A 144179-nucleotide genomic window follows, 5' to 3' on the forward strand; every position below is an offset into this window, starting at 1 on the left:
ACGAATTAAACAGTTACATACTACAATACCCAAAGAAACATTTTTGATACTTTTACCAAGAAATATTCGGTTCGCTGCGCTCGCTGAACATAACATTTATTTTCTGATCAAGTATTTCTGTTTTTTTTTTCCTCTCTTCATTCTATTACAGTTATTTTGTCCAAATATAGCACACATTTTGGATTTTTTTCTCGCACCTAGCACACCTTTAAAACTTTGATATTAATTCTATCAATTAAATTCATGCGACATGTCTTTATTACACAAAATAAATGGAAAACTTAGGAAGAGTTGAGGCAGCTGCGAAGATAAATAGCGCAAAGCAAAGAATTAATGTTATTAATAGATCTGTCAAAAATTATTTTATTTCGGTAACGGACGATAAACAAGCAAGAAAATTTTACTTTCCTCGTGTGCTTATCATATAAAGGCTTTACATGAAGTGATGTGCAGTCTAATAAACATCAGCGTAGTGATTTTAAATTCAACAATATGTTTGCTGTTACGCTCATTCTATCTCTTGTAGCCGCGCAAGGAACTATTTCTTTGGCAAAAACATCAAGGAAAGAGTTAATATTATCAAAGTTTCAGTCGGACCTGGGTTCTTTAAATTTGGATGTGGGTCTGCTAAAACTCGATGCTGATGAAATTCGAGATATTATTGCAGGATTTAATGACATAGTCATCGCCAGTAAACAAGAAAATGGTTCTAGTACTGAAAATGTGAGGAACGACAGCAAGGTGGAAGAAAACACAAATGAAAACAAGATAAATTTGTTAATTAAAGCGTTCCGCGAGGAGAATTTGTTTTACCACAATATTGTCCGTGAGCGAAAGGAGTTTAAGGCAAAGCTGCTGAGAGAACTCCATACTGCTGTTGAGTTTCTAACAGACACTCAGACGAATAATACCAGAGACCTTCGTGCTAAAATCAAAGACCTTGAACAAAAACTTGAAGAATGCGCTGCAAACAGAAAGGATATTAGCATGCTCGAGTCTGAAATTATTGTTGCCAAAAATGAATCCGATACAGAAATCAGAGAGCGTGAAGGCGAGTTTAACACTCTGAACACAAAACTGGAACAATTAATTAGAAACACTTCAGAAAATTTTGTCACTGAAGACGAATTCAATGAAGAGCAGCATAAGCAAATTGAGCGACAGGATTTGGAAAAAATGGTTTCTCAATGTGATGGTTCGTGGGTGTTGAACTACCAACTGAAAACATGCTTCCTGTTCGTAACAAAGGTGAAAAACTGGGACGATGCAACTAGATTCTGTGAAAATCATGGCGGCCGAATGTTACAAATTGAGAACGCAGAGAAGAAGGAACATATAAAACACATGTATGAAGAGTCTGGCAAACGCTGGGGTAAGGGCTGGGTTGGTTTCTGGGCTGGAGGTTCGGACAGTAACTCGGAGGGTTCATGGGAGTGGAATGTTGATGAGCAAGCCTTTAACTACACGCAGTGGGACAAAGCTGTCACTTCGGGGACGGAACCGAATGGAGGTACCGCTGAAAACTGTCTGGCCGTGCTTCTTGTGAATTCTTGGAATTACTTCAAGTGGAATGACGCCGACTGTGAAGATGAGATGCCTTTCATTTGTGAAAAAGTAGTCTCTATATAGCGGGATGAAGATTGCGAAATCTAGAAAATTACTTAACTCCCAATATCATATGATTAGTGTGTTATAACTCGTGTGTATATACCGTATTAGTTTAATAGTGGACTTGAATTGTAAACTGGACACTGGATAAATCAGTTTAATGTTGAAACGTGTAAAATATTATTCATTCAGAACAGAATATAAGAAATATGGTTTCTTCCTCCTGAAAAACTTGACATCAAATCAAATATCAAAACTTGACAACCTTGTGTAATGTGTATACAAGTCAGCAAAACGCGGTCCAGAAGTTTGACAGTCATGTGAAATCCGGTAATTTCGTAGAGATAAATTTTCGTTGTATCAGGCACAATGACAACTAGTACTTCTAGGAACATATTGTCGTAGTTTTCAAAAGATAGTTTACAATTAAGCGAATTCTAATTTCTTATTGACACTTTACTGCGTAGATTCACGGAGTAATTCAAATACATAGTACTACATTAACAGTGTTAAGTATTGTACAAACAAGTACCTACGCGGCCGAGTGGTTAAGGTTCCCAGCTATTAACCACTTGTCGTTCACCGATGGAGGGTTGAAAGCTCGTACGTTGTAAAAATTCTTCACGTGAGGAAGCCACCCAGCTGACTTACGGAAGGTGCCCACCAATGCCTAAATTCTTCCTCAACCATAAAAAATGTGAAATACATCCGGTTTATTTCTGAAAACACTTGTTGAATGGCTTGGCGGTCAATATAGGTTACAAACAAGGATTAGGATAGGCTATTATGTGTTTGATCTGCTGGTTGGTCAAATTTTCAAGCGTGTGTATTAATACTTTCTATTATAAAAATGTCAGACACTTTTTTAAAACATTGAACAACTTCTCGACTTTAATAATTTGCTGAAATAATTAATATTTATTTTTTCTTTTATTGAAATCGGCAGAAAACCCACTCAGAGGATAGACAATGATGCTATTTAATCACCAAAAGCTGACTCTGTATAGAAAATGTTGATGTCGTTGTGTTTTAACTGGTTTGTTCTGCAAAATGAAGTGCACTGCAAAACCGAATCATGACTGAGGCTAATCGAGGTGACTCAAATTATTAAACTGTGTAGATGGATTTATAGGTCTGTACGTCAAAACTATTGCCCTTGTATCTTTGGCAATATTTTTGACTACTTAAAACGTGTACCATGTATTAGATATATAATGCAGCTATGCAATAATGTGTGGTTGCTTGTGTATTAAAGTAATAATTGTTTAACTGTTTATTATTGTAGAACACCGCTGAATATGTTTTATATGTAGAAGTAGGTGTTTAAGTAAATAAACAAGTTTCAAGTTTACACCCAATAGATTTATAAAATGTGTGCACCATTTGTGAATGTGTGTTTCCTAAATTGTTACAGCCATAAAAAATAAACATCTGCACCAGTTCTTTTGTTGATTAATACTGCATCCCTAAAGTTACGCAAAACATTGTCTCCCTCGCAGAACTCTGCATATTTCTTGATACTAGTAACCTATCAAAGTACATGTACACTTGCGGAAAAGTATCCCTTGTCTGAACTCTTTCTGACTGCAAAGGACACGTTTGTCTTTGCCACAGAGGCCGGCCAGCACCAAGTAACACTTTTTATTATATACCTATAAACATTCTGTAAAAAATCGGCTTGTATGCCACAATTAAATATGAACTGGCAGAAAAAAATCCGTACTATACCTTTTAGATTCTGAATTGTACTTTCCGTATTGTATGCTGCTGGACTACTTTCATTAATATGCATGACCTGACACAGTTCTATAAATAACGGCCAGTATTAACAAGACTGAAATTACTTTTAACTGAATGATATTATATTTTCCATATGCATGTATTTATAGTTATGGGACAAACACATTCAAAACAGCAAAATGTGGCCACAAATCCGTGTAAGATTGGTTAAACTAAGTTAAAATCGTAAACAATAAATAAACTACATAGGAAAGGACTATCCCTACTTCACATTATCTTTCAATTGAAGCAGTTAAATTTTATTCACAAAATGTAGAAACTGATTGTGCTGTCCAAGTCACACACATCTCTAAAAACAGTATCAATAATTCGTTAGCATGTACTCGTACAAGTTTACTAGAATACTGTCATTTAGAAATAACTGAATTAATAGAAAGAGAGCCATATTCTTTTTTCACATATTGCAGAAAATCCTTTTTTCTAAAATACACCCATGACTTTTCTATAATATATACAAACATACAAAAGCACATGTCTCTTACAACCATTCACATTAAAACCGGACTTAAGCAGCAAGCCAAGGGAGTGGGAAAAATGGCTGTTTACAGCAGACGACTGCTTAATGCAGGTAATTTATAAATAGAATAAATGACCATTTTGGAAAATGAGACACAGGCTACTTAAGACAGGCTGGCAGCTAATTAGAGGTGACTGCTTAAGCTGATTTTACTGTATATATTTTCTGAAAATGTAGACAAGTATACCTTTTCTAAAATACAGCCAAATGTTTGTGTCTGAAATCATTCGTACTCCACCTCTGATTCATGTGGGAAAGTTTGCAGTTATTTGCGGAGAACAGGTTTGTACTGGTACAGAATCCAGGAACACTGGTTAGGTTAACTGCCCGTCATTACATGACTAAAATACTGTTGAAAAACGTCGTTAAACTCAAAAACAAACGAAATATCCAAATGTGTCTCTCGTGAAATGCACAGGTGCGCTTACTTTTTCTCATTCCTAACCAAGTTCACCTATATGAAGGCTGAACACCACTAAATCCAGCTGTTCTTTATTTCATATAAAATCCACTAACTTCATAACGGTGTTTCGACATTTTCTAGCATATCAGATTTTCAGACACTTATATTCCCATAAAGAACTAGATCGCTACTTTAGAAAAACAAAAAGAAAAGGGGATGCTAACTTTTATATAAGAAAACTACAGTTCGTTAAATACAACCCGCTGAATTTACTACTTTTCGCTTCTTTCAATTTCTCTTTTCGTGACATTAAATTCTTACGCCGCCATTTTTATCTAGCATGCGATAGGAACATGCCGATTTCATTAGAATGCAAAGTGATACATACTGAAACGCGGTAGGGTAAAAGTAAGCACGTTGCTGCCGAGAAAATGCACTAGGAAAGGAAAAAAGATTAGTACTATTTATATTTGGACTACTTGTGACTAGACCAGCGGAGGCTTACATTCTATTTGGTAGTGATCAGCCTGAATACACATGCTGATTTTTTTAAGTTTCATTTCCTGTAGGTTTAACAATCCGAAGATCATACATGTGTATGGCAAAATATTGATATTTCTGGTTCCGATGGAACTTAATTAGGAATCAAAACAAGTGTTTAGTAAATACTCAAATGTATCTTTAAATGTCCAGGTTGTATGAACTAATTTATATGTTTTGTCATTTGTAATCTTTATTCCAAGTATTAAGGCGACCATTAAAATACACTTGTTTGTAGTAACACGACCTACTGGTGAAAATCGCTGCAACACAACTTTTTTTTTTCTGGCCAGTGAGATGGTTTTTTTTTAATTTCTCCTAGGCCTATATGATTATATACAAAAACAAGAGCTGTCGGAGGACAGCACAGCTCGACTATACAACAGCCTTGTCAATTGAATGAATAAAAAAGTCGAAAAAGGGGCATAATTTTATAAAAATGGGAAACAGGGTTAAGGAACCTGCACAGTGCTTATCCGCTCATGACAGTGGACAAGTGTGCATGTGAAGTTTCAATCAATTCCCATTAGTGGGTACCGAGGTACTAGCTTACATATAAGAAACTGACCAAAAAAACTGCTAAGTTGAAAAAGAGGCACAATTTTGTAAAAATGCAGAGTTATTGAAACTTTGCACTGCATGTCATATTATGGCAATGAAAAAGTATGGGCGGCGGTACCCGCCAAAATTAGTAAATATGCAATACATTCATAAATAAGTCAGTCAGTGCATAGATGCATATTGAAACCGCTTTGTGTAATCAAGAGCGGTGTATAAACACTTGATGTCATGCAGTCCAGTGTGAAGACGTTTAACGCAACATGAGTTGGTGCAGTGTAAAATGAAACGATTCATTAAAGCTTGGCGCCGTCTAATGCATACTGAAACCGTGTTGTATGATTTGGAGCGGCGTATCAAAATTTCCCAGCACGCAAGCCTATATGGGGCCCATATGGGCTATATCTGGACAAATGTACCATACGGGTCCCAAATAGGACCCATATTGAAAACCATTGCCCACATCGGACCCATATGGGACCCATATACAATGTCTCAGCGATATGAATTTCAAATGTATTCATTTTAAGTTTGTAAGTGGTGTCACCAGTATAGAATTCAATTTTTTATGTTTCTTCGAATGTTTGTACATTTTCTTTGGTCTCAGAAGAACATGTTTCCAAGAAGGGTCCCATCTGGGTCCCATATTGTAAGTATTTGCCCATATTGGACCCATATACAAGATCTCAGCGATGTAATATATCAATATTCATTTTCGATTATAAGAATTTTTGTACATTTTCTTTGGTTTCCCAGAATGGTCTAATCTGGGTCCCATATTGTTTAACAAGTATTTGCCCACATCGGACCCACATAGGACCCGTGTACAATGTGAACTCAGTGAACGTCTTGATTTTAAGACTATAAGTGTTGTCTTAAGTATAAACAATATTTTCTATGTTTTCTACGAATTTCAATACATTTCTCTGGTCTAAAAAATATGTTTCCCAGAAGGGTCCCATATTTTTTTATTATTTTTTTTTTAAATGAAAAAATTGTGTAACTATTTTGCAATCATATCTTAACTTGCTATATCATTCACTGAATTTAACAAAAAAGGAACTTTAAAAAATTCAAATCCGCCCCACCCCCCACCCCGAAAAAACAACAACAAATAAACAACAAACAAACAAACAAACATTGCACTGTACAGTGAAGTACATGTAATTTTGACATACTGTCTAAAAACATTTATTTTATCCGATTAAAAATTACCATCGTTTATATGACTGAAAAAATGTTGAAAAAGACGTTAAACCCGAACACACACACACACACACACTGATTAATAATTAACTCGGGAGTTTTTTAACGTTTGTTAATTTTGTCATTCTTATTTCTATTACTGAGTCTGTTTCACGAAGCATACTTCTGACAAAGCTTAAACTAAGAAGAAAGATGTTTCACGAAAATAAGGTCCCTTTTAATATTCAGATAAATCGCAGGAACAGTGTAAAATTAAATGTTAGAATTTTACAACAAGGTCTCGGTTTTAGGACCAATTTTCAGATATTTTTATATATAAAGCTGCTCCAGAATCTATATTTATAACAGGGCAAACGTATGAATTGATAGTTTTATTAACCTTTTACAATGCACGTACTCGTGTTTCGTTAAACGGCTTCACATTTGGCTTGCATGATATCAAAGTTCGATACGCCGCTCCAAATCATACAACACGGTTTCAGTATGCATTAGACGGTGCCAAGCTTTAATGAATCGTTTCATTTTACACTGCACGAACTCATGTTGCGTTAAACGTCTTCACATTGGACTGTATGCCATCAAGTTTTTATACATCGCTCTTAATTACACAAAGTGGTTTCAATATGTATTAGACGGCGTCAAGTTGTAATAAATCATTTCATTTTACACCGTACGTACTCATGTTGTGTTAAACGGCTTCACATTTAGCTGCATGGTATCATGTTTTGTTGGATGATTTCATATTACGGTGCATCGCAACAAGTTTTTCAATGCATCGTTCCATGTTCAAATGGATGGATTGAAGTTTTGCATTAAATGGTTTCAAAATACAATGCGTTGAATGCAAATTTATTGGACGGGATGGAATTTTAGACTAGACGGCGTTGAAATGCACTGCACTGACTGACTTATTTATGAATGGATTGTATATTTACTAATTTTGGTGGTAACCAAAATAAGTGTGTGAAGTTTCAATCCTTTCCAATTACAGGATACTGAGATATCAGCTTAATTACATACAAAAACTTAATCAAAAACTGCCAAGTCAAAATAATGGCAAAATTTTGAAAAATGCAAAGTAGAGATATGGGACCTGCACAGTGCATGTCAGATCATGACAGTGTGTGAAGTTTCGATCCATTCTCATTTGTGGACAGTGAGATACCATACATACATACAATAACTTTACCAAACACTGTCAAGTCGAAGAAGGGGCATAATTTTGAAAACAAAAGCAAAGTAGAGTTCTGGGACCTGCTTAGTGCATGTCAGATGATGACAGTGATTAAGCGTGTGAAGTATCAATCCATTCCCACAAGTGGTTACTGAGATACCAGCTTACATACAAAAACTTAACCAAATCGGGACGGGGACGCGGACGCCGACGCAGACGCCGTCGCACGGGTGAGTCCAATAGCTCCACTGTTCCTTGAATAGTCAAGCTAAAAATCCCTACTTATCTACGCAAACCAAAAAACTTTGTGTTGCAATACTGCAAACAAACATTTTTTTTTTTAAATTACGGCCGACGCACGGGCGAGTCCAATAGCTCTACTATTCTTTGAATAGTCGAGTTAAAAATCCCTACCTATCTACCCAAACCAAAAACTTTGGGTTGCAACACCGCAAACAAACATTTAAAAAAAAAAAATACGGCCTAACATTGTGTTTCTTGAAAATGAAGTAACATCTTCGAAACACTTACGTCATACTTCTCTTTCATTAAAAGCACCTTTTTTTGCCACGTGTCTACGGCGTGATATTCCAGTGAGGCAGCACTATGAAGTTGGGCATTGTGCTCACTGCTACAAGTAGACACCGTCGTTTATATGATTGGAAAAATGTTGAAAAAGACCTTAAACCCGAACACACACACATTCATCTGCATGAAAAATCTTGTTTTTCTTAAAATTTTCTTTCATACCAAATATTTTTTTTTGCACACGTTTTCTGGCATTAGCATGTTGTTTTCTGGCACGAGTATGCCATTTTCTGGCCGGGATGATGAATATATTATTTTCTGGCATAAGTATGTTATTTTCTAGCACGAGTATGTCATTTTCTGGCATGAGTATGCATATGCCTGTTTAAATCACCTGAGCGTTGGAAACACTTTTTGCACTTTTGACATTTGAAAGGTCTGTCTCCAGTATGGGCAAGCATGTGTGCCCTCAGTGATACCCCTTGGTTGAAAGGCTTGCTACATATCTCACATTCATAAACACTTTCTCCTGTGTGAATACACATGTGTCTATCTAAGGCGCGTTTCTTAGCAAATGCTTTACGACACACTTCACATTCAAAAGGAGCTTCTTTGTATGAGTAGACATATGGGCCTTTAAATATGAAGACTTTACAAAAGACATAATGCAAGTCTGGCATTTGTAAGGCCTAATTTCAGTATGACTAGACTTGTGAGTCTTCAGTGAAGAAAAATATTTGAAGGAATTGCCGCACACTTCACATTCAAATGGGCATTCCTCAATATGGGACATCATATGTCTCTTTAAATAACCAGGCTTTGCGAAACTCTTTCTGCAGGTCTCGCATTCGTAACGTTTGTTCCCATTATAAACACATGTATGAGTCCTAAAGGACACAGCATCTTTGAAATACTTGCAACATATTTTACATTTATTACATACTCGTTTCTATTCCCCGTTAAGTTACACTGGTACCGGAAACGTCAATATTTTTCTATACACTGACGCCTGAATTTCATATCGGGTGCGTGACTTAATTTAGTGTGTTGTTGCACTATTTTTTTCTATTTAGTTCAGTAGTGTCAATCCTATTCAAGCTATTGAACATATATATGATATTTACATAATATTTATACGTGTGGATGCGTATGTAATAAAAAGGTTATTATCTTTGCATCGGGAAATATGCACTCGTTCTTCAGCGGAGGAATATTGCGCTCCTAAAGTCGCGCAATATTTCCCCTGAAGAACTCGTGCATATTTCCCGATACAAAGCTAATAACCTATAAATATATGTTTGTTCACCTTCAGGAATTAAATTGTCTTTCTGCTGGAGATCGGCCGAGCTTATTTCAAATACTAGTATGTTTTTCATCTTCATAGAATGAATATTCATGTTTTATCAAGCTGCAGGATCCTACAAAAGTGGTATTGCATATCCCACACACATAGGGTCTATTATAACAATAATTACACTTCTGACGAGTCTTGATAAATTCAGCGTTACCATGGTTACTGGAAGTATTTTTACAAAATTTGCAGTCATAGTTACACTCTCCAGTATGAGTGACCATATGCTGAATGCATTCATTCTAGCTTTGATGGAAAAGAATAATATCAGAAAACATGTGGTTATATCCACTCCCTTTGTGAACTACATGTTTAAATTTGACGAAAAACTGGGTCATCAATTATCAGCAAAGATAATGAACCTTAAGATACAATTTTCAAAATGACAATAAATTATATACATATCATAAACATGATGAAATCGGCTAAGACCACAACAACAGCCTCTTAAATATGTCTAAAAATAGATTTTTTTCGTCGTGTGTTTCCGCCATACTCCGTCCGTGAAAATCGAAAATTGCCGAATATGAATGTACGGTACGGGTCCGATATGGGGATTAGGATCAACCCAAATGGCGGTCTCCATTGAAAGGGAGTAACTCCGAGTTACTCTGCCGAAACATGACAATACTGCGCATGTTATTCCGGAACGCACCAGAACGCCAGACTGGTTTGCACATTTGGAGTTGTTGGTACAGCGTTGTTAATCTTTTGTTGCCGTATGCTGTTACCCACTTTCATTGATCAAATACTACACTTGTCCTATTTAGTTGGTATCATCCGACTTTATACTATTTCAACGTAGAGATTTATTGTGAAATTTCTCACTTCTCTGTTTATTAACATTTTAAAGGCTTATCTAATCAAAATCTAGAAACATAAACGTTAACTGAATACGCATCCAAACACATTATCAAATCTGTTTATCGTGACTGCTACTATTTAAGCTCATTTCATTCTATAGGCTGATCACTACCAAACAGAATGTAAACCTCCACAGGTCTACTTGTCACAAGTAGTCCAAATATAAATAGTACTAATCTTTTCTTTGTGACAAGCAACGGCATTTTGATCCTATTACGTTTCACACACACACACACACACACACACACACGCACGCACGCACACGCGCGCGCACACACATACACACACACACACACACACACACACACACACACACAACAATAACAACAAATGTATGAGAAAAACGTAAGTTTTGTGTTTCAAGTTTATTAATAGCAAAGCGACAATATTCTTGCCTCTGGCTATCAACAATATAATGAGAAAAGTGGCAAATACATAATGTAATATAACCAATATAATATTGCACATGTATAATTTAAATTACAAATTACAAAACAGTCGTTTTAACGCCGACATCTGATTAATATGAAACTTCATAGCATCTCAGTCGTATTTAGCAATTCTAATTAAACAATTCTTATCATTTTATCCCGCTACCAAAGTTAAAGTGCATTTCTGACAATCATAGCATCTTTGTTTTATTCCTAATCACACCAAAAGAATATTCATGTGTTACACAAAAGTAGTCCCATTCATGAACAATGAGGATGAATTATCAATGAAAAAGCAGTTCTTATTCAACCTGTATCCACTCACACTGACCATGATTTAGATTATATAAGATCTATCAATGATAAGGCATTCCAGCCCGTGGTTACATCACAAGCTGGTCAGGCAGAGTTCAGCTTAGATATCAGGCACATTAAATTTGTATTTGTTTCTCATTCATGTATATTCATAAACTGACATTTAAACAGAAGATAAATCTACCAGAAACACGCAACCATCAGACATTTCAAGGCTTTGATTTTAATATTTATGACGAGATTTTGTTTAATTAAGGTCAAGAAGTTGCCCAAAAAATATCCGTTAATATTACCACTAAAAGAATATTGTTCACAACAAAAATTTAGTATATCGTACTCAAATAAAATTTACCATACCATTGATAGAAAATTGACCTAAAGATCATCAAGATAAACATTCTGACCAAGTTTCATTAAGATATAGTCATAAATGTGGCCTCTAAAGTGTTAACTAGCTTTTCCTTTGATTTGATCCGGTGACCTAGTTTTTGAATCCACATGACCCAGATTCGAACCTCTGACTAAACTTCATGAAGATATAGTCATATATGTGGCTTCTAGTGTGTTAACAAGCTTTTCATACGAATTGACCTAGTGACCTTGTTTTTGACCAAACCAGACCCAGATTTGAACTTGGCCTATAAATCACCAATGTTAACATTCTGACCAGGTTTTATTAAGACACAGTTATAAATGTGGCCTCTAGAGTGTTAACTAGCTTTTCCTTTAATTTGACCTGGTGACCAACGTTTTGACTACACATGACCCAGTTTCAAACTGCATCTTGAGGTCATCAAGATTAACATTCTGGCCAAGATTCATGAAGATACAGTCATAAATGTGGCCTCTACTGTGTTAACAATCTTTTCCTTTGATTTGACCTGGTGGTCTAGATTTTGATCCCAGATGACCCAATATCGAACTCGTCCAAGATTTCATTTCCGGTAACATTCTGACCATGTTTCAGTATTATCTGGCCAAAACTGTGACCTCTAGAGTGTGAACAAGCTTTTCCTTTGACTTAATCTGGTGACCTAGTTTTTGACCCCAGATGACCCAATATTGAACTGTCTAAGATTTTATTGAGGGTTCAAGTTTCATAATGATTGGGGCAAAATCGTGACCTCTAGAGTGTTAACAAGCTTTTCCTGTGATTTGACCTGGTGACTTAGTTTTTGACCCCAGATGACCCAATACTGAACTCGTGCAAGATTGTAACACGCTGGCTAAGTATCATTAAGATTAGGCCAGAATTGTTACCTCTAGAGTGTTAACAGTCAAAATGTTGACGACGGACTGACGAACGGACGGACGACGATGGACACAGGGCGGTCCAGGGTGAGGCCTCTTTTCACCCCAGGGGCAAAATTTGAACAATCTTGATAGAGGACCATAAGATGATGTCACATGACAAATGTACAAGAAGATTTTAAAAGTTTTTCCTTACAGTTCCCATGGCAACCAGTGTTCTGAATGGAATAAAATTCTTTGAAGAAATGTGAAAGAAGACAACCTAAGGATCATTTCTTTGAAGTTTGATGTAATTCTGTCCACTGGTTTACAAGATTTTTTTTTAGAAAATGTTGAAGGACGCACAACGCATATAACATGACGCATGACAGACTTTGAAGGGTCACAAAAGCTCACCATGAGCCTTTAGCTCAGGTGAGCTTAAAAGATGAAAGACTGGGATAAACTAATGCTTTATCAATTCGCTTCACATCTATTCGGGCATATACAACAAATAAAGTACAAATACATGTAAACAATAACCGATATAACAAGAGCTTGTCGAACACGAAATGCCCCCCTTGACATACTCAGTTACTGCACAAGGAACAGAAATTATTTCCTCACTATAAACTAAAGTTCAATTGTTCTGGTTCAATGTGACCTTAATATTTGACCTAATGACCTCAATATCGACAAGGGTCATCTGCTGATCATGATCAACCACCCTATTCAAGTTTTATGACAGTAGGCCTAAGCATTCTCAAGGTATTGTCTGGATATGTTTTAACTGTTTTGGGTCAATGTGACCTTGGCATTTAACCGAGTGACCTCAAAATCTATATGAGTCATTTAGTGTACATGACTAACCTTCCTACAAAGTTTCATGATACTAGGTCAAAGCGTTCTCAAGTTATTGTCTGGAAACTGTTTTAATGTTCCAGGTCACTATAACCTGACATTTAACCTACTGACCTCAAAGTTAATAGGGGTCATCTGCTGGGAATGATGAACCTCTCTATCATCTTTCATGACCACTGGCCTATAAGCGTTCTCAAGTTATCCGTCAAGAAACCATTTAACTGTTCTTGACCAATGTGACCTTGAACTTTGACCTAATGACATCAAAACAACAAGGGTCATCTGCTGGTCATGATCAATCTTTCTATCCATTTTCCTGATCGTTTTACTGTTCCTGGTCACTGTAACTTTGACCTTTGACCTACTGATCTCAAAATATATTGGAGTCATCTGTTGGTGATGAACAACCTCCCTGTCATCTTTCATGATCCTAGGCCTAAGCAATCTTGAGTCATCTGGAAACCATTTAACTGTTTTGGGTCACTGTGACCTTGATCTTTGACATACATACCTCAAAATCAATAGGGGTAACCTACGGACATGACCAACCTTCCTATCAATTGTCATGATGCTAGGCCAAGGTATTCCTGATTTATCATCCGGAAACAGTTTAATTGATCAGGGTCACTGTGACCCTGACCTTTGACATACAGATCTCAAAATCAATAGGGGCCATCTGCACAGGTGTTGGTGAATTATCATCCGGAAAAAGGATTGGTCGGTCTACATACTGACTGACAAACAGACAGGCCGACTGACATCTGCAAAACATTATACCCCTCCTTCTTCAAAGGAGGGTGGGGGCATATTTAAAATGTTTTGTTTAAAATGTATACAAATTTTAGTACAAACATGCTTAATACATGAAAAACTATGTCAATCATTTATTTAATAGTTTATGACATAAATAAATAACACCCGTATAATCTTAAAGCATGGGAGGACCCATTAAAGTAAAATTAATACTAACTAGAGTTGTCACAGGAGTGACGAATTATACCCCCACAATATGGCCTTGTCACAAAACTAAGCCAATGTCAAAGCCGAACTTGCTTGACCTTTGACCTACTGACCAAAAAATAAATAGTGGTCAACTGCTAGTCATGATCAACCTCCCTATAAAGTTTCATGATCCTCCGTCCAAGTGTTCTCAAGTTATTGTCTGTAATAGGTTTAAATGACCTTTGACCTTTGGAACTCAAAATCAATATAGGTCATCTTCTTGACATGACCAACCTCCAGATTAAGTTTCCTGATCCTAGTCACAAGCATTCTTATTGTCCGAAAACTGTTTAAATGTTCTGAGTCACTGTGACCTTGAACTGTGACATACTGACCTCAAAATCATTAGGGGACATCTGCTAGTCAAAACCAACCACCCTTTCAATTTTCATGATCCTAGGCCCAAGCATTCTCAAGTTATCATCTGGAAACTGCTTTCCAAGTCACTGTGACCTTGACCTTTGACCTACAAGCTAAAAGTCAACCTTGACCTGTATTTCATGATGTTACACCTGTGTACCAAAATTTATGATCCTCAGCGTTCTCGAGTTATCATCCGGAAACCGTGTAACTGTTCAGGGTTACTGTGACCTTGACCTTTGACCTACCGACCCCAAATTCAAACTTGACCTGTATTTTCTAATGTTACACCTGTGTGCAAAAATTATTTAAATCGGTCAAGCCTTTCTTGAGTTATCATCCGGAAATTAACCATGCAAAACCAACAGACCGACCGACCAACAGCCAAGCTCACTCCTATATACACCCCCAAACTTCGTTTTGTGGTGGTAAAATGATCAAAAGAACTTTTTAAATAGCAACATTTATGTAACTTGTAAACATGCTGTATATTTTTGCTTATTAGACGCATTATTAAGAGCCATGTTTGAGTTCAGAGAGTGGGGAGCATCTTATTATATAAGTGTGTTCTACAAGAAAATTAACCACAGATTGCCTGTCCGATTTCGGGGTGCATGCGTGCGTCTTATAAGCGAAAATATACGGTACGTAAACCTAATGCCTATAGTATTAGGAAGTGTTAACTAGTTATCAACATTAATGAAAATGTTTCCATCGGGAGGTTGTTCCTTTGTTTTTCTTTTAATGAAAAACACAATTTTTAAATATGCGTAAATTACCTTAAACCTCATTTTACAGAATATTTATATAAACAATCAAGTTCTGACTGAAAGAAAACAAGATCTATAATAAACAAGAACTGTCACTGAAGACAGCGCACTCAACTATTCCGATGCTGGACAGTGCAACTGGGCACAAACTGGAGAGGTCACTGGAGTGTTTAATGACTCTAATGGTGGATGAAAATATTGCACAATGACTTGAGTATGATTGTGTCAAAAATATTAGGTAACAAGAGGTAAAGATTATCAGATCACTAAGTATAATTCTAGGCAAAAAGGGGGCATAATTCATAGAATATTGGTTCAAGAGTTATGCAACTTGTGTCACATAATATGGGTTTTAAGATGGAACAATTATTTTAAGTGTAAATCAAATCCATTTAGTAATAACCGAAATAGAGTGAAAGTGTGCATCAAAACTTAAACCTGAAATTCTTAGCAAAAAGAGGCAATAATTTATGAAATATTGGTGACAACTTGTGTCATGAGATGTGAGTGATAATGCAGAACAGCTACTTTCAGTTTTAATTAAATCCATTCAGGAACTAGAAAGTGTTTTTGTCACAACAAGAGATCACAGAGTGATCTTGGCGCCCACCAATATGCCATTTTTGAGTGTTCCAAATTTCAAGACTTTCTGACTAGCTCAAGGTCAAATTTCATTTCTGTACACAACACTGTGCATGTGGTCCAAATTCGAAAGCTGTAGCTTGAGAAATGTGAAAGTAAGTCACTAGGTCAATGTCAAGGTCAAAGTATTTTTCGGTACACAACCCTATGCATGTGGTCTAAATTTGAAGCCTGTAGCTACAGAAATGTGAAAGTAGGTCACTAGGTCAATCTTAAGGTCAAAGTTCATTTCGATAAACAAAACTATGCAAGTGGTCCAAATTTGAAGGCTGTAGCTTGAGAAATGTACAAGTAGGTCACTAGGTCAAAATCAAGGTCAAATTTTACTTCTGAATGTGGTCCAAATTTGAAGCCTGTACCTTAAAAATGTGAAAGTAGGTCACTAGGTCAATGTAAAGGTCAAAGTTCATTTCAGTACACAAAACTATGCAAGTGGTCGAAATTTGAAGGCTGTAGCTTGAGAAATGTAAAAGTAGGTCACTAGGTCAAAATCAAGGTCAAATTTTATTTCGGAATACAAAACTATGCATGTGGTCCAAAATTTGATGCCTGTACCTTCAAAAATGTGAAAGTAGGCCACTAGGTCAAAATCAAGGTGAAAGTTTTTTCCAGTGCACAAAACTATGCATGTGGTCCAAATTTAAAGGCGGTAGCTACAGAAATGTGAAAGTAGGTCACTAGGTCAAAATCAAGGTCAATTCATGTCAAGGTTGATCTTGTCACTCAAAAATATACATGTGGTCCAAATTTGAAGGCTGTAGCTACAGAAATGTGAAAGTAGGTCACTAGGTCAAAATCAAGGTCAACTCATGTCAAGGTTCATCTTGCCACTCAAAAATATACATGTGGTCCAAATTTGAATGTTGTAGTTATTGACAAGAACATTTTAAAAGCTTTTCCCTATATAAGTCTATATGAACCATGTGACCCCCGGGGCGGGGCCATTTTTGACCCTAGGGGGATAATTTGAACAAACTTGGTAGAGAACCACTAGATGATGCTACATTACAAGTATCAAAGCCCTAGGTTTTGTGGTTTGGACAAGAAGATTTTCAAAGTTTTTCCCTATATAAGTCTATGCAAACCATATGACCCCCAGGACGGGGCCATATTTGACCCTAGGGGTATAATTTGAACAAGCTTAGCTAAAGACCAATAGATGATGTCACATACAAAATATCAAAGCCCTAGACCCTGTGGTTTTGGACAAGAGGTTTTTTAATTTTTTTCCCTATATAAGTCTATATAAACCATGTGACCCCCAAGGCGGGGCCATATTTGACCCCAGAGAAATAATTTGAATCATCTTGGTAGAGGACTACTAGATGATGCTTCAAACCAAATATCAAAACCCTAGGCTCTGTGGTTTTGGACAAGAAGGTTTTCAAAATTTTTCCCTATATAAATCTATGTAAGATATAGAAATAAACAAAGGGCCATAACTCACTCATAAATTGTTGAACCTGTCTGATTTTCAGAGGGACACAACTAGGGTACCAATACATCATTCTGACAAAGTTTGTTCAAAATCCCCCCAGTAGTTTCTGAGGAGATGCGATAACGAGAAATTGTCAACGGACGGACGGACGGAATGACGGTCCACAGACGCAGAGTGATTTTACTAGCCCACCATCTGATGATGGTGGGCTAAGAACATATGCCTCTCAGGTATACCTTTAACTCTGGGGGCAATTTTGTGCAGCAAAGCCGAACGTGTCGGAAATATGCAAAACCAGGCTTGGTACTGATCACTCCTGTGAAATTTTGTCAAAATCTGTCCACCAGTTTGGCCTGTGAGAGCCGGACAAGCAGTTAAGCAGAACATGCCTGCAATGTATGCACAACTAGGCTTGGTACTGATCATCCTTTAACTCTAGTAGCAAGTTTTGTTCAGTGAAGCGGAACGTGTCTGCGATATGCAAAACTACTGCTGGTACTGATAACTCCTGTGAAATTTCAATGCAATCCAGCCAGCAGTCTCACCCGTGAAAGATGGACAAGAGTTTTTTAACTTTAGCTCTGGTGGCCATTTCGTGCAGTGAAGTGGACATGACCGCAATATGCACAATAGAGGTTTGCACTGATCACTCCTGTGGAGTTCCATTGAAAATCTAGCGAGCAGTTTTTTATTTTTAGCTCTGGGGGCTATTTTGTGCATGGAAGAAGAACATGCCAGCAATATTACAAAATTTAGGTTGGTACTGATCATCATGTAAAGTTTCATCGAAATCCGGCTAGCAGTTTGACCTGTGAAAGCTGGACAAGATTTTTCTATCTTCAGTTCTGATGGCCAATTTGTGGAGCGAAGCGGAACATGCTGGCTATATGCACAATAAGGGTTGGTACAGATCACTCCTATGAAGTTTCGTTGAAATCCAGCAAATTGTTTGACCTATGAAAGCCGGACAAGCTTAATGCAGATGGACAGACGCACAGCAAAGGTAAAACCAGTGAGGGGGAAACATAATAACGGAGGTAGAGTAGAAGTGCATCTCAAAACTTGAACCTGAAATTCTAAGTAAAAAGGGAGGATAATTCATGAAATATTGGTGTGAGAGTTATGGCCCTTGTGTCTGAAATAGGGTAGAAGTGCATCAAAACTTGAACCTGAAATTCTAAGTAAAAAGGGAGGATAATTCATGAAATATTGGTGTGAGAGTTATGGCCCTTGTGTCACATGAGGAATAACTACATGTAATTTAAATTTAAAAAGTAAATCCATCAAGTAATTACAGAGATTAAGAGAAAAAAGAGAAAGTGTAAAAAAAAAACTTTAACCAAGGTGTTGATGTGGAAAGACGGCAATGCCGTGTTGAGTAGGATAGTTCTCAGTCGAGCTAAAAGTACAAACATTTCAAAATCTTAAGAAAATTATATTAAGAACATAATTTATTAAATAGCATATTAAATAACATATTTATGTGATTTTCAGACAACAAATCATACAATCTTCAGTTGTGTCGTTACATTTATTTATGACAATGGGATAATGGCTACCCTTGTTTTAAAACCACTACGTCAAAAAGACAAATTTGATTTAAATCTTTATCATGCTATGTGATGTCCTGTTTTGTTATAAGCAGTTTATCCATGAAAGCTATATGAGCCACACCATGAGAAAATCAACATAGTGAGTCTGTGACTAGCATGGATCCAGACAAGCCTGCGCATCCGCGCATTCTGGTCAGGATCCATGCTGTTCGCTTTCAAAGCCTACTGCAATTAGAGAAACCATTAGTGAACAGCATGGATCCTGACCAGATTGTGCGGATGCGTAGGCTGGTCTGGATCCATGCTGGTCGCAAAGCCACTATGTTGGTTTTCTCATGGCGCGGCTCAATTATATAGTTACTTCGATGCTTTCACTGCATTACTGTAAAAGCAGGTATTTCCGCTGTGTCAAAATTTCATGAAATTTTAAATATGTTCCCAAAGTTTGATATTTGGGAAATTGTTAAAATGGCTTCAAACTTGAATTAAATTTATTGTGAATATTTAATTGAAAATAAATTTTAGCGATATGCAGGTCCTCGCGAATATAGTGAAATTTAAACTGTCATGAAAATTTCTGCTTTTATTGTACATGCAATCACTGTCAATAATTACATCATATTCTGCATTTACCAAATGAGCCAGGCCATGAGAAAACCAACATAGTGGGTTTTTCCACCAGCATGGATCCAGACCAGCCTGCACATCTGTGCAGTCTGGTCAGGATCAATGCTGTTTGCTAACAGTTTCACTAATTGCAATAGAGTTTTAAAGCAAACAGCATGGATCCTGACCAGACCGTGCGGATGCGCAGGCTCGTCTGGATCCATGCTGGTCGCAAACCCACTATGTTGGTTTTCCCATGGCACAGCTCAAATGTTTCTTTCTTTTTGTTTGACAACAGGCATACATATGATATTATAAATATTTAGTAAAATACACATATTTAATTACAACAAATGAGGGTAAAGAACATACTAGGATACCCTATTTCGTGCAATGCCCAGTGAAGACGGGAGGGGTTTAAGTGTGGGAGGGGTTTCATAATAAGTGTGGGAGGGGTTTCATAAGAGTGGGAGGGGTAAGAGGGATACCATTTATAAGAAATATTATTCTAGATAAATGTGAATCTGGAAAGCATCACATACATGTAACCTTTAACTAACACTTTTACAAATTCTTACTCCGTTGACATTAATCCTTCAGGTACCTGTTCCCAAATCACTCAGTCTGCCTGTTACAAAGACCTATCCATATGTGGTATTGATTGTAAAGCAGTTCAGCAGAAAATTGAGCTTACCATAAAACTTTAACCTCAATGTAACAAAGAAGCAGTACACATGTACCATGTGTACTGATACATGTAATTGGTAAAAAGAATGACTTCCTAATCATTAAAATTGTCTATTCAAATGGTTAATTAATGTCTTTATCTTATTCTAATTAATTACTTTAACTTCTGGGAACTCTTTTTCATGATGAAGACGTCGATGCCTTGTTAGTCCATCCTTCCATTTAAAAGCTTTAGTGCACAGATGACAACCATATGGTCGGACAGAACTATGGCTACACATGTGTCTTTTCAATGATGTTCGTATCATGAAACATTTACCACATATATCACATTTGTATGGTCGAACATTTGCATGTATAAGCTTGTGGTATCGAAACGTTTTACTTGTTATGAAACTTTTATCGCATTCATCACATTGGTATGGTCGAATACCCAAATGAAATTGCTTGTGAATCTTCAGTGATCTACTTAATATGAAACATTTACCGCATTCATGACATTTGTACTGTCGATTATTTAAATGAACACGTTTGTGTCTCAAAAGACATTGCGGCAAATTGAATGATAATCCACATATTTCACACTGGTAAAGACGTTCATTTAAATGAAACTGTTTGTGCTCTTTTAAACCTCTGCTAACCCGGAAAGATTTGTCGCACATATCACACTTATAAGGACGTTCACCAGTATGAACCCGTATGTGTACTTTTAAATTAAATGCCGAAGTAAAAGACTTATTACATCTATCACACTCATGCATGTTTTCTCTAGAATGAATCTGCCTATGCCCAAATAAGGTAGTTTTAGTTTTAAATTTTTTTCCGCATATTTTACATTCATATGGGCGACCTATTGTATGAGTGTCCATGTGGCTTTGTAACCCAGATACAGTTTTGAAAGACATCCTGCAGATCTGGCACACGTGTGGTCTTAAACTTGTATGTATTTGCTGATGTAGTTTCAATGATGAAGGCCTTGCAAAAGATTTACTACAAATTTCACACAAATAAGAACGTTCTTCAGAGTGTACAGACATGTGTTTTTGTAAAGCCGACAAGCGTACAAAGGACTTGTTACATATACGACACTTGTGTCCTTCATCTCTATGAATGACCATGTGACTATCTAGATTTTTTAATGTCTTAAACGTTAACATGCATGTGTCACACTTGTAAATTCCATCCGCAGTATGGGTCAACATGTGACTAGTTAATTTTCTCAATGTGTGAAATGTTTCCATACATATATCACACTTGAAATCTCCAACACTAGAATGAATACGCATATGCCAAGTTAAACGGTTTGCCGTTGAAAATATCTTCATGCATAATTCACATTTATGAAGACTTTCGCCAGTGTGAACGCGCATGTGGCTAGTTAAATTTGATGACTTTTTGAACTTTTTCATGCATATTTCACATTTATGAAGACTTTCACCAGTGTGAACGTGCATGTGTCTAGTTAAACTTGATGATATTTTGAAAGTTTTCGTGCATATTTCACATTTGTACTGTTTCTCAACATGAACAAGTTTGTGTCTCGTTAACTGTTCTTCTTGAGTGAATGTCTTTAAGCACAACTCGCAATTAAACGGACGCTTCTCATGAATAGTCATATGTCTCTGGAATTCGTATATTATCGTAAACGTTCTCATGCACACTTTACACTCGTATAATCCTTCTCCAGTGTGGATGAGCTTATGCCGTACAAGCTGTCTATGTGAGGTAAACTTTTTAAAACACAGGTCACACTGATTAGTATGAGTGAGCATATGAGAATCTAAATCTTCAAGTTGTGAGAAATATTTCTTGCAAACTTTACACTGGTTAGCAGGTTCCTCTCCATGAATACTCAAGTGTTTGTCTAACGCTTCTTTCTGTATAAAGGCTGTTTTGCATTCCTTGCATCTGTATTGAAGAACTGTAGTATGGTACTGTTGTTTGTGTATCTCCAAAGTACAACTGCTTGAAAAAGAGGTGTTGCATATTTCACACTCAAACTGTTGCTGAACACGACTGCATGCATCTGTTTCCTTGTTTGAAGATGATTCTTTGCAAACATCTGTTGCCTTGTTTGAAGATGATTCTTTGCAAGCATCTGTTGCCTTGTTTGAAGATGATTCTTTGCAAGCATCTGTTGCCTTGTTTGAAGATGATTCTTTGCAAGCATCTGTTGCCTTGTTTGAAGATAATTCTTTGCAAGCATCTGTTGCCTTGTTTGAAGACGATTCTTTTCGTATTTCAAATGAGTAAGGAAGTTTGTCAGAATTATGAATATTTATGTGTTTATCTAATGCATCTTTATTCGAAAATGATGTTTTGCATATCTCGCACACGTATGGTAGCAGCATATTATGAAGAAAACGTTTGTGTGTTTCTAATATTTCTTTGTGTGTAAATGATATTTTACATATCTTACACTCGTATTGAAGAACAGATGTTTGATGAACAGCCTGGTGTTTTTCTAAAGCATTTTCGTTTGAAAAATTAGCTTTGCATACTTGACATACATACTGAAGGGCATCTGCTTGATGAACAGGCTTGTGCATCACTAATCCTTTAATGCTGTTAAAATGCACTTTGCATATTTCACACTCATATTGAAGAAAAGAATTTCGATGGACAGCCATGTGTTTCTCTAAATTTTCTCCAGTTGAAAAATATTCTTTGCATAATTCACACTGAAAATAAGCCTTTTGATGAAAAAGCTTGTGGCAGGTGTGTATCTTTAACTTTCTCGCAGTTGAAAAACATACTTTGCATACTCCACACTGATGCTGAAGATAAACATCTTGATGGACAAACTTGTGTGCCTCTAATTTTTCTTTGTTTGAAAAATATGCTTGGCATATTTCACACTGAATTTGAAATAAAGCATTTTGATAAACACACTTATGCGTCTCCAATGCATCTTTGCCGGGAAATGTTGTTTTGCACATTTCACACAGGTATGGAAGCACTAAAGGTTCTGTTATAGTGGTTTGTTTTTCAATATTGTTTTCCTCCATGGTTTTGTTGTAAACAAAACTAACTACTAACAGGTAGGTTATTTTGTGAATTCACTTACACCTCCACCCAGTAAAATCATGTATAATTCTTACACTTAATTAAATACACAATTAGAGTGAGCTGCTGATTAAATAGAGCTGTTAGTTAAATATGCGAAAAGAATGAGTTGTACTAAACAGCAACTTTAAACTAATTGCTTTTTATCATAGAATTAATATTCATAAATAAATAAATTCTTTCTGTCTCAGAATTGCTCCTTTAGAATCTGCCCAATTTTACTATGGTTACATAAAATAACATTGTTTCCAACTTTTCCAATAATAGCATCCATTCTGTATATAACAAAACACTGTTTTTCTTTGCCTCAAGATTATGTTCCGTTAAATAACTTAAATAAATTTGCCTCCTATTGTCCATATAGACTGTTAACATTGACACCAACTGTCTCTATAGATTATGTTATTGTGAACTGATTTACGTTGTTTCTAATTCACAACTATTGCATTCACTTAAATGATGTAACATTGACCCCAAATTGTGCATACAAATTCTGGTCAGTTACATGATGTAATATTTTCTCTATTTGCCTCTATAGATGATGTCATTTCATTAACTTTGTGTCCTGTCACGTCCAGTTCTGTTACATTACATCACATTTCCTCCAACTGTCTCAATAGATTCTCCAACTGTCTCAATAGATTCTGGACTGAAACATCACATAACGCTGAATTTTCCTTATTCACTTTATTCAGTTCCCGAGCAATCCAGCATCTGTCTAAAATAGAACAAAAACAATTATTGTTAATCCAACATCTGTCTAAAATAGAACAAAAACATTTATTGTTAATCCAACATCTGTCTAAAATAGAACAAAAACATTTATTGTTAATCCAACATCTGTCTAAAATAGAACAAAAACATCCATTGTTACAATGTATATACCTACAAGAACTTTCATCTAATTAATTAAAGGGTCAAACTAAAACATAATTCCATCATTTGTTTACCCAAGCGATCTGTGTATTTTATAGTTCTTTGGTTTACCGGTATACTAGTTTATGTTTATAAATCAAAAGGCATAAAAATTGTTTCAACGAAATACCCTAATTTTTTGGCCCAACCCAAAATGTCTTTTGGTTGCGGGTTTATCACGCTACCAAAGTTAAGTGTATTTTGACAATCGTGTAGCATCTTTATTTGATTCCAGATCACATCCAAAGGAATTTGTTCATGTGCTACACGAAGTAAGTCCCATTCATGAACAATGCGGATGAATTATCAATGATCAAGCAGTTTTTATTCATCCTCTATCCATTCACACCGGCCATTTAGATTCCATAAGATCTGTCAATGATTAGGTATCCCAGCCCATGGTTACATCACTGACTTCCAGCTGTTCATGTAAGGTCTGGCAGAGTTTATCTTAGATATGAGGCACATTAGTATTTGTTTCTTATACATGTATATTTATAGATTGGCATTTAAAATGAAAATAACTGTAGCAAAACCTGCAACTACCAGACATCTCAAGGCTTTGATTATGGTTTTGGAGATTTTTTTTTTCAACTTTTTAGCAAAACTTCACTTACTATGCTTTGCACATGGTTAGTGACAGAGCGAAAGGGCTGTGTATTGCATGTAAAAATCGATACAACACATGGATCAATACACAATACATATTCAATACAAGGACCTATTACTTCAAGTTGCAATGTAACCATGGTAACAGGTTCAAATAATTGTTACTTTCATACTAACATAACCAAAATGATTAGGCAATGTAGGTATCTATAATGTACAGTACAGCTATGTCTATCAAACAAATAAGTGTAAGAAACAGGAAATGTTCAACTGTGTTACTGTGCATCTTCATAGTATCCAAAGTTTCTGCATGTAGCATCATAATTTCCTTTTTTATTCTTTAACCTTTAGCCTGCTAAATTTCTAAAATGGACTGTTCCATCATTAGTTTGGGCAATACCATTTAGTATTCGAAGGGGTGTTCACTGAAAATTTACTAACTGAATAGCGAACAGTGCAGACCATTATCAGCCTGCACGGATGTGCAGGCTGATCTTGGTCTGCACTGGTCACAAAGGCAAAACCAATCGCCGCCAGCAGGCTAAGGATTAATAGTTACAATGTAAAGTTCTGTTTTACAGCTGAAATACTCACCAGATAAGCAATTAAATTTTTGACAAACAGCCTGTCAAACTTTCGACAGTACATAAGCAAGTTAGAAGATTGAAAGTACCAATAACATACCCTTTCCACTTTATATTGTATTTGTTTCACTCCAATATTAATACAGTAGGCCAAACCTTTAATCATGCATGTATCTGTACAACTGGTATCTGTGGGAATCTTTAACCCATTAACACCTGGAGTCATTATCTTTATCTACTATCAATTTTCCCACACATTCCGAAGCCAGTAATTCAATTATCATGTATATCTGCTTTGTATGCCGGTTGGTTTTCATCAATAATCAATAAGATCTCTGGATATTTAGATCAATATAAGCCACATACTGTAATACATCTGTTTACTGTTATCTAAAGACACAACCTTATGATCAAGAAGACAAAATTTTCAAAACCGATAAAGAAATTTATGATCTATTCAATGATGTAAAATTTACTACAATTTTAATATACAAAATCATTTTACAGGCCAATTGAATTCACATAAATATGTTGAACTGCAGTATTCAAGATGATTTGGCCATTATCTGGAAGTTGGATTTAGCATAGTTATATTATCTGGTTCTTTGGGATCAAGTCCATAGTCTATTCAACATATATGTGTAATAGAGTTCTGCTAAAGGTGGGGGGGGGGGGGGGGGGGGTGAGGGGGGATTATACATACTTTTATCATTATATAATCTTTTTACATATTTTATTCATGATATTTATTCAAATAACATCTATTTAATTATTGCTAAAATTTAATACAAATGGCATTTTATCAAATTATGCAAGAACAGAATTATACTTTATGTAAGGTGTAAAAATAAAATTGTTTGTTTCAGGTATCCCGACCTACCCTAAATTTTTGGCCCAACCCTAAATATTTTTTTTCAACTTTTTAACAAAAAGTTGCAAAACAGCATTTTTTATGCTTTAAACATGGCCAGTGATGTTAGAAATCAACTTACTGATGCTCTAAAGGCAAAACCCCCTATTTGTATTCATTTTTTGACACAAAAATAATTTCCGAAAAGTCTCCCTTAATAAAACAAAATTCACAAAAAAAAAAAAAAAATTTGACCTACCTACCTTAATTTTTTTGAGCATGTTACCAGAAACAAAGAATTTTTTTAGGCCTAATAGAATTTAAAAAAATGGAAAGACACTGTAGTATAAAAGAAAATGAAGATAAACTTGCAGTATCTAGAAATAACTTTATTAATTCAGATATTTAGTGATGAATTGATTGAAAATATATTTCCAAATAATAATGTCTCCAGATTCGGCTAAAAATAATCTTTCTTTCAAACTGAAGTTTTGCGGAATCGAACCCTGGACAGCCGCGGCAATAAAGACATTTTCCCACCGTCGTAACCAATAGCCCTATAGCTGGTGTTACTGTAGTGAAACATGACTTCAAAATATATTTATAATCGAGACAGTTTACCTGGAGTGACAAACGCTTTAAGATTTTCATTGTTAAAAGTAGTAAAAACAGCAAATTCTCATGTGTTTCCGTAACATAAAGTTTGTCAGTAATTAAGTTTTAAAGCCTTCTTAAGAAATATAGCATTTATTTCAAGATATATAAAATAAATATTTTTTTGTTGTCGATCAATCTGGAGGCATGCTGCTTTAATAGTGTTACAAACGTAAAATCAGGTCATGCAGAATACAGTAATATCAGGCAGAGTGTGCACTTCTATGATCTTGGCATACACGACTATTATTTTCCGATGCATAAATAGTACATGTGGCACTTGGTAAGTATTGAAATGAACGCAATAAATGGGCTTTGCGTACATAGTGAGATTAAAAGGTTAGATTAACAAATTATAACCTGGGCTCCTATAGTTTAGGAGAAAAGTTGACCTAAACATAAAACTTAAACAAGAAATCTGAAAGGGGCCATAATTCTTGCAGGATGGAGTTATATTTCTAGCTGTACAGGGTCAGCTATTGATGGTGAACAAGACAGTGTTGCAAGTTTAAGCAATACCTTTGATAGTTTAGGAGAAAAGCTGACCTAAACATAAAACTTAACCAGGCAACGCCGACGCCGACACCAATACTAATCAAGTGATGACAATGACTTATCATTTTTTTTCTCAAAAAAAATCAGATGAGCTAAAACTTGCTGGAATTAGAACATCAATATGCACTGTACCTACAACTGTGTAAATAGAATTTGAATTATTTCCCGCTACTGAAATTATGTAGCACATGGGCACTAAATGGAAAATAACCAGCGTGACGTATGGACTTCATTTCATTTTTGTGGATAATTTCCTGTCAGTGTGTGAATAAAAATAATAAAATATTAAATAATAATGAAAATTTCCTTGACTCATGTGCTTGATTTACAGTCATGACTACATGCTTGTTGGCAGGTGTATTTGAACTTAGCTGTCAAAACAATCAGTAAATGTATGCAGTCACTAATTATGAGATATTATGGCGGATGGAAGATGTTACGAAAATATACTTTTTTAAAATAAAAGTTTCTCGAATAATTGTGTAAAGTGAAAAAAAATGAAAAAGCATATTCTCATTTTTATTTTAAGGGACATTACTGAATGTATCTATACGTGAAGTTGGTATGCATGTTGGTGTTAATACAAATATTCAATTCAGATTGATATACCGGTTTATTCATAATTTTAACATGCCCAAAACATTGCGGAATGATACTAAATTTACTAGGGTAATGATTACATTTTACTTGGAATTTATCATAGACACCTTGTGTAAAAACTTAAAACTAAAATCAAACCATTAAATCCGTAAGATTTTTCAATGAAACTTCAAGTTTTGTAGTTTTTAGCATTACCTGGGGTATGTTAAGTCAAAACTTTCAATCTGACTTCTGAAATAGCGCAGAGCTCAAGATAAGCTTTTGGTGGAATTGGGTATTTACCCAAAGGCATCACTTTTTGTCTGTAAATGATCTGAATTGGGTTAAAATAATATTATTACCAAGGCTCTTCAAAAGTAACTGGGTATTTGCTAAAACTAAAATTTCAATCTCGCACAAACAACTGATCATTTTTTTCTTGTGCCTTAATTGTACTGGATGAAACATGCATATATCATTAACCAGGTTTGACTTTTTCTACATGCATGTCTATGCTGTGAGGAAGGTAAACATGACTTTTTGTGTATTTTGATTTATAATAGTTCTTTTAATGTGTAATCTTAACCACTGATGTATTTTTCTCCAATCATTTATTGTTCTCTGGGAAACTTTCATTCAATTGTATTTTTGGCACTTTAAAATTATGCAGTTGGAAATCAATTACTGTGAAATCATTTAAATTCCCGAGAAGGTAACGTTTGTATATAGTTATTCGTCTTTGTTGCCTGCATATACTGAGGCTATTTTTTCGATGTTTTCCGGTTCTGGTTTATGCACACGCCGCAGACTGGTTGTCTGCATGAGCATCCTGAACACTCCAAATCAGTCACAGAAATTCATAAACCATGCCAACAAGATTCTTTTACTTATTTTTTCGTATTAAAAACTGTACATGCGACTGAAATGCACTTTTAATACAGCAAGGAAGTGTAAAGTCCGTCACGTTTCTGCGAGGAGTCCTGGCGTGCAAACAAACAAAAAAATTCCAACAGTGCTAGTAGAACAATGACGTCACCGCCACGGCTTCCCGTGTTCACATGTTGGGGGATTTTTTTCCAGAATAGCCTAAAACATCAACAAACAATAGAAAAAGATACAAACCTTGAAATTCTCTGATACATGTGGCGGAGGAAAAATCTTTGATTAATCTTACTTTACTTACAAATGGCGTAAATTTATATATGGGAGGTAATCACGTAAAACAAAAAGTCATCCCTACTTTACGACACATTAGTTTAATTTGCGGTCCTATATTTCCGCGGACGTTAGAATTGATTATTTTAACGAACACAAATTTTAAGCTTACAATAACAAGAAAATCTACTGACCATTCATAGAAATATATCGGTATTTTCATGACCACTTTTAAACCAAGGTAAATACTAGAACCGGTACGACTCAAAAGTAAAAATGACTCCTTTTCACAATATGTAAAAAGGAGTCTTGTATGCGTAAACCAGCTTTTTTTTCTGATTACTGAATATATTGCTTTTCTCAACACAGTATGAATACTGTGATTAAATCACACACCTTGACCTAAAAGTCTTAAATTTGTTTGTTGAATGAAAAAATCTGTGACACTTTTTAAAACCGTAATCAGGTCTTCAAAGACAGTACTATATGGATATGGAAATTCCATGAGGAAAGGAATTCAATATTTTTGAAATTGTATTTTTCAACACAGTATGAAGAGTATGGTTAAATAACACATCTAAAAGAAAATAATATCAAATTGCAAGGTAACGTAAATATGCAGTCAATTTTGGATGCAAATGTTCCATCTAAAATTGCCCGCCATTACATAAATGAAATGCAGCTGGAAAAGTCGTTAAATCAAAAAACAAACAAACAGATTCACTTCTTCATGTGCGATTTTGGCATTTCCCAATTATTTTCTGTTAATGCAGAACGATGCTGAAATAGAAATTGGTGCTGTCGTTAAGGTGGACAGGCATCAGTCGTTAGAGTCTTTATTTGTAAAGCACTTGGCCATAAAACCAAACCTCTGAAAAAAATTACAATATCTTTTACCTCTGTCTCTAACGAGATGAACCTAGAGAGAAAACGAACAGACTTCGTAAGTCTATCATTATAGATCCATTACCTTCTAGATAGTCACAAAAACACAAAAATATATAGGATTTTTAAGTAAATTTTATTTTGACACAAAAACGAATTAAATCATGAACCTGTTTCAATGACAAAATGCCTAAAACTAAATAATATTTCAAAGATTACCTTATAATGGCAATGAAAATATATTCATCTGTTTTTAATAAAACAATTTATAAATAAACATTCATATGTGCAAAAAAGGTCAAAACTAGTTGAGTAATGACATGTTTACATAGCATAAAACTAGAAGATGCTTTTGTAAAAAACCGCATGTCTCCCCCACTGCAAAGTCGTAGAGGCAAAAAGTCAATATAGGACAGGAGCGAAAATCAAAAAGACACTGATGTTTGGTTGCAATAGGGGTCATCTACTCTGCATGTCCAATTATCCTATGAAGTTTCAACATTCTGGGTCAAACGGTTCTCAAGTTATTGATTGGAAATGATTGTCCATGTTCAAGCTCCTATGACCTTGACCTTTAATAGAGAGAACCCCCAAAACAATAGTGGTCATCTACTCTGCATGTCCTATGAAGTTTCAACATTCAAGGTCAAGTGGTTCTGAAGTTTTTGATCAGAAATGACTTTCCATTTTCAAGTCCCAGTTATCTTGACCTTTGACAGAGTGACCCCAAAACCAATAAGGGTCATCTACTCTGCATGCTAAATCATCCTATTAAGTTTCAACATTCTGGGTCAAGTGCTTATCATCGTATTGATTGGAAAGAGTTTTCTATGCTCGGCCTCCTGGGACCTTGACCTTTGATGGAGTGACCTCAAAAAGATTAGGGGTCATCTACTCAAGACCTATCGCCTTATGAAGTTTGAAGATTCTTGGTCAAATAGTTCTCAAATTATTGACCGAAAATGGATTTCCATGTTGTCTGCAGTGACCTTGACCTAAAATAGAGTGACCACAAAATCAGTAAGGGTCATCTACTCTGCATGTCCAATCATCCTATGAAGTTTCAACATTCTGGGTCAAATGGTTCTCATGTTATTAATCAGAAATAAGTTTCCATGTTCCAGCTCCTGTGACCTTGAATTCTATTGGGGTCATTTACTCTGCATGACCAATCATCCTAAGTTTCAACATTCTTGGTCATGTGGTTCTCAAGTTATTGATCGGAAATGATTTTCCATGTTCAGGCTCCTGTGACTTTGACCTTTGATGGAGTGACCCCAAAAGCAATAGCAGCCGTCCACTCCATAAGCCCTACCTTCCTATGAAGTTTTAAGGTTATTGGTCAAATGGTTCTCCAGTTATTGACCGGAAATGAAGTGTGACATACGGACAGGGCAATAACAATATGTTTCCCCGTGTGTGTGGGGTGGGGAAGGGAAGAGACAAAACAGATGAATGGGACTATTTTGTGTAGCACATGGACATCCTTTTAATGTGATTTTGAATAAAATAAAGTTCTATATGATTGTCAGAAATACACTTGTAACTTTAGTAGCGGGGTAAAACCCGCAACCAATAAGACCATACTTCCAGTCGTATATCTGTCACTAGTCCATCATGAATTAATCAGTTTTAGTATCAGTTTATCAGCAATAAGCAATAAATTTGCTTTACAAATATAAAAACTTATGGCAAAGACAATCAAACACAAGAAATTGAAATGAGACAAAAGACAGAGAACAAAACAGAATAATTGTACTCAATCAGAAGACACGTCAAATAGATTTTCAAGTGCCTTTTTTTCGTACACGTAATGCTTCTTTTATAAACTTTGCAAGACTATACATGCATACTTTACTACTGGATGATATTAATGCATTTAACTTTTGCATAGTTGGCCATGATCATCGGCCCAGGGTTTTGGAACTTATGCAACTATAACGTGAACAACATAATATGAACATATATAATATGAAATGATATTCTGACTCGACATGCTCGATGACATTTTGATTGCATACTAGTAATTTAAATAACCTGTTAATTTCTTTCAATTAATAATTATTATAAGCAATCTTTATTTAAGGTAGTGGACCCGTAATAAGAATCGGCAATTACCACGTGATTACATATTTAGGCATCCTTTGGTTCTAACAGAACATATTTCATTCGTAATAACCAAAGAATGCTGAAAAGACATACGAATATTGCTCAAAAATTTTAAGGGTCCATTACCTAAACATTCCTACAAGAAGGAAATGTCTTATATCCCTACCTCTAATTATGTTTGTATGGCGCTGTCAATGCGTGTTGAAAGCATTTTTTTTTCAAGTGATGTAGGTTATTTTTAGTTTATTTTTAATATAGATGCAAATGAATTATCAACAAGAGCTCCGCCTAGCGGGGCAATATACGCCCCCGAAGGGTTATATGTATTATATCAGAGGAGGTTGGGAGCAAAATTTAAAGCACTTTACTGTTGAAACCCAAAGGACAGGAAGAACAAAGGGTAAAATTCAACAAAAAAATCGAAGTCAACAGATAAAAAATTCTACGTCCCAAAAAACCTTACCAGCTACAGATATGTCACAATACACCTGAAAAATTGGAATTGAACATTTGTGGGAAGTTTCTTTAAAATCCTTCAAGCAGTTCAAGAGTTACATAGCAGACACGAAACGAAGTCATATGATCTTGGACCCAAAGTGTGACCTTGACCTCGAAGCAAGCCATCCGAAACACGCGCTCTGCACGTCGTCTCGATGTGGTGAACATTTGTGCCAAGTGTCTATGAAATCCTTCAAGGTTTTCAAGAGTTATAGAGCGGACATGAAATTGCTAACGGACGAACGGATACCGGTGTCATAACATAAAACGCCCCTTCGGGCGTATAAAAAAAGACTTGACATTCATTTATAGCTGAACCTAAGTGGTTCATAGATAGCAATAATCACTTAATTAATTCCATTTTCTTTCTAAACGTTAATAACTAAGGAACACCAAATGGATCATGCAGAATAGAACTTGCATTGGTAAGACAAACTGGTGGTATCTGGACAAAGAGAATCAAGCTATGTTCCTAGATAATCAGGCTTGTCTAGAGATGCAGATCTATACCTCTGGAATCAGATTCTAGAATTACATATCTAAACACATCTACTATTATATGTATAATAACCCTATTTTATTGTTACGAAACATAATTTGCTGGAGGACTTTTAAATTTGATAGATTCAACAGCTAAAATGTCACATTAACAAGACAGAGCACTCGATTTTCCTCAGTGCTTGACTCTAAATTTGAGCTTTGAAAGTAAAAACTTTATAAAACTTTAACCAAAAAAAGTTAAAAAGGGGCATAACTTAACTTTGTCAGCATCAGTGTTATGAGGACTGTTTCTCCTGGTGCAGTCTTTGATAGTATAATAACCATTTTAAGTTTCAAGTCAATAGCTTTAACAACAACAGAGCTATATTGACTTTATCAAAAACTTCAACCACCGGCGACGCCGACACCGGGGCAAGTGCAATAGCTTCACCTTTTCTTCGAAAAGTCTAAGTAATAAAAACAGACATCAGTATGGTGTTTGTGAAGATACACATCTTTCTTTCCGATGTATACACCTGTGTTCCTCTAAATGCGACGCAACCAGGAAAGTTAATCCGCACAGGTCACATTTATGTTGTCCAATACCAAAATGAATGCGCTGGTGTTGGTGTAAGTATCTTTTACTCTGGAATGAAATCTTACATATGTCACATTGTTGATAATTTCCTACACTAGATTGAAGAAGTTCATTGACTTTTAAATTTGCATTGCTTTTATAAGACGTAGAACCTATTTTACGCTGGAAATTATTTTCATTAGAATGGATTTTTAGTTTGTCATTGTTTTCAAAAAATCCACTAAATTGTTTACTCTGGTAATGAACACCCGTTTGTTTAGTTAAATCTGATGAGTTTTTGAATTTTTTTATGCATATTTCACATTTGTTAAGTTTCTCAACATGAACAAGTCTCCTTAATTGTTCTTCTTGAGTAAATGCCTTTAAGCACAACTCACAATTAAACGGACGCTTCTTATGAATACTCATATGTCTCTCTAATTCGTAAAACATCGTAAAGGTTCTCATGCAAACTTTACACTCGTATAATCCTTCTCCAGTATGGATTCGCGTATGTAGTACAAGCTGTCTATCTGAGGTAAACTTTTTAAAACACAGATCACACTGAAAGGGTCGCTCATTAGTATGAGTAAGCATATGAGTATTAAAATCTCCAAGTTGTGAGAAATATTTCTTGCACAGTTTGCACTGGTTTACAGGTTCCTCTCCATGAATACTCAAGTGTTTGTCTAACGCTTCTTTCTGTGTAAAGGATGTTTTGCATTCCTTGCATCTGTATTGAAGAACTGTAGTATGGTACTGTTGTTCGTGTGTCTCCAAAGTATAATTGCTTGAAAAAGAGTTGTTGCAAATTTCACGCTCAAACTGTTGTTGAACACGACTGCATGCATCTCTTTCCTTGTTTGAAGATGATTCTTTGCAAGCATTTGTTGCCTTGTTTGTAGATGATTCTTTTCGTTTTTCAAATGAGTAAGGAAGTTCATCAGAATTATGAATATTTATGTGCTTATCTAATGAGTCTATATTCGAAAAAGATGTTTTGCATATCTCACACACGTATGGCAGCAGACTATTATGAAGAAAACGTTCGTGTGTTTCTAATGTTTCTTTGTGTGTAAATGATATTTTACATATCTTGCACTCATACTGAAGAGTAGATGCTTGATGAACAGCCTTGTGTTTTTCTAAGGCATCTTCATCGGAAAAATTAGCCTTGCATACTTGACATTCATATTGAAGGACATCTGCTTGATGAACACGCTTGTGCATCGCTAATCTTTTAATGCTGTTAAAATTTGCTTTGCATATTTCACACTCATATTGAAGAAATGAATTTCGATGGACAGCCATGTGTATCTCTAAATCTTCTCCAGTTGAAAAACATTCTTTGCATAATTCACACGTATGCTGAAAATAAGACTTTTGATGAAAAAGCTTGTGACAGGCGTGTATCCTTAACTTTTTAGCAGTTGAAAAATATAATTTGCATACTCCACACTGATGTTTAAGATAAACATCATGATAAACAAACATGTGTGCCTCAAATTTTCCTTCGTTTGAAAAATATACTTTGCATATTTCACACTGAATTTGAAGAGAAGCATTTTGATGAACACACTTGTGCGTCTCCAATGCGTCTTTGCCTGGAAATGATGTTTTGCACATTTCACACATGTATGGAAGCACAGAAGGCCCAGTATTGGTGTGTTTTTCAATATGTTTTGCCTCCATGGTTTTCTTGTCAAAAAATAAACTGCTAACTGGTAAGTTTTATTTCGTGAGTTCACTTACATATCCATCTAGTAAAATCATGTATAATTCTTCCACTTAATTAAATATGCAAATAGAGTGAGCAGTGCTTAACAGTAACTTAAACACTACTTGTTTTTTATCATAGAATTATCATTCATTCATAAATAAATAAATTCTTCAATTTTCTTTCTGTCTCAGCACTGCTTCTTTAGAGTCTGCCCAATGTTACCATGGACATTGTTTCCAACAGCTCCAATAGCATCTGTTCTATATATGACAAAACACTGTTTTTCTTTGCCTCAAGATTATGTTCCATTAAATAACTTAAATTTGTCTTCTGTTGTTCATATAGATTGTGTTAACATTGGCACCAACCGTCTCTATAGATTATGTTATGTTAACTGATTTAAGTTGCCTTTAATTATGCACAAAGATTGCATTCACTTAAATGATGCAATATTGGCTCCAAATGTGCATGCAAATTCAGTTCTGTTACATTATATAATTTTTTCTCCATTTGTCTCTATAGATGATGTTAGGTTTTAAATGAGTTTCACTGGTACGACGATGCTCCATGTACAGTTTTAGAAGAAGAACAAGTTAACATTGTGTCCAGTCACACATAAAAATTTGCTGTTCTGTTACATTACATCATATTTTCTCCAACTGTCTCAATAGGTTCTGGACTGAAACATGACAGAACACTGAATTTTCCTCATTTACTTTTTCAGTTCCCAAGAAATCCAGCATCTGTCTAAAATAGAACAAAAACATCCATTGTTATAATGTATATACCTACAAATACTTTATATCTAATTCAATAAACGGTCAAAGTAAAACATAATTCCATCATCCTTTTATATATGTGTCGTAAAAATTATTCCTGGTATCCCCACCAACTCTAAATTTTTGGCTGACACTAAATGTCTTTATGGCATTGGAGATTTTTTAAAAACTTTTTTAAGAATAAAAAAACCCTGCACTTTTTATGCTTTTAGTATGGTCAGTGAAAGGGCTGTGTATTGAATGGAAAAAGTCGATATAACAAATGCATCAATACATGGAAACATATTGGCAATACAAAGACCTATTACTAGTACTTCAAAGCTGCAACGGGTACAAATAACTGTTACCAAAATGATTAGGGGATTAAGGTATTTTTAATGTACAGCTATGTCTATTTAAACAAATTAGTGTGAGAAACGGGAAATGTCCAATTGCATTACTGTGCATCTTCAAAGTTTCCAAAGCTTCTAGCATCATAATTTCATTTTTTTTCTTTAATACTTACAATGTTACAGCTGAAATAGTCAGATAAGCAATTTGATTTTTGACAAACAGTCCGTCAAACTTTTGACAGTACATAAGCAAGTCAGAAGTTTGAAAGTACCGATGAATACCCTTTCGAATTGATATTCGAATTAGGCCAGATCTTTTATCAAGGATGTATCGGTACTACTGGTATCTGCGAGATTTTTTAACTTATTAATACCTGGAGCCATATCTTTTATCTGCATGTTATCAATTTTCCAATATATTCCTAACCTAGTAATTCATTTATCTGCTCTGTATGCCTGTGGGTTTTCACTGATAATCAATAATCGATAAGATCTATGGATCTTTGATCAATATTAGCGACATACACCTGAGCTGCATCATGAGAAAACCAACATAGTGCAGTTACGACTAGCATGGATCAAGACATGCCTGCACATCCGCGCAGTATTCGCTAATGGTTTCTCCAATTGCAATAGGCTTTGAAAGCGAACAGCATGGATCCTGACCAGACTGTGTGGATGCGCAGGCTGGTCTGGATCCATGCTGGTCGCAAACACACTATGTTGGTTTTCTCATGGCGCGGCTCATTTCTTAAGGCAGAGCTCTTTTCTTACTTACGTATGTAGACAATATCAACATTACACAATCTGTTTTTAGTGTAATCTACTGACAAAAACTTTTGATCAATAAAGACTGATATTTTCAAAACCGATCTTTTCAATGATGTAAACTTTACTATTAATAATATCTTAATCTGCACAATCATTTTACAGGCCAATTAAATATTCACATAAATACGGAAAACTGCAGTATTCTAGACGATTTGGCATTATTTGACAGTTGGATTCAGTGTTGTTATATTTTCTGGTCCTTTGGGAACATGGAGTCCATTCAACATATGTGTAATAGAGTTCTGCTAAAGCATGTGCTACTAGGGCAGGGTTGACGTGACAGGTGTTGCACATTTCATAACTTCTCATGAACATACTCAATGAAAAGCGAGTCTGCTATTATTCACCTTGGTTGCATTCTTTGCTGCCAAAGGATCTTTGTACAGATTTTATTTATTATATATATTCAAATCGTGCAAGAACAGAATTATACTATATGTAATCAAAGAAGTATAAATACAGGGATATTAAGGGTGCTGAAATTTGTTTGAGTAATTTATGAAATCATATCAGTGAAAAATGGATTGAATTTTATTAGTAAGTACAACTTTATGTTGCTAGATTATTTTTTATTCATTTTCATTAAGACACAGGCTGGTAACATTGCCCGATCGGGCTTATGATAAAAAAAGTAATATTTCTTGAAAAATAATGAAGATATTTCTTTCAAACTTGGTCCATTTATTAAGCATAACAAATGATACAAATTAGATTAAAAAAAACTTGGTTGCCTTCAGTTTTGGTAGAATTATTTCCCCTTTCCAGATTTTTATGATGCATAATCTTTGAAGTCCAAAAAACAATGTTCTAATGCAAAGTTTAAAACAAAAAAGGGTTAAATGGCTTTCTAATGGTCTAAATTATTGCGCTAGTACATGAATGTATACATTTTACTCTGCTTTCACTTACAATATTATAGAGAAATGTTAGTTCTAAAAACATTGCTCATACATCTGCACTAGAAACAAAGTATACCCTAAATATATTATAGAAGAAAGGTATTGGCGCACAAGTTTGGAACAATAGAAAGCCATTGAATCCTTTTCTGTTTTAAACATTGCATTAAAACATAATTTTTTTGGACTTCAAAAACTATGCATCATAAAAATCTGAAAAAGGGGAGTAATTCTAACTGAACTGAAGGCAACAAAGTTATTTCTATCTTGATAAGCATTATACTCGACATCACTAATCTCGCGTCATCACTAATTTCGTGGTATTCGAGTTGCGCCATCTATGTGGTGTTCACATGTCAAGTTCGTGACCTATTTTACGCATGCTAGCGAAAAATGTTCTTACTTGCAGTTACAATGCTAAGTATCTGTCAATATTTATTAAAATTGTATTTTTCACATATCTATTGCAAAAATCCAAAAAAAATCCATGAATTAAGCAAATGTTTGCAATGTTTACAAGTTTGTCTACCAGCTGATCGGCATTTGTCCTATTTATTATTAATTATGCAAATTAAGTCCCGTCTATAGGTTAGAGGACACCAAATTTTACGTTACATCCCCAAACTACACAAAAATGAATGAAATATCAGTATTAGGCGAAACATCAAAACGTCTTAACTCGCTGGATTTTAAGAGGGAGTAGGTGATGGGGTCCCCACGACCATCTGCTCAAAATACACCCACGATACTGAGCAGTGAATTGAAACATGTCTGACAGCTATCAGATAGAAAATATCCAGTAATAGTACAATTCTTTGGCTCTGCTACATTATGGCCACACCAGCGACCTTGTGATTTACTTGCAAAATATTTGGTGTGTCCACTGACCAGAGGAGAATATTTTCGATAGTACCAATGTAAACAGTTAATATAAAACGTTTAAACTGGCATTTATTGACTTTTGAGTGTTCCTGTTAGTTTGACTTAGAAAGCTTTTCAATGTTTGAATAATATTTAGTGTTTTTTAACCAATGATAGTTTGATTGCCACAATTTTTACCTGTACTGCGCCATTAGTGATGTGACGTCACACGATGACATTGGCTGACTATTGTTGTAAATTACATATTGAGTTGTTTCCCTTGGATATGGTAATTCCGTTCTTCAGTTAAAAACATTTTTTTGCTCAAATTTACTAACATATTTTACAAACAGAGTTACTTCTGAACAGAAGGGAAATAACTGGATCGGAATGTAATAATGCCTAGTTTTATTACATTTAAGAGTTTTAGATTGTTCCCCTTGAATTATTATGTTCTTCAGTTTCCGTTTCTACGATTAAAAATAAATGAAAATTATCACCATTTACTCCAAAATATGTTATTATTTTGATATTTTGATACTGAACAATAGGATAATTATTTTTTTAGGTGTCTTGGGGTGTTTTGGGGTGTCTTGGGGTGAAAAGACCCTCCCCGGTAGATGTTGTACTTGATTGATCAGTTCTGTGTAGAAAAATCGTGTGAAATAGATGGACACAGTGATAGGATGCTCGTGTTAAAAATATGGGCATGGGTGAGAAAAATATACATTTCTTTTGTTCACTTTATAGACAAATGTAGCTATATTAGCTGTAAATAGCTAAATTTGCTAAATTTAATACCTTCCCCAACCTGCTTATGGTCGCGAACCACGGGTGAACGAGGATACAAACCTTGAAATTCCCTGGATACTTATGGCAAAGAAAATCTACGTCGTCTTCACTATGATCATCATGTTAAGCAATCGCCTTATTCAGTTTATTGCTTGATAAAATAATTACGATTAAATTGCTCTTTAAGAAAACTCGGCACAATACTTTACTTACAAATGGTGTAAATTTATAAATGGGAGGTAATCAGGTAATGCAAAAAGTCATCCCTATTTTACGACACGTTACTTTAATTTGCGGTGCTATATTTCTGTGGACGTTAGGATTAATTATTTTAACGAACACTCATTTTCAGCTTAAGGTCACAACCAGGTAAATAGTTTTCCCTATATATTCTATATAAAACTGACATTTTTAAAGAGCTACCAAACATAGCTAGACCCATTTCAGAGAACAATCCTTACTGGTACTGATGATAAACCCGAACAGAAAATGAGGTTTTTTACCTGTAACTTTTTTATTTCTGCAATTTGTATTCAATGGTTGGTATCAAAATAAAGCTTAACATTTGCTGAAAACTTTACATAATACAAATTTATATTTAGTTAGCAAACTCACACGAAGTGAGGCCCTGAAAGGGGTTAGTAAAATGGGGACTGTAAGCAGGTTGACTGATGATGAATTCGAACACTTTGTCATTTACAAAATGTCCTCGTAGTATTATATTGAAACTTTCCCCAGACAGCTGCAACAGTCATTCCTGATCAAGTAATGAAAAGTGACCCAATGTCAGGCCTTCATGTGGTGACAGTGAGCATGCACAAAAAAGACACCCTCTTCCCCAGTAATTTTGGATAAATATTTCTATACAGATAAATGTAAATCATTTATTTATACAGAATATTTACCAATTTTGTTTTTACTTACACCAGTTGGTGTTATAAATGGAAACTGTTAGTTGGTGTATTCAATTTATAAATAACTGATTGCAATCAAATATTTCCAAGGTGGTCGACTATATCATCTGTCCAAGTTTATCATCAGTACCAGTACCTCATTTTAAAGAGATATGATAAAACTGATATAAAATGAAGCGAAAAGTAGGGGTCATGTATCTTCTAAGTCTAAAGAGAGATTTCTCTGGTTACATTTGCTTACTGTAAACTGACATCAAAATCACATTGCTGTGACCTGGAAGTACTACTCATACTACAACTGAGATTCACTTCACCAAATACAACCTGCTCTCCCATTTTTTCCTACCAAACTGTCACAAATACATCAACAATGAAATATAAACAGAAACTAGCTTTAATTTAGACTTATGTTGCCATGCCAAGTGAAAAATTAGTGTTCAAATACCTGGCAGCCATTATGCGACTAGACCAGATGGCTCCCACGCTGGTTCCTTTAGTTTAGTTAGGCCTTGGACGTACGTAAATATTGAGTGTATTATATGTATAAAATAATAAAACACGTATACCTTTTAAAATCACGTTAACATTGAAAAAGAGGATGATGACTTTGTTTCTATTTCACGCCTTGAATGTCACGCCTAGAACACTTCTATTTCAATTATTTCTATGACTCTTGTGCTTCCACTGTTTCTACATCACACATGGAATATTTTTTTTTAAATTTGTTTCTATGTCACGCCTGAAACTTTTGTACTTCAACTGTTTCAACACTGTGCTTCAATTGTTTCTACGTCACAAATGAAACACGTGTGTTTCCGTTGTTTCTCCGTCATGCCTTGAACACGCTTCAATTGTTTTTACTTCACGCATAGAATGCTTAATTGGGCTTCCATTGTTTCTTTGTCACACTTGAAACGCATATGCTTCAATAATTTCTATGTAACACCTGGAACGCATGTCACACATGTGCTTCCATTGTTTCTATGTCACACATGTGCTTCCATTGTTTCTATGTCACACATGTGCTTCCATTGTTTCTATGCCACACATATGGAACGCAGGTGTTTTCATGGTTTCTTTGTCATGTTTGGAACGCATTTCATTCCATTGTTTCTATGTCGCACATGGAACGCGATATTTTCCCCATCCTTCATACCTGTAAGTTAAATATTTTCCAAGAATTGGAAATACAGTCTAGATAATATCCATTTTCAACAAGCAACATTATTTCAGATGGTCAAATTCAATTTAAATGCAAAGGTTGTGAATTACTTTTAACCAACATCTTAATTCTTATGACATTTTTCAAACACTTTTATAGTATATTTGGTAACAGAATTATTGAATGAACAGTTTATTTATTTATTTATTTATTTATTTAGGTTTTACGGTGCACCAACACAGTATAGGTTATATGGCGCCAAACAGGACTACAAATTTTGGTTTCACATCTCATTTACATCGAAATAAAAACATGAGGTATGGAATCAAAATTGCATACCTGCTGGAATCACAGAGTTACAGCAAAACCAAGTGTTAAGACCAAACAGACCACTTACACTGGGTTGGATCCTATTACAAATGTTTTGTAATATTTTATGAATTTTTGTAATTACATACATACTTCCCTTTAATATGAAAGTATTCAAAAAGCGGACTATTTCATTTCATTTTAATATCATTTCTTTTTACATTTGCATAGATCTGATAGATATTAGGACATTTCAAAAATCTAAACCAAAAGGCAAAGTTTTTAAGCAAGTGTGTAAAATCAAAATTCATTAATTTCAAATCTAAAGGGAGGTAATGATTTTAAAAGGCATTTCGACTGAATATTTTGACTAAATATGTATTTGGAAATGTCATTCTTTTATACCAAGACTTTTTTGTTTGATCTAGTCTCAGTGACACAGTTTAGGTCATAAGATGACATTCAGAGCTTCTGAAGAATTAAGACCCCAGCTGCACTTCTGGATTTTGCTTCAGACATTGGCTGGCCCCAGGGTAGAACCACCAACCTTCTGTAAGCCAGCTGGATGACATCCTCGCATGAAGTATTATACACCCCAAGTGTGATTTCAAACCAACATCAATGTGGGTGATTAGAACAGAAAAACCTTAACCACTTAGCCATCAAAATAACTATAGGAAAAAAAAATGAAAATCAAACAGTCTTAAAATGATAAATACCTTTGTCGACATGGACCTCTAATATTTTGTGATCATCCACCACTTTTTTTCCGAGACATGTCTTACATCTTAGTTTTGGATTAATTTGCTCCCCTTTTCCAGAACACTCCGAGCACACTGACTGCATCTGTTGAACCATCCCTGGCCCGAGCTGTCTTATGTGTACTTGCATACCGGTACCTTTACAGTTTGAACATTTTTCGACAGCGCCTTCCTTCCCGCCTTTACCTAATTAGGATTAAAGGAAGAAAAGTCTTTTACTTTTTAAATAAAAATTTGCATCAACTTAACTAAATATTCTCTTTCTTAACAGCAGTTGTAGGGTAATACTAACTTCAAATATTTAAACATAGCTAATATTTACATCAGGTATGTGCTATGAAAAGGAAAAGAAAAATTGCTACTTATATTCTCTGAAACATTTTTTTATTTTCTGGGCTAACAAATTGCTGTTTATGATCAAAATTGATATTTTGTGGGGATGCAAATTTCTGGATTTAAACTTTGAACACGAAATGAACAGGAAGTTTACTCGACTGTTGGGATTTAATTTCAAAGATTTATTCAACCGTGAAATCCATAAAAATTAGAGCTGCTTTTGAGAAAAGCACATGTCTCCCACATCTGCCTTATCATCTGAATAATAGTATAAGATTTGATGAGAAATGTTCGAGCGTAAACCCTACTCCCTATATATTCTTAATTCCCAATCAGACTTTCAGTGCTTTGACACAACCCAATAAGACTTTCAGTGCTTTGATACAACCCAATCAGACTTTCAGTGCTTTGATGTTTCAAGGGCCATAATTCTGAAGTGCCTGGGCCGATCTGGCTAGTTATCGAACTTGGCCGAGGACTTATGGGATATTCCATGCTCTGGAGAGCTCAAATCAAATCACAAAAAAAAAAATCACTAAGAAATTTACCACTATATCAACATATTATTTTTATACAAACCATCACATTTGGCACAGATAACTTTTTTCTTCAGGGACAATTTCCTTGTTGTACCGTTATACAAATCTTCTAGCGACACTCGTAACTGGTGTATAACATCTTTACCCTTCTGTGGGCCCCGCTGTCTGCTCCGTCCACCACCACCAAAGAACATATCGAATATATCCATTGGTGAATGGAAGTCAAAACCGCCCCCAGCTCCCCCACCTGCAAGACAAGATATAGTTACCTGTAGACACATTCAAAACTTCCAGAATTAAGAGACTAATTCAGATGATCTGTGTTAAGAGACCACTGTTTTCCCTTCCCTTTGGTGGTCTCTTAATATAAGCTGTAAGTGTTTGAATACAGATGCAATTCCAAGATTGGCAAGACCTTGTTTTCTTTAATCTCTTTGGATCCAAGGTGCCTCCGAAATATTATTTTAAACCTTAACCTGCTGGCGGCAGGTGATTCTGCCTTTGCGACCAGTGCAGACCAAGATCAGCCTGCACATCCGTGCAGTCTGATCATGGTCTACACTGTTCGCTATTCAGTCAGTAAATTTTCAGTGAACATCCCTTTGATTAACAAGTGGTACTGCCCAAATTGAAAGATGGACCAGTCCATTTTAGAAATATAGCAGGGCAAAGGTTAAACATGGGTGGTACATGTACCTTGGTAGAACAACCAACCTTTAATAAGCCAACTGATGACTGAGAAAGTTTATTTATTTATTTTGTTGGGTTTAACGTTGCACCGACACAATTATAGTTCATATGGGGACTTTCCAGCTTTGATGGCGGAGGAAGACCCCAGGTGCCCCTCCGTGCATTATTTCATCTCGAGTGGGCACCTGGGTAGAACCACCGACTTTCTGTAAGCCAGCTGGATGGCTTCCTCACATAAAGAATTCTATGCCCCGAGTGAGGCTCGAACCACATCGATGAGGGGCAATTAATTTAAAGTAAGCGACCTTAGACCGAGAAAGACTTGAACCCGAAAACATAGGGGTAAAGTGATTTAGGCAGCATGCATAACCCCTACACGTTAAAGACTCAGACCATTCGATAGATAAACTAATACCAGATTTTTTTACCTCAGTTAAAAATGGCATTCTTGCAGTCATAGCAGTTCAAATTTAACAGCAAGTTTTAAGAGAACATTACCTTTGATAGCTTCTTCACCACCCTTGTCATAGGTCTCTCTTTTCTTTGCATCCGACAGAACCTCATAGGCTTGACTTATATGCTTGAACTGGAAACATATGAATAATTAATTCTGATAATACTTTTCCAACCCAATCTTGATGAAATATTAACTCGTTTTGGAGACAGAAATGAGACGTGCCATGAGAAAACCGACATAGTAGCTTTGCGACCAGCATGGATCCAGACCAGCCTGCGCATCCGCGGTGTTCGCTTTCAAAGCCTACTGCAATTAGAGAAACTGTTAGTGAACAGCATCCGCGCAGTCTGGTCTGGATCCATGCTGGCCGCAAAGCCACTGTGTTGGTTTTCTCATGGCGCAGCTCAAATATGTTATCTCAAACTGTTTGTAAAATACTGAACATGAAACTGATGCAAAAGCAAATTTTTTATAAACGAGCACTCTGAAGTAAAATTCTGCCTGACTTTAACAAAGGTCTTTCCTTTTTCTATCATTTAACTTTAAAACTATTATGCTATTACTGTGCATATTATAGGCTTTCTGAGGATGGTGAAAAAAGGCTTGATTCATATTCATATATTTCTTTTTCATATATATAATCAAGCCTTTTTTCACCATCTTCAGAATACCTTTAACACTTGTGGTATTTGAAAAATGCCTTTTGAAATCAACTGATTCTTTTCTGTTAAACTGAATTTGGAAAAAAAAAGAAATGTTACATAATTCATCTTTTTTGGATAATACTTGAAAATGTGGGATGGCATAAATGATAGCTGTAGTAGTAGCTGCTGTACATAGTTTATCAAACTCAAATACAAATACAAAGCTGCAGAACTATCATAAAAGACGGACAGACAGAGGAAGAGCTCAAGGCAAATCTAAGTTTGGAGAGCGGGGTTTGGAGAGCGGGGCACAAAAATGTGTGTATAAATTCCACTCTACAGAAACTGATGTTATTTCTAAGGCTTTAATGAAAGTGATACAGATTAAACTTGTATCAATGACTTACCTACAGTGAATATACAGTTTTTATTGCAACAAGAGCCATGTCAGACATGGCTAATCCCCCCACCGGGCAGCTGTATTTGCAAATGGAATGTTAATTTTGTGGTTGTTTAGTAATCATTGTAAGTCTTTTGTTTTTTAAAGTCCACAAAAAACTCCTTACTAGGTAGAGATACCTTATATATAATAAAATTAATAAAATACACCTAAAACTGGAGAGTAACATCTATGCTGTACCACAGAAAAGTGGTCTTGTTTTTTCCCTAGGGTCAATTATAAAAATGTTACAATATAAGTTATTTATAGTAACAACTAAGGGAAGTTAATCTTAAAAAAAAAAAAAAAAAAAAAAAAAAAAAAAAAAAAAAAAAAAAAAAAAAATTGCAAGTCCACACAAAAATCTTTATCAGGAAGAGACTGGTCAAAATACACCTCAAAATTGGATTTAGCATGTTTGTTGTACTACAGAAAAGTGGTCTCGATTTTTCCCTACGACTAGTAATGAAAAAGTTACAATAAAAGCTATTTAAAGTAACAACAAAGGGAAGTAATTCTAAAGAAGGGAACTGCGCATGACACTTCGTCTCATGATGGTGTATAATTGTGCCAAGTTACATCAAAATTCCTCTATGCATGAAGAAGAAATGCTTCGGACAAAGTCATTCTTGTATCTGACCTTTGGCCTCTAAGTGTGACCTTGACCTTAGGCCTAGTGACCTGGATCTTGCGCATGACACTCCGTCTCGTGGTGGTGAACATTTGTGCCAAGTTATATCAAAATCCCTCAATGCATGAAGAAGAAATGCTCCGGACAAGGTTTTTATTCTTGTATCCTTTGACCTCTAAGTGTGACCTTGACCTTAGACCTAGGGACCTGGTTCCTGCGTATGACACTCCGCCTCGTGGTGGTAAACATTTGTGCCAAGATATATCAAAATCCCTCCATGCATGAAGAAGATATGCTCCGGACAAATTTTTTTAAGAAAATATGATAAAGGGGAATAACTCAAAAAATAGGCAAGGTAGAGTTATTGTTCTTGCACACTGCACTTCCTCCCAATGTGTTCTATCAGTGTATGAAGTTTGAAGAAAATCCCTCCAGTACTTTTGGGGTTATGCTCCGGACAAAATGTTTTAAGAAAATATGATAAAGGGGAATAACTCAAAAAATAGGCAAGGTAGAGTTATTGTTCTTGCACACTGCATTTCCTCCCAATGTGTTCTATCAGTGTATGAAGTTTGAAGAAAATCCCTCCAGTACTTTTGGAGTTATGCTCCGGACAAAATTTTTTAAGAAAATAAGATAAAGGGGAATAACTCAAAAAATAGGCAAGGTAGAGTTATTGTTCTTGCACACTGCACTTCCTCCCAATGTGTTCTATCAGTGTATGAAGTTTGAAGAAAATCCCTCAAGTACTTTTGGAGTTATGGTCCGGACAAAGATCGTTGCGGACGCACGGACGGACGGACGGACGCACGGACGGAGAGCATTTCTAATATCCCCTTCACCTTTGGTGGGGGGATAAATAATAGATGTCACTAAATCCGTGTTGTATGAATGAATAATAAATGATTTGTTAACACAAATAAATAAGACAGATCTCTTACATTTGTAATACAAAAATCTATATCTTTTTTATCTCAATGTAAATTCTAGTTTCACATTATTATGATTAAACTGCATTTGGGGATCTATTAAGGAATTAATATAGGCGGAGTGGCAGCTGGTTAAAGGTCACTTGAGTAGCCAAGTAGCAATGTTGGGAAGGAGATCTCCTACAGGTGGGAGAGAGCCGGGAGCCGAGAGATCTTCTAGTATTTGGAAAATTTATACTCTTGCACTCGCCTCAGATGCTTTGGTGCATTTTCTCGGTCACACATTAAACCGGAATCCACCTAAAAACCGGAATACACCGGAATACACTTTCCATAACCGGAATACACCTGTATTTTTTAAGTTAAAGGTATTTTTGAAGGGTTTTTGATATAATTCAATCATATATATCATAAATAATTAACATACGAAAGGAAAATAAAATACGTTTACGCAAAATGATTTTATACAAGAATGAAGTTCGGCGACTTTTCGGGAAATTTCCATAACCGAAATACACCAGTATTTTATTAATAAATGGTATTTTTGTAGGGTTTCTTGCAGAAATCATTCGTGTATAATATAAATAATAAGTTTACAAAAGGAAAATAGGAAAATAAAATACTTTAACGCAAAACGATTTTATACGAGATTTGGATTTGGCGAGCGCACGGGAAGTTTCCATAACATAAATACACTCGTCCTTTTTTAAAAAATAAATAGTAGTCTCTTAAATAAACACTTTTTATCATTTTTTGTAAGTTGTAGAACCATGTTCAATCAGATTAAATAGGAATGAATATTTGAGAGAAGTTTATTAAAAGTTAATTCTGTATACGAGATTATAACTTTACGATATCACGGAAATGTTTTACGCTTACGTCGCTATGACTAGATTCCGCAATGTTGATTATTAAAATTATATTAATTGTTTCTTCAAATAATAAGAAAATAATTTAAGACAAAAAATATCAATATTCGATTTTAAATGAATCATAAACAAAATACGGGTCCCGACATAAACCGCGCGGATCGGAAAGGGCTTAACATGATCGGAAAGGGCCTGTCACATGTTTATTATTGAAACTTATTTAATTGTTTCTTCATATTTCATTTAACAAATAAAAAAGAAAATAAACTATGAATGATAAAATAGCAATTTTTGATTTTTAAATGAATTATAGACAAAATACGAGTGGCATAAACCGCGCTGATCGGAAAGGACATAACAATGTTTTAATATTTTATTTTTAACATGATCGGAAAGGGCATGTCACTTGTTTATAATTGGAAATTATTTAATTATTTCTTCATATTTCGCATTTCGTTTAACAAATAAAAAAGAAAATTAATTAAGAAAAAATATCAATATTCAGTTTTTAAATGAATTATGCACAAAACACATGTCAGTGCATAAACCGCGCTGATCGGAAAGAACCGGCCGTATGTTTATTAATGGAACTAATTGAATTATTTCTTCATGTTTAATTTGATAATTTAAGAAGAAAATAAATTACAAAAAATCAGTTTTCAAAAGAATTATATTATGTTTAATATATAAATATAAAAACGTTTACTGCGCTTATTTCCAAAGCACAATTAAGATCCTTTGAATATATGCAGCGTAACAAACACGTGCCTCTGATTAGTCCTGATAAGAGTTTGATTGGATTATCACACCTATCGATTATATTAATTAATCAGTATATTTGTAAGCACACATATGCGACATGTGACAAATATTGTCTGACAAGGTAAGTGCAGTTATATATGATAAGCTTTTGTTTAATTTCATACTTGTCGTTATAATTGCAAATTGAAAAATTGAAGAAAAACAGGTACAGTCAGTATAATTTTTTATTTTTCATGTACTTTAACGTATCAATACTAATTCAATGTTTTGCTAAAACAGCGATGTATTGTAGATTTAAACATTTTCATTCCTCCTTCCTTCTCTCCAGGATGCACTAAGTCTCGATCATAATGTCTCGGGTATCGTAGTCGTTTTCCTGTATCAACATAGTCTTCCTTTAAATACTTTTTCAGTGTTTCATTTACAGAATTCCTTATTTTGTTAAAATCAGTTTTATTAATTCCAGTCCACTCCGGAAATTTAGGAAAAGTGTTTTTACGTCGTAACTTCACCAAAATTCAGAAATTACATCGTGAAAAACGTCAACAAACTTATTATTTGGATTGACTGGAATTTACCCGGGAATCGTAAAGATACAAAACATCATGACGGTAATTTTCCATTCGACGAGCACGTGCGACCTATCGTAATATCTAATTTACATCGCTCGACGTTACTTTTGTTAATCAACACCTACAAAAAAAAAACGCGCGTATTGTATTCATTTTTTAATATTATCGCTTCTCGTTTTCAACACCGCTTAAGAAGTAATACAGTTTGAATTCTATAACGATTTTAATAAGATATCGACAGTAATGTAGGGAAAATTCTATAAAAACGGTCGAATTTTCACATAATTATTTGTAAAACTTCAAACAGCGCGATCTTAATTACTTATTTCTTTCTAAAAGTAAATAAATGATACATACTATGGCCATAAAATTCAGACTTCTGACCAAAAAGTACAAAGAACAGAATAAAAAAATCTTAAATAATGAAAAAGCGGCAGCAATTTAAATAAATGGAGTAAAACCATTTTTGGCAACAGATTTCTGTTAGTGTACGTGACCTCGTGAACGTAAATAGAAATGGGGTTTTAAATAAAGCTATACGATGTCGTTGCGGATTTAAATGCATCTTTGTACATGTATATTTTTGTAAATTAATTATTTATTTTAGATATGATTGATTTCTATCATAAACCCTAAAAATTTTAGGGCATGGAAATTCATTTACGAATACGCAAATTTCCAGTGCCTTCGCCGATTTTCAATCATGTACAAAACGTAATACGCAAAAGTATTTTAATTTCATTTTGAAAATTAATTATTTATGATATATATTTTTAAATTCAGTCATAAACCACTTCAAAAATAGCATTTGTTGAAGAAATACGGGTGTATTTCGGTTATGGTAATTTCCCGCGCGGTCGCCGAATTTCAATCTCTTATAAAATCGTTTTGCGTGAACGTATTGTATTTTCCTTTGATATGTTGATTATTTATGATATATATGATTGAATTATATCAAAAAACCTTCAAAAATACCTTTAATTAAGAAAATACAGGTGTATTCCGGTATAGAAAGTGTATTCCGGTGTATTCCGGTTTTTAGGTGGATTCCGGTTTAATGTGTGACCCCATTTTCTGACTGAAAATAGTGTTTCATTCTCTGAATGCTACCTACTACAATGTCCAGCTTGATTAAAAAAAAATTGGCATTTCAACAATCTACCAACAAAGAGGCAAGTTTTCAAACTGCATCTAACTTCAGAATTAATTCCTTTCCATCTATCTTGGTTGTGCAAGCAGCCTGTCTTCAATCAATAATCAAAAGCCTGAAAATTTTATAAACAGCTAAATAACCCACTAAAGTCAACAACTCCCACAAGAACTGACCCTTCAAAAATGCCTTTATTCACATCTGAAAATTACTCCACATTTAAACTAGTCCTTCCTTATAAATAATTATTATTAATAAATGGAAGTATGATTCAGGGGTCAGTTTTTAAATATGTAACCTACTTAGAATAGTACTGAGTTTTAAGTAGATCTACTTTAACTATAATTCAGCTACTTTTAGAACCTGAGCTGAACAAAAGTAACTTAAACTAATAAACCTGTTATAAAATTTAATCCATGACAACTTTTAAAACAATACAAATTATATCCTATGAAATGAATGTGCTATATATCTGCATACCCAGTAGAGAACCTATGATGCAACATGTGAACTTATGTGAAATAGGCCCCAGGTTTCTTCATAGATTTTCACAGCCAATTTTTTTTTCCTTCTGTAATAAGGGCCGTAAACAGGCCTCTAAAAATCTCCTAAGAAAATTTCTTTAAAATCATGCAGTTTTCCCCAAAAACTGACTTCACATCAGGTTTTTTATTCCCCTTTGCAAAAATACCAAGGTGTTTTTTCCTCCACAATCACAGGCCTGGGCCCCCTCCCCTCTTCATAACAAGAGGACCATGATGGTCCTGAATCGCTCACCTGTTCCCACATGACCCAGTTTTGAGTATGACGTCGTTTTTTCTATTATTTGACATAGTGACCTAGTTTTTGAGCTCATGTGACCCAGTTTTGAATTTGATCTAGATATCATCAAGATAAAAATTCTGACCAATTTTCATGAAGATCCATTGAAAAATATGGCCTCTAGAGAGGTCACAAGGTTTTTCTATTATTTGACCTATTGACCTAGTTTTCAAAGGTACGTGACCCTGTTTTGAACTTGACCTAGATATCATCAAGGTGAACATTCTCACTTATTTTCATGAAGATCTCATGAAAAATATGGCCTCTAGAGAGGTCACAAGGTTTTTCTATTTTTATACCTACTGGCCTAGTTTTTAACTGCATGTGACCCAGTTTCGAAACTGACCTAGATACCATCAAGGTGAACATTCAGACCAATTTTCATGAAGATCTATTGAAAAATATGGCCTCTGGAGAGGTCAAAAGATTTTTCTAATTTTAGACCTACTGACCTTGTTTTTGACCGCAGTTGACCCAGTTTCAAACTTGACCTATATATCATCAAGATGAACAGTCAGACCAACTTCCATACAGATCCCATGAAAAATATGGCCTTTAGAGAGGTCACAAGGTTTTTCTATTATTTGACCTACTGACCTAGTTTTTGATGGCACGTGACCCAGTTTCGAACTTGACCTAGATATCATCAAGATGAACATTCTGACCAATTTTCATGAAGATCTTTTGAAATATATGGCCTCTAGAGAGGTCACAAGGTTTTTCTATTTTTAGACCTACTGACCTAGTTTTTGACCGCACGTGACCCAGTTTCGAACTTGACCTAGATATCATTAAGGTGAACATTCTGACCAATTTTCATAAAGACCCCATGAAAAATGTGACCTCTAAAGTGGTCACAAGGTTTTTCTATTATTTGACCTACTGACCTAGTTTTTGATGGCACATAACCCAGTTTCGAACTTGACCTAGATATCATCAAGGTGAACATTCTGACCAATTTTCATGAAGATCTTGTGAAATATATGGCCTCTAGAGAGGTCACAAGGTTTTTCTATTTTTAGACCTACTGACCTAGTTTTTGACCGCACGTGACCCAGTTTCGAACTTGACCAAGATATAATCAAGGTGAACATTCTGACCAATTTTCATAAAGACCCCATGAAAAATGTGACCTCTAGAGTGGTCACAAGGTTTTTCTTTTATTTGACCTACTGACCTAGTTTTTGATGGCACGTAACCCAGTTTCGAACTTGACCTAGATATCATCAAGGTGAACAGTCTGACCAATTTTCATGAAGATCTTTTGAAATATATGGCCTCTAGAGAGGTCACAAGGTTTTTCTATTTTAAGACCTACTGACCTAGTTTTTGACCGCATGTGACCCAGTTTCGAGCTTGACCTAGATATCATCAAGATGAACATTCAGACCAACTTCCATACAGATCCCATGAAAAATATGGCCTTTAGAGAGGTCACAAGGTTTTTCTATTATTTGACCTACTGACCTAGTTTTTGATGGCACGTAACCCAGTTTCGAACTTGACCTAGATATCATCAAGGTGAACAGTCTGACCAATTTTCATGAAGATCTTTTGAAATATATGGCCTCTAGAGAGGTCACAAGGTCTTTTCTATTTTAAGACCTACTGACCTAGTTTTTGACCGCACGTGACCCAGTTTCGAACTTGACCTAGATATCATCAAGATGAACATTCAGACCAATTTTCATAAAGACCCATGAAAAAATGTGACCTCTAGAGGGTCACAAGCAATAATTTACCACGGACGCCAGATTACGATGCACGATGCAAAGCTCACCATTGTCGAACTTTGACAGTGAGCTAAAAATCCCAGATTGATCTAAATTCTGGACCAAGCTTATGAAATCCTCTTTCAAATATTGAGACCAATTAACTATACTAATTTTTTACTGTTACTCAGTGACTACAATGATCTGAAATTGTGAACAAACCTTCTGTGACCTCTGGGTTTTTGATTGGATAGATATATTCAATGCACTTTTCTGTAGCTTTCTTAAAGATCCCTCATGAAGAAGTGGACTTAAGGTTTAACACAGAATTATCTTTTATTGACCTACTGACCTAGTTTTTGACGGCACGTAACCAGTTTCGAACTTGACCTAGATATCATCAAGGTGAACATTCTGACCAATTTTCATGAAGATCTTGTGAAATATATGGCCTCTAGAGAGTTCACAAGGTTTTTCTATTTTTAGACCTACTGACCTAGTTTTTGACCGCACGTGACCCAGTTTCGAACTTGACCAAGATATCATGAAGGTGAACATTCTGACCAATTTTCATAAAGACCCCATGAAAAATGTGACCTCTAGAGTGGTCACAAGGTTTTTCTATTATTTGACCTACTGACCTAGTTTTTAATGGCACGTAACCCAGTTTCAAACTTGACCTAGATATCATCAAGGTGAACAGTCTGACTAATTTTCATGAAGATCTTTTGAAATATATGGCCTCTAGAGAGGTCACAAGGCTTTTCTATTTTTAGACCTACTGACCTAGTTTTTGACCGCACGTGACCCAGTTTCGAACTTGACCTAGATATCATCAAGGTGAACATTCTGACCAATTTTCATAAAGACCCCATGAAAAATGTGACCTCTAGAGTGGTCACAAGCAAAAGTTTACGCACGGACGCCACGCACGGACGCTGCACGATCGCAAAAGCTCACCTTGTCACTTTGTGACAGGTGAGCTTAAAAAAATTCCCAGACTCTGATCTAAAGACACGTGGACAAGAGCTTATGATATCCTCTATTCAAATATGTGGAGACCAATTATCTCTTAATTACTAATTTGTTTACTGTTACCTCAGTGACTACTAATGATTCTGAAAGTGAACAAACCTTTTCTGGATCCTCTGGGTTTTTGTCTGGATGGTATTTCAATGCCATTTTTCTGTAGGCTTTCTTGATCTCATCTGGAGTGGCGTTAGGTTTAACACCCAGAATATCATAGTAACCAGTCTCCTTCACCATCTTTCAATCCTGAAATGGAATTTACAGAAATCTTAACCTATAGCCTGGAGGCAAGTGATTTTGCCTTTGCAATCAGTGCAGACCAAGATCTGTGCAGGTTGATCTTTGGTCTGCACTGCTTGCTATTCAGCATATCAATTTTCAGTAAACACCCCTTTGAATCAACAATGACAAATGGTTCTGCCCAAGTTGAATGAAAGACCAGTCCATTTTAGAAATTTAGCTTGGTGAAGGTTAAAATGTTTAAGAATTCCCTGACAGATTTTACAGATGTGTGAAGCATTCAGTAAGATTGAATCATTGATGTTGTACTTCTTATGCCTTGCAATCCGGTAATTCAGGACTTAATTTTCAAACTCCATGTCAACCTTGGCCAAATTGAGAACCTTGGGGATTTTGTCAAGGCAAATCTTCCACTTACTGATACAGGTTCAAACATTTATGATAGCTTAAAATTTAAGCAGTTGTACATTACACTAAAATATATCCTATTGTTTTGTAATCTAAGTAGACTGTGCGTAACAGGTACGGGCAAACTGTTGGATTAGATGCATAGGTCATTTCATGGAAATACATAGAATTTCACACAGTGCCTTAATGCCGCCAGTATCATTGGTTGTGTCCAAATGTTGTTGTGCTGATTATTTTGACATTTTCCAATATCTAAACAAAATATGGCAATAAATAGGTCTGAACCTGTGCTTTAGGTGTGATTGTTGTTTGACATGTGTTCTACCTTAACAAAGAAAATTTGTTAATCTATTCAGGTGGTAATAAAATAATTGGACATGACATAGCAAAATGAAAGTGTCACAAAACGGAAGTCAAATACCAGTTAAAGGGTTATTAAACTCAACAGCAACTGTTCATCAACAAGAGACTACACACTTAAGTTTGTATAAGACTGGAAAATGTGATATATTCATTTATTAAAATAAATAGATTAGCGTACCATATATTGACCACTTTATGCAGAACGAGCACTGTGCCCTATAGATAGGTACCCTAGCCTATCTGCAGGTCTAGGATTTTGTTGTCTTTTACAGATATTCTTTAAATATATGGACAGTCCATAAATTTATCTATAGGCTAAATACCAATAAAAGAAATTGTTCTTTGTTTCATATAAAATTCATCTACTTCACAGGCCTTTTTTTCATCAATTCCGGAATCCCACCGACACCGGTGGAATCGGGAAAATGCTATCGGAAATTGTCTTAATTGGGACAATTTGCAAATTACCAAAACCTACATGTGTTTTTGTGTGAAACATTAATGAATTGCATTTCAGCAATTGTTCAACAGTATTATAATTTACCTAAATATACATACAAATTAGCAAAACTAAAACCCTAAACGACATAATCATTTGGGAATTTAAAATTCAACTTTGGGAAAAAAACATACTTTTTTGCATTGGGATTACCTCCTTTTACCGGAGGTAGATTTAGGACAAGAACAAGAATGCTTCAGAACAATTTTGATACAGTTTCTAGATTTTCACTCCGTCGTAGACCTATTTTCCACAAGATATCCATACATTTTCTTCAGGAAAACTATAAGAAAAAGGAGTGTTGAATAATATGCAGTGAAATGCAAGTCAACTGAAGTCAGGTACCCTCATATTGTCGCATTTCAGAAAGCGGTCCCCAGAATAACCTCCCTACTTTCTTTTTCAAGTAAACAACTCAACATGCGAATATTAGCATAATACATGTGTCTTATTTTATGTAAAATTCATTCCACGAGTGAAATAATGCCCATTTGGCCCCCGATTTACACGTAAATGCGCAAAAATGGAAAGATTAAGATCTACTAATTAGGGACTTCTTTCGAAGCACGGAAGCACATTTTTGACCGATTTAGACTCGATATATGAGATTTGTTAAAAACATAACTTATATAAAAGCCGAAGGTCTGTAAAGTTTTATACAGAAAAATCTTTACATTTATGGATTGTCTGTAAAAACCACGAAATCCTAGACCCGATCTGGTTATGTCACACACAAAAATGGTTCAGTCCACATGATCTTTCTGGCTAAGAGTCTAAGCTAACAGTCTAAGCTAACAGTCTAAGCTAACTTCTAACAGTCATCTTCCAGCGGTCACTTGAAACTGGCATTATTCCAAACGACTGGAAACATGCGGTCATAGCACCAGTTTTCAAACAAGAGGGCCAAGATGGCCCTAGGTCGCTCACCTAAGAAACACTCCATAACAGTGTAAAACATGTTTGACCTAGTGATTTCATGGAAACAAATATTCTGACCAATTTTCATTAAGATTGGACCAAAAAATTGGTCTCTTGCGATAAAACAAGCATTTTCTTAGATATGACCTAGTTTTTGACCCTAGATGACCCATGTTCAAACTCGACCTAGATTTTATCACGGCAATCATTCTGACCAAAATTCATGAAGATCAACTGAAAAATACAGCCTCTATCACATACAGAAGTTTTTTCTTTGATTTGACCAAGTGACCTAGTTTTTGACCTCAGATGACCCACATTCAAATTCGACCTAGATTTCATTAAGGCAATCAACCTGACCAAATTTCATAAATATCAACTGAAAAAAACAGTCTCTATCGCATACACAAGGTTTTTCTTTAATTTGACCTAGTGACCTAGTTTTTGACCTCAGATAACCCATATTCAAAACCGACCTAGTTTTCATCAAGGCAATCACTCTGACCAAATTTCATGAAGATCAATTGAAAAATACATCCTCTATTGCATACACAATGTTTTTCTTCGATTTGACCTAGTGACCTAGTTTTTGACCCGAGATGACCCATTTTCGAAATCAGCCTAGATTTTATCAAGATTATCATTCTGGCTAAATTTCATGAAGATCAGTTGAAAAATACAGCCTCTATTGCATACACAAGGTTTTTCTTTGATTTGACCTAGTGACCTAGTTTTTGACCCCAGATGACCCATTTTCGAACTTGGTCTAAATTTCATCAAGGCAATCATTCTGACCAAAATTCATGAAGATCAATTGAAAAATACAGCCTCTACCGCATACACAAGGTTTTTACGTGATATGACCTAGTGACCTAGTTTTTGACCCCAGATGACCCATTTTCGAACTCGGCCTAGATTTCATCAAGGTAATCATTCTGACCAAAATTCATGAAGATCAATTGAAAAATACCGCCTCTATCGCATACACAAGGTTTTTCTTTGATTTGACCTAGTGACCTAGTTTTTGACCCCAGATGACCCATTTTCGAACTCGGCCTAGATTTCATCAAGGCAATCATTCTGACCAAAATTCATGAAGATCAATTGAAAAATACAGCCTCTATCGCATACACAAGGTTTTTCTTTGATTTGACCTAGTGACCTAGTTTTTGACCCGAGATGATCCATTTTCGAACTCGGCCTAGATTTCATCAAGGTTATCATTCTGACCAATATTCATGAAGAAGAATTGAAAAATACAGCCTCTATCGCATACACAAGGTTTTTCTTTGATTTGACCTAGTGACCTAGTTTTTGACCCGAGATGACCCATTTTCGAACTCGGGTTAGATTTCACAAAGGTTATCATTCTGACCAATATTCATGAAGATTAATTGAAAAATACAGCCTCTATCGCATACACAAGGTTTTTCTTTGATTTGACCTAGTGACCTAGTTTTTGACCCGAGATGACCCATTTTCGAACTCGGCCTAGATTTCATCAAAGTTATCATTCTGACCAATATTCATGAATATTAAATGAAAAATACAGCCTCTATCGCATACACAAGGTTTTTCTTTGATTTGACCTAGTGACCTAGTTTTTGACCCGAGATGACCCATTTTCGAACTCGGCCTAGATTTCATCAAGGTTATCATTCTGACCAATATTCATGAAGATTAAATGAAAAATACAGCCTCTATCGCATACACAAGCTAAATGTTGACAGACGACGGACGACGGACATCGAGCGATCAGAAAAACTCACCTGAGCATTGCTCAGGTGAGCTAAAAAGGTCAGAAATCTAAACCCAGTAATTATAGGCCCATCTCCCTGACTTGTATAGCATCCAAATTATTAGAGCATATACTAGTCTCCAACATAATGTCATACTTCGACAAGAACAACGTCCTTAGCCCACAACAACATGGTTTCAGGTCAAAACATAGTTGTGAGACCCAACTCATAGGTTTTACCCAAGAAATAGCAGATAATCTTGAAAAAGGTCAACAAACTGATGTAATTATTATGGATTTTAGTAAAGCCTTCGACAAAGTAGATCATCATAAACTGATTCACAAACTCAAATACCTAGGTATTAATAATAAGGTCACCGCATGGGTTAAGTCATTTCTCAGTAACAGATCTCAGCAAGTCCTTGTTGAGGGTAAAGTCTTTTGAAAGGTTACCTGTCTATCAGGGGTCCCCAAGGCTCAGTCCTTGGCCCCTGCCTATTTCTCGCCTACATAAATGACTTGCCCAATAGTATCAAAAGTCGAGCCCGTCTCTTTGCTGATGACACCATTGTCACCTTACCATCAAATCTAAATCCTCTGCAGAAAGCTTACAGCAAGACCTCTACTGTTTTAGAAAAATGGGAAAAAGAATGGTCAATGGAATTTAATCCCGATAAATGTGAAGTTCTTAGAATATATCGTAAAAGAAATCCTGTTATATATCCTTACACCCTACAAAATGTCCAACTTCAGTCCACTGACCATGCAAAATATCTTGGTGTTACCCTAAATAATAACTTGACCTGGTCAAATCACATAAATAACATAACATCCAAGGCCAGTAATACCCTTCGCTTCATCAAAAGAATGTAAAGACTACCAACAGACAGTTTAAAGAAATGGCCTACAAAACCTATGTCCGCCCCCAGGTCGAGTACTGTTCCACGGTCTGGCACCCCGGGCAAAAATATCTAACTCATAAAGTAGAAAGGGTACAAAGATCTGCAGCCCGCTATATTTTTAATGACTACCAGTATACCAGAAAGCGTCTCAGATATGTTACTGAACTTAATTGGAAGACCCTAGAACAAAGAAGAAATCATTCCTCCCTAGTTATTTTCTATAAGATAAGAAATGAATTAGTGGCTGTGGACCATCATCATCTCACACAGACACAAATTAAAATTACTTAATTCCACATCCAAAACGTCGTACCATGCAAATTCCTTTTTCCCCAGGACTATCAGACTATGGAACAGTTTACCAATATATATCCAGTCCAGTCCCAATTTGCAGACATTTGTCAGCGGGCTGGACTCGCAGTCTCTCTAAATACTATAATCCGCTGATTTTAAACTGTATACTTTGGGTCTTTTATCTTCTTAATTTTGCACATAACATTTTTACTACAACACTGTTTCCTGACAGCGCCTGCCAGTCATAATCGCTACAGCGAACTTGCCCTTTCCGAACCAGTTTTTAATTTTTTTATCGTTTTACTTCGTCAAGTTTATATTTTAAATATAAATTTCATTTTAAATGCTGGACAAATATGTCACGATTAAAATAATGTGAAAAGAAATTCGAAACAAAACATTGTTTGTAACAGATTTCTGTAATTAATCAGACTGGTACTGTGCGTAATCCGGGTCATACTCGCCTATTCCGAATCACCACAAATGACCTGAAATGGTTTTCTTACTACTATCCACAACAACATAAAACTACCATCTTGAATCGAAAACTGAAATTATTTTATGCCAGGAATATAAATAATCGCATTTATGGCCAGTTAAATGACTAAAACGATAGGCATGACATCCTTCTTTGGCATTATTGAAATATTCTGTTTTAAAACAGTCATGTGGGCGGTCTTGTCCTTTATGTGAATTAAATAGTCACATTGTATATTAATACCTCCGATGTTTTCTTTAACATCTGGCCATGGGTAAAAACAATAGCATAAATTAATATTTCGGACACATTGAATCGATATTTTTTCTGCAATCTTTAAACAACGTGCAGCAGAACAGAACTGAAAATGTGTGATTCGGAATAGGCACAATGCAGCCATTTATATTTCCTCTTTAGGCATCTCAATGGTCAAGTTGTTTTTAATGTGGGATATATGACTGGAAAGAGCATAATATTTCCTTCTTTTTAATCTCCCTTCCGTTTCATTTCATTAAAAAGCTAGAAGGCAAGCGCTCTTTGAATCTGACATTTTTGTTTACAGTCGTCAAATTTCCACATAAGAAAAATATAGCATTCGGACAATGTTGCAAATATGTATTATGTAAGAATAACTTGAACATTTACCAGCAATTAATTATTAGTTTAATGTATTAGATATAAAACAAAAACATAGCTTACGGTTTTTCTTGACGTATGCGCGACGGCTGGTTAAAAACTTGGAAATTAGTCAATTTACAGACTGGTTCGGAATAGGCAAGTTCTCTGTAGACGATTGTTCGGCAGTAGATAGTTGAAGAGAAAGAATTCAGTATTTTCATTTTAATGACTGCATTTTCCTTCTACGTTTGCTTAAACCTAAGATATAACACCTGATGCTGTCTCCTCATATGAAGAACTTCCGCATCCCTTACAGGCTCAGAAAACGGAAAATATCGGAAACAAAAAGAATCTCAACAAAAATTGATGAAAGTCAAACCAAAAAAATAGTTTTGCGTTGTTTGTATACCTAAATATGAGGGAGATATGTCAAAAATTTAAACAATAATAACAAAATACCTTTGTTTAACTATTAAAATTGTTTTCTTTCACGTGAACCTGTATCTTCGTTTTACTTTCTGTATTTTCTGTATAACGTGCGAACTTTCCAGACGTTCGTCAGAACATGCAAATTAGTTGTGCCCAGCTTTACCAGCTTTAACGTATCACAATTGATAAGTTGGCGCTCTGAGACCGGGAACAAGTAAATGGAGAAAGAAGAGGATTCACCCTAAAGTTAAAATTTGTCAACTTCCGGGGCCGGCATATATTCGCATGTTGAACGAATCTACCACAAAATGACTTCGCAGCAACCACCGAAACAACAGCAGGTATAATATTTAAGATAAATGCTAAATAATTTATCAGGCAGTATCATTGTCTTTGAAATTTTGATTCTTGATACACCGCGTTCGAATCACAAACCTTTGCCCGATTCGTACCCGAGGCGAAACGTACACAATGGAATTTTAATGTTGATACTGAAAACAGTGTTGTTTTTTATCTACTATTTTGGGATAAGGGCCTTTACAATTGTTAAAAATGGACTGTTTTAGGCATGCCCTGTTTTAGGGGCCCTGTTTTATTTCAGGATTAATGAACATACAATACTTTTTAATCATATTTTATAGGAAATATTTAATACAAGATACAAGAAGATTTATTTAACGTCGGATAAGTATAAAACATATAACACTAGCTTAAAGCTATTTTCCGACAAACACATGTAAATAAGCCAAACATAAGTAAAACAGCTGTAATAAAAAGCATACATGTTAAAGCACATTAAGACAAATAAAGCAACTGATAAACAAATCACAAATTATCACATACATGTTACAGCATATTAAAACAAAAAGCACATAAGTACTAGAAAATAAAAGGAAAAGGAAAGCAATTTACCACATACAGATTAGAACACATTTAAAGCAACATAAAAAAGATTAGCTGACACTTCACAAAAATTAATAATAAGAGTCAAATTTTACAACAGGCATTTAAAAACTACTTAAAACAGCTGAGGAAAACATTTGCATCACCAGCATGTAGCATACTATAACTAAAACTGAAAAAAAAGAAAACAAAGGGTTACACACACAGAACTAGAAGTTACATTTTAAACCATTGGTATTATACAATACCAATACATGCATTACAGATGACAAAGCAAGCAAACTACAAAAAAAAAAAACAACAGAAAAACAAACAAAAAACCTAAGACACACAGGGGAAGCAAATAAAGCAAAACTAAAAACACATGGCACATTTGCATTTGGGCCAGTCCAGGTGTGGATCAGTCTGACAAATTCCTTGTAGTTATCAGTGGTCCTGATTTCATTTGGCAGACTGTTCCACACCCTGACAGCCTCAAACCTAAATGTATTTTTGCCATACCTGACAGTCCTTCACCCTGGGACTTCTAACATATTTACATACCTGAAATTATAAGAAGAATCTTTGACATTAATTAGAGATCTTAAATTTTCTGGTGACATGTTGTGGATTAATTTAAATGTTTCAGTGGCAATAGTTCTGAGCCTACCTAAATGAAGTGATGTCATATTAACTTTATTTAGTAATGTGTCGTATGAAGAAGAAAAATCGTCAAAAACAATCCTAAGAGCTCTATATTGAATTTTTTCCATTTTTTCTGTGTTACTTTTGCTACAGAAATGCCATATTAACGGACAGTAATTAAAGTTGGATTTAATAAAAGTTTTGAAAATAACTAATTTAGTATCAAAATTTAAAAATTTACTTAACCTTTGCAGGACATTTAGTTGTTTTGCTGCCTTCTGACATAAATTAGTAACTTGACTGTCAAAATTTAAGAGGTAATCAAGATTTATTCCTAAAAGTTTAACTTCATCTTCACACATGATTTCATTTTGATCAATTTGAAAGGATTTTATTAACTTATTTGTTTTGATTCCTACACATATAGACTGAAATTTTTCTGGATTTGCCTGCATCTGGTTAATGTCAAACCAGTTTATTAAAGATATACTTTCTGTTTCTAAGGTGTATTTGAAGGTGTTTGGATCTGCATGACTGAAGGACAGAGTATTGTCATCTGCATAGTTATATAGAGTAGATTGCTGAACAAAATAAAAAATGTCGTTTATAAAAATATTAAAGATAAGAGGTCCTAAAATCGATCCTTGGGGCACTCCTTTAATGATTTCTAACCAGTCACTTTTAACATTATTAATTTTAACTCTTTGACTTCTATTTGTCAGGTAATTATGTCTCCCCCAGGAGACATATTGTTTTTGCCCTGTCCGTCCGTCCGTACGTCACACTTCATTTCCGAGCAATAACTGGAGAACCATTTGACCTAGAACCTTCAAACTTTATAGGGTTGTAGGGCTGCTGGAGTAGACGACCCCTATTGATTTTGGGGTCACTCTGTCAAAGGTCAAGGTCACAGGGGCCTGAACATTGAAAACCATTTCCGATCAATAACTAGAGAACCACTTGACCCAGAATGTTGATAGATTCATAGGATGATTGGTCATGAAGAGTAGATGACCCCTGTTGATTTTGGGGTCACTCCGTCAAAGGTCAAGGTCACAGGGGCCTGAACATTGAAAACCATTTCCAATCAATAACTAGAGAACCACTTGACCTAGAATGTTGAAACTTCATAGGATGATTGGTCATGAAGAGTAGATGACCCCTATTGATTTTTGGGTCACTCCATCAAAGGTCAAGGTCACAGGGGCCTGAACATTGAAAACCATTTCCGATCAATAACTAGAGAACCACTTGACCCAGAATGTTGAAACTTCATAGGATGATTTGTCATGAAGAGTAGATGACCCTTATTGATTTTGGGGTCACTCCATCAAAGGTCAAGGTCACAGGGCCTGAACATGGAAAACCATTTCCGATCAATAACTGGAGAACCACTTCACCCAGAATGTTGAAACTTCATAGGATGATTCTACATGCAAAGTAGATGACCCCTATCGATTTTGGGGTCACTCCATTAAAGGTCAAGGTCACAGGGGCCTGAACATTGAAAACCATTTCCGGTCAGTAACTTGAGAACCACTTGACCATGAATGTTGAAACCTAATAGGATGATTGGTCATGCAGAGTAGATGACCCCTAACGATTTTGGGGTCACTCTGTGAAAGGTCAAGGCCACAGGGGCCTGAACATAGAAAACCATTTCCGGTCAGTAACTTGAGAACCACTTGACCCAGAATGATGAAACTTCATAGGTTGATTGGTCATGCAGAGTAGATGACCCCTAACGATTTTGGGGTCACTCTGTTAAAGGTCAAGGCCACAGGGGCCTGAACATGGAAAACCATTTCCAATCAATAACTTGAGAACCTCTCGACCCAGAATGTTGAAACTTCATAGGATGATTGTTCATACAGAGTAAATGACCGCTATTGTTTTTGGGGTCACTCCGTTAAAGGTCAAGGACACAGGGGCCTGAACATTGATAACCAGTTCTGATCAATAACTTGAGAACCACTTGACCCAGAATGTTGAAACTTCATAGGATGATTGAACATGCAGAGTATGTGACCCCTATTGATTTTGGAGTCAGTCAATTAAGGTCAAGGTCACAGTGGCCTGTTCATGTAAAATCATTTTTTGGAATAACTTGAGAACCACTTGACCTACAACGTTGAAACTTAATAGGATGATTGGACATGCAGAGTAGATGACCCCTATTTATTTTGAGGTCACTTGATCAAAGGTCAAGGTCACAGGAGCCTGAACAATGACTTGAGAACCACTAGGCCAAGAGTGTTGAAATTTAGCGGGATGACTGGACATGCCAAGTAGACGATCCCTATTGCAGTCAACCATCAGTGTCTCTTTGACTTTCGCTCCTGACCCCTATTGACTTCTTGCCTATAGGACTTTGCATTTGGGGAGACATGCGCTTTTTTACAAAAGCATTTTCTAGTTATCCATTAGTTTACATGCCTCATCTGTAAGACCATAGGCTTTTAACTTTAAAATAATAAGATTATGTGGCAAACAGTCAAAGGCTTTTGACAGATCCATCAGCACCGCACCCACATATTTGTTCTCATCTAGAGCTTGTTTCCAGTCTTCAACAAGTCGTAGAAGAGTGGTCTGACAACCAAAAGATGTTCGAAATGCTGCTAAGAAGGGATGAAAAATGGAGCTGAAATGTTCATTTAACTGGTTACTTATTATTCTTTCATACAATTTGGATAGTGTGGGTAGGATGCTGACGGGTCTGTAGTTTTTTTCAACAAAAGGGTCTTTTTTAAATATAGGGGTCACTTGAGCTTGTTTTAACTTTGTGGGGAATTCTCCTTTAATTATAATTATAATTGTATTTGCAATAGAAGTGATTGGGGAGGTGAGACTGGGACTTCTGGCCTTAATTATTTTGGGGGGTATACCATCAACTCCAGTCGCTTTTTAGCCCACCATCGTCAGATGGTGGGCTATTAAAATCACTCTGCGTCCGTGGTCCGTCCGTCCGTCATTCCGTCCGTCCGTCCGTCAGTCCGTCCGTCCGTCCGTTAACAATTTCTCGTTATCGCATCTCCTCAGAAACTACTGGGGGAATTTTGACCAAACTTTGTCAGAATGATGTATTGGTACCCTAGTTGTGTCCCCCTGAAAATCAGACTGGTTCAACAATTTATGAGTGAGTTATGGCCCTTTGTTTATTTGTATAATTTACATAGATTTATATAGGGAAAAACTTTGAAAACCTTCTTGTCCAAAACCACAGAGCCTAGGGCTTTGATATTTGGTATGAAGCATTATCTAGTGGTCCTCTACAAAGATGATTCAAATTATTTCTCTGGGGTCAAATATGGCCCCGCCCTGGGGGTCACATGGTTTATATAGACTTATATAGGGAAAACCTCTTGTCCAAAACCACAGGGCCTAGGGCTTTGATATTTTGTATGTGACATCATCTAGTGGTCTTCAACTAAGATCGTTCAAATTATACCCCTAGGGTCAAATATGGCCCCACCCTGGGGGTCATATGGTTTACATAGACTTATATAGGGAAAAACTTTGAAAATCTTCTTGTCCAAACCACAAAGCCTAAGGCTTTGATACTTGTAATGTAGCATCATCTGTGGTTCTCTACCAAGTTATGTTCAAATTATCCCCCTAGGGTCAAATATGGCCCCACCCCGTGGGTCACATGGTTCATATAGACTTATATAGGGAAAAGCTTTTAAAATCTTCTTGTCAATAACTACAACATTCAAATTTGGACCACATGTATATTTTTGATTGGCAAGATGAACCTTGACATGAGTTGACCTTGATTTTGACCTAGTGACCTACTTTCACATTTCTGTAGCTACAGCCTTCAAATTTGGACCACATGCATAGTTTTGTGCACTTGAAAAAACTTTGACCTTGATTTTGACCTAGTGACCTACTTTCACATTTTTGAAGGTACAGGTATCAAATTTGGACCATATGCATAGTTACGTGTTTCAAAATGAAATTTGACATTGATTTTGACCTAGTGACCTACTTTCACATTTTTGAAGGTACAGTCTTCAAATTTGGACCACATGCATAGTTCCGTGTTCCGAAATTAAATTTGACCTTGATTTTGACCCAGTGACCTACTTTCTCATTTCTCAAGCTACAGCCTTCAAATTTGGACCACATGCCTGGTTTTATGTACCGAAACAAACTTTGACCTCTACATTGACCTAGTGACCTACTTTCACATTTTTAGCTCGACTATTCATAGAATAGTGAGCTATTGCACTCGCCCATGCGTCGGCGTCCGCGTCCGCGTCCCGATTTTGGTTAAGGTTTTGTATGTAAGCTGGTATCTCAGTAACCACTTGTGGGAATGGATTGAAACTTCACACACTTATTCACTGTGACAAACTGACTTACATTGCACAGGTTCCATAACTCTATTTTGCTTTTTTACAAAATTATGCCCCTTTTTCGACTTAGAAATTTTTGGTTAAGGTTTTGTATGTAAGCTGGTAACTCAGTAACCACTTGTGGGAATGGATTGAAACTTCACACACTTATTCACTGTGATGAACTGATCTACATTGCACAGGTTACATAACTCTATTTTGCTTATTTACAAAATTATGCCCCTTTTTCGACTTAGCAGTTTTTGGTTAAGGTTTTGTATGTAAGCTGGTATCTCAGTACTTACTAATGGGAATGGATTGAAACTTCACATACTTGTTCACTATCATGATCTGACATGCACTAAGCAAGTCCCATAAATCTACTCTCTTTTTTTTCAAAATTATGCCCCTTTTTCGACTTAGCAGTTTTTGGTTAAATTTTTGTATGTAATCTGATATCTCAGTATCCACTAATTGGAATGGATTGAAACTTCACACACTTGTTCACTGTCATGATCTAACATGCACTGTGAAGGTCCCATAACTCTACTTGGCATTTTTACAAAATTATGCCCCTTTGACTTAGCAGTTTTTTGTTAAGTTTTTGTATGTAAGCTGGTATCTCAGTATCCACAAATTGGAAAGGATTGGAAAGGATTGAAACTTCACACACTTGTTCACTGTCATGATATGACATGCAGTACAGAGGTTCAATACCTCTACTTTGCATTTTACAAAATTATGCCCCTTTTTCAACTTTTGTATTCATTCAATTGACAAGGCTGTTGAATAGTCGAGCGTTGCTGTCCTCCGACAGCTCTTGTTGAAGGTACAGTCTTCAAATTTGGACCACATGCATAGTTCTGTATTCTGAAATAAAACTTGACCTTGATTTTGACCCAGTGACCTACTTTCACATTTCTCAAGCTACAGCCTTCAAATTTGGACCACATGCATAGTTTTGTGTACCGAAATGAACTTTGACCTTAAGATTGACCTAGTGACCTACTTTCACATTTCTGTAGCTACAGGCCTCAAATTTAGACCACTCGCATAGGATAATTGTGTACCGAAACAAACTTTGACCTTGACATTGACCTAGTGACCTACTTTCACATTTTTGAAGGTACAGGCTTCAGATTTGGACCACATGCATAGATTTGTGTTCTGAAGTGAAATTTGACCCTTGATTTTGACCTAGTGACCTATTTTCACATTTCTCAAGCTAAGCCTTCAAATTCGGACCACTTGCATAGTTTTGTGTACCGAATTAAACTTTGACCTTAAGATTGATCTAGTGACCTACTTTCACATTTCTCGAGCTACAGCTTTCGAATTTGGACCACATGCACAGTGTTGTGTACGGAAATGAAATTTGACCTTGCGCTAGTCAGTAAGTCTTGAAATTTGGAACACTCAAAAATGGCCCTTGGTGGGCGCCAAGATCACTCTGTGATCTCTTGTTTACAGTCTAATTTTTTAATACAGGTTGCGATTTCTTTCTCTGTAACCTTGGAAAAACTGAAATTATGTGTATTTATATTATCGTTTATTGCCTTTATACTAGGATGGTCCTTTTTTACAATGGTATTGTTATTTATACCAATGTTTCTTGCAATATTTACATAAAAGGAATTCATTTTGTCAACAACTAAGTTTTGATCAGATATAAGTTTATTTTGTTCTTGATCTTTAAGAATGATTTGACTGTCAGATTTCATGACTGATTTTTGAGATAAAAAAGGCTTGATAGTTGGCCAGAAGTCTTTTGACTTTGGGCCACTATCACACCTTTCCCTAAAATAAACCGTTATAGATTCACGTTTTATTTTTGTTTTTAAATTTCTTAGTTTTGTATAATTTTTCCAGTTTTCAGTTGTTTTATTCTTGAGATATATATTTTTAGCTTGTCTGGTTTTATAAATAATTTTCCTGTAATGGGAGTTCATATATGGGGGAGGGTTTCGTTTTGGTACTTTCTGTTTAGTTGGGGCATGTTCATCAATTACTTGTTTTAATAACAATTCATGTGCCCAGTAAATGTCATCAACATCATCAAATGCGTGTGCTACATGAAAAGGTACTTGTGACAAGTCGTGATTACATTGATCAGCATCAAAGCCTTTATAGCTTCTGAAAGTGACTTTCTTTTTAGAAACAGACTGGCATTGCTCTCTCAATGATGTAGCTATTAGATTATGACAGTCACTTAAACCACAACTAAAGTTTACAGTATTACAGAGAAGTCTTTTGGAGTTTGTTAAAATTACATCAATTAAAGTTGGAGTTTGATTTTTCGTAAAACAGGTCGGTCCACGTACAATATTTTCAAGGTTAAAGCTATCACAGACATTAGTTAAGGGCCTGCCCTTTTCTTTTTTTAGTAAATCAAAATTTAAGTCACCAACACAGATAAAGTGGTCAAATACCATACATATTTTATCCAAACAATTACTAAAACAAGTTTCAAAAACAGAATCAGACATAGATGGTTGCTTATATATACTAAGAATACACCATTTTCTTTTATTCATTGAGAGTTCGTAACACGTACATTCTAAATCCTTAGACTCCAGGTCTTTCCTACGCTTAAAAGGCAGGTCTGACCTGACAAAAGTTATCAGTCCGCCTCCACTGGCATTCCTATCTTTTCTTTCCATTTTAAAACCATTTACACTAAAAAGATTGTTATTAAAAGTTTCATCAATTTTGGTCTCAGCAACTGTAAAAAAGTCTACCAGATTATCATCCAAAATTTGCTTCAGATCTTCAAATTTATAACGAATACTATTTATATTTAAATAACCAATGATAGGTCTTTTCGGTTTTCATTTCTGAGTGAACGCAGTTCATCAAATATATCATAATTTGAGTTATCCTGATCATCAGAGTCTGAAATTATAGAAACACTTGAGTTTATATCATTTAATTCCTCATTACCTTGTTGATCTATATGTGCATTTAACAGCCAGTCTTCTTCTGGATCTGGCTGAGGTAGATAACTATCGTTTAAGTTGTTATAATTTGTACACAGAGTTGCCTCCCTTACACTTGTCTCCGGTGAGGTATCATCCTTCTGATATTCTATCATTTGTGTAGAAACTGAAATATCAGAGTTATTTATATTCAGTAATGTTTTATTTACATCATTGGAATCAATTGATCGGTGTGTTGGATCATCTGTATAACTCTAGAATTTTTTTCTATCAAGCATATACTGCAGAACCACGGATCATCATCGTTGCATAACTGGTTGTACTGTTTTGGCGATCATTCATTGACATTGAAAACAAAACACAAAAGCGACAAATATATATCCTACAAGCAAACATGTATCTCTTATTGAGCATGCAATATCTAGACACGAATATGACATTGTGATTCGTCACTTAGATGATATGATTCCAGCCACTGACATCGTTAGTTAGTTTTTCTAAATTTTTACCTTCAGTTTTCATTTGACTAATTGTAGCTGTTGTAGGTATGGTATATTTTTTCAGTGGTAGACGAATTGATACAGCACTTTTTCCATGTTGGGAACAGGTCCTATACCAGTTGAATTTGGAAAATGAACCACATTTTTAGCCCACCATCATCAGATGGTGGGCTATTAAAATCACTCTGCGTCCATGGTCCGTCCGTCATTCCGTCCGTCCGTCCGTCCGTCCGTCTGTTAACAATTTCTCGTTATCGCATCTCCTCAGAAACTACTGGGGGGATTTTGACCAAACTTTGTCAGAATGATGTATTGGTACCCTAGTTGTGTCCCCCTGAAAATCAGACTGGTTCAACAATTTATGAGTGAGTTATGGCCCTTCGTTTATTTCTATAATCTACATAGATTTATATAGGGAAAAACTTTGAAAACCTTCTTGTCCAAAACAACCGGGCCTAGGGCTTTGATATTTGGTATGAAGCATCATCTAGTGGTCCTCTACCAAGATGATTCAAATTATTTCTCTGGGGTCAAATATGGCCCTGCCCTGGGGGTCACATGGTTTATATAGACTTATATAGGGAAAAACTTTGAAAAACCTCTTGTCCAAATCCACAGGGCCTAGGGCTTTGATATTTTGTATGTGACATCATCTAGTGGTCTTCGACTAAGATTGTTCAAATTATACCCCATAGTCAAATATGGCCCCGCCCAGGGGGTCATATGGTTTACATAGACTTATATAGAGAAAAACTTTGAAAATCTTCTTGTCCAAACCACAAAGCCTAGGGCTTTGATATTTGTCATGTAGCATCACCTAGTGGTTCTCTACCAAGTTTGTTCAAATTATCCCCCTAGGGTCAAATATGGCCCCGCCCCGGGGGTCACATGCTTCATATAGACTTATATAGGGAAAAGCTTTTAAAATCTTCTTGTCAATAACTACAACATTCAAACTTGGACCCAAGTATATTTTTGAGTGGCAGATGAACCTTGACATGAGTTGACCTTGATTTTGACCTAGGGACCTACTTTCACATTTCTGTAGCTACAGCCTTCAAATTTGGACCACATGCATAGTTTTGTGCACCGGAAAAAACTTTGACCTTGATTTTGACTTAGTGACCTACTTTCACATTTTTGAAGGTACAGGCGTCAAATTTGGACCATATGCATAGTTCCATGTTTCAAAATGAAATTTGACGTTGATTTTGACCTAGTGACCTACTTTCACATTTCTCAAGCTAGAGCCTTCAAATTTGGACCAGCTGCATAGTTTTGTGTACCGAAAAAAACTTTTACCTTGACATTGACCTGGTGACCTACTTTCACAGTTTTGAAGGTACAGTCTTCAAATTTGGACCACATGCATAATTTTGGTTTCGAAATGAAATTTGACCTTGATTTTGACCTAGTGACCTTCTTTCACATTTTCTCAAGCTATGGACCACATGCATAGTTTTGTGCACCAGAAAACACTTTGACCTTGACATTGACCAAGTGACCTACTTTCACATTTTTTGTAGGTACAGGCTTCAAATTTGGACCACATGCATAGTTTTGTTGTTCGGAAATGAAATTTGACCTTGATTTTGACCTAGTGACCTACTTCCACATTTCTCAAGCTACAGCCTTCAAATTTTGACCACATGCATAGTTTTGTGTATCGAAAAAACTTTGATCTTGACATTGACTTAGTGACCTACTTTCACATTTGAAGGTACAGGCTTCAAATTTGGACCACATGCATAGTTTTGTGTTCCGAAATGAAATTTGACCTTGATTTTGACCCAGTGACCTACATTCACATTGCTCAAGCTACAGCCTTCAAATTTGGACCACATGCATGGTTTTATGTACCGAAACAAACTTTGACCTTTACATTGACCTAGTGACCTGCTTTCACATTTTTGAAGGTACAAGCTTCAAATTTGGACCACATGCATAGTTCTGTATTCTGAAATAAAATTTGACCTTGATTTTGACCTAGTGACCTACTTTCACATTTCACAAGCTACAGCCTTCAAATTTGGACCACATGCATAGTTTTGTGTACGGAAATGAACTTTGACCTTAAGATTGACCTAGTGACCTACTTTCACATTTCTGTAGCTACAGGCTTCAAATTTAGACCACATGCATAGGATTGTGTACCGAAACAAACTTTGACCTTGACATTGACCTATTGACCTACTTTCACAGTTTTGAAGGTACAGGCTTCAAATTCGCACCACTTGCATAGTTTTGTGTACTAAATTAAACTTTGACCTTAAGATTGACCTGTTGACCTACTTTCAAATTTCTCAAACTACAGCCTTCAAACTTGATGCACATGCATAGTTTTGTGTACAAAGAACTTTGACCTTGAAATTGATCTAGTGACCTACTTTCACATTTCTCAAGCTACAGCTTTCGAATTTGAACCACATGCACAGTGTTGTGTATGGAAATGAAATTTGACCTTGAGCTTGTCAATAAGTCTTGAAATTTGGAACACTCAAAAATGGCACATTGGTGGGTGCCAAGATCACTCTGTGATCTCTTGTTTTTACTCAAATTGGGAAAAATAACTGGGTTTCTACTCAAATTGGGAATATTTATAATAAGTTAATAACATCATTTATAACACGTCCTCCATTTATTCAGTGTATATACCATGCCATAAACATGATACATGATTGAATTCATAATGCAGTGTCACGCAAATTAAATCCTCCTTTAAAGTGCCAGTAATCATGAAATGCTTGTTTGCATACAGCTTGCTGGATCTTTATAAAACTTGATCTGTAGCATTATTATAAGGTCCTCTCCAAAATTTGATCAAATGGGGGCGCTTGGCCTAGTTTTGGAGCTGCTAGGGCTACAAACATACCTTCAAAAGACGTTTTCTCACAAACAACTTGATGGATTTTCTCTAGCATTATTATAAGTTCCTGCCCAAAATTTGTTTCAGATAAGGGTGCTTGGCCCTTTTAGGGGCAGCTAGAGAAACAAACAGAAATCCTTTAAAAAGACTTCTTTTAAAGAACTACTTCAGGGCACTCGTTTGGCTATTTTTGGGGCCGAATATGGGTACCATTTCCCTCCTAAAATAAAATGTTTTTTCCCCTTTCTCAGAAGAAAATTCCCCTGATGATAGGTTGTTTGCAACAAATAAGTATGATTCTTTCTTTTAATATTATATAGTGCCTCTAAGAAAGAGTACTGTTGTAATATAGTCACATCAGTTAGGAATGATTTAAAACAGTATTAATAAGTATGAAAAGTAGTTACATATACATGGCTTAAACTTCCCCTTTTCATCTTAAAATGTTGAAAAATTCCCCTTCCTGGGGGTATGGGTACCTGTCCCTAAAAGTTGTCTAGTGCCCTGCACTTCATGGACATTTCTTAAACTTGGTCTGTTGCATCATTATAATAAATTAATAATAATGATAATAATAATAACTTTATTTATTGAGGAAGGCACAGTTGGGGCTTGCCCAATCTTCCCTGTGGTCCTCTTTATCGTAATTTACAAACAATATACACAAAAAATATACATGACACAGAATACACAAAGACAAATTAAATTCTATAATAGATCATTATTAGAAGGTTTTCTCCCAATTTTGTTCAAATAGAGGCTTCCAGAACTAAAAATAGAAATGCATTTTAACGACTTCTTCTCTTGCCTCATTTGATAGATCTTAACAGACCTGGCCTGTAGCATTTAATTGAAATAGGGGCTCTTAGGCCCCTATTGGGGCTTGCTAGAACTAAAAACACTTGAACTTGTCATGTACAGCCTAATGCGTCTTTATCATACTTGGTCCTCTTTCAGATTTGTTTTAAATATGCCATCATGTATAAATAAATGGATATGGGGGCAACTTGGCATTTTTTAGAGGCAGCATTTAACAACTTCTTCTCATGAACATGGTTCTTCATCAAACTTGGTCTAACCCTAACTCTAGGTTCTCTTCTAGGTTTATTCAAACAGGTTCACTTAGTGCCAAGTTTTATAAGATTTCTTTTGAGAACCTCATGTTAGATCTTCATCAAACTTGATCTGCAGCATCACTTTTAGATCCTTTACAAAGTTTATTCAGATGGGAGCACTTGGCCCCATTTTAGAGGCCACCAGAGCTAAATACTGTAAAACATTTAAACCTTACTGTGCTGGACATGATTGATACTGTATTTGCGTCCAGTGTAGATTTCATGATCTGTGCAGTCTGATCATAATCTGCACTTCGTTAATGAGGTTCATCAGGATAGTAGATGTAGTTTATGTAAACGTTTATCATGACATATTGTCATAACCAGAAAATTATATACCTTGTTGACAGTTTCGGTTGATTTCACTGACCTTCCTCAGAACTGTGACGACTTCCAGTTGCGGACTGGTTCACTGCTGGACAGGTCAGAGTGAACTAATTGTCCGTAAATGGTGCTAAGGGAGTAGGCCCCCTGGTCCCTGCTTGCGAGCAGTAAACCAGTGATGAACAGGGACCAGGGGGGCCTACTCCCTTAGCACCATTTATGGATAGTTAGTTCACTCTGACCTGTCCAGCAGTGAACCAGTCTGCAACCGGAAGTCGTCACAGTTCTGAGGAAGGTCGGTGAAATCAACCGAAACTGTCAACCAAGTATATAATTTTCTGGATATGTCATGATAAACGTTTACATATAATCTGCACTGTTCATCATTCAGTCAGTATCCTTTTGGTAAGCACCCCTTTAAACAGTTAATGGTAAATTGAAAGATGGACAAGTACATATAGAAATTGAGCAGGGTTACGTAAACATTTAAAAAACCTCTATTCCAGGGTTTTTTCTTGCTCTTTTGGGAACATAGCCTATACCCTAAGCATTGGGAATTTTGACATGTAAATGTTCCAAATTGGGAAATATTAAGACCCATAGGATATAGTAGGGATGTATTTAGGCACTTTCTCATACACATTTTTCACATTGTACAACCTCTTTAACAAACTGCCATTACAAAATTGTCTATAATATTTGTGCAATTTTGCTGATTTTATTTCTCAAAATGTAGATTGGGAATTTTTGCACTCATTTTAGGAAAAATACGTACTTTTTGGCATTGTGAATATAGCCCAATAACGGCTATAAAAACAGCCGAAAAAAAACCCTGTTCTCCCTTCAGCCTTTACCAAACTTGGTCTATATAGCCCTTGTATGGACCTCTCTCACATTTATTCAAATGACTCCAAGCTAAAAATAGAAAAACATTTAAGCAGGTTCTTTTCATGAAGATCTTGATGGATCATCACCAAATTTAGCAAAGTAAAGGGGATAGGCATAGGACTTAATTTTACCGGATTAAAGTTTGATAACATTAATTTAATCTTGCTTTCATGCTAAAATGTTTTATATACTTATTTGCATATGTATCAGCATTTGCCATATTGGTTGCTCCACTCAGAAAATCTAAATTTTGAATTTTAATCATCACTTTTTAAATAAAATCTATAGATTACATATTCTTTTAAAGTATAAAATACAATATTTTAGCAAATAATAGCGAATAATAGCAAACCCAGTTAGATTCACGAAAATATTAGATAGGAAAAACATTGAAAGCATATTTGTCTAAAAACTTAGGTCCTAGATTAGATATTTAGCATGTAGCACTCTAATGTGTTCCTCTGCCAGATTGATTCAAATCATGCCCCTTTGATTAAAATTGGCCACTGGGTTGACTTGATAAAATTGACAGCATCAGGATGTTTTATTCCACATTGCCAAAGTACCCAGCTATTTTGCCCACAAGTCACAGGCCTGGGCCCATTCTCATCACAGTAAAATGAAACCACTACTGTAAGAACTATTGACTGCAAATGCTGTTGTTGCCCATGTAGGATTTCATTTTTATTATGCTGCCCTCCGAAGAAGGAGGGGTACTGTTTTGCAGATGTCTGACGTTTGGTCGATATGCAGACCGATCCATTTCCGGATGATAACTCAAGAAGCTAGGGTCAAAGATCATGAAAGTTGATAGGGAGATTGGTCATAACCAGCAGATGACCCCTATTGATTTTGAGATCTGTAGGTCAAAGGTCAAGGTCACAGTGACCAAGAACAGTTAAACAGTTTCCGGATGATAACTCGAGTACAGTGACCAAATGATTTGTTCCTTGTGCAGTTACTGAATGCATCAAGGGGGGCATTTTGTGCTCTACGAGCTCTTGTCGTGGGGGCCTCGGTCTTATGGTCACTGACTTTAAATCACTTGCCTCTTACAAATATGGGATCAAGCGTCGCATGGGCCTTGGAATCTTCATTTGAGAAAGCCATCCAGCTTGCTTACCGAAGGTCGACGGTTTTACCAAGGTACCCGCCCGTGATTAAATAACGCACAGAGAGGCTTGAGTCTTCTGCCACCATCAAAGCTGGAAAGTCGCCATATGGCCTATAATTGTGTTGGTGCTACATTAAATCAAACAAAAACAAAAACACAAACATCACGATTCCCCTCAATGTAAACAAAAACCGCTACTGTAAGAACTTCTTTGCAAATCCTGTAATTGTGCATGTAGGAACTCATTGTTCTTGTCTATTCTAGACTGAGAAAGGAGCAGGTGATAAAGAGAAGAAAAAGAAAGAGACTATTCTTGATTTATCAAAGTACCTCGAGAAACCAATCCGAGTCAAGTTCAGTGGGGGAAGAGAAGGTAACATCATTTTAATAACAAAACAATTAGAAAAAAATTTCATAAAATCAGCTGGATATTTTGGGATCTCTTTAATCATTTACAAATGTCTCAATAATAAGGACACATACCATGCATAAGATGATACATTCATGTATATGTTGAGAAGCTTCCTAAAAATTATAGATAAATCTGTAATTTTGAAAAAAAAATGTAGTTAAAAATGACATTAAATGTATATAATTTACCTTTAACATTCTCATGTTAAGGCATGTTTGATGTCTCTTTTTTATCATATAAGCAGAAAATAAAGTATATGTATTTTGTTCTAATCCTGGCATTGGCATCACACCATGGTTAAAGTTTTGCATATATGTAGTACTGTACATATAGCTCTCATTTAAAAGCATATACCACTTGGTGGAGACAGATTGTTTTTGCCCAGTCTGTCTGTCCGTCTATCACACTTCATTTCTGATCAATGTGTAGAGAACCACTAGATTTAAAACTTCATAGAATGGTAGGATTATGGAGTAGATCATGTAGATGACCCCTGTTGATTTCGGGGTCACTTGAGCAAAGGTCAAGGTCACAGGGCCAGAACATTGAATACCATTTCCGAACAATAACTTGAGAACCACTTGAACCAGAATGTTGAAACTTCATAGGATGATAGTAGGATAATACTAATAGTTACATAGTAGATGACCCCTATATGTATAGGGGTCACTCTAGCAAAGTTCAAGGTCACAGGGGCATCTGTCCATCACTCTTTATTTTCGACCTAGAACTTTCAAATTTCATAGGGTGATAGGGTTTATGTAGTAGACGACACCTACAGTTTTTGGAGGTGCTCAGCCAAAGGTCAAGGTCACAGAAGCCTGAGCAGTACCTCTTGACCCAGTATGTTGAAACTTCATAAGCTGAATGGACATGCAGAGTAGATGACCCCTATTTATTTTGGGATACTAGGTCAAAGGTCAAGGTCACAGGGGCCAGAAACTGATTGTTCAACCATTTGACCTAGAATGTTAGGATGATAGGACTTTCAGAGTATTGTTTTGGGACTTGCTCAAGCAAATGTCAAGGTCACAGGGAACATGGAAAACCATTTCTGATCAATACAAGTTTAAAATCACTTGACCCAGAATGTTGAAACTTCATAGAATGGTAGGACATGCAGAGTAGATGACCTCTAATTGTTTTGGGGTTACTCTTAAGGTCAAGGGCACAGGAGCCAGAACATACAATACTATTTCCAACCCATAACTTGAGAACAACATGCCCCAGAACTTTGAAACTTAATGGGATAATTGGACATGCCAAGTAGATGATCCTTATTGCAGTCAACCATCAGTGTGTCTTTCACTTTCGTTCCTGTCCGCTATTGACTTCTTGCTTTAGTCTTTTGTGGGTTTTTAGGTCAATAACCAACCTCAGAGGGTCAAGTCCCATAACACTGACATGTATATTAACCTGCATCTATTATACAAGGATGAAAAGCCAGGACAAGCTCAAAATGTGTAGGGAAATAGCCAGTTCTTCTTTTTGAATTTGATTCAGATTATATTACCTTATTAGAATAACCTAATTTACCCTGCTAAATTTTAAAATGGATTGGTCTATCATTCAGTTTGGGCAAGACCACTTGTTAATGACAGGGGCATTCACGGAAAATTGAATTGATAGCAAACAATACATTTCAAGATCAGTGTTGAATTTGGTCTGCACTGGTTTTAGGCTGATTCAGTTGCCACCAGCAGTTAAATGTTAAAGTTAATTGTGCATTATTTGTTTCAGCCAGTGGAATTCTGAAAGGATATGATCCATTGTTAAATCTTGTATTAGATGACACCACAGAATATCTGAGAGGTAAGTTGCAGTTATTATGTCTCCCACCACACAGTGGTGTGCGAGACATATTGATTTACTCCTGTCTGTGTGTCACAAATCTTGTCCACGGTCAAACATTTCTCATCAGATCTTCACCAGACTTGAACAAAATGTGTTTGCCAATAAGTCCTCGGCCAAGTTCGATAACTAGCCAAATTGGCACAGGCACTTCGAAAGTATGGTCCTTTATATTTGTTTTTGATAAAGCACTGAAAGTCTGATAAGGCAGTTGTCTGAGACATGCGCTTTTCTCAAAAGCAGCTCTAGTTGTTAAATCTTGTACATACATGTATTATGTAATGGCAAGAAAGTATTCTGACACTTGCTTATACCCTTGCATATTTCCAGTGAGACCAACCCAATATTTATGCCCCCTTCGGGGGAAGTAGGGGTATATTGCTTTGCACCTGTTGGTTGTATCGATGACCCAGAACATTTAAACTTAATACCATGGTTTGGCTTATCAAGTAGAACACCTGCTGTTTATAAAGTTGGGCATTGTGCTCACTACTACAAGTGGACACCGCCGTTCATATGACTGAAAAATTGTTGAGAAAGACGTTAAACCCGAACACACACACGGATCACCTCTGCTGTTTTGGGGATCAATAGGTCAAAGGTCAAGGTCACATGGACCTGAACCTTCTACTTAGTAATTTGAAAACCAATTGACCTGGAACCTTCAAACTTGATGGCATGACTTGGCTAAGAAGTATATCAACGCTATTTTTTTGGGTGTCAGTAAGTCTATGGTCAAGGTAACTGGGATCTCATCCTTGAAAACTGTTTCTGCTCAATAACTTGTAATCCACTTGACCCAGAACTTTCAAACTTGATAACTTAGATGGGATATTTAATAGACAACCCCTACTGTTTTGGAGGTCAATAGGTCTAAGTTCAAGATCACAGAGACTTGAACATTGAAAACTATTTCTACATGGTAACTTCAGAACTACTTTACCTACAACCTTCAAACTTGATACCACCTTCAAACTTGATACCAATCATTTTTTAGGGGTCAGTAAGTCAAAGGTCAAGGTCACAGGGGCTTTCAGCCTTGAAACAGTTTCCCCTCAATAACTTTTGAACCACTTAACCCAAAACGTTGATAGCATGATTGGGCTTATGACATAGAAACCCCTAATGCTTTGGTGGTTAATAGGTCAAGGTCATAGTGATCAAGAGACAGAAAATGCTGCTGTTATAGCTAGGAATTTTATGGAGTTTGCTTTTTCTGGTATTGTAGAGTAAAGTGTGATAATTTTAGTGAATTAAGCAAATTTATACAACTTTTTACTACTCTTGAATTATGGTTAGTAAAAACTACATGTCTTATCTACATGACTTTGTGTAATCTTTATATTGTAGATCCAGATGATCCGTACAAATTGACTGAAGACACAAGGAGTTTAGGACTTGTTGTGTGCCGAGGCACGTCAGTTGTCTTAATATGCCCGTCTGACGGAATGGAGGCTATAGCGAATCCTTTTGTGCAGCAGGACGGATGAATGTGTGTAAACATACTGTTGTTATGAATATATGAGAAGATTTAAGTGTTCAGAAGTATTGGGCGGAAGTGTTATATAGTTTTGATGTATATATGAGGACTCCGATACATGGAAGAACGTCTACAAATGAAAATCGTTGAGAAATTGAAAGTTGTTAAAGACAGTCTTGCTGTACTATTTGAAAACAAAACAAAAACAATTACACCGATTAATATCTTCTTTGGAACATCACTTCTAAACTCTAAGAAGACAGTTTATTATATTTTGTTCAGAAAAAGTCCTTTTGAAAGATAGTGTGCAGTGCTTTAAAAGCACCTTAACTCCAGTTTTAAAAATTACCAGTAATTGATAACTAAATTCTGAACTCTTCTAGAGAATAGCTTTTTAAATGTCAATATTAAATGATATTTGGAATAAGTAGGACCAGTATATTAAGTACTTTCAGTGTGCCATGCTAAAGTACCATTCGTAGCTTTTAAAGCTAACAGGTGGATCTGTGTTCTTTTCAGAATGGTACATCAAAGTGTCAAAAGGTTATTGATGGTGTTTTACAATGAACCATAACTCTAGTTTCATTAATTATTTCCCCATTTTCATTTTTTAGCTCACTAAAGGTGAGATATTGTGACTGGTCATTGTCCGTCGTCTGTCGTCATCCATCAACATTTGCCTTGTTAACACTCTAGAGGCCACAGTTGAATCCTACTTTCATGAACCTTGGTCAGAATGTTTATCTTGATGATTCCTATGCCAGGATCAAAATTGGGTCCTGTGGGATTATAAACTAGGTCAGTAGGGCAGATCAAAGGAAAATCTTGTTAGCACTTTAGAGTCCACAGTTTAAGTTTGAAACTCCTGCGACTTGGTCAGAATGTTTCCCTTGATGACCTCTAAGTCTTGTTAGAATCTGCGTCTTGTGGGGTCAAAAACTAGACCACACGGTCAAATCAAAGGAAAAACATGGTAACAGTTGTAATCCTATCTTTATGAAACTTGGTCAGAATGTTTGTCTTGATGATCACTAAGTCAGTTTTGAAACTGGGTCGTGTGGGGTCAAAGACTAGGTCAGTAGGCCAGATTAAAGGTAAAAACAGTTGTCTATATAAATCTGGTATAATAATAATAAATCTTGTTAACACTCTTAAGTCCACAGTTTAAGTTTGAAACTCATGAGAATTGGTGAGAATGTTTGATTTGATGATCGCTAGGTCAGTTTGGAATCAGGGTCATATGGGGTGAAAAACTAGATCACCTGGTCAAATCAAAGGAAATGCTTGTTAACACTCTAGAGGCTACAGTTGTAACTTAATCTTTATGAAACTTGGTCAGAAAGTTTGTATAGATAATCTCTAGGTCAGTTTTGAAACTGGGTCTTGTGGGGTCAAAAACTAGGTCAGTAGGCCAGGTCAGCTGTGGTGAGTGATATAGGGTCATCATGACCCTCTTGTTTTCTGTACATTTGTAACTTTAATATAGTCAGTGATGAAATAAATTGAATGTAGAGAACATTTTTGTTTGATTTTAGTGCTATATATATCTAATATGCTTGTCTGTTAAAACACTCTTACGCTTAACATGCGGTGACGTAAATGTGTTCGTTGCGACCAAGAACTATTACTTCTATATTTTATTTAGTGTTCGAAATTAAGGGCATATTAGAATCGAAATAATTTACAGCACAAGCGTGCTTTAACACTATTTATACATTTGGGTGGTAATACATCGTTCAAATAATTTCACTCGGGCTGCACCCTTGAGAAATTATTGCACCCGACTTGTAACCACCTATCGTGCATAAATACTGGTAGTGTTAAAGCACTCTTTGCTATAAATTATTTCTTAACTGAAACCACATGACATAATCTTGATTTTAAAATATTTTAACTTTAACCTTTACCATGCTAAATTTCTAAAATGGACTGGTCTGTCATTCAATTTTGGCAGTACCTTTTATTATTCGAAGAAGTGTTCAGTGAAAATTTACTGGCTGGATAGCAACCAGTGTAGACCATGTTTAGGCTGATCTTGGTCTGTGCTGGTTGCAAAGGCAGTATCACCTGGTGCCAGCATGCTGTAGGTTAAGATTATTATGAAATCGTGATTTTTTGGGGCATGCAATTTCATAGTTTTGAAGAAAATAACAACTTTAAACACATGGATTTTCAACATTGAAGATTAAATAATGGGAGTTCATTTATATGAAAATTTTGCATAAATTTGTTTCTATGCAAACTTGGATATTCTAAAAGTCTCTTTTGGATATGGAGATAAGTATTAATTACCTAAATACCAGGAGGGAATCCTCACCTTTTGGTATCCCTTTAGTGAATCTGCTGATGTTTAATAGTATGAAAACAAAATGGTTTTAAGAGTGGACTCAAAGCATAGCACCAGATAAAAGCTGTTTTATGCTATGATGCTTATTTCTTCTTTGCAAGGACACACATAAAGCGCATATTACTACTGGTTTCAATTTGTAAATTTTCATAAATGATTTACATGTAGTTTCATTTTATTACAGTTAAATTAAATGCAGAAATATACGTTAATGTTATAAATTGACAACTGGATAATTTTCCTATCACTTTATTTTGCAGTTTGAAAGAGAGGAGACATGTTGACATTGTTTTAAGTATTAGGACTTTTAGTTGGCCGTAATGGAAATAATACTGTGAAATCATATATACCCATTGGAGACTAATTTTTGTGGACCTTCAAAATCTAGGTCACAAGGTCAAATCAAAGAAATACCTTGTGTATGCGATATAGGCTGTATTTTTCAATTGATCTTCATGAAATTAGGTCAGATTGATAGCCTTGGTGAAATCTAGGTCAGGTTCGAATATAGGTCATCTGGGGTCAAAAATTAGGTCACTAGGTTGTATCAAAGAAAAACCTTGTGTATGCTATGGAGGCAGTATTTTTCAATTGATCTTTATGAAATTTGGTCAGAATAAGGTCATCGAATATGTGTCATCTGGAGTTGCAAGCTAAGTCACTAGGTCAAATCAGGGAAAAAACTTTTGTATGCAACAGGGGCTGCATTTTACACTGGATGTTTGTAAGATTTAGTCAGAATTATTACCTTGATACAATCTAGGTCATGTTTGAATATGGGTAATCTTGGGTCATAAACTAGGTCAAAGCAAAGAAAAACGTTGTGTATGCCATTGAAGCTGTATTTTTCATTTGATCTTCTTGAAATGTGGTCAGAATCATAGCCTTGGTGAAATCTAGGTCAAGTTGGAATATGGGCAATCTTTGCTTAAAAACTTGGTCAAATCAAAGAATATAGTTGTTTACACTCAAGATTTTTGCTCCAATTTTAATGAAAATTGGTCAGAATATTTGTTTGCATGAAATCACTTGATCATACATATTTACACTGTTATGGTGTGTTTCACATAGGGCCACCTTGGTCCTCTTGTATAAAAAAAATAAGGATAAAGATTGTCTTGGTGATTTAAACCAGTTTCGCAAAATGGCAAACTTTTGGTTATTCTGGTTTATACCTTTTATTTACACCTAAAAATGAGATTAGTATCCCTTTGTGGTGTAATTTGAACGTGTAAGGATGAAAATAGATTTAAGATTTGTATGCTTTGTTGGCAAATAAAACATTTTTTGTTCAGATTAATCACTCGGGCCTTCGACCTTCGGGAGAAGTTACTGTGCATCTGAACTCATAACAGTTTTACTTGCCAATAAAGCACGCAAAACTAGAATCTGTTTCCCAAATATATGACCTATCATGTGTCGGGGGGACGTTAAATCCAACAAATCAAATCATTTCCCAAATATAATTCTGGTACATTTATCTTCACAAATCTTATGTCTGCAAATTCTTATCCCCACAAAATAGCAGCATAGGTCAAAACCAAAAAATTGCATGTGAACGAAGTTAAATGATTTGAGAGTACTGTGAAATTATTAATTTTCGTAGGGGACTATTTTTTTGTGGTTGAGTAAATTCAAATATTTAAATCCCAACAAAGATTCAAAATTCCCATCAATTTTATCTTCAAAATTTGAAATCCACAAATTAATAAGATTTAAAATCCACAAATTCATAACTCAACAAAAGAACAGTTATGACAGATACCAAGAAAGCCATGCCAATGAAAATTATTTTTTACAGCATTCCGGAGAGTATCTGATTTTAGAATTGCTCTCTTCACGAACGGAAGCGAACGTAAACCTGTTGTGAAGACTGTACAATGTGCAGTATACTTTATGTGATAACATGTCAATTTCTAATAAAAAAGAAAAGAAGTTATTATGCCCCCCTCCGAAGAAGGAGGGGTATATTGTTTGCAGATGTCGGTCGGTAGGTCTGTCTGTCGGTCGGTCGGTCGGAATGTAGACCAATCCTTTTCCGGATGATAACTCAAGAACTCTTGGGCTTAGGATCATGAAAGTTGATAGGGAGGCTGGTCATCACCAGCAGATGACCCCTATTGATTTTGAGGTCTGTGTGTCAAAGGTCAAAGTCACAGTGACCCTGAATAGTAAAATGGTTTCCGGATGATAACTCAAGAACCCTTGGGCTTAGGATCATGAAAGTTAATAGGGAGATTGATCATGACCAGCAGATGACCCCCATTGATTTTGAGGTCAGTATGTTAAAGGTCAAGGTCACAGTGACCCTGAACAGTTAAACGGTTTCCGGATGATAACTCAAGAATGCTTAGGCCTAGGGTCACAAAAATTGATAGGGAGATTGGTCATGACCAGCAGATGACCCCTATTGATTTTTGAGGTCAGTATGTCAAAGATCAAGGTCACAGTGACCAGGAACAGTAAAATGGTTTCCGGGCAATAACTCAAGAACACTTGGGCCTAGTGTCAGGAAAATTGATAGTTAGGTTGGCCGTGCCCAGCAGATGACCCCTATTGATTTTGAGGTCATTAGGTCAAAGGTCAAGGTCACATTGGGCCCAGGAACAGTTAAACGGTTTCTGATCTTCTTGTCCAAAACCATAGAGCCTAGGGCTTTGATATTTGGTATGAAGCACAATCTAGTGGTCCTCTAGCAAGATTGTTAAGATTATTTCCCTGAGGTCAAATATGGCCCCACCCCGGGGGTCACATGTTTTATATAGACTTTTATAGGAAAAACCTCTTGTCCAAAATCACAGGGCTTAGGGCTTTGATATTTTGTATTTGAAATCATCTAATGGTCCTCTATTAAGATTGTTCAAATTATTCAGATTTCCCCAAGGGTCAAATATGGCTCTGCCTTGGGGGTCACATGGTTTACATAGACTTATATAGGGAGAAACTTTGAAAATCTTCTTGTCGAAACCACAAAGACTATGGTTTTGATATTTTGTAATGTAGCATCATCTAGTGGTTCTCTACCAAGTTTGTTCAAATTATCCCTCTAGGGTCAAATATGGCCCCGCCTCAGGGGTCACATGGTTCATACAGACTTATATAGGGAAAAACTTGAATCTTCATGTCCATAACTTACATCATTCAAATTTGAACCACATATAGTTTTGAGTGGCAAGATGAACCTTGACATGAGTTGACCTTGATCTTGACCTAGTGACCTACTTTCACATTTCTGTAGCTACAGCCTTCAAATTTGGACCACATGCATAGGTTTGTGTACCGAAAAAAAACTTTGACCTTGTTATTGACCTAGTTTTAAAGTTTTGTTTATTGTCAAGTTTTGAGAGATAATTAGATATCAGTGATGTTTTAGCTCACTTGACCAAGCAGTTGCGTTTTCGGGGTAGTTTCATTTCTGCTGTCCATCTGTCATCTAATACATAATTGGTTTGTTTGTTAACAATGGAGCATCCATGCTTCTTGTTCAAACTCAGTCAGACCATCGTGGCCTAGGGGTCAATGTCGCTGACTTCAAATCACTTGCTTCATGTGAAGAAGCCATCTAGCTAGCTTACGTAAGGTCTTTGGTTCTACTCAAGTGCCCGCTCCTGATAAAATTATTGTTGGTGCGAAGAAATCAAACTTTACACAATTCATTTGACTGTTAGCTGTCGTCAAATTTTATTACCAATAATTGTCTTCTATGAAGCATATCTACTGTTATATACTTTAAAGTTGTCAATGAATAGATTAACAAAATGCGAGGATATCGGTTTTATTCAATGAATTTATGTATTCCATATGGGAAATCACAAATGTAATACATTTTATCACATGTTAATTAATAGATAGCAATATTATGCTAGAAACATTGGAATGTTTGTTTTTGAGAAGCACTTGAGATAATTCTGCAATATATATTAATTTCATGAATTATATTTAAAGTAATAACATGTAAAACATTTCACATATATTTAGTTATGGTAAATGTTTTCAAAGTTCGCCACAATAAATACCTGTAAATTGAATAATATATAATATATATATATATATAAACCTGACCGAGAATTTACCAGTTTTAGTTCTACGTCAAGTACCGTTTACATGCACTTGATCAAAAGCAATTTTCACTGGGGCTGTTGAAATATATCATTTTAGGTCTACTGCCTTTTAATGCAACAATTTCGACATTCATATTCTTAAAATTAAATTCATTAATTAATTGATAAAGAGACGTGGGTTCCGCAGATTGGACAGGAATTGTCATAGATGCACTGCACATGGACTCTAGAACAACATCCCTCACATAAGAACCAATGCTCTGAATGCCGAGAAATTTCTTTAGTGTAATCCAGTTCCAAAGAGCAATTCCCACATGCTATATAGTCTCGTTGTTCTGGCATGTATGCTATCGGTGTCTGCCATTTTAAAAAAAAAAGAAACATGATAAGAGAGACTATATTGTTCATCAAACCAGTTGTACGACCTGTGACATAATATGCAAAGTGATTGTTTAATAACCTTTGGAATTGTGCATATAAATTGTGAAAATATATCTGTACAAAGAGTGAATTTGTATATTTAGTCAAGACACATTCATCTGATGATTTTAGTGAGAAAGTTACGCTCTGTATGTCGTTGAAGACGTGCCACAAAATAACTCTATACGTTTGTACTTCTTTGATGGTAATCATACAAAATTTGCATGGAAAACATGAAAAATACATTATCTACTAACAAATTGACTGTGGTATATTTTCGGCTAATATCTAAACATTTTAATGAATGAATGTAGCATTATGCACACAGTACTATGTGATATATTCAATCTGACTATAGTACATCTGTTATTACGCTACGCTGAGGATCTGAAGACTATCTATTGATATAGCTCGTTCTGACGACCCTTTCGCTAGCCAATCAGAGCTCAACTTACAACAATTTGCAAATCTATATTTAGCCTGGATTTTTGATATTTACAATTCTTATGACGTAAAGTGTCAGATAGCTGGTTAGTTCAGTCGGTAGGGCACTTGCTGTGTAAGCGAGGGGTCCCGGGTTAGAATCCTGGACTGACTGCACATTTTTCTTATTCTTGGACATTCGTACACATCGTTTGATTGGTTCAAATAGAAACAGATTTGTGACAATAAAAACAGCAATATTGGAAATCCAAAATGGAATGTGAATGAGTCATTCTCAGGTCTTCGTTTAGAAGATCAAGTACTGTAGTCAGATTGTGATATATTTGCCGAGTTAAGACCATTTATTTCTACAATATGAGGTAGTTTTTATCTGTGTTTTAAACCAAGTACTGAAAAGAAATTGACTGAGTAAGTTTGCAGATGAATCTGTAAGTGCACATGTACATTTATTCAGGAAGGACCTAAATTGTCCACCTGTCATCATGTAATGTAAATATATTATACCAGCTTTACAAGAATGATTTTTCACGAAGTTCATGTGGGAGGGAAAAGTTGCTCAATAGACTGTGGTGGGTCTTTAAATACCACTTGTAACACAAAGGAGCGCCGACCTAAATAAATCTATATTTTGCATATTGAACTTATTGTAAACGAAAATTGCTAAAAAGTATCTACTACTACATACATTTTCCATAGCGTCTGCTTCTTGCACATTCTTGCATGCCTCTTTTTCACCTGTATCAAATTTCAATGATAGATTTAATCACGTAATATCCCAGTCACACATACGGCGCGGATAGCTATGTCTAGCCACGGATAGAAACGTAGTAATACATATCCATTCGTACCTGAGCCGTACGGATTGGTACGGATTACTACTTTAAGGTACGACTCATGTACGGATCGATACGGATTACTCATTTATATCCGTGGCTTGACGTAACTTTCCACGCCGTATGTGTGACTGAGGTATTACAAAACTAAACTTGTTACAACTGTGTGTCTAAAACATCTAGATTATTATATATACTTACGAATTTTCTGTCTGAAAGAAGCATATATTTTACGAAGAAAATCCCTGTATTCAACTCGGATACGTTAAGATATTTAATGGCAGGACTTCTGCTTTAGTTGTGACGTCAAAAATGACGTTAGTAATGACGTAATTATGGCATCTCAAAGTGCTATGTTTAAAACATTTCACCCCTTCCCCCACTCCCCCCACCCCCCATTAAACAACTATTCTGACTTATTAAGATATAGTCTTACTCGGTCGTTGTCAATTTTGCTGACATATTACTTACAATATTATATATATAAACAAGATCTGTCACTATTAGTGAGAATACAGAATGATACAGTTGTCTGCGCAAAATATGCCAGAATAGTTTAGGTATGAATTATTTTGTGACCTTGACCTGAGAGATCCGAGCCTTAAGCGTGACACATCTCAATATGGTTAACATTTTTGTCCAATTAGTTTCATATGAATGTTAAGTTGCAGCCCGGATAAGAAATATACCCTGTTAACCTTTGCAAAACCTTTCTACAATACGATATAATCAATATCTATCATGTTAAGGTAATTTTAATACCTGATCTGTCATCTTTATGCAAACTTCCGTGCTTTGTGCATTCTATCTGACCGTCTCGTTTGAAGTGATAATTTTCAATTACATTCTTTTCTTTCATTTCTTCCAGTTGATCTTGAATATCTTTCATTGTTTTCTTAAGTTGTAAGGAACTTACAAACAACTTATTGGGTTTATCAGTTAGCATATGTATTGTCTGTGTCAGTGAAGCTAAGTCTTTTGAAACACGTCCACATTCTTCCTCTAGAACATCCATTTGTTTCGTGTTCTCCACTTTTATTATTTCTGCCTCTTTAATCATTTCATCCGATTGCTTCTTAACATTCGAAATGATTTCGTCTTTAAATGTCTCCACATCCTCAATGAACTTGTCATTTATGTCTTTAATTTGGGTCTTATTTAGTTTGACAGAGGATTCAAGCAAGTTTACTTCTTCTAGTCTTTCGCTGATCCCTTCAACTAGTCGCTTAAAGTCTTGACTGTCTTTGAATACTTTCGCTTTATCACGTACGTACTCCACTGAACATGATTTGTGTTCTAAAATCATGCAGTCACCACATCCAACAAGTTCGTGAGATGGACAATAAAACTTTATGGTTTCGTTGTCATGTTTAGCACATACGTCGAAGTCATCGCTACATTCAATTTTTCCTTTCGTTTTGTTGTCGCTGCTTTCAAGGATATGCTTTCTTGCGACCTTCCATTTTTTATGATTATCAAAGCACTTATGACAAATAAAATCATCACACTGAATGCAAAAGCCGACAGCAGGTGTATGTTTTCCATGATCTTTGCAAAGAAAACATGAAAAATTGTCAGAAACTGTCTTCCCTCCGACCTGCATAGCTTCCGTTCAATAACAGTTAAGACACGCAGTTTAACTACGTCTGTATATGAAATATCTAAGTATCATACACACGCTCCAATATTTTATTCATACCTTTGAAAGAGGGTTTAAAATACACAAATAAAGAAACTCGATATTAACTTGTGCAATGATCGTATATAATGTTACAGATAAACACACAATAAAAGGGATTGTAAACTACAGTGGGAGCTTTTGTAAGTTTTTTTTTAAAGCAGCATGCCTCCAGATGTGGCTAAAAAATAATTTTTCTTTCAAAATGAAGTGTGGTCATATTATGAACATTAAAATATGAATTTTTGTTTCTAAAATGTTTTAAAAGTTCCAAATCAAGAAAAAAAGTATGACAGCGCCGGGAATCGAACATCGGACCGCCGCGGTAATAAAAACATTTTCCCGTCGTCATAACTAATAGCGCTATAGCTGAAGTAGTGAATAATGACTTCAAAATATAGATATTGATAATCGAGACAGCTTACCTGAAGTAAAAGCGTAACAAACGCTTTTCGATTTTCATCGTAAAAAGTAGTAAAAACAGCAAATTCTCATGTGTTTCCGTAACATAAAGTTTGTCAGTAATTAAGTTTTAAAACCTTCTTAAGAAATATAGCATTTATTTCAAGATATCTAAAAAAAAAAATTTTTGTCGAACGATCTGGAGGCATGCTGCTTTAACATTGGCCAAAATTTAATAAAATAGAAGAAGTGGAGAAACGAAGCTGAATTGTTCGTTGAGTGGGTTACTTATTATTATAATCTTTCATTCAAATTTGAAAGTGTGGGTAGGATGCTGACGGGTCTGTAGTTTTCTTTTCAACGAAAGGATCATCTTTTTTAGAAATAGGGGTCACAGCTTGTTTAAATTTTGTAGGGAATTCACCTTTATCTATAATTGTGTTTGCAATAGAAGTTAATGAGGAGGTATTTTCCATTGTTTGTGTTTTTCAATAGTCAGTGCACAGGTAATGAATGGGCTGTATATGTGTAAAATACGTCAACTTCTTAATTTCTCCAGCTTACGCGTATATTTCATTGACGTGAGTCTATTCGATCTCTACACAACAATGAAAAAATACTCCTTCAAGAACTGTATAAGATCCTCCGCGAACGAGCCTGGTACACGTCGAAGATACACAAGGCCTTGAGTAATTAAAGATCTTTTCCATCAGTTTTTCTAGCAAAGATTACTTGCGGGGATGAGCATTGAACAGCTTTTGGTGACTGCAGGGGAACTGTTACCTGTTTCGTATGGTCGATTTGCACTTGTTGTGTATTTCTTTCTTCTATCGTCTACTCCTCGGATATAATCTAACAGTCGGGCTTGTTCCGTCTGATCACTAATTTTTGCAGAGCACTATGTTCAGTCACCCAGTCAGGAACACTTTGCTTGGTCACCCTGTCCGGAATATTATGTTCAATCAACCTTTAACATTGCTCAATTATCCTTTCTGGAACACAATGCTCAATCACTCTTTTCTGAACACTGTGATCAGTCACACCTTCCAGAACACTATATTCAAGTCACCCCTACCGGAACACAATGCTCCGTCACACTTTCCTGAACACTATGCTCAGTCACCCTTTCCGGAACACTGTGGTCAGACAGTCCTTCCGGAACACTATACTCAAGTTACCCCTACCGGAACAATATGCTCAGTCACCCTTTCCGGAACACTGCCCAGTCACCCTTTTCACAACACTAGGCTCAGTTACCATTTCTTGGACACTATGCTCAGTCACACTTTCTGGAATACTATGCTCAGTCACATTTCCGGAACACCGCTCATTCATCCTTTCTGGAACACTATGCCCTGACACCCTTCCCGGAACACAATGCTCAGTCACCCTTTCAAGAACACTATACTTAAGTCACCCCTATCGGAACACAATGCTTAGTCACTCTTTTCAGAACACTATGATCAGTCACCTCTTCCAGAACACTATACTCAAGTCATCCCTACCGGAACAGTATGCTCCGTCATCCTTTCAAGAACACTGCTCAGTCACCCTTTTCATAACACTATGCTCAGTTACCCTTTCTTGAATACTAAGCTCAGTCACACTTTCTGGAACACTATGCTAAGTCACATTTCCAGAACACCGCTCAGTCATCCTTTTTGGAACATTATGCCTAGACAGCATTACCAGAACACTGCGCCCTCATCCTTTCCTGTACACTATGCTCAGTTACACTTTCCAAAACACTGCGCACTCATCCTTTCCTGTTTACTATGCTCAGTCACACTTTTAAGAATACTATGCTTAGTCATCATTTCTGGAACACTGCTCAATAAGTCTTTCCCGGAACACTTTACTCAGTCACCCTTTCTGGAACACTATGCTCAGTCGCACTTTCCGGAGCACTGCTCAGTCATCCTTTCTGGAACACTTTGCTCAGTCACCCTTTCCAAAACACTATGCTTAGTCAAACTTTCCAGAATTTGCCAAGTCACAATTTCCGGAACCCTGCTCAGTCATCCTTTACTAAACACTATGTTCAAAAACCCTTTCCGAAACACTATGCTAAGTTAACATTTCCAAAACGCTATGCTAAGAAACCTTTCCTGAAGTCTTTGCTCAGTCACATTTTCCAGTACACTGCTCAGTCACACTTTCCAAGATTTTCTCAGTCATCCTTTACTGAACACTGCTCAGTGATCCTTTACTGAACACTATGCTCGGTCACCGTTTCTAGAACACTAAGCTTAGCTACCATTTCCTGAACACTACACTAAAGCCACCCCTTCTAGAACACTATGCTCAGTCACCCTTTCCTGAACATTATGCTCAGTCACCTTTTCCTGAACACTTTGCTCAGTCACCCTTTCCAGAAAAATTTGATCATTCACACTTTCCAGAACACTTTATTCAAGTCAACCCTATCGGAACACTATTCTGAGTTACCCCTTCCAGAACACTATACTCATGTCATCCCTACCTGAACACTATGCTGAGTCACCCTTTCCGGAACACTGCAAAGTCACCCTTTGTTAAACACATTGCTCAGTCACCCTTTCCGGAACACTTGTCTGGAACACCATGCCCATACACATTTTCTAGAACACTACTCAGTCATTTTTTCCAGAACACTATGCTCAGTCACCCTTACCTGAACACTATTCTTAGTCACCTTTACCTGATCACTATGTTTAGTCAATTCTTTCAGAACACTTTACTCCAGTCACCCCTTCCAGGCCACTATGCTCAGCAACCCCTTCTGGAACACAATGTTAATTCATCCTTTCTGAAACACTGCCTAGTCACCTTTACCAGAACACAATGATCATCAACCCCTTCCAGTACACACCACTCAGTCACCCTGTCTGGAACACTATGCTTAGTCACCCTGTCTGGAACATTATGCTAAATTAGGCTTTCGGGAACACTGTGCTTAGCCACCCTGTCTGGAATATTATGCTCCCTGTCAGTTTGTCGGAAACACTACGTATAGACACCTTTCCTTGACCACTATGCTCAGTCATCCTTCTGGAACACTGCTCAGTCACCTTGTCTGGAACGCGTGCTCAGTCATTATGTCTAGAATATTATGCACAGTCACCCTTTCTGGAACACTGCTCAGTAACCACGTTAGACACTTGAATCACGCATTCAGTTTTATTTCTTCATAATCCATGGGTAGCTTTTACATTTATGTATAATCAATAAGTACTTAGAAGAAAACAGAGACAGGCTTAGGTTCCTGGATCGTCTGTAGGCTAGTGTTATGTCTACAAAAGCTTTTAACAAAGGTTTTAAACCTTTTCATCTTGCTGTTTTGGCACCTTTTTGAATATTTCATGATTAGCTATGAAAAATGTATTAAAATGTCGCTGTCCCGGTAAACAGACAAAACAAATACTAGTCAATAGTGATCCTTAAGTCATTTTTGTCTATTCAGGATGTAAATATTTGTACTTGTAGCATTCTTTCTGATGATGTATGCCTATTAATAAAGCACGTCTTTATTTTTAGAATTAGGTTGGTGTATTGTAAACAATGAAAACTTTCAAACACATTCAAACATTAACAGTGCAGTATCATTCACATAAAGTATCAATATTATTTATCATGGACATATTTTCTACTTGTTTTAGGCAATGATGATAGGCCTACTTAGAGTGGACATACAAAGGATACTTTTGTCTCAGTTTTTAATTTTGAAGTATACTCATTCGACTGTTTAACTCTTTCAATGTAGCGTACATGTACTAGTATCAGTAAAATGCAGTTACCTAGGGAACTAGAAGTTCAAATAAATTGAAATCAATACGTTTAGAGGCAGTATGAACAACACTTCAGGTATACGGTCCACAAATAAGCATGTTCCTTAAAAGATAAGATATTTGCTTTTGTCTCGAGAAAATTGTGTCCCGTATTTCTATGTAACTCTATTGGAAATTAATTGTAGTTTTGGGCCATACACGCCAATTACAGTAAAGAAAAATCAAACAACGTATGTACTCCAAATTCAAGTTATTGTGATTGTTAATGTTTTCAAGTAGGTTCTTATTTTTCCTCTTCCATTCACACTGGCCATTTAGTTTATATAAGTCTGTCAATGATTGGTATTCCAAAGCCATGGTTAAAATCACTGACTTCCCGCTGTTCATGAAAGGTCAGGCAGAGTTATCTTGATATGAGGCACATTTGTATTGTTTCTTATTTTTTTTTTTAAAAAAATATATTATATATATATTATAATAATATATAAATATTTTTTTTTTTGATTTGCATTTTTAAATGAAAATAATTCTAGCAAAACCCGCAACCACCAGACATCTCAAGGCTTTGATTTAAACATTACTATTAGGGGCCTAATACCTTAAGCCGATGCTTGTAAGCGTGTGAGGTGTTGCAAACATTACCTCTCATGGACAGATGCAATTGAACCAAGTCTTCAATTATTCTTCTTGGTTGCATTCTTCGAAGGATCATTTTTTTACAGATCTCATTATACATTTGTTAATTGAAATAAGACTTTACACAGAAATCAGTTTACAAGCGCTTCGTTACTTAACATCTACTCTTGTGTCACGTGATACAGATGTACCTGTACTTTATAAATGTAACGCATTTTATGGATCCAAACTAAGGTCAAAGTAGAAGAAAACTATGCACTAGATAAACTTAAGGCAGTAGACTGGTAATGACAACTGGCAGCACGCTCACTTAGCTAAATAGGGTGAGCGCAGATCTACGGGTCATGAGGACGTGAGCTTGATGTACGTGTCCGGCGTATGTTCCCCATGAAAATTTGATAGAAGGCATTGTGTCTGTAGTCCTTTCTCCTCCATCTCTGATTAAAGTGGGGAAGTTGGTAGCCACTTGTAGCAAACGGGTTTGTACTGATACTGGTACAGAATCTAGAAAGACAGGTTAGGTTAATTGCCCGCCATTACATAAATGAAATGCAGCTGGAAAAGTCGTTAAATCAAAAAACAAACAACAGATTCACTTCTTCATGTGCGATTTTGGCATTTCCCAATTATTTTCTGTTATTGCAGAACGATGCTGAAATAGAAATTGGTGCTGTCGTCACGATGGACAGGCATCCGTCGTTAGAGTCTTTATTTGTAAAGCACTTGGCCATAAAACCAAACCTCTGAAAAAAATTACAATATCTTTTACCTCTGTCTCTAACGAGATGAACCTAGAGAGAAAACGGTCAGACTTTGTAAGTCTATCATTACAGATCCATTACCTTAAAAATCTTCTAGATAGTCACAAAAACATATAGAATTTTTAAGTAAATTTTATTTTGACACAAAAACGAATTAAATCATAAACCTGTTTCAATGACAAAAATGCCTAAAACTAAATGATATTTCAAAGATTACCTTATAAAGGCAATGGAAATAATTCATCTGTTTTTAATAAACAATTATAAATAAACATTCATATGTGCAAAAAGGTCAAAACTAGTTGAGTAATGACATGTTTAAAATAGCATAAAACTAGAAGATGCTTTTGTAAAAAAACCGCATGTCTCCCCACTGCAAAGTCGTTAGAGGCCAAAAAGTCAATATGGACAGGAGCGAAAATCAAAAGAGACATGTTTAAAAGTGGGGAATTTGGTAGAAACTTGTAGCAAAGGGGTTTTTGGTATGGTACGGGTACAAAAATCTAAAAAAGCCCGGGTTTGGGTTTAAAATTGCCCGCCTTTACAAAAATAAAAAAATCCCAAGCGGGAAAAAGTGGGAAAAGGGCCCTAGTTTTTGGGCAGGGGGCCCAAAGGTTTTTTGTTTTCACCAGCACATTTTGGGGGGGGAAATGCCCATCACTAGGGTTCCAATAAAAAAGGGGGTTTTTTGGGTTATTAGAAAGTCAGTCTCCCTTTTTCAATTGAAAAACCAATTTAGTGAAAAGGGGGAAAAAAAGGGAAAATTTAAATTTTAAATTAATGAATAATTAAAAACATTTTAAATTTAAACAGGTTTTTTTTGGCTTTTTATGTAAAAAAAAAATTTTTGTTGATAAACCCACAATAATAAAATAATCAAAACTTTTTTTCCCCAATAATAAGAAAAATGAGGAACTTTTTAAAGAAATATGAAGTTTTTATTTTTAAAAATTCTTTTAAGGAATTGTGTTTTTTTCAGAAAAATGTAAACTTTAAACTATCAAAAAGCTGGCAGAATCTGTAAAAACCCGTCAAAAATTTTGGAAAACATAGTGCATTTAAAAGGATAAAGCAAAGCATAAAAAAAAGTCATTTTTGGCAACAAAAAAAAATGAAAATTGAGTAAAGAGGGAAAACACAATAATTTTTTTTTAATTTTTGTCAGCACAAAGAACTCACGTGAAGTTTTCACTAAAATTTTTTTGGTTTTTATTATCATTTTTTTTTTGAATATTATTACGGGTTTTTTTTAAACCCATCCAATTGTAATGTAATAAATAATAAAAAGAATTATTATGATAATAATAATAATTTATTATTAGGGATTTTTTTTAATTATTATTATTATTATAACTTTAAAAAGTAATATTTATTATAATCTATAAAAAATATCAAAATAATAATAATTTTTAATTATCAACCCACTCACTGAAAAAAAAATTTTAATTTCCCCTTCAACTCCACTCCCACACATCTTCATGGTCTATTTGGGGGCCCCTGGTGCAAATTGCCCCCCTAATCAGTTCGGGTTAAATATTGTGATAACCCGCAGATAAGAGGGGAAATTTTGTATTTTTGGGATTTGGGGGGGGGGGGGGAAAAACCAAAATTTTGTAGTAAATCTGGCCTTTAAATAAAAAAACAAAAACAATTCACTTTTTATTTTGCGTTTTTGGCTTTTCCCCAATTTTTTTTCTGTTTTGCAGAACGATGCTAAAATTTAAAATTGTGCGTCGTTACGACGGACGGGCATGGCTTTAGAGTCTTTTTTTGGGTAAAGCACGGCCCAAAAAAACCCAAAAACCTTTTAAAAAATTACAATATTTTTTCCCTCTGTTTAACGGAAAAACCCTAGAGAGAAAACGGACAGATTTTGTGTCTATCATTACAGATCCATTCCCTTTAAAAAATTTCAGATAGTCAAAAAAAACTTATAAAATTTTTAAGTAAATTTTTTTTGGGAACAAAAACAAATTTAAAATCAAAAACCCTTTTTAAAAGGAAAAAATGCCTAAAAATAAAAATTTTCAAAGATTCCCTTTAAGTGGCAATGGAAATATATTATCTGTTTTAAAAAAAACAATTTATAAAAAAACCCTTTCAAATGTCCCAAAAAAGGTCAAAACTATTTTTGAGTAATGACATTTTTAAACATAGCATAAAACAAAAGTTGCTTTGAAAAAAACCGCAGTCCCCCCACTGCAAAGTCGTGGGGCCCAAAAACCCAAAAAGGAAAGGAGCGAAATTTCAAAGAGACACTGATTTTTGGGGTTACAATAGGGCCCTTTACTCTGCAACCCAATTTCCTATGAAATTTCAACATTCTGGAAAAGGGGTTCTAAATTTATTGATGGGAAATGCTTTTCAATGTTAAAAGTTCCTAAAAATTTTGGGCCCTTTTAACAAGAAAAACCCTAAAAAAATAGGGCCCTTTAAAATTTGCATTTTCCAATCAAAAGAAGTTTTCAACTTTCCCAAGGGTCAAGTGGTTCGAAGTTTTTGAAAAAAAAAGATTTTCCCTTTTCAAGCCCCACTTATCTTGCCCTTTGACAGAGTGACCCCTGCCCAATAAGCGTAACTACTTGATGCAAATCACCCCATTAAGTTTCAACTTTTCTGGGTAAAGGTTTTATCATCGTTTGTTTTGGAAAAAGAGTTTTCTATGTCGACCTCCTGGGACCTTAAATTTTGTTTGGGAGAAACCCCCAAAAAGATTGGGGGTCTTTACTCAAGAGCTATCCCCCAATGAAGTTTGAAGATTTTTTTGGTCAAAAATTTTCTAAAAATTTATAGACCGAAAATGGAAACCCCATTTTTTCTGCTGTGACCAAACCAAAAAAAGAGTGCCCCAAAAAAATCAAAAGGGGCCCCAAATCACTTTTGTTTTTCCCAATCACCAAAGAAGTTTCAACATTCGGGGTAAAGGGTGGTTTTTATGTTTAAATCAATACCAAAGAATCCGAAAAGACATCCGAATATTGCTCAAAAATTTTTAAGGGTCCATTCCCTAAACACCCTTCAAAAAGGGAAAAGGGTCTTATATCCCTCCCTCAATTTATTTTTGTATGGTACGTCAATGATTTTAAAGCATTTTTTGGGTTTGGGGTTTTTTCCCCTAACCAATGTTAAGTGTAAATTTTTTTACGATCATGTAGGGATCTTTATTTGATTCCAAAAACAATCCAAAGGGGAAAAATTAAAGTTTCTACACCCAAATAGTTCCCTTCCTTAAAAATGCGGAGGGAAAATCAATGATCAATAGTTCTTATTCATCCTCGGGATCCAATTTCCAAAAAGGGCCCTTTGATTAAAAAAAAAAATGTCAACGATTACGAAATTCCCGCCTTGGCTACATAACTGACTTCCAGCTGTTATTTAAAGGGCAGGCAAAAGTTTTTTTCTTAGTATGGGGAAAATTAGTATTAAATTTGTTTCTTTTACGGATAAATTTTAAAATTGGCAATTTTAAAATTTAAAATAAAACTAGCAAAACCCGCAACCCCCCAAAATTCAGGCTTTGATTTTTTCAAGTGATTTTAGTTTTTTTTAGTTTATTTTTAAGGGAGATGAAATGAATTTTCAACCCAAGGGGCCCCCCTAGCGGGGGGTTAAAACGCCCCCCCAAGGGGGATATTATTATACAAGGAGGTTGGGAGCAAAAATTTTAAAAAACTTTTCTGTTGAAATCCCAAAAAACTGGAAAAAAACGTGAAAAAATCAAAAAAAAAAAAATTGAAGTCGACAGATAAAAAATTCTCCCTCCACAAAAAAACCCTTTCCAGGTACAGAAAACATAAAAAAATTTGGAAAAACATTTTTGCGAAGTTTCTTTAAAAACCTTTAACAGTTCAAGATTTCATAGCAACCCAAAAAGAAGTCTATGTCCCTTTGGGCCCAAAGTTTTGACCTTTAACGAAGCAAGCCTCCCAAACACGAGTTGCAAAAACGTCTCGTGTGGGGGGTGGTGTTCAAAAAGGTTTATAGAGCGGAAAACAAATTGCAAACGGACGGCGGGGCCCCAGGGTCATAACAAATACGTCCCCTTTGGGTTTTTTAAAAAAAGACTTGACCCTTTACTTTTAACCCGAACCAAAATGGTTTTATAGAAGCATAATAACCTAATTAAAATTTCATTTTCTTTTTAAACGTTAAAAATAAGGAAAAACCCAAAAAAAAATTTCATTGGGAAGAAAAAAAAGGGGGTATCTGGGCAAAGAGAATCAAGCAAAGTTCCCAAAATCAGGTTTTCCCAGAGAAGCCGATCTATACATCTGGGAACATTTTTTAGAAAACAATCTAAACCAAACTACTATTATAAAAGCCCACTTTATTGTTACGAAACATTATTTTCTAGGGGGCATTTAAAATTTTATTTATTCAACAGCTAAAAACGTCACAAAACAAGGGCCCAAAATACTCGAATTTTTCCCCTTTTGCCTTTACTCTAATTTGAGCTTTTTAAGTAAAAAAATTCCCCCAAAAAATTTAAAAAGGGCCCTAACTTAACTTGTCAGCATCAGTGTTTTGAATTTTTTTTTCTTTTTTTGGGGTTTTTAAAGTTGCACCGGGCCCCCTTTTTGGGATATGGCGAATTTTTCCCGCTTTAATGGTGGAGGAAGACCCCCAGGGCCCCTCCGTGCACAATTTTAACACGAGCGGGACCTGGGGAGAAACCCCCGACCTTCCCAAGCCAAAATGGATGGCTCCTCACGGAAGGGAAATTTTACGCCCCCAAAAGAGGTTTCGAACCCAAATCGATGAGGGGCATATGGTTTGAAGCAAAGACTCTAACCACTCGGCCACGGAGGCCCCCCATGCTATGGGAATTTTTTCTCCTGGTGAAAAATTTTGAAAAGTGTAAAAAACCCTTTTTTTTTCAAGTCAACACTTTAAAAAAAAAAGAGAAATAATTTATTTTTTATCAAAAACAAAGGCAAAAGCCGACACCGGGGGGGAAAAAAATGCAAAAGCTTTACCTTTTTTTTTTAAAAGCTAAGTAAAAAAACAACATCCAAATATGGGTTTGTGAAGATACACATCTTTTTTTCCCAGTAAAACACCCCCGGGTTTCCCCTAAAAGCGAAAGCAACCAAAGGGAAATTAATCCCACAGGTAAAATTTAAAGGTTTTTCCAACAACCCCAAAAGAATGCGCCCGGTGTTGGGGGGTAAGTTTTTTACCCCTGGAATTTAAAATTTTTTCAAATGTCACATTGTTGAAATTTCCTTTCCTAGATGGGAAAAAGTTCATTTACTTTTTAAATTTTCATTGCTTTTTAAGACGTAAACCTATTTTACGCCGGAAATTATTTTCATTAGAATGGATTTTTACTTTTTCATTGTTTTCAAAAGATCCACTCAATTTTTTAAACTGGTTAGTACTTTCGTCATTGAAATGTTGTAGCTCATGCACTTTTAAATTTTCATTGTCTTTAAAAGTTCCGTTACATTTTTTACATTGATAAGAGGTTCCATCTTCAGAATTTAGTAGCTCATGGACTTTTAAATTTTCATTGTTTTTACATGATCTTCCATCATTAGAATGAAATACATCGTGCACTTCAAATTTTCATTGTTTTTACATGATCTTCCATCATTAGAATGAAATACTTCATGCACTTCAAAATTTTCACTGTTTTTACATGATCTTCCATCATTAGAATGAAATAATTCATGCATTTCAAATTTCAGTTTACATATCTTCATTATAAATGACTTCATACATTTCAAATTTTCAAAAGCTTTAACGTTTCAATCTATGATTGTGCTGCACATGTTCCTTTAATCCTGCTGCACTTTTGAAAGACAGTCCACATATTTCACAGCCATGTGGTCGAATACATGTATGAATTTGTATGTGGTTGCTTAAAGCTGCTTCGTCTTTGATCAGTATTCCACAGATTTCACAAAGATGTCCACTTAAATGAATTTTTGTGTGGGCATTTAAATCTTCAAATGATTTGAAATACTTTCTACACACTGCACAGTGATTTTGGAGTTCACCAGTATGAAACCGCACATGCTTCTTAAAACGATATAAAGTCAGGAAATGTCGCTGGCATATTTTACAGTTGTATAAATACTCCCCAGAATGAATTCGCTTGTGCATATCAAAATATTTTTTCCCAGTAAAAGACTTCCGGCAAATTTCACACAAATATGGGCGTGCATAAGTATGCATGCGTCTATGTCTCCACAGAGTTACCGATGATCGAAAAGATTTTCTGCATGCCTTACAGATGTAAGGCCTAACCCCTGAATGAATGCGCTGGTGCTCCTTTAGAGCGCCAAATGTCTTAAACGGCTTGTTACATTTTCCACACATGTAAGGCCATTCACTAGCATGAATCACCATATGTTCATTTAAATCTCTTGCACATGTGAACAATCTCTTGCATACTTTACACTTGCTATGTCTAGTATCTGCATGAATCACCATATGTTTATTTAAACTCAATAAAGATGTAAACGTTTCCATACAAAATGGACACTTTAAAGGCATTATTTTCTGTGTTTCATCACTGTATGTCGTTAGTGGAACGTTACATTGAACACGGCGCCTACTTACATGAGTAATCATGTGATTCTTTAAGTCTTTGAAGTTTGCAAAATAGATCTTGCATATGATGCACTGGTATCTCGATTTGAAAGTTTGAACATGACAATGAATGTGTGTCTCTAACATTTCTTTATTTGAAAAGGATGTACTGCATATTCCACACACAAATGGGAGCGCGATAGTTTCATCACTTTCATGAATACGCTTGTGTTTTAACAATAATTCTCTATGAGTGAAATAATATATTTTGCATATGTCACACTTATACTGAAACACAACCACAGGTTTTAAACTCTTCTGTTCCCTGGAATTTTGTGACTCCATGATTTATTTTCTGTTATGCAGACCACTGACACACCTGTCCGAGTTTATCTGCGTGCCCTTCAGTTTCGAAGCATACAAGTACATGTATATAATCATAGATTCAAGTTGTGAATTCAGCAAGCACACTTAATATTTTTATAAATACATAATAGTTGTGTTAATGACTTCGGCTTTGTTTTTGCATTTTTCTTTTCTTCTCTGTATGGTCCTTTAGCATATGTGGACAACTCCATTCAATTTGATATCTTTTGCAGAAGGCAGATCTTTCTGAAAAAAGGAGAAAAAATATTATTATAAACATAATGATTAAACAAGCAAATTCGATGAATTGGTATCCCCCGCCGAAAGGGTTTGTGGTGAGGAATGGCAAACAACTATATCCGGCAAAAAGTTAAGGATGTTACTAAGAAGCAAATAATTTCAATAGTCAAATTCAAATTAACACAAAATGAATGCTTTGGTGAGGGTACAAAACATCACATGTTGGCTGGTTATTTACTAATCTGTAGATTTTTAAACAATTAAAGGGCAATAACTCTAAGGAAAATTGACCAATAAAAAGAAAGACAGGCATCATCGAAGTATGCTGGTTCATAGTTATTTCAAGTTTCATGAAATTCTACCGGCTTGTTACTGAGAAATGGCTGCAGACGTTGATTTTTCATTTTCAAATCAAGGACAATAACTCTAATTATTTCTTTGTTTGTTTTGGGTTTAACGCCATTTTTCAACAGTATTTCAGTCATGTAACGGCGGGCAGTTAACCTAACTAGTGTTCCTGGATTCTGTACCAGTACAAACCTGTTCTCCGCAAGTAACTGCCAACTTCCCCACATGAATTATCAGAGGTGGAGGACGAATGATTTCAGACACAATGTCTTCTATCAAATCGTCACGGAGAACATACGCCCCGCCAGTCGATCGAACTCGCGACCCCGCGATCCATAGACCAACGCTCTCCCTACTGAGCTAAGCGGGCGGGTTCTCTAATTATTTCAAACTTTATGTAATTATATCAGATATTTACTGAGAAATGGCTGCTAACGGACATTTTTGGGCATTTTTCATTAAATCAAGGGCAATAACTCTAAGGGGAAAACAAAACTTGGCGGGCATCATCGCAGTATGTTGGTTCATGTTTATTTTAAATTTCATAAAATTCTACCTGCTAGTTACTGAGAAAAGGCTGCGGACGGATATACAACGCCATTTTAATACCCCTCTCCCGATTTCATCGGCGGGGGATGATAACATCAATTCTAAAATTCATAAACCATACAAGTGGTCATATTACCACGAACACCACTAAGGACAATTAACAGGACACTAAATACCACTAAAGGAACAGTAAGTACCCTAAAGAAAGCTAATGAAACAGGAGCTGTCTGTAAGACAGCCAAGCTCGACTATTCGAAATATTGTCACAGAAGCAGGAAAATATTACCCAAAATGTTAAATATAAATAGAGTTTTAAGTTCGAAAGGGAACATAATTTGGCTAAAGTTAAGGTCAGTTATGGGACTTGATGCTATTAACTAGTTTTATAATTTCGAAGAAACATGTAAAGTTTCAATTCCATATCTGCATTAGTTTCGGAGATAGTAACATGCATGTAAAACTTTAACCAGAATTTTCTAAGTCCAAAAAGGGGCATAATTTGCCCAAAATACATGTCAGGGTTATAGGACTTGACCCAGTGAAGTTGGTAATTCATCTTGAAAAAGACAAAATAAGTGTCAAACCTATATGCCTTTTGGTAATAGCTGTATGTACTTGCACTCAAAACTTTAACCGGGATTGTCTAAGTCAAAAAGGGGGCATAGTTTGGCTAAAACGCAGGTCGGGGTTATGGGACTTGGTGCTATCAACTAATTTTATAAACCTAAAACACATGTGAAGTTTCTCTATCTGCATTAGTTTTGGAGATAGTAACTTGCATGTAAAACTTTAACCAGAACTTTTTAAGTCCAAAAGGGGGCATAATTTGCTCAAAATACATGTTAGAATTATGGAACTCGACCCAGAGAAGTTGGTACTTGACCTAGCAAAAGAATAAATAAGTTTCAAAGCTATATGCCTTTAAATGATAGCTGGATGTACTTGCATGCAAAAACTTAACCAAGGTGTGACGCCGATGCCGACGCCAGGGTGAATAGAATAGCTAGACTTTTCTTTGAATAGTCGAGCTAAAATACTAAAGATAAGGAAAAAAATCAAGTATTTTTCCTAGTATGCTAGAAAAAAAGATTAATATAGTGAATGTAAATTTGAAGAGTCTAGGAGGACGGTACCAGTGTTACCACTGGCATTTAACGTTGGGGGTAAAAACTGAGTTTTTCTTGCACTTTTGCACCCCACACTAGGAGACGTGTAATAGCTGTCTACAAAACTGGGGGTACAAAGTACCATTTTGGGGATGAAAAATCCCAATTTGGGGGTTTTTGGGAACACTGGATCCGTACCTCTGGACAATACTGTTAGGAGTTATCTCCATTTTCCAGATATTGTGGGTTGTTTATATCTTTAGTTTCGTAGAAAATTAAATATCAAATAAGACTTAATCAATATAAAACTGAAACTTTAATCAAAATGCTTTACAGGTACAACCGTTCTGCTCATTTGCAACAAAAGATAATATGTTATTTACATACAGCATCTGGAAAAAGGACTCCGTGTACCCCTAGACGTCACAATCCCTAACAGGATTGTCTTAAGAGAACGATCCGAATCGCTAGAATCAGTTTACCGCTAGAATCAGATCAGGTACGGATCCGTACCCCTAGACACTTGACTTCCAAATGTAAACAACATCATAGTACATGACAAGTCAAATGGTTTATCGCGGCCAGAAATTTGTACAAACCGGACAGAAGTTGCGAAATTGTCATTTGTGCAGGAAAGAAGCGTTTACCATAATGTCCAGTACTGGACAGGTATAGTGACCATGCACGGACACAGCCAATTTTCTCAGAGGGGGTCCGATCCCCTGCCCCCTCCCCCTCCCCCCGCACCCTGGAAATTTTGAAATTTAGCACTTCATTTTTTGCATTCTGGGACAGTTTTATGGACTAATCTGTTAAATTTGGGAAAATGATAAAATCAAGCTTTCTTGAAGGTAAAATTCTTAGTTTCTTTTAGATAAATAATATGAATTATGTCGGGGTCGTATGTAGCAGCAGCCGCATATACTTTACATGCAGTCCTAATGTTGCTTTTTTCGAAAACAAATTTCTTTCCTTCTTGTCTTCTTTCCTTTTTTAAATATTTTCCAGAGGGGGTCCGGACCCCCGGTCCCCCCCCCCCCCCCCCTCTGGACCCGCGCATGGTGACATATCATGCTTTCTGTTTATGCAGGTAAACTTGTGTTTGGTTAAATTTCAACAGAGCACAATTGTCTGAACAGTGTACAAACTCATTACTGTTTTTTCAGGCAAGGGTGGAAAAAAGTGGTAGACAATGAAAGCAGTAACATTTTTATTAAAAAAAAATAAACAATGAGACAAACATTTCCAACATCTTTGGACGGTTCAAAAATCCAATGTTAAACATACGATAAAGCCCGAAACGCGTGAAAATATTCCGAATGTAAATCGGGTGAAGTATGCGCTCTATGTGTAGATTTTGGATTATGCGTCTAGATTGATTAAACTGGGCGAGTCTACTTACTTATTACTTGAGGATGAAAAAAAAACGTGTTTTTTAAATGTTGATCTTAAAAAAGGGTGGCGGTTGAACTACTAAAAGTACAACAACAGTTAATTCACAACAAATCGTACGGTATGTTTTATAACCAGTAGAAGCTAGTCGTATTTACGCTTATGAGACCTGTTTCACCCATAAGTAAAGAATTCACAGGTCCATCATGAAATATTTTCCCCAGCGCGCATATACTTTACCTATTCAATATGATCGCGATCAATAATACCGACAAAATACATGGTGATTTGAGTTAAGTAAATTTCGAAAGCAACGTTCAGTCAGTGAAGTATTGCTGAAGTTGTGATTTCATGTACATGACAATTAGTAAAATATAAAAAAGTAACATAAATTTGCAAAAACAAGAGGGCCAAGGCGGCCCTAGGTCGCTCACCTGTGTAACACATCATAACAAGGAAAACATGTTTTACCTAGTGATTACATGGAAACAAATACTCTGACAACTTTTTCAGTAAGACTGGAACAATAAACATGGCATCTTGAGTGTAAACAAGCATTTCCTTTTATTTGACCTAATGACTTAAGTTTTTTACCCCATATGACCCAGATATGAAATTGTCCAAGATTTCATGATAACAAACATTCTGACCAAAATTCATGAAGATAGAATTCTTTGATTTGACCTTGTGACATAATTTTTGACCCAACATGACCCAGATAAAAATTCATATGATATTTCATGCAGACAACCATTCTGACCAAGTTTCATGCACATAAAATGAACAGGAGTGTTAACACACTTTTCCCTAGATTTGAACGGGTGACCTGTTTTCTAACCCCATATGACCCAGTTTCAAACTTTGCCTAGGAACCATCAAGATATACATTCTGACCAAGTTTCATGAAGATATGGTCATAAATGGGGCCTCTAGGTTGTTTACAGTCGTTTCCTTTTATTTGACCTGATGACCTAGATTTTGACCCGACATGACATAGTTTCGATCCAGGCCTAGAGATCATCAGGATAATCACTCTGTGCAGGTTTGTATCAAATCAAAGCATAAATGAAACCTCTATATGGCTGAAAAGACCAAAATTGAAAGTTTTGCCCCTTTCAGGGTCAGTAACTCTAGAACTCATAATGGAATCTAGTCCGTTTTCGAAAGGAACCGAGATCTTATTGTGACTTAAGTTCGGTGTAAGTGTGGTTAACATAAAATGTCACTTCTATTGTGCTCACAAGGTAAAAACTACCAATTTTTGCTCTTTTAGTGGTCAATCAGTTGCCGTAATTCCAGAACCTATCATTAGATCTGACAGATTCATCATGTAATCCAAGATTTATTGTTGCTGAAGATATTTTCCAAGTTTGTATCAAATCAAACAATAAATGAAGTCTCTATATGGCCGCAAAAGCCTAATAGCACATTTTGGCCCTTTAAGGGGCCATAACTCTGGAAACCATGATCTGGCCAGTTTTGGAAAGGAACCGAGCTATTATGCCAATACAAGTTGTGTGCAAATTTTATTAAAGTTGATTGGATAATATAGTCTTTATGATATTCACAAGACAAAAATGGCAAATTTTGGCACTTTAAGGGGCCACAACTCTGGAACCCATGATAGGATCTGGCCAGTTTTCGAAAGGAACCGAGATATTATGCCCATACAAGTTGTTTGCAAGTTTGATTAAAATCAAATACAAAATGTGGTCTCTATCATGTTCACAATGAAAATGTGAACGGACGGACGACAGCGGGACGGACGATGGGCGACCACAAAAGCTCACCCTGTTACTACGTGACAGGTGAGCTAATAACACACACTGATATAATACAGTTTTCTTTTCATGTAAACACATTTACTGTTTTAAAACTATTGTTCAGCTTGATTAACATTTACACAGCGCAAATATCACATTTATTATTAATGTGCTTTTAGGAGTCGTAAATAATAGTTCTTACCACTGCAGACAAGATTCTGAACCCTAGTCACCTACCAACATTCACTTAGGAAACCCAGCCTATGGTAATGAAGACTTAGCAAAATTGTTCAGTGGCTTGGGCCGCTTGAAAACTACCCAGGCCTGACTCACCCAACCAACATGATGAATGACTATCTACAATTCAAATGTTTGCTTAAAAAAACTGCAGGGAAAATCACTGAAAATGTGTGTGAGAAATACAAAGTAAAGTGACTTTTCCTGACTTTACTGTTGTAGCAAAGTATGTGTTTACTGTACCACTGAGCAGTGTTGCATGTGAAAGGGGATTTTCATCCAAAAACAGACTGAAAACTAAGCTCAGAGCTAGGCTCTAAGGTGTCTAAATTGATTAGGGTTATGGAAGAAGGTCCAGCAGTTGCCATGTTTGATACCCAGCCAGTGCTAGCAAAGTCTGACCAAATGTAAACAAGAGCGCCACCAAGCGGGGCAATATATGCCCGAAGGGTTACACCAGAGGATGGGAGTAAAATTTAAAGAACTTGACTGTTGAAGCCCAAAGGACAGAAACAACAAAAAGAAGAAATTACAAAAAAAATTCTAAGTCCATAAAAAAATTCTTACCAGGTAATGTTATGTCAAGATACATCTAAAAATTGGATGTACCATCCATGCTGTACCACAGAAAAGTGGTCTCGGTTTTTCCCTACAGCCAAAAATAAAAAAAGTTTCAAAATAAGCTATTCATAGTAACAAAAAAGGGAAGTAATACAAAAAAATTATTATAAGAGAACAAAAAAAAGGATCTGCCAAAAAAAAACAAGAGCACTGCAATGCAGAGCAATATACACAAAGCAAATTCATATATGACCTTTGACTCCTAAGTGTGACCTTGACCTTGAAGCGAGTCATCCAAAACATGCGCTCTGCACGTCGTCTCAGTGTGGTGAACATTTGTGCCAAGTTTCTTTGAAATCCTTCAAGCAGTTCAAGAGCTACAGAGCGGACACAGCAAAGTCATATATGACCTTTCACTCCTAAGTGTGACCTTGCCCTTGAAGCTAGTCATCCGAAACAAGCACTCTGCACGTTGTCTCAGTGTGGTGAACATTTGTGCCAAGTTTCTATATTTGGATGATCATCATGTCCCGTGTCAAGTTTAATCGAATGACAGCCATTTGCATAGTACAGATTTTGACCTCATTTTGCTGAAGTGTAATGTATGAAAACTCTCAAACACATGATAATTATATTGGTTGAGCGTAACTAAAACTGCACCTCCAATCAGTTCCCTGACACATTACACAGACTCTTCTAGCGTAATTAAATGAAATATCATGAACAATACAACACTGAATAAATATATAGAATCAATTATACATGCTTAGATGAAAATGCGTTTAGCCTATGGCACTAGTGAAAAATCTGCAGCCATGATTTAACGCATGGGTACCGCCGAATACATGTGGACTCGCCTTTCAAACTGCTTTGATATGAACTAATAATTTATTGAAATAATTTTTAATCAAATTATAACCAAATAAGAGCTGGTTACACCCATCGATTATAAACATATGCATACCACATAGCCAATACGTTAGTAACGGGCCGCATTTTTTTCAAAGCCGACCATGAGAATATATTTTCATCTAAAATTATTCTTTATAATAAAGAAGATTTGACAGTTTCGTGTTGTGTTGCCAAAGTGAATGGATGTAAATTTCACTTTCAAAGTGCGGACAGATCTTCAATATTATCAGTAAGACAGTATGTTCAATTGGTGTGTAAAATATGTTTCTTTGTCCATTGCTGGTATTTAGTTATCGCTTTTCAGTCACTTCCACCGTGAACCTGTAAAACCTTCCGCAAGAAAGTTTGCGGAACGCTCTAACGGGAAATTAATAAATTTGATAAAACGTTGGACTATATGAAATGTCAAAATCGTAAAAACTGAAGCCCGACGTTCATTTATAGAACTACTTGGCCACTGCCCTTTCTTTTTACTTAACAGTAGATTCTTTTATGTCCTAGCAAATGTCATCATTTTCTTCTCTTTTGAAGCACTGACCCTTATCACACGGGTGGTAAACGCGCAGTCCAATTCCCACTGGGAATACGCTAAAAATGGGTTGCACGACTTCCGGTGCTGGTGTTGCGCATCAATATATACAAAATCGAGGTAGATGGGTTTTTGTTTTTGTAAATAATGACACATTTACGAGTGCTTTTGAAAAAAAGCAAAATGCTATTCGACACAAAAATGAATAAAGATCATATGTGTGAAATACCAACTTATTAATTTAAGAATCGGCCCTGTTATCACAAAAACTCTGCTGGCTCGAGCTGCCAAAAAAGCATGGAATCATGAAAAATGCAAATTTTCTAACTCTTGTGCCTTCTATCTGGAAATGTGACGCTTCTAATGATCAAAACATGTAAAACAGTCATGAATATTACATACACTTGAATGGAATGATGTTTTTGGAGAAAAGATTGGCAAAAAAATAATCGGGAATGCAGCTGCGCCCCTGGAATGGAGTTGCGCGTAAACAGATGTCCTCAGATTAGGCATATGAGGTCAAAAACTCCCATTTTTGTTGATTTCATACTTTTTTCATGCTTCGTGTCGCCTGAGATTTTGTGATAACAGAGCCGAAGCATAAATTAAAAACCAGATATCTTACACATATGATGTATTAGCGAGCTCGAGGAGCAGGTCCAAAGGGCCTGCTCGAGAATCGAGCTTGACGGTAACGAAAGTATACTTCCACACTTGGCGATGGATTTGAAAAGTTCCGTCGGAATTTCTTAAAAAGCGCACCCTAACAGATAGGTGCTCACAGGAAGTACTTCTTTCCGGAGTGAATACAGAACTTCATTCAATTGCTAAAAAATACTCATCACTCAACAATAATGAAAGAATGCTTTCCAGTTGTTTGAAAAAAATATTATTTTCATTTAAAAGATCAAGCATCGGCCATTAATAAGCAGAAAGAAACCTGAACGCGGTAATGACGTCATCCATAACACCGGCTTCCCATAATTTTTGCATCGTATGATATTCACTGTTACAGGTATGTATATTATTATATTATTATTATACCAGATTTATATAGCGCCCTTTTCATGATCGATTTCACGTTCAAAGACGCTTTACATAGTTCAAATGCAGCCACACAGGGCGCATAATTCATCCTCTACTAGTACAGACACAGAGCGATGGACAGAGGGACAGAGTGAGCCAAAGCCCCCACGATAGAGAGATCAGAAATCAGATACAGGCTTGTCCGGCTAACTTAGCCTAGCTTGTTTCGAATAGACAGCCTGGTTCTTTAACGTGCCCAGTGTATAGCACAGATACAAACAAGGATTGCCTGGGTTCCTGACCAGTACACCTCTAGTTGGGTGGGAAACTCTGAAAAGCATTTCTGAAAATTCCAGAGTAGCTGCCGGGGATCGAACCCCCGACCTCAGGATTGGAAGGCCAGTGTGCAAACCACTGAGCTATCCGTCCACCCATTTAATGATTTATGGTATGGTGACACTAAATGTAGACTTTTTCAAGTGAATGGGTTCTCCTGAATTCTTGTGAGTAGGGAATAGTTTCTTTGTGACAAATAAATGATGCATAATATTTTTTAGCTAAATCCGATTTCTTTGAGCTCCCTTTGAGGCTTTGCCTTATTTCATATTATCATATTTGTGACAAATAGAATTTTGCTTTTTTCGAGAAAAGTTATTCTTGTCTCATACTAGCTAAAAATATTCAGCTCAGAGATGTTTATATGCTGTTATGGATCTCTGCGCTGAAACGAATCCCGTACTGAAACCTAACCAGGAATCGTGCCAGAAGTCTGTCACGCTATAATTTCATCAAATGAAATGTAATGAACTCACCTTTTATTTTAAAATGTTTCTAATTATTTTTTCTTTTGATCTGGTATAAAATAATCCATGCAACATAAATTGAACACAAGTTATACACACAAGTTTCAAATTGGTAACACTGTCTGCAATATTGTGTCCGCCACTGCAGTTGTCACCTGATCAGGGTACTCTTCATTTGAAAACCAATATTCGGTATAGAATTGTTATTTATTGACCTTTTCTGAGAACTCAAACTTTCTAGGATATGTTTTTTATGATTTTTTATCGAAATTGGTTATGTTTATGATTAAAATAAATGCATTAATAAGTGAAATTTTGATCTTGATTTTCAAAAATAACCACGTGCTCTGAACTGTTGCATGACGTCATCCGTTTCTCACGAGAGAAGTGTGCGAGATGTTGCGGTTTGATACTGGTTAGTTAACCAAATGGGGTTTCGCCATAACTTAATGGACGCGACCATCAGAAAATAAAAATAGCGTCAGTTAAGTTATGGTAGCCAGAACTAGTCTCATACTAAGCAAAATCATAACTTCACATAGATCTACCTCAATTTCGTCTTTTTTTTTACGTGCAACACCAGCACCTGTTTTTGCACCTGACATATTCCAAATAATTAGACGTGAAAAAGTTGTCATTTGACGTTCGACAGTCAATATTCTGACATTTTACATTTTTACTATCAAAGCCTTTTTCGACGTCTAAACGCCAAGTATGAAACCCACTATAAGCGTATTCCCGGCGGGAATTGGATTGCTCGTTTACCACCCGTGTTATCATGTGTAGGAAAATATAAAAATAAACTAACCTTGGTTGTTGAAAATGGGCAATATTTATGTTGTCAAATAAAGGGTTTATTCGTTACAAATGGTGGTATTGAAAGAAAGGGAGGTAATATATGTTGCTTTAATATTCCGTACTGTACCGTACATACAGTAGTGTAAAATAATTCTCCCGCCTTGAGTGCACGCACACATTGGATCTATCTATCTATCTAGCTAGCTAGCTACCTATCTATCTATCTATCTATCTATCTATCTTTATACTACCCCACACCTCTCACGAGTATTATGGGCAGGGTGCGTGTCGTTGATTACAGAATATAAGAATTAAAACTGAAAGACAGTTCTTTAAAGTATTAAAGACAATAGGTAAGGGTAGGTTTTCGGGAGCACAGAACACCAAAAACACATCCCCATATATTAAACCTACGTTAAGCCTTTAAACCTTTAGTCAGTTTATTGTACACTCAATACGTACGAACATCAGCTTAATGTTGGCGTATAAGGTGACAAGTGTGAAGTCCTTAGAATCTTTAGAAAGAAAATTCCTGTGGTCTACCCCTACAAACTTCACAACATACAGTTAAAAACTTGTGAGGCAGCTAAATACCTAGGCATAACCATTTCCAAAGATCTAAACTGGTCCAAACACATTGACAATATCACTTCCAAAGCAACTTCCACTCTTCGCTTCAAACAACGAAATGTCAAAACTGACAATAAAAAGGTTATAGGCTGCCTATAACACCTATGTCCGTCCTCAACTTGAGTACTGTTCAAGCGTCTGGCATCCTTGGCAAAAAATCCTCACTAGCAAAGTCGAAAATATCCAAAGGTCAGCTGCTAGGTACGTCATGTACGACTACAGTTACACCAGTAGTGTTACACAAATGCTGAAAACTTTAGAATGGAATACACTCCAATATAGAAGGTTACATAATTCATCAGTAATGTTTTATAAAATAAGGATCCAGACAGTTGCAGTCGACCAATCTCATCTTTTTCCAACTAGAAACCTAAATTACTTAATCCCCATGTCTCACACTCAGTACTTTTCTAACTCCTACTTCCCAAGGACCATCCGGCTCTGGAACTCCCTACCAACTTATATTAAATCTAGCCCCAGTCTCAGTATCTTTAGAGAGAGGCTGGCGGTGGTCAGTATGTAATTCTATTGCCTCTGTCCCATTTTAACTGTAGCATACTGTCTTTTTTAGCTTTTATTCTTTTAACATTGTAACATATCATTTCTTTAACAACTGTTTCTCTGACAGCGCCGCCCAGTGATAGTCGAAAATCGACGGTTGGGTGAAAGATGTAGATGTAGATGTAGATGTAGATGTAAGGAAATGGAGAAATAATACCGCAGTCAATTTTGACACTTTTCCATACACCAAGGTGCAATATAGTAAAAAGCTATTAATTAAAATGACATAATTGCAACAAATGAAATATATCGGTTTGGTGAACTGAGTTCGGTAGTGTACAGGCCCAGAAATATTTGAAAAATAGGTATGAAACGGTGGCCTAGGTGTAGCTAAGTAGTATCTGCTTTTTGATATCAGAGCTTTGTTGCTCATGTTGGCAGCTTTAGATAAATGTGACCTTTACCATTACTTTTACCCCGAGTGCATTTTTTGGTCTAAATTCTGGGTGACATATAGAAATATTGTGCCGTGAACTGTTGCTGACATACAAATGTAAATAACGTATCAATAGAATTTGCGTTGTCAGAAACTTAAGATGTTACTCCTTCACCAAAATAGAGATGCACAACTTTGATAATTATAGGTCACTTCTCACCCAAATCTCAGCGTGCGCGTGTGCACATGGACTTGGAGGGTAAGAACAGTAGAGGAGAGGCGAGAACGAATATATGTTATAACTTTGCTCTGTTAGAAGAATATACCGTACTGATGAATATTGACAATATGTGCAAACAATAAAAACCTCTTCCCGTACTTAAATCCTGTGTTGATATACTTTCTGATACTTTGCTGGGGACCATGGAGGCGTATCTTGTTTGTTTTGTTTTGTTGGGTTTAACGTGTTACCGACACAACTAAGATCATATGGCGACACTCCAGCTTTGAAGGTGGGGGAAGACGACAGGAGCCCTTCCATGCATTATTTCTAAACGGGCAGGCACGTAGGTAGAACCACCGACATTCCCGTAACCTAGCTGGATGGCTTCTTCGCATGAAAAATACAACGCCCAGAGTAATATTCGTACTCACATCGGTGAAGGGGAAATGATTTGAGGTCTGCGACCTTAACCACTCGGTCACGAAGCCCCCTGGAGGTGTAAGAGACCCCGTTTAAGCCGGTGCTTGGCGGGGTGTAAGGGATGCTGCATTTTGCATTACTTAATTCTTATTGTCACGGTATAGAACTTGAATATTAAAACGGGGAGAATATGTATAGGCGGCCGGGTAGCTCAGTCGGTAGAGCATCGGAGCGGTATTCCGTGACCCCGGATTCGAGTCCCGGTCTGGCTGCACATTTTTCTCACCCTGGCGCCCAACATGGGACCTGACGGCATTACACTGGTTAGTCTCCGACGCCTGTAATTGCTAAAATATATAAAGTACCTGCTGAAATTCGAGGACGAATTTCAAAATGGTGGGGAAATATGTCACGGTATAGAGCTTGAATATTAAAACGGGATGAAAATGTGTAGGCGGCCGGAAAGCTCAGTCGGTAGAGCATCGGAACGGCCTGGCTGCACATTTTTTTCTCACCCTGTGATACATAAGGACAAAACAAACAAATACAGGAACACAGTGGGGAACCGCCTTGGAACGGTCAGCGACAAAACCACCACTGGGGAGTTTAAACCGGTTTATGGTGCACCTAACCTCACTCATACTCCCACCATGTTCCAAAGTCACAAGACAGTGTAAATAAAAGTTATCCTCGCCAGGTGAAACCCTAACGTATGTAAAGGCAACAGAAGGCATTATATATATATATATATATATATATATATATATATATATATATATATATAATCCTTAAGAACCTAAAACGTATGTACTCATTAAGTTGATACTAATTTCTCAATTCTCGATTGCGAAACAAGTTCTTACAACTTTGATGAATCGCTCTCATTCATTCCTTTTTTTTACTTCCTATATAAGTCTATGTTAAACTGTGATCCCCTAGGGCAGGGTCTATTTTCGACCCAGGGGCATAATTTGAACACTTCTGGTAGAGGAACACTAGGCAAGCAACAGACCAAATATCAAAAAACTATGCTTGGCAGTTTCAGGCAAGAAGATTTTTAAAGTTTCTTCTTAAATATTAAGACTATGTAAAACCTGAGAACCCCATGGCAGGGCCTCTTTCCACCCAAGGGGCATCATTTGAACAATTTTGGTAGAGAGCCACAAGGCAATGCAACATGAAACACATTCTAAATGGAGTCAACATCGAGTTTAGATGTTTTAGTTGTGTTGTTAAAAACGCAATAAATAGTTAAAAACAAACTCAAACTCTTTATGATTTGCTGTACCTCGTAGAAAAATGAGGGAATTTTGTGATTTTACAAGTTATTCTCTTTTTCTGAGACCCTGGATGCCCAGGACAAACCTAAGTTATAGCTATTTTTTGCTATGGTGCAGTATACATGAGTACACCTCACTCAAAAAATTATATTTTTACTTTGAATATACCGATTCTTATCATTCTTATGGCATTTTGTTTCCAATAAATTGCTCGATAATGTGCCGAAAACCGCATTTAAAAATAACCAACGGTTACGGAACTTCTTACGGAGTAACATTATTTATTGAACGTCCCTCGTACATTGTATTAGCTCTACCTTTTTAATATGATGTTAGCAATTGAACAAACACAGAGTGTAATATTGTAAAGCTGAATGATAATAACTTGTTTAGAATGATATTTTACTGTAGATGTGATGTTCAACAATAGTAATCTAATTATTTTATGTTTATTTTATTATACCAGATTTATATCGCGCCCTTTTCATGATCAACATGTTCAAAGGCGCTTTACATATAGCAGACGCAGCCACACAGGGCGCGAAATTCATCCTCTACTAGTACAGACACAGAGCAATCTGACCAGAGGGACAGAGTGAGATAAAGTCCCTAGAACAGAGAGAGAACGTTTTAGATACAGACGTGTCCGGCTAACTTAGCCTAGCTCTCTGCGAATAGACAGTCTGGTTTTTAACGTGCCCGTTGTATAGCACCGATACACGCGAAGCCGTCTTTCCTGGGACCAGTGAGGCCCAGTGAGACACTCAAGAGCAACTCAGAAATTTCCAGTGCCTGGACCGGGATTCGAACCCCGGACCTCTGGATTGACAGTCAAGCGTTTTACCACTAGACCATCGGCCCACTTTTTAATCAGTGGATTAAAAACAAAAACAAAGCTTGGAAGGCCAGACTGGAATTAGGTAAACCAAACATAACTGAAGTCTGCTTACGCAAAATGTTATAAGGAACTGCGACTGCAACTAAAAGTAAAATAGAAAAAGTAGAAACTTCACAGGTCGCTCAACATGACAAAATAAAATGTTGCATGCTCTGTTTGATTGAGCCTGTTCATGAACTGTAGTGGAAATGCATGCTACCGTCCACGCCCTCTAGCCCCGGGTTGAGCAGAACTCAACATTTACACATGCTAAAAGTCCAAAAAGCAATTTAGAGACGTCCGCAACCTTGTTCTCGGTACTCCCGAAGGATCTACTTTCCAGATTTTCCCAACTTTGGAAATCAAGCTGGCGTCAGATGATACAAGAGTTTTTGACACAGAATAATATATGTAACTTTGTCATAAGTTCAAGTACAAAATCTTTTTTCTTACTTTTTTTTTTGTATAAAATCTTAGACGTTGAAACTCGGGATAGGATATTTGCAATACATATCGTACTTCATGATTGGGTATTCTTATCTGCAATGGTTTTGAATAATATCAAAAGGTTTTGTCTTGTGACATAGATAACATGAGAACTAATATGAATACAGCTGACAGTGCTCAATCTCTGTCAGATTTTAGGGTCCGGAAGAGAACCACATGTGAAAAAGTTTTAGGGTCTGAGCCAAATGTCTGCAGCAATATTGTGAAAATATACTTTGCTATAAAACTAAGGTCCTATAGTTTTAGAAAGACGTGTTTGAAGGAACATATCATGAATTTGAAATGCAAGAACAATTTAGAGGTTATTATTTATTTATTTTCAGGTCTTCAATGCAATAAAGGCCGAACGTAAGAGAAAAGTGAAAGTATTCTTTTGTGGATCACCAACATTAGGAAAAATTGTTAAGAAAATGTCTGCAAAATATGATTTTGCATTTTCAAAGTAAAACTTTTAAAATATATCGTTCACAATGACTTCGTGTTTTGTTGATACATTAAAGGAACTCTACTTTCAGCGAGAAGCAGCGTAGCTAGGGACACGTTTACACAAAGGGAAAGGGAAACAATGACAAAAGAAGGAAAAATCAATTTCATGCTTTTCCAAAAGTTACGTACTGGAACAATAATTGGAAAGGTATCAGTATTACTAACAGAGATGTCTTGGTAAAGTGCCTTTAAGTATCTCTTTCGTCGGTTTATATCTGAGCAAGTCAGCGATGATGTTCAAACTTATCTGACGTTCCCAAACGAACATTTACGGACCAGCGATGATTTAACATGACCTGTTTATCCAGGAGCGTTTCGTGAAAACTACTATTTATTGGATAGCATTTTATGCATATATGTGCAGGACAAGTTCATATTAGACACTTTTTTATTATTTTATAAAATAACTTGGCATTTTGAATGTGCTTTTGTTTCTAGATATCGAGGGCTGAGCGCGAAACTATTGTATCTTGTTCTTTATTCATATACAGTTACAATAGTTTCGCGCTCAGCCCTCGATATGTGCTAGTTATGTTTCAGTATTAAATTACTCCTAACTAGACATTTCTAACGTAAACGTAAATCGGAAACGGATTACTGAATCCGTAAATGTTATTTGCAAATAATGGTCTAAGGGAGATACTTTTGCATTACTATTGGATGAAATTGTCTCCCATAGACCACAAATTAGCCTAAAATTTTACGGATTCAGTATTCCGTTTCGTAATTACGTTTACGTTAGAAAGGTCTACTAACAGCATTTAAAGAGACATCACGCTATCTGGACGATATTTTGATATAAATAACCCGGTGTTTCTTTTCCAAAGTGGTGGGTATTATTTATCCCCGGAATCTCCGGTTAAAGAGCGCTTACAACTCAGATAATAACGCTTCATTTGTAGATTTACATCTCTCTTCTTTTTAGAATATTATACGTACCAAAATGTATGACAAGAAAGATTATTCTGATTGTAGTTTACCGTGATAAGGATGTACCCCAGCCAATATATTATGGGATGTATATTCTAAATTAATTATATTTGCCAGAGCTTTTATGTAGTCTTGTTGAGGATTTCCTTGACTATTATCTGTATACCAACTAGCTTCTTCAGCAAGTGTACCGATATCATAAGTAACGTAAATACTTTGCTAAACTATCGTAATTCGGATTTTGTTTTCAAATCCACTAATTATTTAAAACAAACACCCTTTAACCAGAAGATGTATCAATTTTTGTTTTATAAGGATATTACATAATTCGAAAGATTTGTGTCAAAGCAATTTTCTAACCTTATTAAGTAAAATCATAGAACGTTATATTTAAAAAAGTTTATGACACAATGGGTTTGAGAGACAACGAAAGATTCGTGTTCAATCTTTCTACGCTTTCGTCTTATTTTGTGCCTTACGGAAGAGGCAGAGGAATCTTTTATGTACAGTTAGTTCATAAATCTCATCGAGACCAAGCTGTATTGCTATTTGTCATCTGCCCTGTAACTGTGTTCCCTCTAGTATGCTCTGTCGTCTGCAAAGAACTGGGTACATGCGTTTTGGTTCTTGATTTTTGCTTGATATAAATTTACTTATCACTTTTGTGCTCTATAAAGCTTGCTTTCTCCTGCCAATGCTTGTGATTAACCTGGCGGAGATACCGTCGACTGTTTATATTGGTCTGTGATTTTGGAACATGATAAGTGTGAGGTTAGGTTCCCAGTAAACCGGTTTAAGCTCCCCAGTTGTGTTTTGGCCACGGACTGTTCAAAAGCGGTGCCTCAATTTGTTTCTTCATTTGCTCAATTTCTTATGTGTGTGGGGTTTGGGGGATAGGGAAGGGGATTTAGGTAGGTAGCGTTTTTCTCTTCGAACGTGCCTTTGTTTGATATTTATCCTTGTATTCTATTGTAGTGAAATATAGGGAATAATATATTACAATATCATTTACGAAATGTTTGTATTGCATTATTTTTGAAGGAAGCAGCCCGCCCGCTTAGCTCAGTAGGTAAGAGCGTTGGTCTACGGATCGCGGGGTCGTGAGTTCGATCCTCGGGCAGGGGGTATGTTCTCCGTGACTATTTGATAAACGACATTGTGTCTGAAATTATTAGTCCCCCACCTCTGATTCATGTGGGGAAACAAACAAGGAAGACACAATTTAATGGAAGAAATATTTATTGCTACGGATAGCATTCGTAAGGTTCTAGATACGCACATTAACATATAGAAGTAAGCACTTTTTTGGAATAGTTACGAATGTGCTGAAATATATACTCGGAAAAGTGATGCTATTTTACTAAGTACCATCATGCATTTATTGTTAATGAAAACAGAGATTACTACTTTCAAAGATATAAATCATTTTACATACATTTTACAAATATTTGATTAAAATAAGCAATATAATTATGTGATTTGACCTTGATTAGATCACACATCCTGTCTGTATTCCTGACTAGTAACCCCAAATTTAGGAAGTGTTCTTATGTTATGTATACTCGACAAAAAAAATTCTGCAACAAAACATGTTTTATACTGTAACTTATTTATTACTTAACGTACAAGTATAATTCATATATCAAATAAAATACAAGTCAATCTTAACAAAATATTGAAAACAGAATGAAAATTGAATTACCGGTTTCGGCAAATTTCATGTTGAAAGTCACATAGGGTACCTGATCAAAAGTTGCAAAATTGCTGAGTGAATTTCAGTAGTGCGTGTATCCACCATTTTGCGCATTGCATCCAAGCAGACGACTCCTCGTTGAAAACACAAGCTGGCGGATTTTCCGTTGTGGAATGAGAGCCCACTCCTGTTGCAGAATGTTGGGCAGGTCGGGAAGTCTTGTCTGTCTTGTAATTCTTTTATTTACAGCACGCCCAAGAATGTCCCATATGTGTTCGATGCATGCCAAAGCTGGTGATATTGGTGGCCACTGTATCCGCTGAACTCCATGTTGGTTCAGAAAATTATCATTCTGGCACGATGTGGTCTGGCATTGTCGTCCTGAAAAAAAAAGGCAATATCACCAGAAAATCCACCAACTTGTGTTTTCAATGAGGAGTCGTCTGCTTGAATGCAATGCGCAAAATGGTGGCTACACGCACTATTGAAATTCACTCAGCAATTTTGCAACTTTTGATCAGGTACCCTATGTGGAGAACTTTTTTGTCGAGTATATTAAATCGATCTGTGATAAAAAAAATCTGAAATCTGCCGTAATTTGCGATAGTGGTAACCCTACTATATTGGGTGAAGAAGATGGAATTTGCTCTGTGACTTTTGTGAAATTTCAAATACATCTTCGGTATTTGACGCTGTTGCATGTAAGTATGTGGCATTGCCCAAGGAGTTTTGTTATCACTTTCAGCATGTCCATGAGTATCCGGAATTTCAGCTGGTGTCATACCAAAGTAATAGGTATTTGAATCAAGATCCAGGGATTACTGTGAAATCATTTAAATTCGCTGGCATGAAATTTCGCGAAAACGTGAAGAAGGACTTTTTCGCGCGGGCTTTAATTCGCGCATTTTCAGTTTTAGAAAGGAAAAAATAATAATAGCGTGGTCTTAAATTCGCGCATCAGTCCTAGCGCGAAATACGCGAACATTCGTCCTACGCGAATAAAAATGATTTCACAGTATCCTGTTTTCTCAGCTAAGAAGTCTGGATTAGCTTCATAGTCATTGTATTTGATCCCTGATATTTGCTCAAACATCCCAGGAGTGAGTCGATGTTAGGTCAGCATTTTTTTGTGTGTTGGCAACTTCTGTTCCCATTTCCAGTATGTAGCTAATTGTCAAGGTTCAAAGGTCACCAGAGATATATTGACACGCAAGGCATTGGTATCTTGTACAGACACCTTGTTTAAGGTTCTTAGTAAGCACAGCTTTTATTGTGAATTTTCGAGATTGCTCCCCCTTAATTATTTACTGTGTTAAAGCAATTCATTTCAAACTGGATTGTCTCCCTTACATTAGCTTAAGTCATGTCATTCATGACCCAAATTAATAATTCTTTGTTAAAGATTGTGTATTGATTTTAATATATTGCTCTTGCCAATACACGGAAGTAAAACTCGCATATTACACTATAGAAAGAAAGAATTTGATACAGATATAAATCATGTTGTTTTAAAGATTCATATAGAAATATTATTCCTGTAAGGATATAAAATATTTCTGTAGAAAAAAGCATTAGGATCTATGTTACATTATGATATTACGGAATTCATGTTGTCATGTTACTAAAAATGTAAACATTTAAAAATATTTTTGTTTGTTTTGTTTTATTTTGACCAAAAAACGACGGCTTAACATTGAAACCCGAGAATTCTTTTATCATAGTTTTTCTCGAGAAAAACGAGACTTGTGTGATAACATGTATTCCCATTTTGTTTGAAGGTCCTTGTCCATGCTGTCCATATAACAGTACCTTTTTGAACTTTACATGCCTAGAGGTTTGCTCTTGAAAACATGATAAAATGAAGTAATAAACTAGGCAATAAGATATTTGATATAGCCAATGGCAAAAGAACGAGCTATTTAACAAACTTAAAAAAACGTACATGTTAGTAAACACGCACGCTCTTGTTTTAATTTCTGGCCTTGATCCTTCCTGTAAACTGCAATGTTTTCCATGGAAACCAACGGAAGAACGAATCTATCTAATAATGAATCAAGTTTATATTGTTTCTTATCATTGAGGTCTGAACTCATTTAAAAAAAAACATAGTGCTGATTCATCCTGAATAGTTATATATATAGATTCTTAGTTACTTAGTTTTGTATAAACAATGATATACATAAATCAAATATGCCAAATAATTCACATATCTGTTAGTGCTTATTATTCAATCATGAAAGCAAACTTACCCGTGTAAACTAAAGTTTCCTTGGCTGTAAAGGTGACTTTTTTGCATGCTTTTCACGAAAAAAAAAAACAAAAAAACACCGTGACAAAAATGTAGGCCCTACTAAAGTCGTACAAACTCATGGAAAGCATGCTAATATAAACGTTTGCTTGTTGTGTTTCCAAGCTTGGATTTCATTTCTAAAATAAACATGATATTGCTCGTCTGTTAATTTTCCCCTTTCTTCGTACCGCGAGGATATCATGCTGACAGTAGTATATTTTATTTAGATAAATGCACACATCCCCAACAGTTTTAACTTATCGGCAAACCTGCAGATTACACTATTTCCTAAGAAAATTATTCACGTCGTTTTTCTCCTGGCGTCGAATGTTTCAATATTCCAAAGATATTAAGCTTTCAGTCGGAACTAATGTAATTTAAGTTTATTCTATTGTTTTCATACCAAACAGTTGCAATTACTTAAACAGTTGAGTGAAAAACAAATGTTCTGTTCCATTCCATGCTTTTATTCATTTTTTTTCTATTTTTGTCTAAAGAGACAATTATGAACGTTATTATTTCCAAAATCTATACAGAATCGTATGTCATTTGCTGGTATATGAGTTCCGTAAATTAACACCATTTAAGTAACACCAGACTTAAGAAATTCAACTGTTTTTAATTTCTTGATACACTTTGACGTTAAATGGAAGCAATAAATTTTTACCCTATAACAATTATAAATACCCAACTGTATTGTCTATAGTCGAGAACAGCTTCATATGTGTTTAATAAGTTGTCATATTTTGGAAAATATGATTTATTTGCCTCTAAAGTAAAAGAAATTGAAAGTTTAGTGATTTTCATTATATGTTCAGCGTAAGCGATGGTGATCCTTTTAAAAACAAAATTGGAAGCAAGAAGATGTTCAGTTAGAAAAAATATTTTCACAAGAAATTAAAGAAAAGAAATTGATATATACTGTAATATGCGTTAAAATGTTCACATACTAGAATGCAAATTTGAAACTAATTATTGAAAATTAATGTCCTATATAATCTATTGCTGAACGTGATATCAGCAGGGAAACCAATATTGATTATCAGATAATTTTCAAAGAGGGGAGGAGGGGGTTTTGAACCTACTATAATATGCCAGTCAAATATAATAAAAGCTGGGGATGGATTATTACTCATAAAAAAACTAAGGAAATTTCATACATGACTTTCCCATACTAATACCACTTGAATAACATAAGTACTGTGAGGCATGATGCCTCACGAATCATGCCTCACGACCTTGTTTTCATGCAATTGTTTTGTATTTCTTTTACGGCCTATCAAGAGGGGTTTTTATTTTAAATTTTTATATTAAAGTTGCCAGGCTACCTGTCAGCTACTTTTAAATCACAGTTCATTGTTCTGTAACATTTCCAGTAACGTTTCTAACTGGTTTATAATATTTGTAACTGATAATAGGTGTTTCTGAATTCTTGAAATATTTAGGAATAGAGTTAACTACAGATTGGTCTCTCAAAATACTTGGTAAATAAATAGACTCGATTCTTTTATTTATGAAAGATAATTTTAGAAAGTTTCGTTTATGATCGTATTCAGAATCAATATGAGGTCTAAGAAAATGTTGTGTATAAGTTTGTATCAAATAAGCAGTGTTGTAAAATGAATGTGTACGCATATAAATATTATCAGCTTCTTGATTAATTTGCCTCAACGAAGAAACAGGTAAAGAGGTTAAACACGATAGATAGCATGTCTACCAGAGCGTTTTAGTATCATATGGCAATCAGCAACACTCATTCGTTTGCAAAGTTAACGTTAGATATTCCCATTTCGTTGGACACCATGAGAACGAGTATTGCGCCTTCACGGGAAATAGAAAGAGAATATTCAATTCCAGAATCTTTCGAAATAATTCCCGTTTGATAAATGTAATCATTTAAACCTATGGAAAGGGTGTTTGTAGAAATTTAATCCATTTAAGTTCAGAGACATGTCTGAGTGTTGCCTTGAAGCCAAAAGTTATGTTAACCTCATACTTTAATTGTTCAACAGCTTGAACAGAAACATCTTTAAACGAATGTCCAGTTTTACGACAGTGATTTATAAGAAGTTTCGAAATTTATTATTATTACGAATTTTGTAACAGTGTTGCCGAAATCTGGTTTTATGAAGTCTTTTCGTTTGCCCAACATACTGTATACCACAATTATGGGCATTTCATGTAAGGACATAGATAACATCAGAGGATTTTCATGAAATGTTTGAATGAATATTAATACTGAAATTCCTGTTATTAGCAGTGGAACGTATTGTCGAGTTAGTATTAAGATGAGAACAGCACATGCACCTATTAGAATGGCGCTTAGAGACTGATCAGTCGAATTGTTAAATTGTTGTTTACTAAATTACTTTCCAAAATATTAGAACTTTACTTTTGTCATGTGTTGTTTCAGGTAGTGGAACTGTAGTTCTAGCTTTCGCAGGGATTCTTTATAAAAGTACACAATGTCAGTCCGAGTTATTCAACAATTCAATCAACAATTACCTACTGTATTAAATTAAATCGGTGTTTTCATGTCATGTCCATTGTTGACTTTGTAAAGCTTCATAAAAATTTATGTCAGTTGAAATTTTGACAGTTGCCAACTATCTTGAATTTTTGTACGTATGCACCGGGTAAATAAATCTCTGTTTAGGCGGACCGAAATCGCTTCATACCCTGCAGAAATAGAAGCGTTCTATGTTGTTTTATTTTTACATTTTTGTTTGACTTTGTCTGTTTACACTTGTTTAGAAGTTAAGCTCCGCCTTATTTACATATAAGGAAATGTTCGTATCCCGAATGACGTCATGGTCGGCCGAAGTAAGTTCTAGCCTCAAGTCGGTTACGGATCTGTCCGGGTATTTCCGACTTTGACCTTATTTAGATTTGGTATTCTTCCTCATATGCACACCATAATATTAATTTTTAGAACGCAAGAATAGATAGTAGATAGATAGAAATAGCATACAAATATATAACATAGTAACATAGTATTAAAACGATAGAAAATAAATATGTGTGCATAAAATTTCAAAAATGTTGAACATCTAAATTGAACACAAATAATAATATCACATAGTTTATAATGATCACAGAAAATATACAGAATTTATCGACTCTGAAAGATGCTCTTAGATAATCATATTTTTTAAATTCATGCTAAAATTACTTGATTAATAAATTCCAAGATGACAAAGATCCTGACTTGGAATAAAAAAAAAACTACTTATGCTGATGCTGGGAAAGCCAAGAAAAGTCCGAAGACTTATTTCCACTTTCCGGTTTAATTGAAAGACAGAAAAAACAACTATCTCTGAAAAACATGTATCAGGAAAACCTGTTTATCAATAGAAATATGTCTAAATCTGTTTTCGAATAAAACAATGTTTATTTAAAATTTTTGTTTCTCTTCTTAAGATGTATAATATATTCAAAATGCAAGATTATAGTGAATAGACATAAGGACTAAAAATGTGAGCATAGATACTAAAGATTTAGTACTTTTCCAGGTGAATTTTTCTTTCTTTCTTGTTTAAACTTTTTATGGCTTTTGATTGACTGCATGCTCTCTGGCAGCGAATTCCAAGTGATCATGTGTTATAATAAAAAGCTGTTGTCGCTACATTCTTTGGTACATGAAAAGTAAAATTACTTTTCCTGGTATTGTATTAATTTACATCTGCTGTTTTGTTACATTTTTCGTTCATGTAGGATGAACATTGATCATAGAATTTTATGTACATGATTCATTTGCAGTTGTTTTACTTGATAATCCAGTTTTAAAATGCCAAGTTTTTTTTTAACATGTTCTTTAGTTACTGAGAATTTTGGATGGACATTCAGAATGAATCTGATAATTTTACTTGCAGCTTACGTTTCCTTGTGTTTTATAAATACTATTAAACCGGGCGGAACAAGCATAGTCGAAATGGCATAGTGTAAGAGAATAACAAAGGGGTTTTCTTGTATTTGTATCAACAGCATCATTTTACCTATAGAAAACTTTAATATTGAATCAAACTTTTTAATAATATCCGATACATATGAAATTCTTGATAGACTATTGTCCAAAATATGGCCTAGGTATTTTACAAATGTTTGAGATTTTAGTTCATGATTATTATTTACCACATAGAAATTCTCTATTATTTTAACTTTATTTTTCCCACCGAACAAAATACACTCAGTTTTTCCTAAATGTAGGGATAATTTGGTGTCAATAAGCCATTTACTACAATTTTCTAATTTAGTTCCTAGCTTTTATCAAATAACATCTGGATTGCTGTGTTAAAAAATGATGGTACTATCATCAGCATATAAAAGTAGTTTATAGTCCTTTCCTATACTTATGCCCATACCATTTACATAACATAAAATAACAAAGGTCCTAAAATACTACCTTGAGGAATTTTACCAACATAAGAAAAACAATTATCTATCTGAGTTTTCTGTAATCTGTCGGTTAGATAAGATGTGAACCATTCAATAGATATTGAATTGACCCCCCATAGCACAAAAGTTTTTGCATAAGATAGAATAGTCAATAAGCCATTTACTGCAATTTACTGATAGAATCATCACTTTGCCTCCGTCTCTCGTATAGTAAGGCTGTTTGTCAGTTTGTTCTTAGACATTTTTAATTTACACTTCTAAAGCCTATACGAGTTATTCAAACTTTGAAACTGCACGGTACTTATTCTCATTAAATTATAGAGTTATATTTATTAGCAGTATTTGGCTGTTTATCTCATAGTTTCGTCTCGGTTCGCCTGTTACACGACATTTACCATAATTTACCACTACTGATTATTTTATTCACTTTTAATTAATACTTGTTGTTAAGGCTTCACTTAAATAAAAGTTGTTTGAAGCAGAAAGGAACATTGTCGGTAGTTTATTTAACTTAGAAATATTTTAACTCGGGTGCTACCAGCCTTTTAACTCGGGCGCTACCAGCCTTGTCTTAGGCGCTACCAGCCTATAGGGTCGCGTTTAGTCAACATATTGTTTATCCACAAAATGAATAACCATATAGTATTGAAATTGATGGACTTAGTCCCTTGACTGTATGCCCTTGCCCTTGGTCTGTTTATTTTATCATTTTACACTAACCCAAGTACAGTACAGTAACCGCGGGGACACTACAGAATTTGGTAAGCAGCGGTGGGATCCGTTTTTCAATTCGGATCCAGTGATACGAACTCCATATACTTTTCGGAAAACGCTACCATAAACAAATGATTATCTAGAAGCTGTTGACAGCTAGCACACGATATTTTTCAGTCAGAAAGATACACTGTTTGGTTGCAGCTTAGCAGGGTACATAACCACACATCAACATTTGAACATAACCAGTGACCTTATGTACCTTCCAGTACCGATCGATGAGCGAGTGTGACATTTGTAAACATTTGTGAACTTGACCTAGATATTTACTGCAGTGATTGTTAAATCACTCTAGTATATTGAGGAGTCTAGGATTTGATTTAACAAATTTAAAGCCAGTGCCGTTTCTTTCCAGTGCTGATTTATTTGTGGAAACTGCAGCCTGATTAGTTTTTAACCAAATATTGTACATGTTTAATCTAATATAAAATTTAGATTTCAGTCCAGATTTAATGTAAAAGGCTGTTTTCAAACCTTGGTGAGTAAAAAAAGTCAGTAGGGCAGGAGTAGTTTAGATTTTGATAAAAATTTAGTACAAAGCTAGTATAACCACCAGTGACTTGTTTTGTTGTGAAATCGCCTCCAGACATTGTAAGGGTCATTACCAGACATTGCCTTCGGTAAAGTCGTTACCAGACTTTGGTAAGAACTGTTTTGTGTATCTAAAAGTTTTATGTTGGTGCGTTGAGCTTGGTTTATCTTGTTCTTAAATATCTAGGCATCCATCCTGTTGAATATTGTAGCCGTCTATAGGCTTGTATTGTGACCGGTTCCAGGTCAGTGTATAGCACTAAAGCCATTTCAAAGCTTAGGTAACAAATATATTTCATTGAATACTAGTAACTGTACCATTCCTGACCTAGATGTGAAACAGCTGTTTCCAGGCTGTGAAAAACTAGTACCTTAGAACCAGTTAAATTGCTGACTGTTACCAAGTAAGCTTTAAAGAACATTGTTAAACTTGATTCATTCATACAATAATTTGTTACATGTTTATGATTGATATAATTAAGTGCAAAAACTTTGACCATTCAAATTCTGTAACTATTTTATAATTACTGTACTAGATAGAGTAAACATTTTCTTTTGTGTTGTTAAATAATAAAACTTAGTTACAGTCCATGATGGAGACAACCAGGGAAGTTACCATGGACCCAGCTGACATACCATCCATTGGAGCATAGCATGACATAGACCATGATTACCAACCCAGTCCCTAGGTTCAAACCTCACCAGATATACCTTATTTACCCAAACTTCTACCACCACCAGTACACTGTCGACCGCCCGAGAGATGGAGGTAACGACAAGGTCGAGGTTACAGTCAATGGACGGTGGTGATATGTACGAAGACAACTTGGTACCAGCCGGCAGGCGGTTGGTGGTATTTGGCACGACTTCCGGTGAGGAGGTGACCTGGCGCAGGCAGGGGAGAATCGAGTTTCAGAAGACCAGGATTTTATCCATCCCGGCAAGTCCTGCATCATATCCAGCGGAGAAGCCATGGTCCCGGGGGTCAGGAAAGCCTTGAAAGGTGTTTTTTTTAAATGAAGATTTTTTATACCAAGTTTGTGTACGTCAAATTATAGCGCATGTACACCCCGTGCACATATATCCGGTACGATCCCGGGTGTATCATCAAAAGCTGCTGTTTTGAACCAGGTGTGGTTCTGGTTTGGCCCACTGCATGAACCTTTCACGGGATTTCAGGGTGTGTGGAGCCGAGTTACTGTAGGGGCCAGTACAGAACGGTTCCTTGGTCCCCGTGTTACTCGTGTTGATGCAGACTTCATATGCTTGTTTTTACCTAGGAAGAGAGATGTTAGAAGGGAATTGCCAGCATACATAGCACCTAAACCTAGACCACAGAACCAAGGATCAATTGATAAACGAAGGGAGATAATTCTATCAACCTTAAACCCTACAAATTTTATAAGTGGACTAAAGGAGGCAAATCCATCAATCTAAAACACTTTAATTCCAAGTCAAAGATGAAAATGATAGAGACAGAGCAAGAATCAAACCAATGCATGGGATTGTCAGTCAACCTTACCTTGAATGTATTCAGAGTCTGTATGAGAGGGAACGGAATGGTTATACAGGAAAGAATGAGAGCGAAGTTACAGATGATCAACCAAGAGCTCTGGTGGATGATCTGTTGATGTTACCGAGATGCATTTTTCAAGGTTACAATAAAAATTCTGACCCCTTGAGGAATGCTGTAAGACCGCTTGAGGATACACCAGAGGAAGATTGATTGACTATCCAGCAGGAAGATCCAAACATAGGCCCCCTTTTAGTGAGGAATTTTCACACTATATCATAATTTAATAATCTGTTAGAAATGTTTTAAGTGTATATTTTGCTCCGTGGCATTTTTTTTGTAGAGCTTAAATTTATTAATAGTAAACTAGTTGTTTTCATGAAATGCTATTATTACCTATTAAAGGTAGATTTTTTGTAATGTTTACCTCTGATATAATAAGTCATAGGTATATCTATGGAATTGTAACATTTACTAAGTGGAAGTAAATTTTTGTCCTTGTCACTGTTATCAGTCAGTGGTCAAGCAATAATTTGATATTTCTTGCTTGTTTTTACTTTCTGTTAGAAAACAAATATTGGGTACAGTTCAAGTACAATTATTGAATATTACTGAGCCCTGGAATAAACTACTGATACAATTGTTATTTATTGTTAAGAAGGCTGTTATTATTGTTACACATTTTATTGCTCAAAGGAGAAATTGCTCATTTGTTGCTCAGGCAAACTCTCATGTACTTGTCCGAAATGTTGTTTATAAAAAATTAAATATGGTACTGCCTAAAATATGTGATGCAATGTTGGATTTAGGTTCGAATTCATGTGTCTATATAAATTATTTCAGTATTTATAAATTTTGTTGATGGTACATATGGATTTAAAAAAAATGCATAGCGTAAATGTAGCAGCTATGAAATTTATTAAATTGATTATATATTGGAGAATTAATTAATTTGAAATCTGTAAATGCAATCTGTCCATGTGTGTTCTACCTTCTGTCTATAAGCAGTTATAGTGCAAATGTATTATAAAGTTATTCAAACCAGTACTTTGTAATGGCAGTAGAATAACAAACCGCATTGTTTAATGTACATGATTATATCGGTATATCTTTAGGTTACCGGATGCTTACTTGTTAACTGTATTTAATGCATGTTGTTAAGTAGTATGATTCTCATCATAATTGCTGTAAAAGAATTATTATTGTTGTATTTTGTGTAACAGGCTGTATTTTTTTTTCAATTTCGAGGACGAAATTTTGTCAGTAGTGAGGGTATTTTGAGGCGTGATGTCTCACGACCTTGTTTTCATGCAATTGTTTTGTATTGCTTAAACGGCCTTTCAAGAGTTTATTTTTTATTTTTGATGTTAAAATTGTCAGGCTATCTGACATCTACTTTTAAATCATAGTTTATTTTTCTGTAACATTTCCATGTATTGACTGATAACAAAGCGCATTGTTAAATTGTTGTTTACTTAGTACGCAATGTCAGCCTGACTTATTCAACAGTTCAATCAGCAATTACCTACTGTATTAAATTAAATCGATGTTTTCATGTAATGTCCATTGTTGAATTTGTAAAGCATAAAAGTTTATGCCAGTTGAAATTTTGACAGTTGTCAACCATTTGGATTTTTGTACGTATGCACAGGGTAACTAAATCTCTAATTAGGCGGACCGAAATCGCTTCGTACTCTGCAGAAATAGTAGTCTTTTATTGTCAGGTATTTGATATTTAATACTTGACATATAGTGATGATTCGCAGCGTTCTATGTTGTTATACATTTTTGTCGTACTTTGCCTGTTTACACTTGTTTAGTGGTTAAGTTCCGCCTTATTTACATATAAGGAAATGTTCATATACCGAATGATGTCATGGTCGGCCGAAGTAAGTTCGTAGCTTAACTCGGTTACGGATCTGTCCGGGTATTTCCGACTGTGGCCTAATTATGACCCCCTTCGAAGAAGGAGGGGTATATTGTTTTGCAGATGTCGGTCGGTCGGAATGTAGACCAACCCGTTTACGGATGATAATTCAAGAACGCTTGGGCCTAGAATCATGAAAGTTCATAGGGAGGTTGGTCATCACCAGCAGATGACCCATATTGTTTTTGAGGTCTGTATGTTAAAGGTCAAGGTCACAGTGACCCTGAATAGTAAAAAGGTTTCCGAATGATAACTCAAGAACACTTGGGCCTTAGCCCCGCCTAGGATCATGAAAGTTGATAGGGAGGTTGGTCATGACTAGCAGATGACGCCTAATAATTTTGAGGTCAGTATGTTTAAGGTCGAGGTCACTTTGAACCTGCACAGTTAAACGGCTTCCGGATGATAACTCAAGAACGCTTAGGCCTAGAGTCACAAAAGTTGACAGGGAGGTTTATCATGACCAGTGGATGATTCCTATTGATTTTGAGGTCAGTATGTCAAAGGTCAAGGTCACAGTGATCAGGAACAATAAAATGGTTTCCGGGCAATAACTCAAGAACGCTTGGGCCTAGTGTCAGGAAAATTAGATGACCCGTATTGATTTTGAGGTCATTAGGTCAAAGGTCAAGGTCACATTGGCCAGGAACAGTTGAACGCTTTCTGATCTTCTTGTCCAAAACCATAGGGCCTAGAGCTTTGATATTTGGTATGTGGCAAATCTAGTGGTCCTTTACCAAGATTGGTCAGATCATTTACTTGGGGTAAAATATGACCCTTACCCGGGGGGTCACATGGTTTATATAGACATATATAGGAAAAAGCTTTGAAAAACCTTTTGTCCAAAACCGCAGGACCTAGAGCTTTGATATTTTGTATATGACATCATCTAGTGATCCTCTGCTAAGATTGTTAAAATTATTCCCCTAGGGTCAAATATCGCCCCGGCCCAGAAATCACTTGGTTCATATAGACTTATATAGGGAAAAACGTAGAATCTTCATGTCAATAACCTACATCATTCAAATTTGGACCACATATGTAGTTTTGAGTGGCAAGATGAACCTTGATATGAGTTGACCTTGATCTTGACCTAGTGACCTACTTTCACATTTCAGTAGCTACAGCCTTCAAATTTGGACCACATGCATAGGTTTGTGTTCTGAAAAAACTTTGTCCTTGTTATTGACCTAGTGACCTACTTTCACATTTTTGAAGGTACAGGCTTCAAATTTGGATCACATGCGTATTTTTTGTTCCAAAATAAAAATTGATTGTGATTTTGACCTAGTGACCTACTTTCACATTTCTCAAGCTACAGCCTTCAAATTTGAACCACAAGCATAGTTTTTTGTTCTGAAATGAACGTTGATCTTGAAATTGACCTAGTGACCTACTTTCAAATTTCTAAAGGTACAGACTTCAAATTTGGACCACTTGCATATTTTTGTGTCCCGAAATAAAATTTGACCTTGATTTTGACCTAGTGACCTACTTTCACATTTCTCAAGATACAACCTTCAAATTTGAACCATAGCATAGTTTTGTCTACTGAAATGAACTTTGATCTTGAGATTGACCTAGTGACCTATTTTCACATTTCTGAAGCTACAGGCTTCAATTTTGGACAGCATGCATATTTTTGTGTTCTGAATTGAAATTTGACATTGATTTTTACCTATTACCTACATTCACATTTCTCAAGCTACAGCCTCCAAATTTGAAGCACATGCATAGTTCTGTCTACCGAAATGAACTTTGACCTTCAAATTGATCTAGTGACCTACTTTCACATTTCTCAAGCCACAGCTTTCAAATTTGGACCACATACACATTGTTTTGTACCAAAATGAAATATGACCTTGATTTTGACCTTGAGCTAGTCTTGTAATTTGGAACATTCAAAAATGGCTCAGTTGATGGCACCACGATTACTCTGTGATCTCTTGTTAGGTTAATAGGTTAAGGGTCAATGTCAGATTAAACCAGAATAGTAGATTGTTTACAGTGAGCATATAATTTCTGTGCCTTGTGCAATTACTAAATGCATCAAAGGGAGGGGGGGGGGGGGGGGGGGGGGTTGTGAGTTTGTTCTTAGACATTTTATTATTTACACTTCTAAAGCTTATACGAGTTATTCAAATTTTGAAACTGCATGGTACTTATTATCATTAAATTATACTGTCATACTTATTAGCAGTATGCTGTTTTTCTCATAGAAAACTCTGTAATTTTAGAGTTTCGTCTCGGTCCGCCTGTTACACGATATTTACCATAATTTACCATTACTGATTATTTTATTCAGTTTTAATTAATACTTGTTGTTAAGGCTTCACTTAAATAAAAGTTGTTTGAAGCCGAAAGGAACATTGTCAGTAGTTTATTTAACTTAGAAATATTTTAACTCGGGCGCTACCAGCCTTGTCTTAGGCGCTACCAGCCTATAGGGTCGCGACCAGAACCTAATTTAGTCAACATATTGCTTATTTCCAAAATGAATAACCATATAGTATTGTAATTGATGGACTTAGAACCCTGGCTGTAGGCCCTTGCCCTTGGTCTGTTTATTTTAACATTTTACCCTAACCCAAGTACAGTACAGTAACCGCGGGGGCACTACAGTACTTTAATTCTCGTCTGTTTTTTCATATTTCTACCCTGTTAGCAATTTTCCCTGGGGACTTTCAAATTGCCAGTGTCTCGTATGAAACTGGATTCCGAGAAATACAATCAGCGGTCTAATGATTTTGAGTGTCTTCTACATGACAACTAGCAAATCATCTTCGTCCCTTTCATAAAACTGCTTCCAAAGGTGTTCAGTGTACTTGTGTGAATAGTGCCACAGTATCAATTAATATACGATCGTTTATAAAGAAATAAGAAACAAATGCGTAAGTCGACATTTTAATACAGACAAAGCACAATGAATATACAAACATTATACAATTCTACAATCGTTTAAAGAGAGTTCCTATAGTCTTTTTCCTTTCATAGATTTTTTTTAAAATTCACATATATGATAGGAAAATTTGTGCTGAAAACGATGAACAAATAAAAACAATGGGTCACCCACTGTTGCTGAAACTGCCAGCATTTTTCAACATTTTCATAATTTTCTGCTTTTTTTTATAAATACCAACCCAAATATAAATCAAGACAGCACAATAAGGTTTATTCTTTTTACAGATTTTATTATATACTTATTTGATATCGTTGTCATATTTGTAATACTATATCCTTACAATAATTGGTACAAAGGAAAAAAAACTGTTTGATATTCACTTTTGTGAACTTTTTTCAATGAAAAATACCAATTGTGAAGAATTTCTTTTTTTAAATTTTGAAAAAAACTTTCATAGAATTTTTTCCTGTTTTTCTTGTGTACAAATAATTGTATTGTGAGCATAAAAATGGCTAAATATATATGGGTCACCAAGCTAAGTTTTATGTTAAGACCGCTTGAATACAACATATGTTCGGACGAAAAATGGCGCTAACCTGACCAAATTGATTACATGTGTATCTACTAGAAGTTAAAAAAATGTTTTAAAAATTCTTAATTCTTTCTATAATTGAATACTAAACAATCATAAAGGTGATATTGTCTTATCAGTACTAAGTCAGTTGTCTTACATAATATGAACAACACTATCTTTGTACTAAAATGCGATGTGAAAACACAACCACAAAAATGGCAGGATACCTATCAGGCATGATACTTGTCAATACAACATAAACCAGTATCAACCTTTGATTACTGATAAAACTTATCAAAACTGCTATTTCATTCAATAATCCTCATATTTAAGATCGTCTGTCACATGTTTTTATCAAATGTTGACTTCACTTAAGCTTCCATAGAAAGTGCCGGCTGTGCAGAAAGATGCGCATAAAAAGCTATAGGAATTCCCTTTAAGAGTTCCTCCAAGTAAATCTTCTGAAGCGCTATAGATTTACAGGACTGGTACAATTTATACCTAGGTTATATTAAAATCCCTTCAGGGATGACCGAGTTATTGATCATAAAGGAAAAAAGACTATCGAGATTTGACCTCCAAGTATGACCTTGAACATTTGAGCTAGGGGTTTGGGACACATGATCGTTGTATCATGTGGTGCATTTGTGCTAAGTAATAAAAATCCTTTTAAGGATTGTAAACAAACAGGACAGGAAACTAGTCATTTTGGCCTTTGACTTCCAAGTGTGACTTTGACCTTTCAGCTAAGGGTCTAGATGTTGTACACGACACAATGCCTCATCAAGGGAAATCTGATATAGACCGGAAAGGAAAAAGTATATCGACGTTTTATCTGTAAGTGTGACATTGGCCTTTAAACTAGGGTTCTGGGATTTGCGCATGACATGTCGTCTCATCATTGGAAACATTTATGCAAATTAATATTGTAATCCCTTGATGGATCACAGAGAGTTCCAGACTGGAAACGACAATGACCCTGTTCGTTCATACCACGTTAACGTTTGACTGCCAAGGGTGACCGTGATCTTTAACCTAGGGGTTTAGACGTTGCGCGTGACACATCGTCTCATCATGGGAAACATATGTGCCAAGTAAGATTAGAACCACTTGATGAATGGCAGAGTTATGTATAGGACACAAACAGATCCTGTTCATGCTGTGTTAACATCTGGCTGCAAAGTGTGCCCTTGACCTTTGAGCTAGGGTACTGAAAATTGTGCAGTATCTTATTATGGGGTACATTTGTGTCAAGTAATATTAATCTCCCTTCACAGAGTTATGAACCGGACAGGAAAAAACCCTGTCGACATTTGACCTCCAATTTTGACCTTAACCTTTGAGTTAGTGATCTGGATTTTGTACATGACATGTCATCTTATCATGTGGAACATTTGTGCCAAGTGATATTAAAATCAAAAGATGAATGACAGAGTTATGGACCGGACACGAAATTGAGGAGGAACTGATGACGTAAGGACGAACGGAAAAGCGCAATTCTTCCGACCAGTAGGGGACAAATAATTAAATATATATAACATTTCATATAACACAACACAGGTAAAACACTAAAATACTAAGTATAGCTATCAAGAACAGTATAGTCTACCAGTTAAGGTGTCGGCCACTCAGTCCTTGGGTCAAAGCTATACACGCTAACATGACACCAGAACTAGTTTTCCTGGAAACTGAATCAAGACTGTTTCAAATAAGCTTGAACCTTTCATTTTAATCGAGCTAAAATCAGTAAGTTTAAACTGTACAACTAAAGTTGCTAGGTAAATTAATAAATCTATATACTAATAACACAAACAATTCATTGAACGAATATTTATGTGGCATACCATATATTTTCGCTTGTTAGACTATCTCGCTTATATCACGCCGGACGTGCAATCTGAGGTTTCTTTTTTTCTTTAAATTTTCTTGTAGTAAACGCTTATAAGATGCTCTCCACTCTCTGAACTAGAAATATGACTCCTATAAATGCGTCTTATAAACGAAAATATAAGGTAGACGAACTTTCAAACTAATTTAAAGTCTTTAGAAGCATTTTTCTTTTTCACATTTCTTCCAGATACAAAATTAGATTATATGGTAAAATATATTTGTTTCAAAACGTGGAAAGTAAACAAAAGTTCCTAACTGGAATTATTTCGTATTTTGTCGACTTTACATTCTACGGGAAGCGACATGTTTTCATGTTTTTTTTTTGTCTTATTTACAGGTATTTTATATGCTGAACAAAAGGGCTAACCCGCCATTTGATATTTAGCCAATATCATAAAAATATGTCAGACATCTTGAAAAACATACCGTTCATACTATAGAAAAGCATTCGTTCTCATTGCTGTCAACATAAGGACTATTGCTGTATCTAAAAAGTAAATAATCCGTTATATTGTAACCATTCTAATCAAGTCTATCCAATGAGAACGAGTCACATAGTCTTGACCTATAAAAACGTTCGGTGGATTGTCAGAATAATTTGTATATTTAATATATTGATAACGTAACACATAAGCACAGATAGTGCTTGACTCCCTTTTCATGCTATCATTGCTATAATTATTGTTGAATTGCTGTTAATTATAGAATTTGGGTCATTTATAGTTGATTTGGGTTCATTATGTGGATAGCTGGGTCCCAGCTTCGCACATTATATCATAAACAAAGGTTAAAGGGAACCAGATATTTGATAGAGCAAGTACTTGTTGTAGAACGTTATGTTTAAATTTGGACCAATCAGAAACAAGTTCTAAAAATAGCACGTCTGCTGGGGTATAAATAGGTAGATGGATGACAGAGAGCTCATTCAGTATCCAGCGGTCGAAGAAGACACATCGAGAATTCAACTAATAATTTATCCCAGTACCTTGAGAAGGAGACTATTGCAGTTACCCTGTCAGGGCGGATAAATTATTAAAAAACAATACTTTGGAAGTTCTTAGACTAAAGAAGAGTAGCAGAATTTCGATAAGGTTTCGAGCTATAGGGCCAGCGCATAGGAGTTTAACCTTAAAGGTAATTGAATGCTATAGACGATAGCATATATAGGCTGAGCATCGGGAAGCTGAGACAGAGACCCAGAGTTTGGTAATCTACTGAGATAGTAGGAGAGTTCCAGCTTATAGAAGGTTCAGCATTATTGGCGAAGTACAGCCAAGGCATCGGGGATAATACCTATATGGTAGTTGAATATATATGCTATATGATAGCATATAGGCGCTGAGCATCCAGGAGTCAGGGCAATCTTATAGAGTTTGAGAGGACAGAGGCCGAGCATCTATGCGATAGGACTCGTATGTTGTTGATTCAAAGACATTGTCTGACGGGAACTTCAACAAAAAGACCAGTCAAGTATAGAGTCTCCAGCCTATAGGAGTTTGAGCTAATCATTTTTAATTGAAGATTGATAGTTTGGAACATTTAGTGATTTGCCTGATCCCTGAAATTGTCTAGCTCATAATAGAAATCATTTACGAATCATTGGTACACGAATCATTTAGGCAAGGTAGCCAGAGGAAAATTCTATATCTGAGATATTTGGTCTCACCAGCTTTACGTTTTAACAAAGGACATTCTACATCGTTTGTCAGCTAGTCTAAGACATAGTCACCTTAGCGATTGGACCCAAACCATTGTTCAAGATACTAAAGGCGTAGGCATTTCCCTGGGTCATATAACCAGTATCCTGACAATTTGGGGGCTCGTCCGGGATCTATATCCAAGGAGGTACAGAGACTAGTGGTTTTAACGTTCTGTTGGTGTTCCAGAAGGCGCTGTGACTGAAGGTAGTCTGGGTCACATATAGTTGAATTTTAGAGTTAGTTCCAGCCTAAAGCTTAAAGATGAACTACGATAAATGGGTTGAGATGGGTGAACGTATGGGTCTCTCAGGTTCAGAGCTCATAGAGTTTGTGGATAGGAAAGAGAAGGAGTACACGGAACGCGAGGAACGTATGCTTAGACGAGATGAAGAAAGGCGACGTCATGATGATGAACAACGTAGGTTTGAGGCTCAAGAAGCTAAGGAAAAAACGACTTTTTGAGCTTGAACAGGCCGAGAAGTTACGGCATTATGAGGAACAACAGGCAGAAAAGAAAAGATTGTTTGAGATGGAACGTTTAGAGAAAGAACGGATTGTGAAAGAGCATGAGTTGGAAATACTACGGATAAAGGCTGATGCCGGAGCTTTGGGATCTGATAAAAGCACAGAGCACCTGAGTAGTAAGACACTACGACCGAGACTCCCAAAGTTCGAGGAAAGTAAGGATGATATGGATGCATACCTCGAGCGATTTGAGCGGTTTGCAAAAAGCCAGGATGGAAAGAAGAGACATGGGCTGTGAGCCTCAGCTCATTACTTACAGGAAAAGGCCTGGGCGTATACACAAGCATGCCTCCAGACCAAGCCAATGACTATACGGCATTGAAGAAAGCAGTTCTGAAGCGTTATCAGTTAACAGAAGAAGGTTTTAGATTGAAGTTCAGGGAATGCAAGCCAGAGCGTGGTGAAACTGTTTTTCAGTTTATGGCAAGGCTGGACAGGTATTTCAGTCGATGGACAGAAATGGCAGAAGTTGACAATACGTTTGAAATGCTGAAAGACCTTATGATCAGAGAACAGTTCATCCAAACATGTTCCAAGGACCTTGCTTTATTCCTAAAGGAAAGAGTTGCAAAGTCGAGAGCTGAGATTACACAGTTGGCAGAACAATATATTGAAGCTCATGGCGGCTCTATCACATCTAACAGGTTGAATAGAAGTAATTTGTCATGCAGCAAAGAGCCACAGCCTTCGACCGAGGTTCAGCCAATGTCCCAGCCTACACAAAGAGAAAAGCCAGCTTTTAAGAAGCCAATATGTTTCATATGTAATAAGGAAGGTCATATAGCACGAGAATGCAGAGACCTATCCAAGAGGAAGGTAAGCGGTGCAGCTTTAGCTAGTAGGGGATCCTACGAGGAAAGACAGAGAAATAGGCATGGAACGCAAGAGTCTACGCCTAAAGACTGGAGAAAGGAAGGCCAAGCGCAGAAAAACAGACAGTCGGATGAAAGAAAAGTTGCAGCCTCAGTTGTAGCAATATCATTAGATGACGAACGGTTAAAAGACTGCATAGAAGATGGACGACTTATGTTAGCACATGGAAAATCCATTTCGGTTATAGCAAGCACCTGTACCATTGATTCAAAAAACGGTGAAAGGAACTTGATATTGAAGAAAGGATATATTGGTGATAAAGAAGTTCAAGTTTTGAGAGATACAGGGTGTGAATTGGCAGCTGTCAGTAAAGATCACGTATCAGAATATGAAATGTTGAATAAGACGTATCTTATGGTTGCGATCGATGGACGTTCAAGGACAGTTCCTGCAGCAAAGATACAGGTTGATACACCATATTTTACAGGTGAAATTGAGGCAATGGTTGTGCCGAACATGATATGCGATTTAATAATTGGTAATATAAAAGGAGTTTTAGAAAGGCCAGATATAAATTGGAAAACCCGAGATGAAAGAAAATTTTCATCCGGTGAAGATGTTGCTGCAACTGGGATGACAGAAACCCAGCATGCAATAAATATAGTAACTTCGAAATCATCTGAGGTTTGCAAAATCAAAGAGCAAACGATTGATGTTGAGCAAATGAAGATTGCTCAGAAAGATGATGAGACGTTAAAGAAGCTTTGGACTTATGCTAAGGATAAAGCGAAACTGAAAACAAAGAGAGGTTTCAGGTTTCATTATGAAGTGAGGAAAAACGTATTATATAGGATCTTCGAGGAGAAGAAGGGCAGAGTTGTTAAACAGATAGTAGTCCCAACACAGTTCAGGAGAAGTGTTATGATATTAGCTCATAAGTCAAAATTCAGGGGACACTTATCAGCTAAAGAGACAGTTGATGAAATACGCTCAAGTTTTCACTGGCCTGGTATAACAAATGAAGTAACAAGGTTTTGCCGGTCATGTGATGTATGCCAGAATGTAAAGACTGATCTGGCATCAAAGAGCAGTTACGGTAGACATGGTTTGCAAGAATATAAGCATCATGATAGAACAGAAAGAAACTGGAGACAATCTGATGACAGACTAGAGTCATACAATTTTGATGATCAAGGATTCAACCTGTATCATGAGAGGTCATCTATTAAGTACGCGAACAGAGGATCACGTTGGCATAACAGAAAGAATATATATGATAGAGATCATAACAGACGAGATGATAAGGGTTATAAAGTCTATGGCTCAAATAAATCTGAGCATAAGAAGTCATGGAGACAAAATGACATGAGAAATGATCTCAGAAAAGGGTTTATACGTAGGTCTGACGGGAGTTATCATGTAAAAGGAGGTTTTGGTGAAAACAATTATTATGTCAACAGAAAAGGTGACAAATACTCTCACAATCAGAGAAACAAATGAACATCTTTCATGAAGAATGATGATAGGAAATTAAAAGGTCAGGAGATTAACGTTGTATGATATTCTTGAGATCATATACTACTTGTTGAGTCTTTTAGAGATGTTTGATCTTTGATACTGATTTTGTCAGTATATTAGTGAATGTATGTTAATAATAAGCAGTGATACCTGATTTGTAAAAATCGAGAAATAGTAAAAAGAAAAGGAGATTTTGTTTTGTAAACAAATTATTCCTTAAGTGTTTGAAAAACTAAAAGTATTTTCTTGAGAAGGGGGCTATTGTCAGAATAATTTGTATATTTAATATATTGATAACGTAACACATAAGCACAGATAGTGCTTGACTCCCTTTTCATGCTATCATTGCTATAATTATTGTTGAATTGCTGTTAATTATAGAATTTGGGTCATTTATAGTTGATTTGGGTTCATTATGTGGATAGCTGGGTCCCAGCTTCGCACATTATATCATAAACAAAGGTTAAAGGGAACCAGATATTTGATAGAGCAAGTACTTGTTGTAGAACGTTATGTTTAAATTTGGACCAATCAGAAACAAGTTCTAAAAATAGCACGTCTGCTGGGGTATAAATAGGTAGATGGATGACAGAGAGCTCATTCAGTATCCAGCGGTCGAAGAAGACACATCGAGAATTCAACTAATAATTTATCCCAGTACCTTGAGAAGGAGACTATTGCAGTTACCCTGTCAGGGCGGATAAATTATTAAAAAACAATACTTTGGAAGTTCTTAGACTAAAGAAGAGTAGCAGAATTTCGATAAGGTTTCGAGCTATAGGGCCAGCGCATAGGAGTTTAACCTTAAAGGTAATTGAATGCTATAGACGATAGCATATATAGGCTGAGCATCGGAAGCTGAGACAGAGACCCAGAGTTTGGTAATCTACTGAGATAGTAGGAGAGTTCCAGCTTATAGAAGGTTCAGCATTATTGGCGAAGTACAGCCAAGGCATCGGGATAATACCTATATGGTAGTTGAATATATATGCTATATGATAGCATATAGGCGCTGAGCATCCAGGAGTCAGGGCAATCTTATAGAGTTTGAGAGGACAGAGGCCGAGCATCTATGCGATAGGACTCGTATGTTGTTGATTCAAAGACATTGTCTGACGGGAACTTCAACAAAAAGACCAGTCAAGTATAGAGTCTCCAGCCTATAGGAGTTTGAGCTAATCATTTTTAAT

The 144179-nt window shown here is 35.9% G+C and overlaps 6 protein-coding genes across 6 annotated transcripts; 1 reads left to right on the forward strand and 5 right to left on the reverse strand.

The window, feature by feature from the left end:
* Positions 1-19955: 19955 nt before the first annotated feature.
* Positions 19956-29457, reverse strand: LOC128551235 (zinc finger protein 493-like). The gene is made up of 2 exons (XM_053531941.1): positions 29379-29457; positions 19956-24228 (listed from the first exon to the last, which is right to left on the reverse strand). The coding sequence occupies exon 2, from the start codon at positions 23450-23452 to the stop codon at positions 20591-20593; it is 2862 nt and encodes a 953-aa protein (XP_053387916.1). The 5' UTR covers positions 23453-24228; positions 29379-29457; the 3' UTR covers positions 19956-20590.
* Positions 29458-32435: 2978 nt separating this feature from the next.
* Positions 32436-40383, reverse strand: LOC128550942 (zinc finger protein 62 homolog). The gene is made up of 2 exons (XM_053531084.1): positions 40232-40383; positions 32436-36427 (listed from the first exon to the last, which is right to left on the reverse strand). The coding sequence occupies exon 2, from the start codon at positions 35650-35652 to the stop codon at positions 33871-33873; it is 1782 nt and encodes a 593-aa protein (XP_053387059.1). The 5' UTR covers positions 35653-36427; positions 40232-40383; the 3' UTR covers positions 32436-33870.
* Positions 40384-42152: 1769 nt separating this feature from the next.
* On the reverse strand, positions 42153-61936 carry LOC128551278 (dnaJ homolog subfamily A member 1-like). The gene is made up of 6 exons (XM_053532048.1): positions 61816-61936; positions 55004-55144; positions 45381-45468; positions 44233-44439; positions 43276-43503; positions 42153-42241 (listed from the first exon to the last, which is right to left on the reverse strand). Exons 2-6 carry the CDS (start codon positions 55133-55135, stop codon positions 42153-42155), a joined length of 744 nt encoding a protein of 247 aa, XP_053388023.1. The 5' UTR covers positions 55136-55144; positions 61816-61936.
* Positions 61937-61970: 34 nt separating this feature from the next.
* LOC123565949 (U6 snRNA-associated Sm-like protein LSm7) lies at positions 61971-82745 on the forward strand. Its single transcript, XM_053531086.1, has 4 exons — positions 61971-62126; positions 77660-77768; positions 79548-79619; positions 81009-82745. Exons 1-4 carry the CDS (start codon positions 62094-62096, stop codon positions 81146-81148), a joined length of 354 nt encoding a protein of 117 aa, XP_053387061.1. The 5' UTR covers positions 61971-62093; the 3' UTR covers positions 81149-82745.
* A 4460-nt stretch (positions 82746-87205) lies between these two features.
* LOC123565946 (E3 ubiquitin-protein ligase TRIM33-like) lies at positions 87206-95350 on the reverse strand. Its single transcript, XM_045359697.2, has 3 exons — positions 90006-95350; positions 89096-89145; positions 87206-87903 (listed from the first exon to the last, which is right to left on the reverse strand). Exons 1-3 carry the CDS (start codon positions 90844-90846, stop codon positions 87700-87702), a joined length of 1095 nt encoding a protein of 364 aa, XP_045215632.1. The 5' UTR covers positions 90847-95350; the 3' UTR covers positions 87206-87699.
* Positions 95351-102229: 6879 nt separating this feature from the next.
* On the reverse strand, positions 102230-113731 carry LOC128551279 (zinc finger protein 879-like). Its single transcript, XM_053532049.1, has 2 exons — positions 113665-113731; positions 102230-103636 (listed from the first exon to the last, which is right to left on the reverse strand). The coding sequence occupies exon 2, from the start codon at positions 103367-103369 to the stop codon at positions 102230-102232; it is 1140 nt and encodes a 379-aa protein (XP_053388024.1). The 5' UTR covers positions 103370-103636; positions 113665-113731.
* Between the last annotated feature and the right edge of the window lie 30448 nt (positions 113732-144179).

The sequence above is a fragment of the Mercenaria mercenaria genome, chromosome 19, assembly GCF_021730395.1.
Source record: "Mercenaria mercenaria strain notata chromosome 19, MADL_Memer_1, whole genome shotgun sequence".
NCBI classification, from domain to species: Eukaryota; Metazoa; Mollusca; class Bivalvia; order Venerida; family Veneridae; genus Mercenaria; species Mercenaria mercenaria.

What these genes read in the sequence shown, in the direction of transcription:
- LOC128551235 (XM_053531941.1), bottom strand. Translation starts at nt 23,452, where the DNA reads ATGGAGGAAAACAATATTGAAAAACAAACCACTATAACAGAACCTTTA.
- LOC128550942 (XM_053531084.1), bottom strand. Translation starts at nt 35,652, where the DNA reads ATGGAGGCAAAACATATTGAAAAACACACCAATACTGGGCCTTCTGTG.
- LOC128551278 (XM_053532048.1), bottom strand. Translation starts at nt 55,135, where the DNA reads ATGGTGAAGGAGACTGGTTACTATGATATTCTGGGTGTTAAACCTAAC. An exon ending in ACCCAGAGGATCCAGAAAAG is followed by an intron (nt 45,469 to 55,003) that starts GTTTGTTCACTT and finishes ATATGTTTCCAG; the next exon opens with TTCAAGCATATAAGTCAAGC. An exon ending in AGAGGTCCATGTCGACAAAG is followed by an intron (nt 42,242 to 43,275) that starts GTATTTATCATT and finishes TTTAACTTACAG; the next exon opens with GTATGAAGGATGGGGAAAAT.
- LOC123565949 (XM_053531086.1), top strand. Translation starts at nt 62,094, where the DNA reads ATGACTTCGCAGCAACCACCGAAACAACAGCAG. An exon ending in AACCACCGAAACAACAGCAG is followed by an intron (nt 62,127 to 77,659) that starts GTATAATATTTA and finishes TGTCTATTCTAG; the next exon opens with ACTGAGAAAGGAGCAGGTGA. An exon ending in GTTCAGTGGGGGAAGAGAAG is followed by an intron (nt 77,769 to 79,547) that starts GTAACATCATTT and finishes TATTTGTTTCAG; the next exon opens with CCAGTGGAATTCTGAAAGGA.
- LOC123565946 (XM_045359697.2), bottom strand. Translation starts at nt 90,846, where the DNA reads ATGCAGGTCGGAGGGAAGACAGTTTCTGACAATTTTTCATGTTTTCTT. An exon ending in GCATAAAGATGACAGATCAG is followed by an intron (nt 89,146 to 90,005) that starts GTATTAAAATTA and finishes AATTTGATACAG; the next exon opens with GTGAAAAAGAGGCATGCAAG. An exon ending in AAGCAGACGCTATGGAAAAT is followed by an intron (nt 87,904 to 89,095) that starts GTATGTAGTAGT and finishes TTAAAATGGCAG; the next exon opens with ACACCGATAGCATACATGCC.
- LOC128551279 (XM_053532049.1), bottom strand. Translation starts at nt 103,369, where the DNA reads ATGGAGTCACAAAATTCCAGGGAACAGAAGAGTTTAAAACCTGTGGTT.